This window comes from Eleutherodactylus coqui, chromosome 1, assembly GCF_035609145.1.
Source record: "Eleutherodactylus coqui strain aEleCoq1 chromosome 1, aEleCoq1.hap1, whole genome shotgun sequence".
Classification (NCBI taxonomy): Eukaryota; Metazoa; Chordata; class Amphibia; order Anura; family Eleutherodactylidae; genus Eleutherodactylus; species Eleutherodactylus coqui.
In genome coordinates, this window is record NC_089837.1 from 134362513 (window position 1) to 134506691 (window position 144179).

General features: G+C 43.4%; 1 protein-coding gene across 1 annotated transcript; it reads right to left on the reverse strand.

Moving 5' to 3' along the window:
• Positions 1-28925: 28925 nt before the first annotated feature.
• BCHE (butyrylcholinesterase) lies at positions 28926-90887 on the reverse strand. Its single transcript, XM_066600672.1, has 5 exons — positions 90804-90887; positions 88532-88739; positions 84241-85769; positions 39324-39490; positions 28926-29226 (listed from the first exon to the last, which is right to left on the reverse strand). Exons 3-5 carry the CDS (start codon positions 85758-85760, stop codon positions 29102-29104), a joined length of 1812 nt encoding a protein of 603 aa, XP_066456769.1. The 5' UTR covers positions 85761-85769; positions 88532-88739; positions 90804-90887; the 3' UTR covers positions 28926-29101.
• Between the last annotated feature and the right edge of the window lie 53292 nt (positions 90888-144179).

The window sequence follows — 144179 nt, forward strand, 5'->3', positions numbered from 1 at the left end:
GCCTTCTTGTTTAGCACTATTGATGTGCGACGAGACCTCTTGTCTAACACCATTGGCGTGTAATATAACATCGTGCTACAACGGGGTACTCACACCAAGGTCTCTTGTTGAGCACCACTGATATGCAAAACAACATCGTGGTACAATTGGGTACTTATTCACCACTCACGCACCGCATAACTATATAAAGGATCAAAGACCCGCCACTTGGACGTGGGCACATTCTTGGTGAATTTTGGGACCCAACTCTGGGCCCAATCATCACATATAAAAAATCACTATCATCTATCCTTATTAGCGGTACTTCAAAGACTCGTATATATCTATCTACGACGTCTGAGGTTTACTTGTGAGTGAATGAGAAAACTATAGCAATCTCCTTGAAATACACAGGAGACGTGCTACCCTACACGATCACCAACCAAGGTCGATCTTTAAACATCTTTTGTTATTTTTTTTTGTATTATCTCTACGTTTGTGAGTGTTGAGTGTTATATGTGAGCCCACGTTTTTAGAATTATTTAATAAAAGTCATTAAGTTTTAATTTCTATATCTGTGAAGGGTCTTTGATATAAAAAATATAGATTTCTATACCACTGTGATTCCCCCCAATTCGATAGCTTGATTCAAAGTAGAGGGTGACGGATGGAACAGCAATAGATCTTTTACTGCGTCAGACAGGCCTACCAAAAATAAATCCTTGAGCGCACAGTCGTTCCATGCAGATTCACCTAAATACTGCCTGAAACTAGAGCAGTATTCTTCTGCCGACTGACGCCCCTGGCGAAGGGCCAACAACTTACTGACTGCGTGACCTGCACGATTGGGTTCATCAAAAATATTCCCAAGCTCAATGAAAAAAGATTCTACCGACTGCAGGCAGGCGGCATCAGCCAGTAAAGAATAGGCCCAAGACTGAGGCCCTACTCTGAGCAAAAACATAACAATCCCCACCTGTTGGGGCTCGGACCCAGAGGAACGTGGCCGCAAGCGAAATAACAACTTACAAGCCTCCCAGAAGACAAAGAATTTTTTCCGGTCCCCCAAGGACACCTCGGGTAATAGGCATTTAGGTTCAGGTACTGGATCAGCGGTCACAACCAACCGCTGCTCATGGTGGCTGAGATGCCCCAACAGGTCCTGAACCATCCTGGCCAGGTCACGAATCTGACCGGTAATCGTATTGTAGGACTCCATTCACACTGTAAATCCCACCACACGAAATCGCAGGAAAATATTTTTTGGCCAGTTATTATGTTACAGTACTGTAGTGTGCACAGGTACGCACAGCGCGGGACTCCCTGACCCTCATCCACGCCAATGTCCCTTCCTGGAGGTAGCCCCAAAAGTGGACAGGTCCAGGCCGCCAACACTGACCCTACGATGCCTAGTTGCAGGACAGGGAGGAACCGCCATACCTATGCAGATGACAACTTACTAGAACTGACAGACTAGGCAGATGGAAAATCCTAACATGACAGGAAAATCACAGTGCACAGGCAGAGCTGGATCGAGACAAGGTAACTTCCACTGGAGCAGGACCGAGGTCAAGCACACAGGGAATGGAACCAATAACTGGCAACTGCTATCAGCAGCTGCCAGACTGTATTCAGGAGTCTTCGCCCCTTGGGTGGGGACCAATCAAGCCGGCTGACTGGAGCTCCCAGCCAGCCACTATAACTCACAAAGATAGAGCATGCGCGCCCCTTATAGCAGGCACACGCACGCACAGCCGTGCGCCACATGCCGCGCCCACACACGGAGCACAGTGCCGCCACTCGCCAACTCGAACGTGGGCGCAACACCATCCCAGAACACCGCAGCAAACTGCGCCACTGCCACCCGGGGTCTCTGACCGGCCTCATGGTAACACATACCTCAGGCAAGCAAAATTCTTTTAAAGATCCTACAAAAATGTTTTGCGACAATTGTTGAATGGGAACTGCCAGACATTCAAGCTGGCTTCCACAAAGGACATGGCACCAGAGACTGAATAGCGAACCTGCGCTGATTCATAGAGTAGACCCTGGAGTATCAAAAGGATGTGTACATTTGTTTCATCAACTACAGAAAAGTTTTTAACTGTGTCGAACATGACAAGCTTTGGAAGTGTCTGAAGCAAATGGGCGTCCCAGAACATATTGAACAGGTTATAAGGTTATAACTTTACAACAACCAAGAAGCAACAGTCATGACAGCTTATGGAAACACGGATTGGTTTGGAATCAAGAAAGGCGTACGGCAAGGCTGCATTCTATTTCCAGCCCTTTTCAATAGGCATGCAGAAACGATCATAAGGCTGTTCAATTTGGATGAATTATAAATCAGAGTAAAAAATCGGTGGCGGAAATGTCAACAACCTCCGATATGCAGATGATGCCCCCCTGTTTGCGGAAAGTGAAAGGTACCTGGAATACCTTATTCAACGAGTGCAAAAGGAAAGCAAATGCATGGGACTGTACCGTAACAGCAAGAAAACAAAAGTCATGACCACAGTAGGCAATGGTACAGTGAACATAAAGATTAACAATGAAGAAGTCGAGTTCGGTCCAAGATTTCATCTTCCTTGGATCCAAAATCAATTGCAATGAGCAATCAGGACCTGAGATCAAGAGACAGATTACATTTGGTAGGAATACAATGCAAGGAATGGAAAAGATCTGGAAAAGTAAGGTATTAGCATTGCAACAAAAACTAGACTAGTCAATGCAATAGTTTTCCCATAATGACGTATGGTTGTGAAAGTTGGACACTCAGAAAAACAGACAGATAGAATTGATGTGTTTGAACTATGGTGTCAGGGAGAATGCTACGGATATCTTGGACTGCCATGACAAGAACAAGGTAGTGTTAGATTGCATCAAACCGAAAATATCACTAAAGGGCTAAATCATCAAACGGAGGCTCACTTTTTTTGGACACGTCATGCACACTAACTCACTGAAAACAGTACTGATGCTTGGCAAGGACAGTGGAAAGAGAAGATCAGGACAACAAAGAAAAAAATGGCTAGATACAATCAAGGCCACCGCGAACATGTCAATCGCGGAACTGAAAGAAGCCGTGAAAGACAGGAGAACATTGATCCATGGAGTGACCGAATATCAGATGCGACTGAATGGATAATCATCATAGCTACTTCCAGTCACTAAGGTGACATCTTCTCTGATTGTAGTCTAATTCTTTTTTTTTCTCGGATAGAGCACCGTAATAAATTCTTCCAGCCATGACTTGTTTATACACACAAATTCCCTGTTCTGCTGCTAACCCCTCTCAGTGCCACTTGAAAATGTTGTTGAAACTCCCATTGCTAATGCAGATTGTGATTTTCTTGTAGATGGCTCCAGACACCATGAAAATGGGCAAGCAAAAACTGGCTATGCAATGGTGACCAACAATGATATAATTGTACAGAAACCACTCTCCCTTGGGAAATCTACTCAGGGGGTTGAGCTGATGGCGCTTATTGAAGCATGTAAACTGACTGAAGGTAAGACTATTAATATCTACACTGGTATGCCTTTGGAATCACATTTGATTTTGCACCTTTGTGATGCAGTAGAAATTTGTTGGATCATTGGATAAACCAATCTGGAATGCAGAGGCAATATTCTTGTTGTATCAGGCTTTAGCACTTCCCAAACAGGTAGCCATCTTCAAGGTTCAGGTTCACACCAAGGCTTGATTTTCTAGAAGCTGTGGAAAATCGAAAGGTTGATGAAGCGGCCAAAGCGGCAGCCCCACTCCAACTGGGTAAATCATACATCCATCTTGTTGCAACTGAATGAGGTGTTGGTATCTATTCATTGTCTCTTTTTCAAGATCAAGCCCCTAGGGGCGAAAAGTAGGTCTGGCACTGGAAATGTGCAGTACCGGATGAGAAAGGAGAGGGAAGGTAAACACCTGTGCCTCCCCAAAATGCTTTATTCTATGATGTCACATTTGAGCCATAGACCAACGCATGAATCAAAGCAGGTAATATGTGATGTAATGTCTTCTGCTTGGATGGCCCCAGAGTTCAACAATGTTGTAACCAGGTTTGTACAGAGATGCATGATTTGCACCCAACATAACCCAGGCAAAGTTGCCAAAGTACCTCACTGCATTCCCTGACCAGACTACTCATTCCAGTGACTGCAGATTGACTACATACAGCTAGTTAAGGTAGATATTTGGGAGTTTGTGTTGGTTTGCATAGACATTTTCTCAGGGTGCCAGGAGGCATGACCTGTAAAAAACATGACTAAGAAATTACTGAATGAAGTGATCTGTATATAGTGTATCAGAGGTCATAGAAAGTGATAGAGGTGCACATTTTACTGGCCATGCACTTCAGGAGATCCTACAAGGGTTAAGAATAGTACCACCCACAGAGTAGTGGCAATGTAGAGAGACTGAATGGCACTTTGAAGTACAAAATACAGAAATCCATAGAAGAGACAGGAAAACCATGGCAAGAATACCTTCCCTTAGCTCCCTATTTAGTGAGAACCACACCTAATAGAAAGACCAAGCTGTTCCCATATGAGTTCCTGTTCTGTAGAGCTGCCTGTAACATACTTGTACTTTCCTCAGCAGTTGCAGGCACAGCATGGAGATCCTTATGTGAAGGGATTGCACAAATAGTTAATAGCCACTCATAATTATGTATTCTCCTCAATTCCAGATCCAGACTCAAAAAAGGGGTCACGAAAACTACTTCCAGGTGACTGGGTAGTCCTCAAAAGGCATGTGAGAAAAAGCCTATTGCCTATGTTTGATTGGCCATACCACATAAAGCAGACAACTGCTACTGCTGTCTGGTATCAGGATGCATGGCTGGTATTGAACCAGTCTATCCATATTGGTAAGCAGGGGAATAGCCAAACTCTGTTTCTCAAGCAAAATACAACCACGGTGACCAGTTATTCAACTGTGCCTGTCTCTAAATCAACACACATGGGCACAGCTCACTCTTTGTATATACCCCGCTTACAGACTGTAATGGTACAACCAACAGAACAATGTATAAGAATATCAGCCAGTGAAGGAATAGACACATGTTGCACCAACTATTCCCTCCATAATACTGGTTTTAGCAGCAAATTACACTTCTGAAAACCAAGGTAAAGCACTAGGAGGTGTTTTGGCAATGTGTTTGGCAGCAGTTTTCAATAACTCTGTCCTTGTACTCCTACCAAGCATCTACATTGTGTATGGACACGAAGCCTATAAATGGCTCCCACAAGGTAAAAGAGGCCTGTGCTCCCTTGCCCGACTTACACCTTTCACATTTATACTTCCACATGCTGGTTTCTCTTATATGAGTATTCCTAAACACATCCTCTTTAAAAGAACAACAGATGATAAACTCAGACTGAATGGTAAAACTTGTGCAGTGTCTATGAACATGGCGCATATGTTGTTTAGCCCTCTGTTCATTTCACAATCAGTGAAAATGTGGAACGAATTAGTGCAGGCAACAGTTTATTTAGATAATCAGATATTTGCTGTGTTGGGACTGGTAAATCAGACAAGTGCAATATAATCTCAGATAATTGTCGTCACTAACCAACATACAATAGTACTTGACTACTTTACAGCTGCGCAGGGTGAAATGTGTCAAATAATTGGACCTACCTGTTGCCACTATATAGACCCAAAAGGTCATATGCAGATCAAAGGAATTGTACAGGTAATTGAGGAAACAAATGGTTGAAAGAACATGGACAGAAACAATACTCCTGGTAGTCCGATTAATTCTCCATGTTCAATCTTGCCAATTGGTTTAAAACTATTGGGGGTTGGATGGTGGGAATCATACAAGCTATATTTCAAATTCTGCTGTTGTGTGTAGTTGCTTATGCGTTTTTTAGGTTGCTATTGTGTTGCATACGTTACATGTTTAAAGCTTGCAAAACAGGAACTAAGACAGTTGCCAGGGTAGTGAGCACTAGGCAAGCCCACATGATGATGCTTATCTAATGACCAACCATTCACATGCACCCCATACCTGCTAAAACTTTCCATAACCTTATGGATTACTTGACTGGAAATGGGATGAAAACAAGTTCATACTAAGCATTAGCCTATGTACAGTGAAGAATAAAAGTCCTCCTCTCTTTGACTAGGATGGAGGGACATAATGGTGTGTATAAACAAAATAGGGGGAAATGTGAGAGTAACTAAAGAATAGTGTTAGAACACATTATTCTCTCAATGCTATCACAATTTACGAAGCAGCAGGTAAGCAGTGGAAAAATACAATTTACAATAATAATGAGTTCTTACAAGCAAATGTTCTTGTATTTATTCTTCTAGATATTTTGACATTATTTCTTGTTTATGTACTGGACATGTCTTTTTCAAGGATTATTTTTCTTTCTTCCAACATAACAATATGTAAAGGACTTTTCTGTTTATGCATGCTATAAGATACATGAATGTGCACAAGGTTGTAGACTTACTATGATTTGCTATGAAATGCTTATTATATTTTATTGCTTGTTGAGGGAGTGAAGCAGCTCGTGATCACCTCCTGACAAGTGCTCGAAATTTTGCTTTATAAACTATGCAATAATAAAACACTTCAGAAGAGCTTGGAAACATCACTTAAATCTTTCACATGTATTCTTCTCCGATGCACCGCTGAATTGGGCATCCTTAATTGAAGAGACTTCGATACTCCTTGAGTATCACATAAAAGCAGCTCATTACTCTAACCCCAAGTAGAAGAGGGTTCCTACTACAACACCAGTGAGACAATGGAACTCTTGTTTAAGGATATAGTGATGGCAAACTCACTAAAAGAGTTTAAGGAGGGCCTGGATGCCTTTCTTGAGTGTAACAATATCCCATGTTAGGGTCACTAGTAGAGATGAGCGAATGTACTCGTTAAGAGCGATTTCGCAATCGAGCATCGCTTTTTTCGAGTAACTGACTACTCGGGTGAAAAGATTCGGGGGGCGCCGGGGGGGGGGGGGGGCGGCGTGGTGGAGCGGGGGGTAGCAGTGGGGAGCAGGGGGGGTCTCTTTCCCCCCCCCCCCACTCCCCTCTGCAACCCCCCGCTCACCCCCGACACCCCCTGAATCTTTTCACCCGAGTAGTCAGTTACTCGAAAAAAGTGATGCTCGATTGTGAAATCGGCCTTAACGAGTATGTTCGCTCATCTCTAGTCACTAGGTTACTTTACAAGGATCTTTGATCCAGGAAGTTATTCGGATTGCCAGATTCAGAATTTGGAAGGATTTTTTTTGTCTCAAAAGAGAAAAATAGTTTTTTTTTTGCCTTCTCGATCAACAATGTAGTATAATAGTCTGAACTGGATGGACATGTGTCTTTTTTTAGCCTTGCATACTAGGTTACTGGGTGCTAACTGTACAGCAATGTGTTCCTAGTATTTGTGATGTTCATTGACACATCATTTTAACAGAATGCTACACATGCTGTATGAGTACAGCTACCAAATGTATGATTTTGTATTCTACAAGTAGATGGCTATACTGCCTCGAGATGGCTTCTGTCAATCTTTAGTGTGTATTCTTAATCTTATGTTTCTTTTTGGGCAAACTGCCTTTTTCTTATCTCTGAAATACCAGAAAATATATTTTTTTCTCTATGTTGTTTTCCATGTAGACAAATCATTGTTCTTCTTTAACAATCTTAAACCACATTTATTGCAATGCAACACTTGCTAACAATGTCCCCACAACAAGCTACAGCAGGTCTTGAACTTTGATGAATATTACTGAAGAGTTTATTGATGGAAATATAAATAAGGACATGTTAGGATGTATACTATGACATTTCTACTTTAACAGGTCAATGTGCTATGATATTTTCCTTTCCGAACCCACAGTAGGTCCCTTGTGTCATTATAATAAGAATGAGAAATACATTGTTGATGATGAGTCTTGGAAGTGCAATGGAAATTAGATGCCAGTGGGTGTGTCACCTCTCACTTCCTATTTTATTACATTGCTACCCTGGAGCTTTACCAGCTGCATCAAACAGCTTATACAGCTTGTGGCTATTTTATCTATGCTGGAGACTGAAGAACTGAACAAGCTCAAAAAGTCAACAGAGAGGATATCAAACATATGCAAATGTTTGTTGCAAGTTATACGAGTACAGTTTAGATAATGTAAAGAAGGTGCAAATAGTAGCAGCTGCATTTTATTACTGGCGTTTATTCCGATGCTCTATTTCCACAATCAGGCCAGGGATAGATCAATGTTAAGATGTGTTGTTCTTTAATTTAATGCTATTAACGGAAGCATAATTTTAAATGAGAATAATGAATGCACAAATGATGTTTGTGTTTCCATGATCAAATAATTTTAACTGTTACTAATACATTTGACCTATTCTAAGTCAAAATCCTCATTTACATTGTATTTGCTTTATTAAAGCAATTAATTTTATTTTGCAACCCATCGTAGAGAAAATGTATGATAATGAAGAGACAAGCGGACCTGGGAGCTGGAGATGTTTTTTATAAATATGCCACAGTAATTTAGTTGAAAAAGGTCATGCAAGGCCAAACCTCAGGTTTTAGTCACACAGCCAAAAGCGAGTTGCACCAGAGGTCCTCGGGCTCAACTTGCATCAAAAAACACATGGACGCCCCATCCGTGTGCCGTCCAATGTGAGGGACATCACACATTACATTGACTATTCTCGCCCAAGAATCAGACAAGAATAGGGCATGCAGAGATTTTTCAAAATCTACTGGTCTGATAGAGAAATTTCTCATGTGAATGAGTTCAAATGAATGGGTTGTTTTCCCATGCAAGTTCTGTCTGTTTCTGAATCAGACAGAACATACAATTGCACATGCGAGTACACCCTTAGGGATAACTATGCTTTGCTGCAAATGATTCATTGATTCACTTTGGTACCCCAGCCATTTGAATGCCCTGACCTATGAAGAATGACTTGTTTGCAATCCTCAAGCACCCAACCCTCAAATCTCATGTCCTACCAGCCCCAAGCTATACCTTTGAAAATGCGATAAGAACAAATTTGTAAAGCTGCAAGTTTTGTGTACACAAATTCTAAATTAACAGCCAATAATACTTATCCATTTTATGGGATCCTCTCCAAGTCCAGGTTTGGCTACATACCACTTCCTGAAACAGTTAAACATAATAATGTAGTGTATGGCAGTGTATATAAGAACCTGAGGCTGGACAGCCTCATAGCCCAATGCGGCACCAACTGGACTAGAACAGAAGCTCAGAAGCAAAGAGGCATATACCTGATTCTGGTCTAGGGTTTGAATCCTCTGCTCTAAAGGTCATCTCTGTTGTGTAAGTTTGAGCTTGACTGTGCATTAGGTCTTCTTTAACTATGATGGGTGTGCCAGTTGTTGGATTACACCTGGGGGCAATTAGGGAGGATTTTTAGTATTGTGCTGGTCAATTTCAGTGCAATCTACTTCTGCTGTGGAGTGAGGACATCTCTGGATCTGGTTTCCATGGCTCTGTCAGCGGTTCTTCAGATAAGTTCAAAGATTTATTACTGAGATATACTCTTTGAGGCTTTGAGGTTTTGGTTTACTCTTATGGTGGCTTTTTCTTTGTCAATTATCAGGATTAGTGAGTGGCACAGGCACATGGGTGGATGTGTACTTATCAGGGCAGGCCATCCATGGGTAGGCAGGGGTTGTCACCCTCTAATTCCCCTTAGTCAAATTTCCCTTCTTTGTTTATATTTTATGCATACTGCAGGGGGTCCTGGTAGTGTGGGGTGAACATTGCTATTCTTTATATCTGTATAGTTGGATTAATTATTAGGATATCACTAGCATTATATCACAGGCTACTGTATATAACAGAACTAACTTTACTCTACTCCTAAGGCAGTAGATGACTGTTTTTTATGGACACAATGAATCCTGAATAATATTGGCAAAGAAAAATGGCCTAAATGCTTTAAACACTTTTTAATATTCTCCATTAATGGTATTCAGCAAGTTTATAGCTTGGCACAGATCATGGGTGGCTAACAAACCAATATGTTACACCCATTATTTGGTAAAAGTGTACCAAAACAGTGCATTTCAGGTTTGGACATATCCCTTCGTCAGGTGTGTATACTCATGTCCTAATCCCCAACATCTTATTTTGATACTATTAATCACAACAAAGGATTTAACATATCTGTTTGTTATTCCCCCAGATCCACGCCTAGCTACAAACTAGCTGAATACTATGACTGATCTAATTACCATCACCCATGGTGAAAAATACAGCTCGGATTCTGCCATGTAAACATCCCCTTAATATCTTTGACATTTGTGGTGATGAGTCTTATACTGTGTGTTGATTTCTCCTATTTTGCAGCATAATATTTAGACTATACATGTACATATTTGTCCAGTTTAGGAGGACAGCTGCTATTGTCTTGCTGATTGTCATTTCTTAACCCCCCTTTCCTAGACACTGCTTAAGGGAATCTATTACAGCAGTAAGACAACTCCAGAACAGAGCCATTTATATTGCTGACTTTATTGTGTCATGTTTGATAACACACGTCTGTATTTTTAATTGCTATATTAACTTGTGACTCTTTTCACTTTTACCAGACATGTAAATTATCCGTTCGGTACATGTCCTATGTATTCACTGAATGCATATGTGCTGGGTAGGTCTGAACACTACAAACTATATGAACGTTTGAAAAACATATCAAAAAGAAGTACAATATGTATTAAACACTAAGTGGGTATTTCTGCTGTAAAGAGGATCTATTGCTTCTTGGGAAACACGTGATATAAAAGGAAACCAAAATATAAACATTTCTCAAGTATAGTTAATTATGAAAACTAACATTTTTCTCTGTAGTGATAAAAGCTCTGCCTCTAAGAGCTGAGCCGACTTCTTGAGCTTCTCTCCCTCTTCTGATCAATGTTTTGCTACTGGTTTTATGTGTATCTTGTAAGAGACTCATATTAAGGGTTGTTTACACCAGCTTTACACCTCCGTTAGGGATTTCTGCCTCTGTGCTCCGCTTTTGGAGCAAAGAAGCACAAACCTTTTTTTTTCCTCATTGATTTCAATGGGTTTTCAAAAGAAAAGAATTCTGTTTACCTCTGTTCCGTTTGGTTTCCGTTATTTAAATGGAACAAATAACACTGCAGACTACATTATTTGTTCCGTTTAAAAAAATGGAAACCACATGGAACTGAAGCAAACTGAAGCCTTTCCTTTTTTTTTTTGAAAACCCATTGAAAATAATGGAAAAAATAGGAAACTTAATTCCATCTTAATGCTATTTCACTGCTTCAAAAACTGAACAGAGAAAGGGAAATCCCTAATGGAGGTATAATGGTGGTATGAACAAGCCCTAGGGCGTATTTCACATGGGAGAGTTTTGTAACTGAGTTTCTGAGTAATCCCAGACAGAACTCGGACCCATTATGATCAATGAAGCTATTAAGAAAAGCAATTTTTTTCATGGACCCATAGTCAATGTAGAAGAATCGCAGCTCTTTCTATTCTAGTCCATTTCACAGATGAGAGTGGGATACGGTGGCACATGGTCATCTGAATGAGGCCTAACCCTTTATAAGCTGCTGTCAACTCCTCCTATGGTGGATTAGCCCTTTATGAATAGTTGTCTCCTCTTCTAGCTGAGCAGCAAAATAGACAAGGAAATCTTATTACTTGGTTGACAACAAAATATATATATTTTCCATGAAATAAAGTTCATGCTCCTGGCTGGAGGTGTTTTCCTGCTTCGTTGCCCAGGAAGAGGCACTGCTTTTGAAATATTTATGAAAAAAACATATGAATCAACTATCTTATAAAATATTCAACAGACCATCAAATCAACAAAATGGCAAAATAAGTGGATTGATTCAGCTACCTGAGATCCTGGAGAGATCAAAGCGCATAACTCCGCTTACCACTCAGGTGTTGTATAGAATCAGCTACTAGCCCTCATAGTTAGTACCTCCCAAAGAAGAAAAAAATCTCAGAGTGCAGCCAAAATCTCACAACATTAAAGTTAAAAAAAACTCTGTGGCCCTGTAAAGCTAGTTTCATATGAGCAAATTGCAGGTGCATTGATGTGCCCTGAACACAGACTAACTATACTTATAAAGTCTCAGAAACATTTTTAAATTTACTAAAGATTTAAAGGGGTTCTGACATAAAAAAAAAAAGAAATTGTACTCACCTTGCCTGGCCTGGCCCGATCGCCAGGCATGTTCCCTCCAGCCGGCATCTTCTTCTGTGCCTTTAAAGCAGAGCAGGAGCGGTCAAAAAGACCGCTTCCTGCTCTGGTCCGTCCGTCAGGCACTTCCGAGGTGAACGGACGGACCGCTCACAACAAGCACGTCACAGTGCTTGCTGTGGGCGGCCCGTCTGTCCTGCTGAACTCCGGAGTGCTGCGCATGCGCAGTGGAGATGCAGCCCGTCCTGACTCCTGTCAGAGGGCACCTCTCCACTGAGCATGCGCGCGATCCCGGAGCGGCGCGGCTCATGCAGACAGAAGAGGAGGAACAGCGCCTGCTGGGAGATGACTCCCCTGATGTCAACAACAACAGAAGAACAGGTAAGTATTATCTTTTTATGCTTTAACAGCCATTAAACCATGGGTTCCCTGGGTCCATTAGGCAGACCAGGGAACAATGGCTGCTAGAGCATAAAAAAATTATTTGTGTCAGAACCCCTTTAAGTCATTTTTACACACAAAACATTTGCTGTATCTCTCAAAGAGCGTGCAGTATGTTAAGAAATAAGTCTCACATTGCATTACTATTCTATACTGGTAATATTAGTTTATTAATACAAATTTCCTAGTGTGTTTGTGTATTTGCTTACTAAGTGTATGCCCGATTTCAAAATAAAAAATAACAGAATTAATAAATAATGTGAATGGGGCGTGGCTAGCGGCCAACATGGAAAGCCGCAAGTGAGGAGAGCTCTCCGGGGAAACTACCAAAATCCGTATAAAATCCTGGCCTTCACGGACCTTTGATGCTTAAAACATCGCCTATGGACCCATAGATCCTGCAGGAACCATCAGACCGCAGCTGGGAGCAACTATACCCACCTAGCCCTTTTTACAAGACCGCGGGCCGGGACGGAGGTGAGGCCGCGCCAACGCCCTGCTACCCTTCCCGCCCGCCGCCTGCCGCTGATCTCGCTGACCCCCTGCCTACACACCGGACCGTCCTCCTTCACCCCCTCCGAGACCTTTGACTTACCGGAGCGCCGCGTCCACTCCGGACCGCTTCTCCTTCTCCTTCATCTCCCCTGCTGCTGCCAGCTGACCGCGACCCTAGCGGGGTGGAAGCTCCCGACCCGGACCTTAACCTGAGGAGCGGTGCGGTCCGCCTCCTCGCACCGTGAGCCGAGCCGCCGCGGTGCAACCGCGGCCGCGGCGCGCCGGCCGCTCCACCGCATCCGATCCTCCGCTGCCGGCTGTCGGCGCTCCGTGCTCGGCGGTGAGCCGAGACGTGCCTGCTCCCCCTGCGATCGGGGAGCCCGCCCTCCAGCCTTCAAGTAGGAGCCTCCTGGTACCGGTCCCTGACCGGAGTCACGAGCTGTACAGGCGCTCGTCTCCGGACCACGTGGGCATCCCCCGGCAGCCGACGGGAGGACGAAACACCCTCCCCCCTCCTTGGACGGGGAGCGCGACCGGCCTTTCGGCTCCCGGGGCTCGCTAACCACCGCTGCATCTGCGTGGGGGGCCGCGGCTTACCCAGCCGTTCCGCTGCCCATAACACCATACCAACACCTGCCGATGGCGCCGATCGCTCCACGAGGCGCTGACTGGCGACCGGACCGCGGCGCTCGGCCCTCTAAGGACTTCAACACGTCAGAAGACCCTGTCCTGTCCTCCGGACCCGGCCCAGCGGAGCCGGCAGCAGAATTGGGAGTAACCTGCGGGGGCTGGGGGACAACACATCCACCCAGTATCGTCTCTCTTGGGAGCGATATATTGGGCAGTTAGCCCAGAACGCTACAACCCGTTCTAACCCCAGCCGCCCACACCTCCACGTATATATTGATGCCCTGGAGGGGGAGAGAGGAAAGGACTGCCTAAACACCTCCAAAATCCATACGGACCCCGGTCCATCTGACCATTAAAGGCGTCCCCCATATTTTGAGTTGTACGCCTGAGGCGCCTGGACAGATCGGTGCCACCTTTGATAGGTGGTGTTGCCACGCGAGATCGGCGTGGTCCCCCTACCTCTCTAACGACCCCAAACCAGATAAATCCTGCATAGTTGCACCCCAAACTGCGGGACCATTACTTTCTAACAGACACTATAGCTGCATAACCCACAAAGGCTCTACAGTTAACAACATCTAAGACTCTAAAAATCGCACTAAATCGCTAAAACCGCCACCTGGCTTCTACTACAAACAACAGCCTTGATATTTCTCATACTGCACTACATCAGGCAGGAGAAGACAAAGCCCTATATTCTCTAACAGCAATCGCAACTATACACCCGTTCGGACCCTACAGCCAAAACATCTAAACCTATAAGGAAAGCATCAATTTGCTAGTATAGTCAGCTAACCCGCCTCACAATAGTTGACTTAATATCCTCCATCATGAGCACTCGGGCTAAAAGCGGGTCGGCTACCGATAAGCTGAAAGAATACGCCCGCACTGAGACCCCCGAGCATACCCCCAAAGCGACACGACCCGCTCAGATGAGAGAGCCCAATGACGAAACGGGACACCCCTCAGAACCGACCATGCGACAAATCCTAGACGCAATAAACATCTGCAAATCCTCGCTTACCAACAAAATAGAAGAAATAAAATCTGATGTCTCCCTGCTACGGCAAGACCTACAGAACATGCGAGGTAAAATACAGGAGATGGAAGACCGCATATCCAACACAGAAGACTCCCTACGCCCGCTTTCCGCGGCCATCAAAAAAGCCACACGAGCCACAGAATTCTGCCAGTCCAAAATGGACGACTTGGAAAACCGGTCACGCCGCAATAATCTCCGTATAATAGGCCTACCCGAAAGATCAGAAGGACCCCATCCAGAAACATTCACTGAAAACCTGCTAAAAACCCTATTGGGCGACGACACCTTTTCCGCTCACCTTACAGTGGAAAGAGCCCACCGGGTCCCAGCAAAACCGCCACAACCGGGAGCTCCCCCGCGTCCATTCCTAGCAAGGATCTTAAACTGCAGAGATAGAGATACCGCACTGCGCCAAGCTAGGCTGAAGGGTCCATTAAAATACAATAATGCAACAATCTCTATATTCCCGGACTTCTACGCTGAATTACAAAAACAAAGAGCCACCTTCACAGAAGCAAAAAGAAAACTTAAGGGACGAAACATCCCATACTCAATGGCATATCCAGCCCGCCTACGCATTGTAACTCAAGGAAAAGTGATCTTCCTCCAATCCCCCGCTGAGGCTATGGAATGGCTGGATATGCACCCAGAGCCATCGAAGGACAATTGACCCCGCCGCATTTATAGAAGGACTTGAGCCTAGTTATAATCCAAGCGGCTGATACCCCCCTGACTTATAGATGGTGAAATGCAGGACCAAGGCATTTCCAAACCGCCTTTGGGACCTAGCGAATAGATACCAACCTCTATAGGCCACCGGGATACTTCTTTCTCCCCCCCCCCCCCAACAATATAACATCTGCTACTTCTAAGTAGATTGTAGCTAAACTGTTTTGTAAATTTTCCATATATTGATTTTGACATCCACGCTGAAATTTAAGCGGGATGCCAAAAGTTAAAAGTTTAAACTGTCGTTCACTGCTCTGTATTAATAATTTTTGCAGGTCTGCGCTAACACAACTCTTTCCCCCATACATGCCAACAACCTTTCCCCCTCCCCATTCTATGGGTATAGATGTAACACTTATAGAATCTACCCACGTAATCAGATATGTCCCTAAAATGCCTTAGTTGGAACGTCCAGGGTCTGGGAACTGCGCTTAAATGAAGGGCAGTCTTTTCATACATCAAGCAAATCAATCCACATATTGTAAGCTTACAAGAGACCCACCTCACTAAAGAAAGGGCTGATACCCTGGTGAAACCATGGGCACAGTGGATAGCCCACTCCTTTCACACCTCCTTTTCCAGAGGAGTCTCTGTCCTAGTACATAGGTCGCTACGCTGGAATCCTATTAATGTCCGTAGAGATCCCGAGGGGAGATTCATATTTATATATGGCGAAATAGATTCCAAACCTTATGTGATCCTGTCTATTTACAACCCCCCACACAGCAACCTCCATCTTCTCCAAACTGCTATAACATACGCACATCAATACCCACTGGCAGGGATAATATGTATGGGCGACTTCAATAAGGTAATGGACCCCAACATAGACAGATTCCACACACCTCCCAACATAGCCCCAACTCCAAGCTCCTCCCTGAAGCAATTAATCGAAAGTGTCGGCTGGATCGACCTTTGGCGGTACCAACACAACGATACACGGGAGTTTACTTGTCATTCCCCGGGCTATAACGCGCTGACGAGGATAGATTATATATTTAGCTCCGCAGAACTAGCATTGTCCCTCTCTAACATTACTCACTGCCCAAGAGGCATATCCGACCATAGCCCTATATGACTAACATTGAAATTTCCCCAACCAAACATAGTCCCTACATGGAGACTCCACCCATTCTGGCTGAAGCTGATCGGATCAGATGATCAAACGCCTTTTCATATATCCCTATTTTTAGATGCCCACAACGACAATACTCACCCTGCCCTGAAATGGGACACTCTCAAAGCTTATATTAGAGGGTTTCTTAAGTCAGCTATTTCACATATTAAAAAGTCGACATCCCAAACCGACAAAGAGCTGGAGGATCAGACAATGGAGGCCGAAAAAACATATATAACTAACCCTACAGACGCCAACCAAATTGCCTGGCTCGGTCTGCTCCGCCTCCACAAACACCAGATACATGCCAAAACTAAGCGTTAATTATTTTTTACCAAACAACATTATTTTGAATTGGGAAACCAGTCCAGCCACTTACTTGCTAACCTCATTAGACGCGAAAACAACACTAACACGGTCCTTAAAATTAGGAACCAACACGGAGCGGAGCTGACCGATGCCGTATCCATTACAAATTGTTTTAGGGAATTCTATACTAACCTATATAGCTCCCCCTCCCAGAACACCCTGACAGATATTCTAAGTTACCTAGAGGACTTAAACTTCCCAACCCTCTCTGCGGAACAGGTTGAGCTCCTGGAAGCCCCAATCACATTAGAAGAGATTCAACAGACAATTCAGGACATGGCCCTCAACAAGTCACCCGGCCCTGATGGCCTCCCGATAGAGACGTACCGCAAATATAGCGAACAATTAGCCCCGCTATTATTGGAAACACTAAACCAGGCCCAAACAGATAAATCACTCCCGCCCTCATTCTATAAAGCCTCCATAGTGGTGATACTGAAACCCGGGAAGGACCCTGTAGACTGTAGTTCCTATCGCCCAATTTCATTAGTAAACACAGACTATAAGATCTTAACTAAAATCCTGGCTACCAGGCTGAATCGGGTAATCCTCTCCATTATCCACCCGGACCAGACGGGATTCATGCCAGGGAAGACCACGACGATAAATATCCGCAGAGTCCAAACGGCTATCCAGCTGGGAAAGCAATACAACATGCCCTGGGCTCTGGTCTCATTAGACATGGCAAAGGCTTTTGACTCGCTGGAGTGAGTCTTTTTGGAGGCCTGTCTGGTCCGGTTTGGATTTGGACCTATATTTCAACAATGGATTAAAATCATATATAAATCCCCGAGCGCAAATGTAATCGTAAATGGCATCCCATCGACTGAATTTCAACTGGCAAGAGGCACCCGACAGGGATGTCCCCTGTCCCCGGCCCTGTTCGCCCAAGTCATTGAAGCTATAGCGATCCGCCTGAGAAGCACCCCCGAAGTGAAGGGCATTAAATGGGCAGACGTCGAGAGTAAAGTGGGAATGTATGCGGATGACACAATACTCTTCCTATCGGACCCAATACACTCCTTCTCCCAAGCTATGGTTCACATAGACAGATTCTCCTACTTTTCGGGACTATATGTCAATTGGTCCAAATCAACACTCCTCTACACCGACCTCAACCCAAAAAATGACCCCTGTGTCACCAGGTACAGATTAAAACCAGTCTCATCATTTAAATACCTAGGGATATTCATGACACACGACCATAACAACGCCATAGCAGAAAACATAACCCCACTTCTAGACAATGTCAAACACAAACTGAAGAGATGGGCCAAGCTACCGCTCTCTGTAGCCGGACGCATAAATCTTATTAAAATGACTATCCAGCCCAAATGTTTATACACACTGCAACACATGCCGGTACGAGTCCCCAAGCGCTATTTCCAATCCTTAAATTCTCTTATCATCACATTTATATGGAACTCCTCCCGCTCCAAGCTAGGCCTGACCACATTACAAAGGCCCAAAGAACAAGCAGGAATGGCCCTCCCGGACCTTCGACTCTACTATCTGGCAGGACAACTGAGAAACATACGAGCTTGGGTACTGGACAAGGAACTGCCTATAGCAGATAAACAACTTGCAAAACAAGTAAAAGGCAATAATCTCCTAAATTTTTTAGAATTTCCAGAGTGCACCAACCCCGCCGACACAGTCCCGCTCCATAAATTAGCTCTTGGCGTTTGGAGAGAAGTAAAGATGCTACAGCAATACAAAAACATAATACCCGAGCTCCCTCTTTGGGATAAGCCGGGTCTTACTGCACTACACTCAGTCCCAGACCCACAATATTGGATGGCTCAGGGAGTACACACACTGGGTGACATATATACAGAAGAAACACTCCCTACATTCACACAATTACGCGACAGGCTACAATCTCCGCAGCTTCAGCTATTCCGGTATTTCCAGCTAAGACACGCATTAAATTCCCAATTCCCGCCCACTTCAACCCGCATATCCAAATTCCCCACAATCGGTATTCTCAAGTCCCAAGGACCTAAGGGACTAATCTCTGCCCTATACACGCACCTTCTCTCAGCCAAAATAGACCCCAACCCACCTCCAGTATACGACAAATGGAAACAAGCCATCCCATCTCTTACACCTGAGGAATGATAGGACATCTCTGAATCCCACCTGTCAGTCTCCCCGGCTATAAACAATAAATTAATTCAGCTATACATAATCCACCAAGCCTATCTCACCCCCAGTCGTCTACATCACATGGGCAATACACCCTCAAGCTCCTGTCACAGATGCCGCCAACCAGAGGCGAACTTCTGGCACTTAATTTGGGAATGCCCACCAGTCAACGACTATTGGTCAAAAATAACCGACCTTATAAATTCACTATTACCGTCTCCATTAGCTGTTGACCTAGACCCCAAAGTAGCATTGTTCGGCCTGCTGGAAGAGGAGATGTGGCCACACCACACCCGCATCTTTCTTGAAAAAGCATTATTCCAGGCACGAAAAGTAATAGCTGGATCCAGCTGGTGAACACCGTCATCTCCTACGAAAAAATAATCTACCAAAACCGAGGCTGCCCAGCCAAATTTCACAAAATATGGGGGAACTGGTTGGACGCCCACTCTACCCTGTTAATGGAGTAAACCCTGAACCCCCACCACACAAACCACTCCCCGCCACCCCTTAACCAACCACGAACCCTCCCTACCCCCCCCTCTCCCCCTTCTTTTTCTTTTCCCTTTCTTACACTCCTCTTCCTTAATAAGAAGCGCCTACAGTCCTGCATTCTACCTCTATCGAAGCAAGAACAAAACAGAGCAAAGTTGTTTAAAAAGTTAAAAGTTTACTGTTGAAATTGTTTATACAACTTAAGAAATACAGCAACGAGGCAGCATTGATTTATTCATAACAAACTACATATGTATACCATATATCTAACAATGCTTTTATTATTTATCTGTAATCTGTATTTTGCAATGCACATGTTAATAAAAAAAACGAATAAAAAAAAAAAAATAATGTGAATATTTACATAAAAATTTAAGTAAGACCAATTTACATATCAAATAAAATAAACACTTGGTGTTGTAAGTAAAATGAACATGACTCCATTTTCCCTTCACTATCTTATAGTATGCTTCTTCCATTTTGTGTAATAGAATCTGTGTCAGTTTTTTGTATTTTTCCTTTAACAAGATTTGCTCAAATGTATTGAAGAATAAAAAGGGACCTCGATGATAAGAACATTCCAAGGTCCTAAATTGCTCCCTGCTCTCCAATTACTCTCTAAACAGTTTATTGTTTACACTTACTGTACTTTTGCATTCTAAAAAGTTAATCACATATGATTCTTCTGTGTTTGCTTTGACCAATGGTAATAAATGAATTATAATAGATTTGAATTATTGTAATTGAAGCATGTGTACCTATAAAAACTGCTTCCTGCCAATCAATAAACAGATATCATTGAATCACATTCATAGCTGTGTTGTTTGACGTTACTCTCCCGAGCTTGGCTTAAACTCCAAGGCCTCATGTCCACGGCATGCATGGATTCCCTGCATTCCCAGCAGTATCATCCACGTGTATCCCTCCACTTCCGGGTTTGCTATACTGCGCATGGTCCTCACAGCTCGCTGTCGGACATGAGCAGTACAGTTTTTTTTTTTTTTTAATCTTCTGCTCTCCCATGGATCGGATGGCTTCAAGTGACTTTATATTTAAAGCCCTTCCCCTGAAAATCACTGCAAAGGTTGCCAGCATCAGCCCCATTGAAAGCAATGAGTGCGCAGCTTCGTTCATGCGCTTGTTTTGTACGTCAGTGCAGCGCTATTTTGCACACACATATGCGCGTACAGAACAACGCTCATGTGAACAAGGTCTTAATGTGAATATTAGGTGAATATAGGCGTAGCAGAAAATATACTCCTAATGGATTATAAAATCATTATCTCCGCACAAAAGCAGATCATTCAACAGACACAGCATTGGAACATCAGAACCAGGACTGCTCGTATATACTGTATACATATAGATAGATACATAGACACTGTATATTCAGTGTTCTAATGCCGTCTGATTTCCTTAGAGGTACGAGCTCATAGACTTAGTGGACCTTGTTATCATGTTATTGTATCGTCTAGTACTTTCCTTATTCAGATTATCGATTACTTTTCTTTGTTAAGAAAAGTGACCTTGTGGCTCACCGGTGCTTTTATGTATTCATTCCACTTGAAAACTGTTCTAAACTATCTTTCATTCCTTATGTACAATAGCAGTATTCATACAAAATCCACAGCTATAGAAACAGTTAATTCACGAATTCCAGCATTTTATGTAAAGCAGATATGAATTGCTTAGGGACAAACTTTCCTTGTATACTGATCAATATCGCTCAGCAGGATCTGTCTTGCAAACTGTGTTTATTTTCTCAATTTGAATTACTGTATTCTGTATAAGTTGGTGTTTTACAACAGTGTACAGTTAGATATACATTATTGTATAGAAGATCTATGACTCTTCTTAGTAACAACTAAATATACACAACTGCCTCTGTATAAATCCTACACATTTATTCTATTTTGTATTGCACCATATAATAGTAGTATCAAATAGTTGCTCCATTTTATGTCCTATTGTCCGTATAAAAACAGGAAGAAAGATCACAGAAGTTTTGTAGATCAATGTACAAAGGCAAGACAGCTGACTTTTTAACTGCGTACTTTATTGGAAGCTAACCAGCAATAGATCAATGTTGGCTGAGGATCTAAGGCACTTGGGCAAACAAATATATTTTTAGGTGGGGGCTTTGATTTGTAAGAAGGGAAAAGAATATTTATCTATCTATCTATCTATGATCGATCGATATAGATTTATTCTTCGTTTCCCTACAAAGTCTTCACCTAAAAATACATATGTACTAGTTTCTACAAATGTTTATTTGCATGGCTGTTCTTTATGAGTCATTTGAAGTTGGCTCTTGTGCTCAAGGGTTAAAATCAGTACAGTTTGGCTACATCAATGATAACATGTGGATTTAGCACCTGGTAAGGGATTAATAATATTTTATAGGAAAAGTTGTTGACGAAAAATACAGTAGATAAGATAGTAGAAAACCCTCTTAGGGGCAGGAAAATCCATTATTATTATACCAGGGAATAGTTGCATCTGAGTTATATGCACAGGGAAAGTAACATAATCTTTCGTAGAAAAAAAAATGTAAATTCAGTAGTGCATTTCTATTAATCTTTTACATTCAACAAATATTTTCTATAAACATTCATATATATATATACTCACAAATGTACAGAGATTTACAGATAGGCCATATGGAGAGATACTCTTTGTAATGGCTTTGGCCTCATGTCCACGGGGAAAATCAGGCCCGCTACGGATTCTACATGTAGAATCTGCAGCGGGTCCCTCCTGCCCCGCGGACATGAGCGCTGAAAACAGGAATTTAAAAGAATTTACCCATCCGGAGCGGACCGGGAAGGTCTTCTCTTCCTCACGGCCGGATCTTCTTTTTCGGCCGGCGGATGAACTCGTCACGCCGGCGGCACGTCGCCGGCACGTTGCCGACGTGCTGCGCACATGCGCCGGGCACATCCGCCGAGCCGAAGCAAGAAAGATCCGGCCGTGAGGAAGAGAAAACCTTCCCGGTCCGCTCCGGATGAGTAAATTCTTTTAAATTCCTATTTTAGGTCTCCCGTGGATCCGGACGGCTTCCATAGGCTTCAATAGAAGCCCGCGGGAGCCGTCCCCGCGGGAGACCCGCACGAAAATGGAGCATGGTCCAGATTTTTTCATGCTCCATTTTTTTTAAAATCCCTTTTATTGACCATCCGCGGGTATTTATATACCCGCGGGTGGTCAATGCATCCCTATGGGGTGCCGATCCATGCGCGGGAGAAGAGTTAAAATCCGCTGCGGATTTTAATTCCTCTTTTGCCCGTGGACATGAGGCCTTAGGCCTCATGTCCACGGGGAAAATCGGGCCCGCTACGGATTCTACATGTAGAATCTGCAGCGGGTCCCTCCTGCCCCGCGGACGTGAGCGCTGAAAATACAAATAAATAAGAATTTACCTATACGTAGCGGGCGGCGAAGCTCTGCTCTTCCTCACGGCCGGATCTTCTTTTTCGGCCGGCGGATGAATTCCTCACGCCGGCGGCACGTTGCCGACACGTCGTCGACGTGCCGCGCGCATGCACCGGGCACATCCGCCGAGCCGAAGCAAGGGAGATGCGGCCGTGAGGAAGAGAAGAGCTTCCAGGCCCGCTGCGGGTGAGTAAATTCTTTAAATTCCTATTTTAGGTCTCCCGCGGATCCGGACGGCTTCCATAGGCTTCAATAGAAGCCCGCGGGAGCCGTCCCCGCGGGAGACCCGCATGAAAATGGAGCATGGTCCAGATTTTTTCATGCTCCATTTTTTTTAAAATCCCTTTTATTGACGATCCGCGGGTATTTATCTACCCGCGGGTGGTCAATGCATCCCTATGGGGTGCGGATCCGCGTGCAGGTAATCCGCTGCGGATCCTAAATCATATTTTCCCCGTGGACATGAGGCCTTAGGCTAATAAAGTGGGTTCTAAAGCGGGGGGCTTTATTAAATCTAAAAAAACGAAGTACATTGTCTTTGTATTCTTTGGTTTTACATATTTGGACATAATTTAAAAAATCTGTTCCTTAGAGTGTCTTAAAATTAGATAAACACAACCTCAGATGAAGAATAACACTTTTAACAAAAGCTAGGCCAAAATGCAGAAGCAGTATGTAAAAAATTAAGAATTAGGAATTAGGAGGGTTAGTAGTACCCAGGTGCTGCTGATCAAACACTCGGTCTGAAGCATTTATGTGTGTTAAAACAATGCCAAGGAAAGACACCATCGTTGATCTTAGAAAAGCAATTCTTCCTGTCCATCAATCTGGGAAGGGTTATAAGGCCATTTCCAAACAAATTGGAGTCCATCATTTTACAGTGAGAAAGACTATTTACAAGTAGAAAATATTCAAGACAATTGACAATATTCCCAAGAGTGGATGTCCCAGCAAATTCACCCCAAGGTCAGACTGTGCAATGCTCAGAAAAGTTGCAAAATAATAATAAAAAAAAGAGCTGCATCTCTGACCCTCGGGCTTAAAAATGAGACTAAAAGCTTGTCTGTAGCACAGATAGAATCATAGTTACAGCCATTTTAAGTGTAAGTAGAAATACTAAAATTACAGCTGTCATGTCAGTCTGTGTGCAAAGAAGAGATCGTAGGACTGCCGAGGAAGAACATGCAACAGTGCACAATCGGTGATTCTTTTGCTGTCCCCCTATCTCAGGGGAGGGGTAACATAGACTTTTGTTATGTCATCACCCCCCCCCCCCCCCCATATCAATCAAAAAGCATGCAGTTAGCATGATAAATATTCAAGTTCATGACATTACAATTGGAAAAAGACTGAACAAGTATAGATTGTTTTGAAGTGTTGCTAGGAGAAAGCCTCTTCTTTCTGTAAAGAATATGGCAGCATGAATAAAATCTGGAAAGTTGCATCTGAACACACCACAAGACTACTGAAACAATGTCCTTGGGATAGAGGAGACCACAAATGAGATGTGGTCTAGCACCACATTACACAAAAACCCAGCACATGCAGTACAAACACCTCATCCCAACTGTGGTAGTTCAGTGAGCACGCCAGGGAATGTGAAGCATTGGTGGAAACTATGGTGATGATGGCTCCGCTGCCATCCTGATAAACAGCGGCTGCGGGAAACGCTGCAGTGGGAATGATTCCCTGGTCTGGTGTTTCTTTTTGCAAGTGCTACCTGTGAGGTTGGGCAGGGTATGGTGGTATTAAATATTGTCAAGTTCGTGATGCCAGTCCATATACTTGTTCTGGACAAAATAGTATTAAAAATTGTAAATTAAAAATAAAATGGGGGTTATAGTCCTTCCAACTGAAGTGTGCTGTGGTATGCCTCAATGCAGATGGTGACTTTGTGGCAAGGGAACTCCAGAAATTAGGATCAACATCAAAACAGTTAACAATTTATTTGGTAGAGAAAAATCTGCAATAAATAGGATTTTTATTTTAGGGCTTGAGGTAGACTTTACAAACCAATACATGGACAAATGTCAGTACTCATGCAGGTATTAAGTACAGAAACCTCATCTGTACACTGGGGCTCTATGGAAATTGAAAATACAGGAACAGCTGCTGCATGCAATGCTTTCTTCTTCTGCTTCTCTGTTTCTTTGTTACTTTTCTTCTTTCTTTTGTTTTGTCTTGAACATATAAACTGTCTTTACTGATTTCTTTCTCTTATAAATACAATACTCCTTACTGTTCTCACACCTCTTCTTTCCCACCACAATGGCTTTTCTTTCTTGAACTTGCTACTTGGCTCCTCTCTAGACTGGACTTCCCTACAGACTGAACTCCTCCCTCTCTTTTAGCTGATTTCTCTAATCAACCTGTGCATAGGACTTCTAATCCCAAGACAACTATCTGCTGGCTACCTGACCAGCCAATCGAGTACAGAGTGAATTGCTAAACCAAACTATAAGTCAAAACTTACGCATTTAAGAAATAACCACATTACTTATGTAGTGTCCAACTCTGGGACTCTACAGTAGAGGAGTTTTTGTGCTTGCCAGCCACAGGACCTAAGCACCTTGCAGTCATTGATTGGACCATGAACTCCTGTGTATATCAAACTGTTCCAGAGTCAAATGTAAGGCCATCTATCCAAAAGCTAAAGCCCCATTTAGACAGGACAAATATTAGGCAAACAATGCCCGACACTCGTCCCAGCACATACATGCTCCCATACAGGAGCACGGGAGTGTGTATGTGCAGGAATGAGTGTTGGACATCGTTTGCCTGACATTCATTCCATCTAAATGGGGCTTAAAGCTTGGCCAAAACTGGGTGATACAATAGGACAATGATCCCAAGCACAGCAGCAAATTTACATCTCAATGGCTAAAAAAGATAAGAATCAAGGTATTCCAAAGTCCAACTGAACTGGTGTGGTGGGACCTTAAGAGAGCTGTGTACTAACAAATACCCACAAACCTCAATTAAAGGAAGCAACGTTGTAAAGAAGTGTGGACCACAATTCCTTCAGAATGCTGTGAAAGACTGATAAAGAAAACAATTCCCTTAGGTTATTGCTGCTAAAGGTGGTTCTACAAACTATTGAGTTATGGGGCGTACTAACATTTTCACACACTGCATCTGAATTTATGCCTATGTTGCTTAAATAAATTATGCCATGCTATAAATTGTCATATGTTGTTGCTCATCTGAGGTTGTACTTACCTAATTTTAAGACCTTTTAAGGACCAGATTTTTTTTTCATATGTGTTTTTAATTATGTCCAGATACGTAAAGTCAAATAATTCAATATGTTTTTCTTATAACTGTATATATCGCTATCTTAGAGATCATTCACATGTAGTGGAAATCGGGAGGATTTTCTGCAGTGAAAAATATGCATCCAAATCCACTTGATATTCCACATCAAAAACCATATTAAAATCTAAACCATTCATGCAGATATTGATGTTCCTTTGCAGCACACTATATCCCTTTAATTGAAAATGTGAAGTCTGCTGTTGATCCACATGAAAATACACAGCACAAAATACACTGTGAATTTAGTTGCAGATCCACACCAAATTCTACTTGAATGTAGAATTCTATGTGAATGTACCCTTAAGCCAAAAACGTTTATTATGTAAGTTAGCTGAAGTTTAACTAAACTTTTAAAAATGTCTTCCATGTCATAGTGACATGTCATAAGTATTCATCTGGGGGGTCTGGGTGCTGAGCCCCCCAATGATTGCTAAACTGAACAGGAAAAGTATTTAGCTGAGCACTGTGTCTGTTTGTCTCTTTCCACCCCTGCTTGATGGCTCCATAGAAAGTCTGTGAAGTCCATACACCACTCACTGATAAGACCCCAATGAGCACAATGCTCATCTGAGGGCTTCTGCTCATTTGCTGTAAAGGTCAGTGGGGGGTTCAGCACCTGGACCTCTATTGATCAATAACTCTGTCATGTCACTATGATATTTTAGAATTTTTTTTAAAGTTTAGTCATGCTTTAAATGCTCACATAGGTTTTTGTGCACAGTTTTTGTTCATGAGATAGCAGCAAATTGCAGGGTATCCTAGGATAGTAAAGGGGTTAACACAAACACATCTGGTCTTGAGTACTGATAAAATTAAAGTCAGTATTTCTGGTGGTCTAGAGTAGTGTAGGAGTTATTGCCATTATTCTTAGTGGTCTAGAGGAATGAAGGCCTTAATACAGTGGGACAAATTTACTATTTCAGTTTTTTTTTCTTGTATGTATGTAGTGGCATAAAATGTGCAATTTATTTACACCACAGTTTAACTTTGAACTTTAATAGATGTGTCAATTTTCAACGTAACTAGCGGAACTACATCTACTTTCTAAATTTAGATATCAAAGATTTGAGCTTGGCACAAATTTGTATTAATTTTCATCAAAAGGTTTGTGATTATCCAGTAACACACACAAACCTTTTGACGAAAATTAATATTACATTTGTTTACATTTATGTTCTCCATAAAAGGAAGATCAGAAAACAAGCAGATCCATAATCATACATCTTCCCCATTGTTGTTATAATTTATTAAAGACCTCAGAGAAAGTGAGCAGTGAAAGGGGGCAGGGTGGCACCTTTCATGTCTTGAGTAGGGTGTGTTTCTACTGCTCTGGATCCTGCTGAAGCTGTAGAGGCTACACAGGCAATATAAACTTATCTACAGGACCTTTTACACAGAATCATTACGTTAAAAATATATTCAAACAAGCAAAAATGAAGGATAATTGTTCAGTGTAAAAGCAGCCAACAATTGGACAACATAAATCATTCGCTTTTCATTCATCGTCCATTTTAAGCAGGCATAAAAATCATAATTGGCTCGTTCACTAATAGTTTAGTTTAAATACTGATCGTTCAGTAGTTCTCAATCATTTTTAAAATGAATGTGAACAATTGAACAATTTCTTTTTTGAACAAGTCAACAATGAATTTTCCTGTATAAACATACTGCCCGAGTGAAAGAGTGAACACTGACATCGTTTGCTCATTCAAACAAGAAATCGGCTGGTCTAAACAAACCTTTAGTCTTTAGGCCCATTTATGCGGAGTGATGATCGCTCAAAATCTGCTCAAATGAATACCGCCCTGATAGCTCAGAGAACAAGGCAGCTGTTTTGTATATGGAAACAGCTGCTTTGTTCTCGCTGTGTTCCACTGAGCTGCTAGCTCTGAGAAAAATCAGGAGCACTGACCGTTCCTTTGTTCTTGGAGCTTTCAGCTGGTATCCTGCTGGGAAGTCCCAGCTGGGATACCAGCTGAAAGAAGGCTATCAGTGCCGCCTGCTGAGAAAATCAGCGTGCGGCACTGATAAGGCTCATTGCTCATTTCTAGCTTGCTAAAATGAGCAATAAAGAAATAGCGCATGAACAGTGCATGATGGCAACACATTCAGACAGAACAATTAACGCTCAAAAGATGGCTTTTGAGCGAATTTTGAGTGATAATCATTGTGTCTAAATGGGCCTTAAGTATAGTTGTTTCAGTCTCTCAGCCATATTACCCTGTCATTGTGGTACTGCAATCAATTTAAATATTTTAGGTATTCAGCTCATAAACAAAGTTTAACACCAGATTAGTTTAGCTAGTGATTGAGTCTTAACACTCTGTATTTTGGATAATTAAGGAATTATGTGTCTCTGTTATTTCCCTACATGTATAGAACAATAATTTCATGATCTTCATTGCATGGCTCATGAAAATTTCTATTGTTGACAATTATTGCTCATATAAATTGTGTCTAGAGATCTAAATTTGGGATCTTAACAAGTACGGGAGACAAAGTTGTTTTTCTTTCTCATGATAGAATTGCTCAATAAGTTGCATACAAATACATTTCTTCTTTAAAGAACAAGACTTTAATACACATGCAATAATACAAATAATATTTTATACCTCCAAGAATAATTAATATTTGTTTAATTTGCATAATACCAAACTTTATATGACTACCAATATGTTTGTACCTACTAATTAAAATAAGGTGATTCTTTAAAGGGTAAAGGCATTCATTAGAGACCAGTGCAGCTTTCCTTCTTACTGCTGTAATCATTAAATTGATTTTTCCAGTCTATCATGTAATTGTTCCAGCGATGGAATTCTGCCTTCCACAGTCTTTCTACTTCATCAATATTTCCTGAAAAAGATTACAAAGGGAGTATTAATCTAAATTTAAATCTATGTGTTTAAATTAATTGAAAAAGAATAAGTGTTAGTGACATTGTCTCTGGAAATATGAAGCACTGGATGGTCTGTTAAAAAAGACTGGAATTCAGAAATTGTCATGTTTGTTTATTCATTCCTTTATTCATATATTTGATTATTTTTTGTGATTTATTATTTTAATATATTTATTAAATATTTAGTTTGTTTGTTTTACTTAACCCCTTAGTGACACCCCCCTACCTCCCCCCACCCCACCCCCCCACCCCCCACATACAGGTTGTTACGTTCTGGGAGGCTGGGCTCTATTCTACAGGGCCGTAAAAACACGTTTCTCCTGCAGATAAAGGCCTGGGGTCTCTGCATGTGACAGCTCCCTTCTATCAGCTGCCAGAGGTAGGCGATAGCCTGGAGCTGTCATCAGGGGTCGCGGTGTGCAACTCCCGGTTATGCGATCGCCGTTATCCAAAGGATAACATTGATGGCATAAAAGTAAATAAAAAGTAAAATTAGGTTAAAATTTCAGCTCCCCTCATGGATCCGATCCGTGAGTGGAGCTGAAACTACTCACCTCCATCCTCCACGATGTCCTGCGGTGTTCTGGTCCTACCAGAACCTGACACTGGCTTTTGAGCATGTGTGCCAGATATAAAATGTTGGGCACATGCGCAGAAGGCCAGGGGGACCAGGAAATTTAAAATCTCCCTGCTTCTGGCTATCATGAGTAGCTAAGAGCAGGGGGATGTCATACGGGGCCATGGTATGTGGTCCCAGGTCATGTGATCGCTGTTATCTAATGGAATGTAAAGTAAAAGTAAGGTGTAAAAGAAATCATATCTGTGAGGGAAATGAAATTATGTACTAAGGCCCTTAGATTTATCTGCAGATCTAACCCGAGCTTCTGCACATTTGCCTGTCAACAAAATGGCAGACGCATGCGCAAAAGCAGAGGATTGTTAGAGAAATGTAAAATCTCCCTGCTCCTGGCTACGAAACATAGCTGAGAGGCTAAAAATTTCACGGGGGGCCGCGTGAAAACAGCAATCATGTAAAAAGAAAAAAAGTTTACAAAAAGAATAAAAAAGAAAAAAGTTAACTTTTCATTTCCATCCACGGATCGCCTGCAAAGGATATGACATGCCAGTGCAAATGCACTTAGTCATGTGATTTTTCTACAAGCGATATGCTTTTTTTTTTAAGCGCAGCTATTCATACGCTAAAAAATTTCTCGTCTGCCCAAGCCCTTAGCGTCATAAAAAACGACTTCTGAAAACAATGTTAAATCTCCCCATTACGGTCTGCCTATATTTATTTAATCAGATCCCAAAACATGTTCCTTGGGTTCATTTTATTTTTAACCCCTTCGTGACCCATGCTTTTAATGCCTAAATGTACACATCAACATTTCCAACTTTCCAAACAAAACAATAAAGGAGTTATTATTTTTTAAATGATTCTTAATTCTTTTAACATTTCTTGCGGAATAGATTGTGCATTCATTTAGTACCAGGGCAGGGTCATTATCTTTCCCACAAAAATAGGCAGAAATAGTATAAAATTCAAATTTTCTTAATTGGTTCTATTTTCAATTTGCTGTGATACATTTGCCAAACTATATTTATACAAAAATAATCTTCTCAGACTCCTGTGTATAACGATACCAAATAGATGAACTTTAATTGACCTCTTTCTTTACTATAATACCTGGGAACAAAAGGTCCCCATTTTTGAGTGTCTCCTGTAATTAGCCCGTATTTGAATTCTCTTTGACTGCCATGTTTATCATGTTTATCACTTTTTGTAGCCGTGAGCTGGTTATTTCAACTGTGTTACTTCCACTGACAAGTACTGATCCAATATCTTTACTGACAGATGATTATACAGTGAGATTTGCCACTAAAGTGAAGGATATGTATATATATATATATATATATATATATATATATATATACATCCTAGCTAGAGATGAGCGAACCTACTCGGCCACGCCCCTTTTTCGCCCGAGCGCCGTGATTTTCGAGTACTTCCTTACTCGGGTGAAAAGATTCGGGGGGCACCGTGGGTGAGTGAGGGGTTGCAGCGGGGAGTGGGGGGGAGAGGGAGAGAGAGAGGGCTCCCCCCTGTTCCCCACTGCTCCCCCCTGCTCCGCCACGCCTCCCCCGCCCCCCGGCGCCCCCCGAATCTTTTCACCCGAGTACGGAAGTACTCGAAAATCATGGTGCTCGATCGAGTAATTACTCGAAACGAGTATATTCGCTCATCTCTAATCCTAGCTGAAAAGTGCATGAACAGCGGCCTCTCCACTCTATTTCTTGAACTATTTCAAATGTCATCATATACATTTAAACAGAAGAGTATGAAAGCAGCTTCACAGGGTTCAAATTCTCCAGGGACTCCTAACTCATTGTCACTCTACAGCATAAACAAATCAAATGTGAGGTAGCACTCCAAATCCTGATGAAGAAAGTGAGCGTCCACTATTTACCCATAGACATTGCACGTGTGAATAAAAGATCTCTTCTTTATTTATCATGGGTCAAAGTGCTGCCTCAAATTTTCATTAAAAATAATAACATTTATTTAAAGTTGAAATGACTTTACTATGCCTCAATATAAAGTCTCTCACCAATCCATCTCAACCAATCGTGGCCTTTATTCTTATGTCAGCTAAACTGACCCTCATTCTGTACTGGAAATAATAGTCTCAGCCACATTTTCAAACAGCTTTGACTCTTCCCAATAGTACTTGCATGTATGAGAAAATGATTGCCCTGCAACAACATAACCAAAATGTCTAGACAACTGGGGTACATGTTAGCCCATATTTTCTACAATAATCATTTAGATGCCACATGCCTTCCATTCCCAAATGGAACTATTCAAATAATACTTAATCTTTGGATGCACACCATCTCCCTAACTTTCATCTTTTGCAATATGTTATTTTTTTATTACTTTGCGTTGACTTTTTTATTGTGCTTGCCTTTTAGCAAATTCTCCTTTCTGAACATATCCCAACTTACATTCAGAGCTTGCACAATGGTATTTTGCGGCATTGTGTTTTGTTTTTTTTCTCTTACTTGAAAGTTATCCCCCTATCATTCCTTTTCCATTGTTTATAAACTAAATATGTTTTATTATAAAACTATTGAGTAAAAGAAAGTTGTATTTTAGGTGGGTTGCTCTTTAAAGCATTATATAAGGTATTAATGTCTACTTTGTATAGTATCCCATTGAGATTTAACAGACTTTACTCTTTTAATGGATGAGTGGGAGTCACAACTGTATGTCATATTTTTAAAATGTGTATTGGAAAAACATTGCTGGTTGTGTGACATAATACAATACTGAAAACTTTGCAGAGTTATCTTAGCAGCTGTTCCTGTGAAATCCCACTGAGCAACTTGTGAATGTTATCGAAATCTGTGCTCTTCTCATTTCTCTGTAGATTTCTAAGAGAACAGAACTACTGTATCTAGGGAGGTTTACAAACAAAAGCAGGTAACGCTCTAAAACATCAATGTTCTGTGAATTAATTTAAGCCTTCAATATACAAGTGTTCATTCTAAGTGCATAAAACAGGCTTATGTTATAAAAATGGAACCCTACAGATAAGGTAAGAGAAGACATCTGGGTATACACAGTCTGAGGGATGTACTGTTGAGTGACTTTTAACACTCTCCTTTTATCACAAGCAGTAAACTACCTGTTATATACAGCAGAAATATTGCATGTGAGATAACCATAGTACTACATGCACAAGCACGGGTACACATAGGCTGTCAAATGGGTGTCTCTGTGTCAGGGTTGAATTGTCTTCTCTTTGGGTCCTGATATGATTATGACAGTAAATCCATTGTACAGAACAAGCACTTTTGATCTTGTGTCACGCCTATTTCCCCATAGACTGTAAGCTCTTATGAGCAGGGCCCTCACTCCTATAGTTCAAAATGTTTACTGATTTAATAGTGTATGTAATGTGTGATTTTGTCTGTCATGTATCCTCTAATTTGTCTATGTACATTCTCAATCAAGATACCAGAGGCACTCTATATCCTCCAAAGTGAGTGATCATACTCAGAGCATCACTGTTTGCTATAAGAGAAAATGAATATTTATAAGAATGTGTAAGTTTTATCATTTGTGGTGAAAGATATCTATAGTATTGACAGGGTAGGTCATAAATTATTGATATGTAGGGAGCGGCCACTCAGAGGTTTCCATAGCCCCATTCTTTGTAGTTAAGGGTAACTGCTCATACAAAATTTGCTCACGTTGCAAAAAAAACAGGGGCCTGATCTGCTGCATTAGGTCTTATTCTGTTGATAGGTCTTTTAATATCATGTTGGGAAGATTCCTCTGAAGCATGAAAGCAAACCTCTTATTTAGTCCCTAACTATAGTATTTTTCTTTGTATATCGTGTACAAGGAAGACAAAACAGGGTAGCAATGACTCCCAGTGTCCAACCAAGAATAGAAATTCTCTTTCTGGAAATTAAATGTTACTGACATACTGATTCTTGGACGACCTTCTCTCCCATCTATGTATGGAGTGGAAATATGAATGAGCTATGTGTAAACTGCATTGCCGTGATTTAATTCCAAAAGGAATTAGCGTTTTCTCATCCATTCACACGGCCGCATCACATGAAAAGGACGCTGCAGTGGCAATCGGCAATATGGCTCTATTTAGCTTAAATAGCTAAATAGAGCTAGCTGTCTTATTCAACAAGTGCCGGATCCAGGTTAACCTCCTCCCCCTTCCTTTTTTTTCCAGATCCAATAGGAATCTATGGGATTTTCATCAAAAAATAGGTCAGGGTCTATCTTTTGATGCTGCAAGGAAATATGGCAGCTGAAAATCTGCCATGTAAATGAATGCATAGGCTGATATATAAAATGAGACAGCTCGATCTGGGCAAAAACGTGTGTATCTGGGTAAGGAACTGGCTCAGAGAGAGAAAGCAGAGGGTGATAATAAATGGATCATACTCTGATTGGGCCACTGTCGCTAGTGGGGTGCCACAGGGTTCATTATTAGGCACTAGTGATGAGCGAGCATACTCGCTAAGGGCAATTGCTCGAGCGAGCATTGCCCTTAGCAAGTACCTGCCCGCTCGAGAGAAAAGGATTGGGTGCCGGCGCATGGGGGAGGGGGGGGGGGGGGGGGAGAGAGAGAGAGGCATCTCCCCTCCGCTCCTCCACGCTCTTCCCCACAGCTCCCTGCCCACCACCGTCAGCCGAACCTTTTCGCTTGAGCAGGCAGGTACTCGCTAAGGGTAATGCTCGCTCGAGCAATTGCCCTTAGCGAGTATGCTCGCTCATCACTATTAGGCACCATTCTGTTCAATATATATATATATATATATCTCAATGACCTGATCGAGGGACTGCACGGTAAAATATCAGTATTTGCAGATTATACAAAATTATACAAGACAATTAATACAACAGAAGAGAATATGCGGCTACATAGATAAACTAGGGGCTTGGATAGAAAAATGGCAATTAAAGTTGAATATTGATAAATGTAAGGTCATGCACACGGGCAGGAGAAATGGATGTCACCAATATACACTAAATGGGGTACTGCTAGGGAAAAGTCATATGGAAAAAGACCTTGGGGTACTAGTGGACTGTAGCTATAACTGGAGCAATCAATGCCAGTCAGCTGCTGCAAAAGAAAATAAAGTCTTAGGGTGCATTAAAAGAGACATAGGGGGCGAGGGATGAGAACATTATTCTTCCACAATATAAGGCACTTGTCAGGCCCCACATGAACTACTGTGTATAGTTCTGGATACCGCTGCTCAGGAAAGATGTTGCAATGCTTGAGGGGGTCCAAAGAAGGGCGACTAAATTAATAAATGAAATGAGAGGACTGGAATACCCAGAGAGGCTATCAAAATTGGGATTATTTGCCCTGGAAAAAAAGATGGCTAAGAGGTGATCAAATAATTATGTATAAATACATAAGGGGACAATACAAGGATCTCTTCCATTATATGTTTATACCTAGGACTGTAATGGTAACAAGAGGGCATCCTCCAAGTCTAGAAGAAAGCAGGTTTCATCACCAACATAGAAAGGAGTTCTTTACCGTAAGAGCAGTGAGACTGTGGAACTCTCTGCCTGAGGAGGTGGTGATGGCAAAATCCATAGAGGAGTTTAAAAGGGGACTAGATGTCTTTCTGGAGCTCTATGATATTAAAGGATATAGACATTAGGTGATCAGCAGGGTTGTTTATCTCAAATTTGCCCTCTTCTGGACAAACAAGGGGGGGTGTTAAAACAGGCTGAACGAGATGGACATTATCTTCATTCAGCCTAATATACTATGTAACTATGTATGTAAATGTGTTACATGGTCACGATTTTCTGGCGACATTTCCTTACGGCTATCAGCTACAAGAAAACGCTCATCTGAATTAGGCCTCAGACTGCAATGTAGCCCTCCGACATCCTACTCAAGTTACTATGACAGCCTTGCATTGACTTCTATTATATTAATGGATCGCAGGTCTACACTATGATCTTTGGTCATTTTACCTTTAGCCTTATAGTTAATGCATGTGTGGCTTCTAGGATGGGTAAAAAGGTCTTAGCCATTTAGACTCCTTGACCTCCCGGTTTTTGCCTTGCTCAGGTCAGTTGGAAATTCACATACAGGAGCATGAGCTGGCATTAACAGGTATAGCACTATGACATTCGTGGCACTGCATGGCACCTTTTTCTCTTTAAGCTACTCTCCATTTCTTTTCTTTTAAAAATGTTCCAACCAGTATGTATTGTGATAAGGCATTCACATGCATTGGTCAGGCTCTGATTACTATAACAATCCTAGTTCTTAGCAGAGTTGTTGCACCATAATATATGAGATTGAAAAGAACTTGGAAATGAAATGTCACTTAAGAAAAAAGAAACCAACTAAAATTACCTGTATAGTTTTCATTAACAAATGTTACTCTTCAGAAACAAATGCTGTAATAAATTATAAATAACTTTTTATTGCAAAGTGTCTAATCATCTAACATTGCTATTTGTATGCTTTATTATCCATTCCAATAGATTTGTACTCTAAAGCACAGAAGGTAAAATTATTGTCCCAATTCAGCAAATCATCCCCTGCACAGAACCGAGGGTTATTTGCTCATCTACTTGTTGCCAGCTGCCAGCAAGGCGAGAATGTTCTTTATCAGGGAACAGAACAGTGAACAGTAAGACTCCAATAAAGTTAAATAAAACACAACTACAGCTATGAAAGCAGTCACGGTAATGCTGCTGCCAAATGAATGGTGAAGATTGTCGCTTTCTCCAATTAGATTGGTTTGTTTTTTAATTGTAGAACTAAGAAAACTTTTGCATGGAAACTTATTTCAGTTAAACTAGAAATCGCATTCACTGCTTAGAATATCTACAATTCTAGATTTTTATCCTTCTCAGAATCGCAATAGAGCAATAGAGCTTAATGTAATAAAACAGCCCTTGATAATAACACCTGTGACAATAGCAACATAAACATCATTAAACATATGTCTTCATACATAATTGATCTGGTTAATCACTTCATAGAAATTCAATCCAATGTAACACTCTAATTCCTTTGAGGAATTCACATCCTGAAAGGCAGTGGAAGGACACAGTGTGATATATTATTGCCACCTGTTTGCTTTCTTAGTGATAAGGTCACACAAATCAAATCATAAGTCATGCATCTTATTAACACTGACCTCATCAATCTCTGAGAAATGACTCTCAGATAGAAATTAGACTGTCGCTAATAAAGTAAGATTAGTGTGTTTTGTTCTACCTCTAGTTAAAATAAATTGCCCTTGTGCCGGGTTTGATGCAAAAAGTATATGAATGTACTATCAAGAATAGTATCTGACATGTCAATAAACAAGTATTATCTAACAATCACAATACATAAAAGGTTAATGTGTCCTAGATTCAATTATGTTTTTGAACCATGGTAAGTACTGCATATACGAGGCTTGCTTGACTTAAGGTCCATTTACACTGAAAGATGATCGCTCAAAAAATCGCTCAAACAACAGTTTGAGTGACAGTTTTCAGCGATCATATTTGCATAACTCTTAAGCAGACACCACTGTTAACTACGAGAACAGCAGCTGCTTTGTATATGCAAACATTTGCTTTATTCTCGGAGCTCTCGGCTGGTATCCCGCTGAGCTGATAGCGTTAAGAACAGCAGGAGCTGCTTTATTCTCGAGGCTATTGCTGAGAGCTCTGTGCGGGATACCAGCTGAAAAAATGCTATCAGCTGGTATCCTGCTGAGAAATCAGCGTGCGGCACTGATAAGGCTCATCACTGACTTTTAGTTTTGCTAAAAATCAGTGATGACCGAATAGTACACAAAAAGTAAATGATGGCAGCTAGAGATGAGCGAGCACGCTCGGTAAAGGCAGATACTCGAGCGAGCATCGCTCTTCTCGAGTAACTGCATACTTGTCCGAGCAAATGCGGGGGGCGGCGGGGGGATTGAATGGGAGCAGGAGGAGAGTGAGAGAGATCTCTCTCCCCCTCACTCCCACCCGCTCTCCCCCACCCCCCTGCGCATTTTCTTGGACACGTATGCAGTTACTCGAGAAGAGCGATGCTCACTCGAGTATTTGCCTTTACCGAGCGTGCTCGCTCATCTCAGCAATTATTGCTCAAAAGATGGCTTTTAAGCAAATTACGAGCGATAAAATTGTTGTGTCTAAATAGGCCATTCGAAAACCCTAGATAAGATTCTCATATTGTCACAATAATGGTATAGCAAATAAGAAATTGTTACATTATTAAATAGCTTGGCTACTTCAGGATGAAATCAAGTGTTTTAAATAGAAATATGTGCCAATTGCTAATATACTTCTATTACAACTTGAGTGCTGTTGTCTGGAATGCACAAAATCATGCCACCCACTAGCCCTACAAGAAAAATATAAGCACTTCTGTAATGCAGTATATCTCCAAAATAAAATTGTTGGAATGTAATGCAAAATTGCTCACCTTTCTACGTTGTGCACAGCACAAAAAACAGCATGTATCAGCTACTGCCTCCGTAGAATGGATGACCTCCATGCAATTGGAATTAAAGGATAAACAACCAAGGATTATGGGCGAGGCTGATTCATCTATTCAGAATTAACTACGAGTTTTTGTGCCGAACAGGTACCTTCATCAAATTACTTACAGATAACATAATGGACACAGTTTAAAAGTACATAAAGATGGGAAAATTCTACAACTGCTGACATCAGAGAGGCAACCCAACACTTAACAAGAGTAATCTCTGGTTGGCTCTCTGACACCATTAGCTGTGGAATCTTCCCGTCTGTTTGTACTTTTAACTGTGTCTGTTATGTTATCTGTAAGCAAGCTGATAGAAATGTGTAATTAATCCTGAATAAACAGCAACATTCTAAGCTATAAATAGTAACAGCTGGTTTGAATATATGTATGTTTGCACTTCTTATGTAAACGGGAAATTTATGAAACAGTGGGAAATTTGGATCCAAAGTACTTTCTGTTACATGCCAAAACGCTTACGTACTTTAACTTTTCTAACTATGCAACTTTATGTATAGGTTCGTTGACCTGATCCAAGTTTTTCTTTCATACTTTTCTTTAGCTTTTTATTTCTTCTTTTACTATGTTCAAGTTATACAATTTACATGTTATGTATAAAATTGTTTATTAGGATATGGTAATGTCTATTTCTATATTTTGTAAACTTTTGAAAAACTTCTCAATAAAAACGGAATGTTCAAAAATAAAAAAAAAGAAACATCCTTCTTCATCTCTCTGAACCTCTCCTTCTTTCTGTATCAGTAGCACCCAGGATTCCTGGTTGCATAACCTTTAAACCCTCAAGCCCCGTCTCCTCCTCCTGTTCTAACATCAGTCTATACATGCGATGGCTGCTACTAGAAACGTCACAGACGTAAGCATTTAAACGTGAAGATTTTTTATTCTAAAAAGTAAACTGCCAAACAATAATATTGCTTTATCAAACCATACCTTAAATTTATGAAGTTGTTTTGAACTTTCTTTTGTAGATTTACCTGTAATCTGCAGGATTTTAGGATAGAATTTGTTCCAGAATATGCACTGCTTGGCACGCATTTTCCGATCTGTCTTTAAGTCTTCTGTGTCTAACATAAGGTAATGTTGTTCATCGAGTGTGAAAGCTGGCCATCTGTTTTCCTGAGACTGTGCCCCATTTGGATTGCTAAACGAGAGATATTTGAACATAACGACTGTTATTACATACTCTGCTCATATTTTGCATTATGCTCTTTATATCAGCAGCCCTTTGGTTACTCATCCATATTCAAAACACACAAGAAATGCTTGTAATATCACTCAGAATTAAAAGCTCTGAATGCTGCACTGTGTTGTAGGATTTATCAGTACACTGTGCAGACGGTGCTATGCTCTGTGCCTTATTTATCAAGCTTAGAAATACAGATAGACAGAACTCAGTTGCTTGACTAAGAAAATTTCATATTTCTGAATAAAAGAATGCATGGAAAAATAAAAGCTGGAAAAGTAACACAAGTGAATTGCATACTGAATTTTCCACAATACTTTTTTAAAGGACATCTACTTGTATAAAATATTCAATATTCTAGTCAGATGTGTCAAAGTTATCTCAGGCTAACAGATGTTTGGGTGACATCCACTTATTTCAACCAATATATACAGTAGCAGATAGTAGTCAGAATCCTAGCTAGGCAGTACAAGGATTCAGTTCATCACCCTATTCCTGCATCTAAATACCCTTGCTAAGTCAGTGTGACTTTTTGGCAACTCTCCCAGCACCCATTACCCAAGATAGAAAAGTCACTAGCCATCACTAACTATGCAGCTTTCTATAGACACTGGAAGCCATAATCTATTATGCCGATATATAGATAACACTTTGCACTCCACCTTACTTCTCTGCCGGTGCTGGGATTTTTGAAATTCAAGATATATATATATTCACATTTCAGGTGGATATGAAAATGATTAGAGTTGCAACCTGATTAAATGAACAGTCTTACCACCTGAGACCTATAAAAAGCCTTTGAAAGGATTTTTCTGTGTAGTGAACCTCTGTTTCTACTTTTGTAGAGTTTGTTGATTCAATCAAAGAGATATTGAGCAGTTAGCGGAGTTTGAGAGGAGGCACATTGTTGAAATATGAGAAGCTGGATGGTCGTGTCAACAAATTGCCCCCACCTGGGCCGTTCTGACCTAACTGTTAGGAGATGTTGGGACCAGTGGATGCGTGAGAGCACGCACACATGGCGACCGGGCTCAATATGCCCTAAGCAGACCACCAGTAGAGAGGATTGTCTGATCATTCAACAAGCATGAGCAGCTCCAACTATTTTGTTGTCCCCCATGCAGAGAAAGATGGCACCATCGTTATAGGCTTCTGTGTCTGTTGGAATCATTTTTATGCCCTTGGTTGCAGGAAATTTGGTCTCACAACACCCATTATGTGTGCTGCCTTTGTCATCCACCCACTGTTATCTTCGTTTGCAGCGGTGTAGTGAATGATTAAACTGACTGCTATGGAGTGGTGTGATGGTTTGGGGAGTCATTGCATATGAGAGTCGGTCACACCTAGAAGTGGTATGAGGGACAATGACAGCTCAGTGATGTGTTCAGGACATACTGCAGCCACATGTGTTGTTTTTCATGCCAGGGCTTCCAAGAGGCATTTTCCAGCAGAATAATGCTCAGCCACAAACAGTGGGTGTCACAGGCATGCCTCCACAACATTGTCACACTTTCGTGGCCTGCCAGGTCTGCAAATGTGCGTGAGTATTCCGCAGGATACCATATGGAACCTGTATGACTCCATTCCTGCACGTATGACATCTAGCTTTCTAGTTAGAGGCCGCTCAACAGAGTATTACAGACTCCTTTCAAGAGTCCAGTTTTTTGTAATAAATAATCCCTTCACTTATATTAACATTACAATCACACATATAAAGTTGCATTTGAGGCCTCAGTCACACGGGCACATCGGCACCCGTACACCGGGGGCGATGCGCCCGTGTGACTGCAGGAAGGAGACGGACGTACCTGCAGACGGCCGTCTCTCTGCAGCGCCGGAGGAAAGAACACATGACCGGCAATGAGGCCGGTCACATGTTCTTTACTCCAGCGCTGCAGAGAGACAGCCGTCTGGAGGTACGTTCGTCTGCTGGTGTCAGTCGCATCGGCGCCGGTGTACGGGTGCCGATGCGCCCATGTGACTGAGGCCTGACTCTGACAAATCCTTTTAGATGCTTGATTTTTTTAACGATTTTGAAAGATATATATATACACACACACACACACACTTCTCCAAAGTCTTAGAATCCCTCAATTTTTCCAGCTATTTGACATTAACACAGTTCAAGTCAAGCAAATAATATGAAATTGTTCAAAGATTCAAAAGACATGGGGGGCGTGGCCTGGCAGAGCAGGAAGATGGCCGCTTAATTCCCGAGCTCCGCTCCGGTCCTAGCCTGAAGCGACTTTAAAGCAACCCACGGGTCTTCTCTTATCTCCTGCGGTGTCGGAGACATTACAGTTACCATAGCGATGTCCCGACGCAGAGCCTCCCGCGCTCAGCCTAAGCGCTTGGATGATTTCTTTACTTCCACTGCAGCCCAGCGCGCTCCTACAGCCTCCGCTCCGATTTTCTCCGCTACCGGTGCAGAGCAGGGGGGGGATGCAGCCTCGTTCCTCCCAGATGACAGCGCTATGCCGACACAGCTACAACAGGGTCGGGTGAGTGGAAACTCAGCCCGGCACGCTCCTACAGCCTCCGCTCCGCTTTTCTCCGCTACCGGTGCAGAGCAGGAGGAGGATGCAGCCTCGTTCCTCCCAGAAGACAGCGTTATGCCGACACAGCTACAGCAGGGTCGGGTGAGTGGAAACTCAGCCCGGCGCGCTCCTTCAGCCTCCGCTCCGCTTTTCTCTGCTACCGGTGCAGAGCAGGGGGAGGATGCAGCCTCGTTCCTCCCAGATGACAACGTTAAGCAGAGACAGCTACAACAGGGACCGGTGAGTGCAAACTCAGCCCGGCGCGCTCTTACGGTCTCCGCTCCGCTTCCCTCAGCTACCGGTGCAGAGCAGGAGGAGGATGCAGCTCCGAACTACCCAGATGACAGCTCTCCGCCGAGACAGCTCCAACAGGGACGGGTGAGTGCATATCCATCGCCCCCACTACACTCTCATTCAGGAGGAAAGAGACATTCATCACACTCAAAACATGCCTCCAAAATGGCGTTGTCCTCCTCCTCACACGTGGCACAGTCTCCATCTCCATCTGTAAGCCCCTTAAAACAAAAACCTAAGACTGACGCCACATCCTCCCTAGCTACTCAAATACCCTCCCTGAGAGATTATATCTCCTCTATGCCATCATCTTCACAGCCAGCCTCTGAATCCTTCATAAAGGACATGGTGGTTGCTTTAAGCGACTCTATTCAATCCAGCTTCAAGTCTCTTAATACCTCTCTCAAAAATACCATAGATGAGATAGGTGAACGCGTATCACATACGGAAAACAAAATGGGCGAATTTTCCCAGTCACATAATGCCCTAATCGACGCACACTATGAATTAGTTGATGAAGTAGAGCAGCTCAAGACAAAGATTGCGGATATGGAAGACAGGAATAGACGCAATAATATTAAATTCCGCGGTATTCCTGAATCCGTCTCTCCTTCTGAAATCTCAACTTATCTGAAACAACTTCTGGCCACGCTGATCCCTGACGCCAGTAAACAAGATCTAATTATTGACAGAGCACACAGGCTGCCTAAGCCTAGATTTATTGCCGACTCTGTCCCAAGAGACACTATAGCACGCATCCACTTCTACCATATAAAAGACGCCGCTATGATTGCTGCTCGCAAACTAATTCAACTTCCAGCACCGTATGAAAAGATACGCTTATTCACGGATCTCTCACAGACCACTATGCTGACAAGGAAAAAATTCTCCATAGTCACCGCAGCTCTACGTCAAGCGAAAGTCCCCTATAGATGGGGTTTCCCAACAAAACTCCTGATCCGTAGAGAAGATACCACCCATGTCATCCTAAAACCAGACGAAGCAATGCATCTGCTTAAATCCTGGAGAATCGACATACCAAGTCCTCCCTATCAACATCCTTCCTCTACAAAAGCTCAAAACCACGCTCAAGATCACTCCCATGATTGATATTATGACCCATCCAGTTTCCTATCCAGGCGGACCCGGATTGTTTTTTTTGCCAGACGAACTCTTTCCGCACCCCACTACCGCTGTTCAGGCTCCTCAGCCTGTAATAGTTTTAAGCGTACCTTTTTACGCTAACGTTAACTACCTGAGTTTCACCACTCATTATCCTGCCCTTTGAATCTTCCACGGGTGGAAATTCCCATCCTGTCTAAGTTGGACAGGGACACCCATAACCTGTTTCGTAACTATGTTTGGTTACCTGTTACCCCTTTAATATCACTTTTCAGGTCTATAGCTCATCATTTATTTGTATATCGGCTCAACGGATCCTTAAGTTCTCAAAATGTCAATTAAGATATTGTCAATTAATGCAAATGGCTTAAATTCACCATTCAAAAGATCATCGCTTTGGAGGGAGGCTCTCTCTTCCAGAGCAGATATCATGTGTGTACAGGAAACCCACTTCGCAGCTTCAGCCAGTCCAAAATTTTCTCACAAAAAATTCCCAAAAATTTACTCAGCTAGTTCCCCTAGAAAACAAGCTGGAGTCTTGATCGCCTTTAGAGATTCGCTACAAGTGGAAATTACCTCTCAAGATGTTGACACCAAAGGAAGATATATCATTCTATCCGGCTCTCTAAACGACAAACCCTTCACTCTAGTGAACTTATATGCCCCAAATCAAGCCCAAATTCGATTTTTAAGCAAAACAATAAAAAGAGCTAGGAGATGCGAGGTGGGTTACTTATTTATATGTGGCGACTTCAATGCAGTTCCCGATAAGAACCAAGACTCCTCGAAAGGTCTCTCGAGGGCGGCGACCTCCCTGCTCCCATGGCTACATACAGAAGCTTTGTTTGACACATATAGATGCCTAAATGCTTCATCTAGAGAGTATTCCTTTTATTCAGCAAGACACAAATCTTCCTCTAGAATTGATCTAATTCTGGTGGATAGAGCCACTCTTCCTCTTGTTAAAATGGCCCAGATTGGGGCAGCCACTTGGTCAGACCACTCTCCCGTCTCGATTGACGTCTCGCTAGATGCAGGATTTGAAAGATCCAAATCTTGGCGGAATAACGTTTTCCTGCTGAAACACCCAAAACATCACACCAACATTAGGGTAGCGCTACAGGAATATTTCACAAATAACACTACTCCAGATGTCTCCCCTCTGACTATCTGGAACGCCCATAAGGCCTTTATTAGAGGAGTGCTTATTAAGATCAGTGCCCAACATAAAAGGGAGAAATCTCGCCAGCTAGACACAATCCTATCACAAATCTCTTCCATCGAGAGCCAACTAAATAAAAATCCCACAGATTGTCTACATAACCAACTTTTCGCCCTTAGACAAAAATTGAGATCCATCCTAATGGACAACTATGAAAGAGAAATGCAAGCAACACGCACAACACTATATGCCTCAAAAAATAAACCCACACGCATGCTGGCTAACCTAGTAAAGAAAAAAATAGTAAAATCTAAGATTCCATATATCATAGACCCCCATAATCCCTCGTTAAAAATACACCACCCAACACAAATCACAGAAGCTTTCCGCCAATATTATATTAAACTTTATAACTTAAAAGATGACAAGGACACCCCCCAACCCTCTATCCAAATTATTGATAACTTTCTTAAAAAGACAAAACTCCCAACTCTCTCTGCGTCTCAACTTACATCCCTAAACTCCCAAATACTTCCTTCGGAAATAACAAACACTATCAAAACCCTAAAACCCCACAAAGCCCCGGGTCCCGACGGCTTCTCTAATGATTATTATAAACTCTTCTCTGACTCTCTGGCCCTTCACTTGTCTCGAGCCTTTGATCAAGGCATAGAACAAAGCTCCTTTCCTAAAGAAATGCTGGAAGCCACTATTATAACAATCCCAAAACCAGGAAAGGACCCCACATCACCTGCCAACTTCAGGCCTATCTCCCTTTTGAACTGCGACATTAAATTATTCGCCAAAATACTGGCTGACAGACTACTTAAAATCTTACCTGATATCGTTCACTCAGACCAGGTGGGCTTTACAAAGGGGAGACAGGCCTTAGACGGGACCAGAAGAATCCTAAATCTCATTCACAAATCTGAATCCACAAAGGTCCCCACAATCCTGGTTGCCCTTGATGCCGAAAAGGCATTTGATAGACTACATTGGGGCTATGCCTTTTCTACTTTAAACAAATTTGGCTTCTCAGGTAACATCTTTAAGGCCATTAAAGCCCTATACTCCTCTCCCTCAGCAAAAATTTTGGTGGACGGTCTCTTATCTAAACCTTTTTCAATCTCCAACGGGACTCGCCAAGGTTGCCCCTTATCACCTCTATTATTTACATTAATAATGGAACCCCTGGCGGAACTTATAAGAACCCATCCAGACATCCAAGGAATTACTGCAGGTCTTCGCCAGCATAAAATCAGCCTATTCGCTGACGATATTTTACTCACACTCACAAATCCAACCCTTTCCCTGAGAACACTCCAAAATACTCTGTCCAAATTCGCGGCTACATCCTACTATAAATTAAATATAACCAAATCCCAAATTCTAGGCATTAATATTAACAAAGATCTCAAACTAGATATAGAAAAAGAATTTCCATTCCAATGGCAGACTAAAAGCATTCCATATCTAGGTATTAACTTATGCTCCCCCACAACTGATCTAATTGCAGTCAATTTCCCACCTCTTCTCGCCGATCTTCAAAAAGAGCTAGATTCTTACCGGTCTCGACCGATTTCATGGCTGGGACGAATAAACACCTACAAAATGCTTATCCTGCCTAAAATTCTCCACTACTTCAGGACTCTCCCAGTACCAATCCCAAAACAAACCATCGAAAGCTTTCAAAGACAATTATCCAAATTTATTTGGCTGAATAAAAAGCCTAGAATAGCCCTCTCCATCCTATCCCTTAACAGACATCAAGGAGGCCTGGGACTTCCTAACTTGGAATCCTATCGCATAGCTACATTATTAAGCCAAATTTCTCCTTGGACACACCAGACCCGACAAGTAAGCTGGTCCTCAATAGAAACAGAAAACAATAACCAGTTACCATTGAAATGCCTGCTGATTGCTCTGGTGGCTGCTGTGTCCTCCCCCAAACTGCTGACTTACTTCACTACTCCTAACCTGTCGCCTCCTATGCTAGCTTCAATAGAAGCTTGGAAAAGCTTAATGCTCAACGCCGACAAAAACACAACTAGAACTCTTAAAAACATTCCTATCAGAATTCTGGAATACTTTGTCCCTCATCTTCAGCTTAGTTCTTGGGTTAAAAAAGGGATACACTTTGTTTCAGACGTCCTTGCCCCGCAAGGCCCCTTACCCTTCCAATCACTACAAACCAAATTTCTTCTATCTAATCTAGACTACTTTAGATATACACAAGTCTGTTCCATTCTCCACAATCACCAGTTACGCGAGCTCAAAACTCCTGAGATTATCTTTAACGTATTGAATGCCAGCCACCCCAAAATGCACACTCGTCTCTTTTATGATAACCTAACTGGTGCACTAAGGCCAACTGGGAAAAGCCATTTACTGAATTGGGAAAAAGATCTCAACCAAAAAATCCCCATTGATCAATGGCTTAAAGCCTTTAGATGGGCAAGCCAAGCCTCACAGGCTGCTAATCTAATTGAAACACATCAAAAGATAATTACACGCTGGTACTTCACCCCAACTATCTTGGCTAGAAGAGGACTAGCCAGCAACAACCAATGCTGGAGGAATTGTGGACAACAAGGATCTTTGATCCATATCTTTTGGGCATGCCCTCACATTCTCCCGTTTTGGAAAGCCACATACAATCTTATACTTAAAGTGACGGGCCTATCAGTTCCCTACACTCCAAAAACTGCTCTCCTACTCTTAGACCCTGGGAAAATTCCCCCCACTAGCAAAAAACTAATTGGACACATTTTCCTGTGTGCAAAATTACTAATTGCCAGAAAATGGAGGTCGGACATTTCCCCAAACGGGAAAGATCTAATTCGTATAATCTCCGAACACAGTATATATGAAAATATTCTAGCCATTCGAAACAATGTTCTACCCAAATTCAGGGAAACTTGGAATCCGTGGCTTACTCTTTATCCAATCCAGAAGTAAATCTTAACTATTGTAGACCTGGTTTAATGTTGTTGCTGTTTATAATATCTTCCTATAACTACTTTTCTCATCTTCCCCTTCTACCCCTTACCCTCCCCGCCCCCCCCCCCCCCTCCCCTTCATCCCACCCCCCTATCTCCCTGAAATCAATCTTGGTTTCTCACTAAGGTCTCTTCAAGGAATATACAATGCTGATATGTTACCGCAAACTTCAGTTACCTTCAAGAAGCTCTCAACATATCGTATGTTAAAACATTCATATTCATTATCAATGTAACAAATGTTTCAATGCTGTAACTTTTCACTGTTTTTGAACAAAATAAAATAAAAAACTTATTGATAAAAAAAAAAGATTCAAAAGACATGAAAATACTATGAAATTATAACAATAGTCTGAGTTGGTGATTTTAACCAAAGTGCTTAACAATATCTAATTACAATTGTAGAAAGATTGCCTTAATTGTGTAAAACTGTAATATCAGCTAGATATGGTTACCTTGAAAAGTCAAAAATCTAGACTTAATTTGGTGAAACATAGATAATCCATCATTTGTATTCATCCTAACTTGTCTAAAAGTTCTATACCTTTATTTTAAAAATACATTAGCAACATTGAACTGTGTAAGTATATATATATATATATATATATATATATATATATATATATTAGAGATGAGCAAACGTATTCGTCCGAGCTTGATATTCGTGCGAATATTAGGGTGTTTGGGATGTTCGTTATTCGTAACGAACACCATGCGGTATTCGGGTTACTTTCACTTCCTTCCCTGAGACGTTAGCGCGCTTTTCTGGCCAATTGAAAGACAGGGAAGGCATTACAACTTCCCCCTGTGACGTTCAAGCCCTATACCACCCCCCTGCTGTGAGTGGCTGGGAAGATCAGATGTCACCCGAATATAAAAGTTGGCCCCTCCCGCGGCTCGCCTCAGATGCCTTGTGAGTTAGATGAGGGACAGTGCTGCTGGTACCGGAGCTGCTGTAGGGAGAGAAATAGCAGTTAGTGTAGGCTTCAAGAACCCCAAAGGTCCTAATTAGGGCCAGTAATACCTGTGTGTTGGCTGCTGTTAGCAGTGACTTTTTTTTTTTCTCAAAATCGCCTCTGCAGAGCGTTGCACCCGGCATTAGGGACAGAAGTGTTGGATAGGCAGGGAGAGTGTTAGGAGTGAGTGTAGCCTTCAAGAACCTCAACGGTCCTTTCTAGGGCTATATTTAACCGTGTGCAGTACTGTGCTGGCTGCTGTTAGCTGTGCTGCATATTTTTTTTTTCTCAAAATCGCCTCTGCAGAGCATTGCACCCTCCATTGATACTACAGGGAAAGAATTGTGTAGGCAGGGCCACAACACAGTTATTATTCATTGAATATACGCAGTGGGTCCTTTTGGTGTAAAAAAAGGGAAAAGAAATCTATTTGTCCTGTCTCTGTCCGTCGTAAGGGCTGTGGACACGTGTGAGCTGCGTGTACACTGTGAAAAAATCATACGCACCCAGCTACGGTTTACTGCTGGCTTCGCCATTTGCTTTCCTTAATTGGGAAAAAAATACCTGCTCTGCCAGAGTTAATAACTCTGCTACCCTCAAGTTCTGTGACACATTAGCAGGGCCACAGCACAGTTATTAAACTTCTCATGTTCATTGAATATACGCAGTGGGTCCTTTTGGTGTAAAAAAAGGGAAAAGAAATCTATTTGTCCTGCCTCTGTCCATCCTAAGGGCTGTGGACACGTGTGAGCTGCGTGTACAACGTTAAAAAATCAGACGCACCCAGCTACGGTTTACTGCTGGCTTCGCCATTTGCTTTCCTTAATTGGGAAAAAAATACCTGCTCTGCCAGAGTTAATAACTCTGCTACCCTCAAGTTCTGTGACACATTAGCAGGGCCACAGCACAGTTATTAAACTTAGATTATTCATTCACTAGAGGCAGTGGGGCGTTTCGTTTTCAAAAAAGGGCAAAAATTATATTTGGCCTGCAGTCTTGCGCCAATTTATTTCCTGCCTATGAAATCAAATCACTGGTAATACAGCATGCTGAGGGGTAGGGGTAGGCCTAGAGGACGTGGACGCGGCCGAGGACGCGGAGGGCCAAGTCAGGGTGTGGGCACAGGCCGAACTCCTGTTGTAGGTGTATCGCAGCCGTCTGCTGCGCGATTAGTAGACAGGCACGTTTCTGGCGTCCCGACAGTCATCGCACAATTCATGGGTCCACGCGGGAGACGGTTATTAGAAAATGAGCAGTGTGAGCAGGTCCTGTCGTGGATGGCAGAAAGTGCTTCGAGCAACCTATCGTCCACCCACAGTTCTGCGCCGTCCACTGCTGCAAATCCGAATCCTCTGTCTGCTGCTCCTCCTTCCTCCCAGCCTCCTCACTCCACTACAATGACACATGTTCAGGAGCAGGAACACTCCCAGGAACTGTTCTCGGGCCCCTGCTCAGATTGGGCAGCAGTGGTTCCTCTCCCACCAGATGAGTTTATCGTCACTGATGCCCTACCATTCGAAAGTTCCCGGGGTCCGGGGGAAGAGGCTGGGGACTTCCGCCAACTGTCTCAACAACTTTCTGTGGGTGAGGAGGACGATGACGATCAGACACAGTTGTCTTGCAGTGAGGTAGTAGTAAGGGCAGTAAGTCCGGGGGAGCAGCGCACAGAGGATTCGGAGGAAGAGCAGGAGGACGATGAGGTGACTGACCCCACCTGGTGTGCAACGCCTACACAGGACAGGTCTTCAGAGGGGGAGGCACGGGCAGCAGCAGGGCAGGTTGCAAGAGGCAGTGCGGTGGCCAGGGGTAGAGGCAGGGCCAGACCGAATAATCCACCAACTGTTTCCCAAAGCGCACCCTCGCGCCATGCCACCCTGCAGAGGCCGAGGTGCTCTAAGGTCTGGCAGTTTTTCACAGAGAAGCCTGACGACCGACGAACAGTGGTGTGCAACCTTTGTCGCGCAAAGCTCAGCCGGGGAGCCAACACCAACAGCCTCACCACCACCAGCATGCGGAGACATATGATGGCCAAGCACCCCACAAGGTGGGACGAAGGCCGTTCACCGCCTCCGGTTTGCACCCCTGCCTCTCCCCCTGTGCCCCAACCTGCCACTGAGATCCAACCCCCCTCTCAGGACACGGGCACTACCGCCTCATGGCCTGCACCCACACCCTCACCTCCGCTGTCCTCGGCCCCATCCACCAGTGTAGTTCAGCGCACCGTCCAGCCGTCGCTTGCGCAACTGTTGGAGCGCAAGCGCAAGTACGCCGCCACGCACCCGCACGCTCAAACGTTAACCATCCGCATAGCAAAATTCATCAGCCTTGAGATGCTGCCGTATAGGGTTGTGGAAACGGAGTCCTTCAAAAGTATCATGGAGGCGGCGGCCCCGCGCTACTCAGTTCCCAGTCGCCACTACTTTTCCCGATGTGCCGTCCCAGCCCTGCACGACCACGTCTCCCGCAACATTGTACGCGCCCTCACCAACGCGGTTAGTGGCAAGGTCCACTTAACAACAGACACGTGGACAAGCACAGGCAGGCAAGGCCACTACATCTCCCTGACAGCACATTGAGTGAATTTAGTGGAGGCTGGGACAGAGTCAGAGCCTGGGACCGCTCACGTCCTACCCACCCCCAGAATTGCGGGCCACAGCTCGGTGGTGGTATCTGCGGAGGTGTATGCTTCCTCCACTAAAGCACCCTCCTCCTCCTCCTCCGCAACCTCTGTCTCGCAATCAAGATGTGTTAGCAGCAGCATGTCGCCAGCAGTCGGTGTCGCGCGGTGTGGCAGCACAGCGGTGGGCAAGCGTCAGCAGGCCGTGCTGAAACTACTCAGCTTAGGAGATAAGAGGCACACGGCCCACGAACTGCTGCAGGGTCTGACACAGCAGACCGACCGCTGGCTTGCGCCGCTGAGCCTCCAACCGGGCATGGTCGTGTGTGACAACGGCCGTAACCTGGTGGTGGCTCTGCAGCTCGGCAGCCTCACGCACGTGCCATGCCGGGCCCACGTCTTTAATTTGGTGGTTCAGCGCTTTCTGAAAAGCTACCCACGCTTGTCAGACCTGCTCGTAAAGGCGCGCCGGCTCTGCGCACATTTCCGCAAGTCCCACACGGACGCTGCCACCCTGCGCACCCTGCAACAGCGCTTTAAGCTGCCAGTGCACCGACTGCTGTGCGACGTGCCCACACGGTGGAACTCTACGCTCCACATGTTGGCCAGGCTCTATGAACAGCGTAGAGCTATAGTCGAATACCAACTCCAACATGGGCGGCGCAGTGGGAGTCAGCCTCCTCAATTCTTTTCAGAAGAGTGGGCCTGGTTGGCAGACATCTGCCATGTCCTTGGTAATTTTGAGGAGTCTACCCAGGTGGTGAGCGGCGATGCTGCAATCATTAGCGTCACCATTCCTCTACTATGCATCTTGAGAAATTCCCTGCAAAGCATAAAGGCAGACGCTTTGCGCTCGGAAACGGGGGTGGTGGAAGACAGTATGCCGCTGGATAGTCAGGGCACCCTCCTGTCTATTTCTCAGCACGTACAGGAGGAGGAGGAGGAGCATGAGGAGGATGAGGAGGAGGGGGAAGAGACAGCTTGGCCCGCTGCTGACGGTACACCGGCTGATTGCCTGTCATCCTTTCAGCGTGTATGGCCTGAGGAGGAGGAGGAGGAGGAGGAGGATCCTGAAAGTGATCTTCCTAGTGAAGACAGCCATGTGTTGCGTAGAGGTACCCTGGCACACATGGCTGACTTCATGTTAGGATGCCTTTCTCGTGACCCTCGCGTTGCACGCATTCTGGCCACAACGGATTACTGGGTGTACACACTGCTCGACCCACGCTATAAGGAGAACCTGCCCACTCTCATTCCCGAAGAGGAAAGGGGTTCGAGAGTGTTGCTATACCACAGGACCCTTGCGGACAAGCTGATGGTAAAATTCCCAGCCGACAGCGCTAGTGGCAGAAGGCGCAGTACCGAGGGCAAGGTAGCAGGGGAGGTGCGGAGATCGAGCAGCATGTACATCCCAGGCAGTGCAACAGTCTTTAAGGGCCTGGACAGCTTTATGGCTCCCCACCAAGACTGTGTCACCGCTCCCCAGTCAAGGCTGAGTCGGCGGGAGCACTGTAAAAGGATGGTGAGGGAGTACGTAGCCGATCGCACGACCGTCCTCCGTGACGCCTCTGCCACCTACAACTACTGGGTGTCGAAGCTGGACACGTGGCCTGAACTCGCGCTGTATGCCCTGGAGGTGCTTGCTTGTCCTGCGGCTAGCGTCTTGTCGGAGAGGGTGTTTAGTGCGGCTGGGGGAATCATCACAGATAAGCGTAGCCGCTTGTCAACCGACAGTGCCGACAGGCTAACACTCATCAAGATGAACAAAGGCTGGATTTCGCCAGACTTCTGTTCTCCACCAGCGGACAGCAGCGATACGTAAGCAATACGTAGGCTGCACCCGCGGATGGAAGCTACGTTCTCTCTCACCATCCAAAACGGGGACATTTCTGCTTCATCAATCTGTGTCTAATATTCCTCCTCCTCCTCCTCCTGCTCCTCCTCCTGAAACCTCACGTAATCACGCTGAACGGGCAATTTTTCTTAGGGCCACAAGGCTCACTCAAATAATTTTTCAGAACAATTTTTAAAAGTTTCAATGCGCTTAAAAGCGTTGGAACTTTAACTTGAACCAATTTTTCATTACACTGGGCTGCCTCCAGGCCTAGTTACCACTTAAGCCACATTAACCAAAGCGATTAATGGGTTTCACCTGCCCTCTTGGCTGGCCATGGCCAATTTTTCTGATGTACATTTGTACTGTTGATACAGCAATTTTTGTGGGCCCTCGCCTACAGTGTAATCAAATTAATTTTTAGCCCACCTGCATTACAGCTGACGTTACCTCAGCTGTGATGGGCAATGCAATGGGATATAGTTATGTACCGCCGGTGGCTTCCTGGCACCCACCCAGGCAGTGGGTCCACAGGGAATTATAAATGCATCTGTTTCCACTTGTAAAGAACCCCAGTCTGACTGGGGCATGCAGTGTGGGCCGAAGCCCACCTGTATTACGCACGACATTACTACCTCAGCTGTGTTGGGCAATGCAATGGGATATTTTTATGTACCGCCGGTGGGTTCCAGGGAGCCACCCATGCTGTAGGTGCACACGGAGTGTAACCTACATGTGTCCACTTGTAAAGAACCCCAGTCTGACTGGGGCATGCAGTGTGGGCCGAAGCCCACCTGCATTAAGCACGACATTACTACCTCAGCTGTGTTGGGCAATGCAATGGGATATTTTTATGTACCGCCGGTGGGTTCCAGGGAGCCACCCATGCTGTCGGTCCACAGGGACTTCACAATAGGGGGTTGTACCTGCCTGTGTCTATGAATTAAAAAGCCCGGTCTGACTGGGGCATGCAGACACCTTGACAGAATGAATAGTGTGTGGCACATAGGTTCCCCATTGCTATGCCCACGTGTGCAGCTCCTGATGGCGGTGGCACAGGATTCTATTTCTCATTGCTTCTGTACAGCATTGTGGGCTATCGCCCGGCCCCTTTTAAAGAGGGTCGCTGCCTAGCCGTGCCAACCCTCTGCAGTGTGTGCCTGCGGTTCCTCCTCATGGCAGACGCACTTATAAATAGACATGAGTGTGGCGTGGCATGAGGGCAGCTGAAGGCTGCGCAGGGACAATTTGGTGTGCGCTGTGGACACTGGGTCGTGCGGGGGGGGTTGGGCAGCATGTAACCCAGGAGAAGTGGCAGCGGAGTGTCATGCAGGCAGTGATTGTGCTTTGTTGGAGGTAGTGTGGTGCTTAGCTAAGGTATGCCATGCTAATGAGGGCTTTTCAGAAGTAAAAGTTGTTGGGAGGGGGGGGGGGGCACTCTTGCCGGTATTGTGGCTTAATAGTGGGACCTGTGAACTTGAGATGCAGCCCAACATGTAGCCCCTCGCCTGCCCTATCCGTTGCTGTGTCGTTCCCATCACTTTCTTGAATTGCCCAGATTTGCACACATGAAAACCTTAGCGAGCATCGGCGAAATACAAAAATGCTCGGGTCGCCCATTGACTTCAATGGGGTTCGTTATTCGAAACGAACCCTCGAACATCGCGGGAAGTTCGTTTCGAATAACGAACACCCGAGCATTTTGGTGTTCATCTCTAATATATATATATGCATTGCATTGGTATGCTTTGGATGAACAGAATCATTGGAAATGCGGCACTGAACGTGTGTTTGGAGTTTGTTTGTTTTTGGTGCCAGCTCTTCTGTCATTTTGTCTTATGCCATGTTTACATTTTATCTATTTTATTTGACATGAGACGTTACCTGTTTTTTAAAACACGTGTCCCTCCTATTACATCATTCAGCAAAGGGGACCTGTTCTTAGCACTTGTGATACAGTGGTTTTCAGGTGTTGCTGTGTTCTAGCTGATATAGAGCCTGGGAAATATAGTCTCATTCACCATATTAGTTGGGAACTGAGTTACGTACCATAGGCTACATGAGATTGCTATGGCATAACCATGCCACGCGTATTTACTAAGCACAGATATTCTAAAAAAGGAGTGTACCTGAAAAGAATAGTGGTGTTGGAATCTTCATGGATGTATGATGTCCTTGCTACCATGAAGTAATTGTTTGCCTATGACTGATGTTGGATAGTAGGAGTTGGACTAACTTGGTGGCTGCTAGAGGGCCTGAAACAATGGGTAAAGCTGAGGAACAACAGAGCTGTGACTAGGTCTACGGGCAATGTGTCTAAGACAGTGGAGATGCAAAAGCAACCGACTAGAGGAATTGAAAGACAAACAGCTGTTATTGAGTAAGCCTACCAGAGAACCATTTAAACCTAACCACCAGTTTAAATGTATGCCTCTCCTATGGAGACTGTATCAATTGTTTATGCTTTATTGTATGTACTATACTATAGAGACATTTTCGTAAAGATGTTACTGCTTACAAAGAATGAGTACTGATCCTTTTATGGCTAAAGGCCAAGAGATTTTCCCAGTGTGGCCGGTTTATGTATTTCTTTCAACTTCAGTAAAGATCTATATGCAGTTAACCCTTCTACTTCTGTGTCTATGTTTGCTGCCTTAAATTTTCTCTGCAGCTACAATTAAGAGGGTAACTTCCACCATCCTTCCTGAAACTAGCTTCTAATAAGGTTACAAAAAGCAAAACGTTGTGTCACTAAATGTATATTTATCAATACACTCTTGGCTACTTCAAGAGTAATCTGTGACATCATAGAGTCAATCATGTGACCTGCTGGAGTGCAGAGTGGTCATTCTGCAGCAGATGCAATGATGAACAAATTGAGCACCAGCAGCCAAATCACACATCATGTGATCAGAAGTTTGTGACCTAATTATTGTAAATTATTTGTCCATTAAAAGTAACAAGCTGACCATTAATGTTCACTTGTTGAGTTTTTCACCTTAAATGAGTTGTCCAAGTTTATCTGTAAAATTCCTTCTGTATGCACTAAAATAACAAATAGTCATGTACTCACCTCTCCCCGCTGTGTCCCATGCCGGTGATACTTCCTCTGTATCTATGATTGTGTACAGGCTACAGTCCCACCCTCTCTATGGTACTCACAGGCACTGCAGTGTTGAGCTCTGTTATTGGCTGTAGCGCCTGTGATGTCCTGTAGAGAAGCTGGGGCAACCAGTAAATGTGATGTCAGAGGGCAGACCCGAAGCAGCACTGCAGGCCGCAGTGGAGAGGTGCGTATATCACTATTTGTTATTTTAGTGGATGCAGATGGCATTTTAGAGATAAACTATAACTCATACAACCCCTTTTACTTATACATGCTTCTATCATCAGTCTATACATGCTTCTTAATAAACATATGACAGAGAAATGACTTCTGACTGGTACATCTGTTCTGCTTCTGCGTCTATTTCAATGCTACACAACTGTCTACGCGAGATAAAGTGGATCAGAGGTATTGTAGTGGGTTCTGCTATTTTGATGTTCTGATTTCAATCCTGCTTTTCAATGAAGTACAGCTAACACACATTTTGAGTATGCTCTGTGAAATGTGCTCCAGTAATGATGAACAGCTAGAGCATGTACTACAGAGATGCTCCTGGCAACGATGAACAGGCAGAGCATGTTTTCTACACTCCAAGCATCCTTGGAGTACAATGATAAATGCACCTTAAGCAATTGCAATCTGTGTGATCCTCATGAAATAGATATGCCCCAAGGGTAATAGTTAATGCAACAATACAAGTGCATACTATACAGTAGAGTGAAATTGTATGTAATATGTTTGTTTTTTTTAATAGCACATCTTGGTCCACTCCATAGTTAAAACCAGAATGGCAAAAAATAGAGTCTGTTTCTGGAAAAGAGATCAATATCTATTATTAAGATCTGCCTTCAAGTTCAGGAAGTAAATTGTTTTTCAAATGTAAAAGCTCTATATGGGTCTGTAATGGCTGGAGTGGTTGTTGTCACATTTGAAGTTTGCTATATAAATAGCATGGAGGCTGTTCCCAGTACTCATAGATGCATTGCATACGCTCCATAAATCTAATATAGAGTTCATATATTTTTTAAAGCACAAGGAATTGTCACTGGCTATACACTAACTCTATAATTGACCACAAAAGGGTCATTTAAGTTCACATTTTTAAAGGGCACTTGCACACAAGTTTTTTTCTGCAATACAGTACGTCTTTGGTTTTGACAGCAAACGTATGCAAACTGATCTCATAGGAATGAATAGAATCTATTGACAGAGCTGTCATGACTAGTTATTTCCAGTTTCACAAAAGCATACCAGAAAATAACAGTAGCATAGATATGCCCTTAGTTCTATTTACGGAAATAGGAAATGCATTAGTAAGTAGAGTAGAAAAATGAAATATTAGAAAGATGAATGTACACCTTCTCCAGATCAGTTTTATTACCAATATTTGTCTTAATTTCATGCACACATTATAATACCTAATCAGGGACGGTGACAGCAGGATTAACTGAAAGCATTGCAGATGTCTATCAAGGTGAAGTAGGATAATGAATTTAGCAAGTTCAGTAACAAAGACTACTTGAAACTCTTGAATGGACTCCTCTAATTTCAAGGGTAGGAAAGGTCAGGTCATAAATAAATTAACTAATAGAAAAGAGAGAATTGTATGTGTAAGCACATGTAAACAAATTATTAATAAAGCTTACATAATAGCCATGAATATAATGCCTCTTGCTATTATTTCCAGACATAAGAAAAGGACATTCATACTGTAGGAGAATATCAATATATAAGAAGATTCATCCTTTTGGAGAAATTCATTTATTATGGAAGCACGCCTTATTATTATATGGACAAAGGCTGCGGTTCAGGGATTTGTACTTCTAGAACTTGACCTACTCTGCTTGCAGACAACCAAACTTTTACATTACTCTTGTAACACATCAGTCATTTGCCTCATCAAGCCTCCACATATAAAAGAATACTTCCTAAATACATTACATGATCTTTTCCCAAATGATTCTCTTTAGGGGTAAAGAGGAATAGCAGAGGGCTTGTCAATGTCACTCATTTGATCATTCAAAAAAAAAAAGAGCAATATTATGGCATCTGGTATGGGTACCTAGAGTAATTACGGAAGGCAAAATGTTGTGCGTGATATAAAAGAAGCATATAGATTTCCCATATACATTTCCCATATACAACTATAGCTTAGAATAGGATAAGGTAGTAGTAACCCCTTAAGCCTTTGGTAATGGCTAATACACCTTTCTACTAACCTCACTAATGGGCTTTTAACCTGCACATGCATCTTTTTAAGGCGGTGGCCTAGCTGACTACTGACAGCCAGGCTTCTGTTCTAAACACCGGATGCAGAGAAAAGGCAGATCTTGGCAGTTTAACCCCTCATATGCCACAGTCCATTACAACAACAGCATGCAAGGGGATAATTCTATGAACAATCAGTACCCCGCAGCATGATTGCAAGGTACCAATTGGTTCTCATGGCAGCTTAAAACCTGACAAAGGCCTCCATATCTGCTATGTAGCTCTGCCTATTAGACTCCGCTTTTGGCAAAGTCTAACAGGCTGCTGTCATAGGCTTAGTAAAATGCACTTCACAATTATTATAGTGTACTATCCCAGTGATCGAACTATCACATCTTCAAGTCTCCTTGAGGGACAAAAAAATAGCATAAAAAAGTCAATAAACTTTAATTTAATCTCGTAGGGTGCATTCACACAAGCATGTACATAGGTGCGCACAACACCGCACACCCACGTACCCGCATGAACACGCATGAATGTAGTATTGCTTCCAATGGGGCTGCGGCTGCTGCCGGCAGCCCCATTGAAAGCAGTGTGATGCCAGCAACCCCTGCAGTGATTTTTAGGGAAGGGCTTGAAATATAAGCCCTCCCCTGCCCTGAAAATCATCCCTGGGTTGTGTAAAAAAAAATATATATATATACACACTCACCTCTCCACCACTACTCCACAGTGCTGTCACAGTGTTCAGTGACAAGGGGACTCCTCGTGGGAAATATTGACAGGGCAGCGGTGGAGAGGTGAATATATATATATATACTGTATATATATATATATATTTTTTTTTTTTCTTACACAAACCAGGGATGATTTTCGGGGAAGGGCTAATGTCACAAGCCCTTCCCCGAAAATCGCTGTGGGGGTTCCTGGCATCCTATTGCCTTCAATGGAGCCGCGGTTGCTGCCAGCGGCTTCATTGAAGACAATGGTCTGCCATCACCCCCGAATTGCTTTTCAGGGGAAAGCTTTACATATAAGCTTTTCCCTGAAAAACAAGAATTTTAGTGCAAAAAAAAACAACAAAACACACCTTTCCGCTACTGCCGTGTCCCCATGGGGATGAATAACACATCTGCCGCATGCAGATTCATGAATTCATAAATAGATGAGTGAGTGCTGCCTCTGATTGGCTGAGTGCTCAGCCAATCAGAGGCAGCCCACTTAGCAGGTGGGAATTTTAAATCCCCGGCTGCTGAATACTCCTCACAGCAGTGCAGGAGAAGAGCCAGCTGGATGCAGCTGAGCCCCGGCAGCTGAAGAATGGTGAGTATAGATTTTTTATATTACTATCACAATTTTTTCTTGTTTTTCACGGAAGGGCTTATATTTAAAGCCCTTTCCTGAAAAACAATTACAAGATGGTGGCAGCTGGATCCCCTACCGCAGCTGTCATCTGTGACAGCTGTGGTAGGGAATTCTTTATTCCCTGCAGGAATGAAGAATTCCTTTGCTGCATCTGTCACAGATGTGGCAGGTGCAGCAGGGAATTATCTTTCCTCACGGGGATGAAGGAAACATTTTACATTAAAATTCTAGTTTTTCAAAATGTAAAGCTCTTCCCTAAAAAACTATTCAGGGGCGCCGACAGACCATTGTCTTCAATGGAGCTGCTGGCAGCTGTCACGGCTCTATTGAACACAATGCATGCATTTTCTATGTCCTATCTTTACAAGCACGCACCTGTAAAACAGGGACCTGTGTACACACCATAGGGAATGCATTGTTTCTAATAGAAGCGTGTTTTTATGCACGCATATGCACACACAAAAACACACTTGTGTGAAGCCACCCTAAGGAATGGAGGCACAGTGGTTTCCAATGCTGCAAATGAGTTGTTTGAGCAGCAGTCAGAAGAATTCTATTTGCAGGGACTTTAAAAGCTGCAGGAGAGAAGTGGCAAGTGCATTGACATCCAGAGGAATATGTAGAATAGTGCAGCAGTTTCAGCTTCCTAGCTCAATTTTTTCTGGGGAAGGCTCAATACTTATCAGCGCCCCCTCTTACATGCCACAATTAATGTGCAAATAATGGTTAGATCGAGTTCGATCGATAATCGTTAAACATGCGCAGTGACCAAACAATCAGCAATGAATGGTTAAATTATTTCCTATTTGGACCTTTCATGAGGATCTGAAAATCATTGTTCCTGTGCTTCACAACTTTTTGTGCAAACAGGCATTGTAATGATTTAATGAATAGAAAGCAGTGGCAGAAGGGCTGCCTAGAGATGTGGTTATGTTCAAATAAACAATTGAAACTACCCAATTATTGTTCATTGTTAATGCATGCCAAACCAAAGATATACGATGGCCACTTCTTCACTGGTTGCATGCTCGTTCTAATATATCCTGCCATGTAAAAGGGCCCTTAGGGAATCTTTTTTATCCTGTGCACTGCTCTTCCCTCGACTAATTACAGGTATTAGCAAAGTGTCAGACTAATTTTTCCCCAGATATTGCTATTGCCCATAAGATTGTGAGACTTGTCGCTACTACTCTGTTTCCCCGAAAATAAGACAGTGTCTTATATTAATTTTTGTTCAAAAAGGTTTAACTTTTTTACATGTATAGCTGCCTGGACACTATTTAAATTGACTTTTTAAATTAACTGTTAGCAGGGCTTAATTTTGGAGTAGGGCTTATATTTCAAGCATCCTCAAAAAGCCTGAAAAATCATTTTACATCCTCAAAAATTCTGGAAAATCGTGCTATGTCTTATTTTCAGGGTATGTCTTATTTTCAGGGAAACAGGGTAGCGCAATTCTATAGCGGAATGAATGTCAGGGTGGAATATAGGAATTTAGCCTTGACCTCATATCCAAAGTGATTACCTTATGGGAAAGTTGCTTTAATTGTCTTTATACTATATATAGGCGATAGAGATAGGTTATGTGTTGCCTTTGTTCTTAGTTCAACATATCCTGAGAAGTAAGGCACAAGATCACCAGCTTTGGGGAAAAAAATGATTGTGCCATTGAGAGATGTATGTGCTATATTTATCTATGTGTGGATACAAGCCTATTACAGCTTTATAAAGCCTTAAGCTTGCTATACACTAGAGATTTCAGATGTCCAAAAAGGCCAGTTTAGAACATATTCAGCTAACTGTCATTGCAAAAAAGGATGCAAGATCAAAGGCAGAAATATGAAAAGTTTATCTGCCATGTGGGATTCTTTCAGTTGCTGTTCATGCTGTCATTGTTAATACTTGACAATTCTATTGTGCTATATGACACTTATCAATTGATGATCATCCCATGTTAAGATGCAAAGCAGAGATCTTTTCTTTTTCTAAACATCATCTTGACTTAGGGTCCTTTTACAAAGGATGATTGTCAAATGCTTAAGCGACCAACCGTTGTTCCTTTGATTATCGCTCCTGCGCTTTCACACAGTAGCAATGATCGCTCAGTGAACAGAGGTGGAGCGGGCCAGGCATCTCTTCCAATCACACACCTCCATTCACAGAAAACAGCCATGCATTCATAGATCAAAGACTGCCTGTTTACATAGGCTGATCGTTGCTTGATTTTTTTGTCTGCCTAAACTGAATGACAAACGATAAGCAAATAAATTATTATTCAATGTTCAGTTACTGGAGGCATCTGCACTAAACAATTATAGCTCAGAATCGCATGGTCTAGCAAAAATCTGAACGAAAATCGTTTTGTGTAGAAGAGCCCTATGACATTGACCTACAGAATAATAGTCTTCGAGACTAACCATGATTGGCATGTTGTTTCAGGAAGTGCATAGCCAGCTTTAGCCTTAAGCCGTGCACAAGAGTATAGTAAAGCTATTTCCACACATCGGGGAGTTTGGTGTGGATCAACATCAAAATCCACACTAAAATTTGCATCAAAATCAGCATATAACAAGCGGATTTTGTTGTGGATTTCACCAGCATGTTGGTAAGATTTTTGGAAATCTCATCCACACTGCTGGTACTGTAAAATGCCACAGTCAATTCAACTGCAGAAAATCCACAGCATTTCCACTATATGTGGACATACGGTAACTTTATAAACACAGACGCGATCAGGTGTATTCTTTCACTTTGGTAGTAAAGAAAGAAAAGAAGAGATCTCACAATGATTGGTTGTAAGGAGAGAGTTTGCGGGGTTGATTAGACAGAAAGAACTTGGAAATCATGTGAGGGACAGGAAGTAGCCTATTTTTGTTTCTAAAGGTAGGAGACATCCTAAGTTCATGTGAAAGACTGTTAACTGGTACTGCTCTCAATGACTCAAGTGTAATTTTTTCACCTGGATCGATGATTGCTCTAATAATTCTTTGTTTAATGATTAGAGATGAGTGAGCATACTCGTCCGAGCTTGATGCTCGCTTGAGTATTAGGGTGCTCGAGATGCTCGTTACTCGAGACGAGCACCACGCGGTGCTCGTCTCGATTAAACGAGCACTGACCATTGAATTCAATGGAGCCGGCAATACAGCCGGCTCCATTGAAAGCAATGGGCTGCTGGCTAGCGCAGGATGAATTTTTGGGAAGGGCTTAAAAATATAAGCCCTTACCTGAAAATCATCCTAAAATGTGTAAAAAGTAAAAAAAAAAAATACTCACCTTGTCCCGGCAGAACGATGTTAGCCCATTGAATTCAATGGAGCCGGCAATATAGCCGGCTCCATTGAAAGCAATGGGCTGCCGGCGATCGCACAATGAATTTTCGGGAAGGGCTTAAATATATAAGCCCTTTCCTGCAATTCATCCAGAAATGTGTAAAAATAAAAAAAATATATATACTCACCTGGTCCCGGCAGACGGAGTTCAGCTGCGGCCAGCTGGCAGTTCTTCCGAACTGCTCTCTGTAGTATTCAGCAGCCGGGGATTTAAAATCCCCGCCTGCTGAATGAGCTGCCTCTGATTGGTCACAGCCTGACCAATCAGAGGCAGATCTCACTCACACCCATTCATGAATTCATGAATGGGTGAGTGAATGCTGCCTCTGATTGGCTCAGTGCAGCTCTCAGCTGAATGACAGCAGTTCAGCACCACAGTGCAGGGGACAGCAGGAGAAGACGCGGCTGTGCCCCGGCAGCTGAAGGGAGGTAAGTATCTATTTTTTTTTGTTTTTTAAATCACTTTTAATTGATATCCAGGGAATGGCTTATATGTAAAGCCCTTCCCTGAAAAAGAATTCAGGTGTGCCAGCGGACCATTGTCTTCAATGGAGTCGCCGGCAGCAGCAGCGGCTCCATTGAAGAGAATACCTGCATTTTTATTCTTTTTTACACTAAAATCTTTCTTTTTCAGGTAAGGGCTTATATTTTTAAGCCCTTCCTGATAATTCATCCTGCGATCGCCGGCAGCCCATTGCTTTCAATGGAGCCGGCTGTATTGCCGGCTCCATTGAATTCAATGGGCTAACATCGTTCTTCTCTGCCACAGCTGTTACAGCTGTGGCAGAGGAGAACGATCTTTATGCTGACAGTGGGGGGGGGGGGGGGTGTCTCACTCTTGCCACTATTGTGGCTTAATAGTGAGACCTCGGAGCCCGAAATGCAGCCCTGTATGTTGCTCCTCGCCTGCCCTATCTATTTCTGTGTTTTTTACATGACTTTGGTGATTTGCTAAGATTTTCACAAATGAAAACCTTAGCAGAGCACCAGTCATATACAAAAATGCTCAAGTCGCCCATTGACTTCAATGGGGTTCGTTACTCGAAACGAACTCTCGAGCATCACTGAAAGTTCGACTCGAGTAACGAGCACTCGAGCATTTTGGTGCTCGCTCATCTCTATTAATGATGTATCCTGATAACTAAGTAACTGTCTTCAAAGTAAAAAGACAAACGTTTGGTTAGCCAGTAGAGCAAAATGTGATTGTTCTCAGCAAGAGAAACCAAGTAATCCTGTAGATATGATACATTTTAATGGCTAACAAAAAGACATGATGTTATAGCGAGCTTTCCAACCTACTCAGCCTGAGAAAGAACCCTGAGTAGGTTTGAAAGCTCGCTATAACATTGTGTATTTTTGTTAGCCATTAAAAGGTATCATATCTACAAGATTACTTGGTTTCTTTTGCTGAAGACAATCACAACTTTCTACAACAAACTATTTCAACTTAAGCCATTCAAAGTATATTGTTATCTTAACACAACAAAACCCACTGTAAAGCGATTGAAAGGGTAATCAAAACCTGCCATAAAAAGCTATCATAATGCAATGAAAAATTTCAAGTTAAACTTTGCTAGGTCTGTACATAGAATATATTGAGATATATATCTAATTATCAATTTCTTACTACCATATGTGAACCAGTGAAATGTAACATGTAATTAAATATTTTCTTAGTGCTAACGATTTGAAAGCTATCATAAAATAAAGCAAGGACAGGTCCTTCCTAGGACAAATATTGATTTACTTGTCCGAGCCCCTCATACAAGCATAATTTTATTTATTAGCTACAGTTTTAAATAATTAGGTTTCAAAGTAAACCAAGCAGAATAAAGCACATAAGATATTCATGCTCCAGGAAAGATTTTAATATTTTATTACAAAAAGCTGATGTGTTTACATGAGAGCTTCTAACTCACCATCGGACCATTTGAAAGTCATGGTCCATGCAGCAGAGCTGAAATTTCTCATTATGTCCTAACCAAGGAACTACCACACAGTCTTTTGAAAATGGTTGTTGTCATAGATGAGTAATTAACATATTTTGATGAGATTTTTTATGAGATTTTTGTGGGTAAATAAGTTTAATTATGCAAAAAATACTGTGCACAAATGTTTTTCAGAACAAACATGATACTATTGCTGATATATTATTTATTGCTCAGCTTAAAATATACCTATGATTAAATTCTAGATTCTGAGAATATATGAAACTTTAGTATGTAATTGGGAGATGGCGCAATGCCTGTAAAGCACTTTGATGAGTGTTAAAGGGGTTGTCTCGCGAAATCAAGTGGGTCTATACACTTCTGTATGGCCATATTAATGCACTTTGTAATATACATCGTGCATTAAATATGAGCCATACAGAAGTTATTCACTTACCTGCTCCGTTGCTAGCGTCCCCGTCGCCATGGTTCTGTCTAATTTCGGTGTCTTCTTGCCTTTTTAGACGCGCTTGCGCAGATCCGTCTTCTCCCTTCTTCTCCCTTCGGCTCCGCTCGGCAGCATCGGCATTTTGGCTCCGCCCCCTTGTACGCATCATCGCGTAGCTCCGCCCCATGATGTGTGCCGGTTCCAGCCTCCTGATTGGCTGGAATCGGCACGTGACGGGGCGGAGCTACGCGATGATGCGTACAAGGGGGCGGAGCCAAAATGCCGATGCTGCCGAGCGGAGCCGAAGGGAGAAGAAGGGAGAAGACGGATCTGCGCAAGCGCGTCTAAAAAGGCAAGAAGACACCGAAATTAGACGGAACCATGGCGACGGGGACGCTAGCAACGGAGCAGGTAAGTGAATAACTTCTGTATGGCTCATATTTAATGCACGATGTATATTACAAAGTGCATTAATATGGCCATACAGAAGTGTATAACCCCACTTGCTGCCGCGAGACAACCCCTTTAAGAAGGGTACTGTTTTTCCTTGTGAAGAGCCCTAAGCAAGTGTAAGGAGACTTTACAGTAGGCCTTCTAACGCACCACTGGGAGGAAGTCACCTGCATCATATTAAGTATGTTTTTTTACCTGGTTCGGGAGCATAACCCCAGTGAAAGCTTTGCCTTCAGCAGAGAACTTAAAGGGGTTTTCCAGGGAAAATATTACTGATGACTAGAGATGAGCGAGCGTACTCGTTAAGGCAAAATACTCGAGCGAGTATTGCTATTTTCGAGTACATGCCCGTTCGTGCCAAAAGATTCGGGGGCTGGTGGGGGACGGTGGGGCGGTGGGGGAGAGTGGGGAGGAACAGGGGGAGATCTCTCTCACTCTCTCCCCCATGCTCACTCCCACAACTCACCGCTCACCCCCGCCGGCCCCCGAATCATTTCTCACGAGCGGGCATGTACTTGAAAATAACAATACTCGCTCGAGTATTTTGCCTTAACGAGTACGCTCGCTCATCTCTACTGATGACCCAACCTCAGGACAGGTCATCAATAGTTAATCAACTGGGGTCCGTCGCTCAGGACCCTAACTGATCAGCTGAGCAGGTGCATGCTGTCAGCGCCATAAATACAAAGAGGAAGAAGAAGTGGTGGAAGTCTCCATGCTAACCTCTGTGTAGTGGCTGGCACTTGTAACTGCAGGTACGGCTCTAATTGAAATCAACGCAAGCTGTGCCTGCAGTTACAAGCGGTGACCACTACACAGAGATCGTCACGGAGACTTCCACTGATCCAGCTCCAACCTCTGTGTATTTGTGGGGAGGCTGACAGCATGCATCTGCTCAGCTGATCGGTTAGGTTCCTGAGCAACGGATCCCAGCCGATCAACTATTGATGACCTATCCTGAGGGTGCATCATCAGGAGTATTCTCCCTGGAAAACCCCTTTAACTAATGCAGATAAAGCAAGTCTTCAAATATAAAAATAGAAAAGAGCTTCTGGAAACTGTAAATAACATTTCTGTGATGAGGACAGGAGTTTCTTCAGAGTCCTGTACAGAACACACAGTGGACAAGAAATATAACATTGAGCTGCCTTCACCTGGTGCCCAAAGGAACAGCTTATCCTGGCACAGATAAGGGGTAGTATAGAACATGTAGTACCCTACTATGCTGTAGAGAGATGTTACTAGACAGCCAATCAGTGCATGCTCTTAGGTAAAGCCCCATTTAAACAGGACGAATGTTGGGCAAACAATGCCCGACACTCGTCCCCGCACATACTAGCTCCCTTGCTGCTGCACAGGGGCTAGTATCACTGGCTCGCAGTGGGGAGGCTGGAGGGGAGTTCCGTTCAGTACTAAACGGCTGCTGTTTTCACTGAACTGTCATCGTTCACCTCATCATCCATCGTTTATGCTTCATAAATGATGTATGATGAGCTGATTGTTGATCGCTCAGTGTAAATAGCAGCCGTTTAGTACTGAACGGCCACTATGTTTAGGCAATGGAGCGGGGTGGGGGAGCGCGAGGAGAGAAATCTCCTCCAGTCTCCCCGCCCCCTGCTGGACGCTCTGTGAGTGAGCCAGTGCTTTTAGCTCCCATGCAACAACATGGAAACGAGGACACACAGGGATGAGTGTTGGGCATCATTTGCCTGACCTTCGTCCCATCTAAATGGAGCTTAATACAGGGGTTTAAACTGTGTAATGCACATGCTGATTGGCTGGCTTCTTCAGCAAAGTGCACAAACTGAAGATCAGGACAGTCTGTGGCACTATATGTTAAAGTTGGTTTCAAGTAACAATGGCCTGGCAATTACCACTGTATGTTGAAAATATAGTATACTGAAGCCATTGTAACTATATTTTAAAGTGGACTAGGTACTGAAATATCTTTTTCAGTGTTAAAGTCAATTCATAACATAGATTTAAATTCTGAGGGAAGAAAAATTCTGTTCTTTACTCTCAGACAGGCCATTATTTTTTTTGACTTTGATTAAAATGTGTTTAAACTAGTAAAATATTCACAGTTATTTATGTATTTATTTATTAATTCATTTATTTTTGCATTTTTAACATTAACTTTGCTAAACTTTAACTTTTTTGTCTTACTCAGGGACTTTTACTTATAATTACTACTTTTAAATTCTAATGCACTGAAATATATGTACATTCCAATACATTATTGCCTGTGCATAGAAAATAACAACAAGGGGGAAATGTACTGACTGACATTTTATTCACTGGTCTAAGACCAAAATTGCTCTGGAGTGAAGTGCGCCAAATTATTAAGAGGCACACGGCTAATAATTAAATGGGGTGTATATCTGTCAGTCTGTGCAGCACTATTTGAAATCTATAGTAGCTATAAACTAGAGTAAATTTCCACTATAGTTTAAGTCGGCTTCTGTTATAAATTATAGTAAGTTACTCACACCTCAGCTGGGCAAAAAAAGGTGAAAGATAAAAAAAACAGTGCTAATTTTTGCACAAGGGCGATTTGCACAAATATGTGTTTTTTTACAATTTAAACCTGGCATTATTTGCGCAATACATTTCCCACATTGTCTAGGGATTTCAGGTATTCTGTAAATGTACGGCACAGGGTATTAAGAAACAGCTGTCAGTTCTAAGCATTTACAGCACAATGCTAGTCGGACTTTATGATACTATATTATGTGTTCTCATAAAATACATCATACATATTACTGTGGCTGTAATGCATGTTTTACATAATTATTTAATTGGAACACATGCAACAATTCTATGAAATACTGAATATGTGAATAACTATCACATAACAAGTATTGCTTTTGTCCATTTTGTGATATTGCATGAACTTTAGAGCAATGATTGTATTATATATCTATATGGGTAGGAAAGCATGCTTTAGACCAGAGGCGTAACTTGAAGCTTCTGGCCCCAATGCAAAAACTGTAACAGGGCCCCAAACATAACGCTTTATTCATAGTACTGGGCTCCCTATAAGGAGAAGAGAGGCCTTATGGGCCCCCTAAGGCTCCTGGGCCCGGGTGCAACCACATCCCCTGCATCCTCTATAGTTACACCAGTGCATTAGACCATATGTTCTAGGCAAATAAGCATTGTTGAATTAAAAATTAGAGATGAGCGAACCTACTCGGCCACGCCCCATTTTCGCCCGAGTACCGCGATTTTCGATTACTTCCGGACTCGGGCGAAAAGATTCGGGGGGCGCCATGGGTGAATGGGGGGTTGCAGCGGGGAGTGGGGGGAGAGGGAGAGAGAGAGGGCTCCCCCCTGTTCACCGCTGCTACCCCCCGCGCCGCCACGCCTCCCCCCGCTCCCCGACGCCCCCTGAATCTTTTCACCCGAGTACGGAAGTACTCGAAAATCGTGGTGCTCGATCGAGTAATTACTCGAAACGAGTATGTTCGCTCATCTCTATTAAAAATCGATTACTAATTAATCAGTCTCAAGAGAATTTACATTCTATATTATGGGATGAAATGTAAAAGAAATACGGTTCATTTCTTATCAGCAATCAAATAAATAATAAATTGGATAAAAATAAAACATTATATTAATTAGGTTAACTTGCTAAAAATATGTATGAGGTAATAGGAAAAAAGGATATGTGACAATCTGTTTTAAATCTCTGCAAACGAATGACAGAGACGTGTCTATTTACTACCTTTCTGAAAGTCTATATGTGGGTAACTGAGAAGAGGAAGTTTTCTTTTAGATTCAGTTTCCATCTTAAATTTTACAGATGAGGCCAAGGAATTCAACGCTGGCATAATTCCACAGGGATCAATTACACTAACTTGGAGAAGACAGCCAAACCATCATCAACATACCATATCCATAGTACAGGGCACTGCGTGGGATATTCCAAAACAGTATCAGATCATGTTACAGGAAAAAGTGATCCTCTGTATATTACCATGAGATGTATATACGCTCATAAATCAGGGCAGAGCCGTGACTGCAGCAAACTTGCACGTACTCTGGTAGAAATGGATTTCTAAGTGAATAAGCAACACAAATGTCCATATTATTTTGGCTCCCATCCATAAGTAAATAACATACTTGAATTTGAAGGCACATTTTATAAATATCTAGTTAGGATTTGCATTAAATGATTTTATATGCTGGTTAGTTATGCACTTTAGAATGGAGGAACTGTTAGTGAAGTGTAAAACTGTCATTTGAATGCTTCTGCTTACAGTACATAGTGTTTCATAATCAAAGATTTTTACTGCCATTCCAAGTTAAATGGAAATGTATCAGTTACATTCAAAATAGAGTAGATAAAATCACAGAGGTGAGGAAAAAGAAAAAAACAAACACATTCACTGAAAAAGCCAAATAATGGGATAATGTGCTGATTAGAGATGAGTGAGCATACTCGATAAGGCAAACTACTCGAGCGAGTAGTGCCTTATGCGAATACCTGCACGCTCGTCTCTAAAGATTCGGCTGCCGGCGCGGGTGACAGGTGAGTTGCAGCGGTGAGCAGGGGGGAGCGGGGGGGGGGGGGGGAGAGAGGGAGAGAGAGATCTCCCCTCCGTTCCTCCCCGCTCTCCCCCGCCTCTCCCCACCCCCTACCGGCACCCGAATCTTTAGAGACGAGCGGGCTGGTACTCGAATAAGGCACTACTCGCTCGAGTACTTTGCCTTATCGAGCATGCTCGCTCATCTCTAGTGCTGATCGGCGGGCATATCATCTTGAGAAAGGGACACCAATGTCCCACTCTTCTGTCATTATGGGAGTCGTTTCTCACCCCCGCTCACAGTGGCATAACCCTGTGCAGTCAGTGCTCCATTCTCTTTAATGGGGCTGTTGGAAACACCCAAGCAGATGCAACTCGGGTATGTTGGCAGTCACATTTAAAATTAATAGATCACTGTTGTACTGGCACGACCAGCATACAGTCTCCTCCTCACTTCAGGATGTGCAGTAACCTTGCAGTAAGGAGGATAGCAACAATGGATCCTCATTCTTGAGATTGTTGGAGGTCTCAGCAGTGACAGGGGATAAAACAGGATAGGGGATATCTTCTGGTACAACCCCTTTAAAGGCTTCTTGCAAGCATAGTTTTTTATGCTTTTTAGGGAGGTGGGGGTTAAAAATGCCATTATTATCATACTTTTTTTTGCAAGCACTCTTGGGGTGACCTTTTTTTTTATTAATACATGTTTTACATTTTTCATGTATTTTTCGAGTCCGGTGAAGAAGCTTATGGAGAGATACATAAAAAACAGATGAACAGCGCCTTGTAATATGCTTTAGTCAAAAAATCCATGAGTATAGAATGTATAATCATATAAGTGCATATAGAGAAAAGAACTCACTTGGAGCCTGGCGGGAGACCCCTATGGAGGTACAGCCCGCCACAGCACCTATGTGTCCTGGCTTGCTGCTCGCACTTTCTTCCCCATCCTGATCAAGTTATCTGGAGGGATATCCAAGAAAATATGTACATTTACGTTTTTTCCTCCCCCCCCTAAAAAAATCGTAACTTTATTTATTCATTGATTTAGCTGTATGAGAGCTTGTTTTTTGCGGGACAAGTTGTATTTTTCAATGGTACTATTTAATGTACCATATAAGGTACTGAAAAACTTAAAAAAATTCTAAGTGGAAAGAAATGGAAAAAAAACGACATTCCACCATTTTTGTTGTGTCTTGTTTCTACAGCACACAAACTGCAACAAAAATAACATGATAAGTTTACTATATGGATCAGTACAATTACTATGATACAAAACTTATATTTATTTATTTTTGCTGTACTACTTTTTTTTAAAGATATTTAATTTTTTTAAATTATTTTCTGTCCCCATCTTCTGCGCACAATATGTTTTTTTATTTTTCCATCAATATAGTTGTGTGAGGGTTCATTTTGTGTGGTACATACTGTTGTTTCCGTTGGGATAATTTTTAAATACATAAGACTTTTTGATTACTTTTTTTCTTAGCGGATCTCAGATCGGGTGGCAAAGGGAGGAGCTGACCAACTTTAAGGTTGTTATATTTTTTAAACCAATGTCCAGAGTGAATTTGAAAGGAAGGGGAAATATAAAGGAAGCAATTTTACATTTCCTTCATGTTGGATACATTCATCTCTTTGTGTCAAAAACCAGTACCAAACTATACCAAAAATCACATGTGTGATTCCTGCCTAATAGTGACCATTTTCCCAGTAGGGCATGTCCATCCACAGACTGACACTGTCAGCACTGATTTGATAGTGTTGGTGTGTAGGGACAAATGACAGAAGGAATAGCAGCACCCAATTATTCATTTATTCCTGGAGAAGGTGTAACAGAAGAATGGCAGCATTGCAAGAGAAGATACTTCACAATCACAATTATTATTTTATGGAGAATGCAAGAATTTAGTACATACTAGAGATGAGCGAACGTACTCGGATAAGCACTACTCGTCCGAGTAATGTGCTTTATCCGAGTACCTCTCTGCTCGTCCTGAAAGATTTGGGACGCGCTGCGGAGCGGGGAGCTGCAGGGGAGAGCGGGGAGGAACGGAGGGGAGATCTTTCTCTCCTTCTCTCCTGCCCACTCTGCCCCGCTCCCCGCTGCGACTCACCTGTCAGCAGCGGAGCGCCCCGAATCTTTCAGGACGAGCGGAGAGATACTCGGATAAAGCACATTACTCGGACGAGTAGTGCTTATCCGAGTACGTTCGCTCATCTCTAGTACATACTGAAAAATACATGTCAGATGAGCTTACAGATGGTCTTGAAACTAATTTTGCATGAGAATAGAATCATTTTGATTATAAGTAAGTAATTGTGATAATTTGCGTAATTTTCAATAATTTCCAAAGTAGTAAAGGGAAAATGGAAATCAGGAAAAGTTTGTAACATTCATAGAGTAGCGTCTACTCAAACTTAGATTCCAACATTACTATTAGAGTTGAGCGAGCATACTCTGTCGAGCTTGATGCTCGTTCGAGCATTAGCGTACTCGATGTTGCTCATTTCTCGAACGAGCATCAAGCCGTGTTCGAAGCCAGCCCCAGTTTTTGGCCCCTCCCCGCGGTGACGCAGCGAGCGTCATCAGCAAATTTTTTGGCTGGCTGGCAAGAGAGAGAGACGAAAAAAAAAGCTCAGGACCCGGCGTCCCACATGCAAAAAAGCTCGAGTCTCCCATTGTAGTCAATGGGGTTCGTTACTTGAGTAGAGCTCTTGAATTTTATGAAAAGCTCGACTCGAATAACGCGGACCCGAGCACTTGGGTGCTTGCTTATCTCTAATTACTTATTATTATGTAATTGGGGCTTCCTGTCTCACACAGCAATGTTATTGTATACGTGTTTACTACAAATCAAGTTTTAAAGACTTGATTATTTTATATAATTGTGACACTTTTTTTTATTTCCCTGCGTTTATCACTCTGCAGCTTTATTCAAAATGCATAGATGCATATTTGTCTACTACTAGCAGAAATACTAGTATATTGTTAATGAGTAACTGAGGAAGAAAAAGTCAGGATACTTTATAGCACTGCTAAAGTTTCCAGCCTACTGTCATCATGCTGGATTCTATCAGTATTCTTTTAGTTGATTAGTGTCTTGGCAACAATGGATAAGAGAAAACATAACATTTCTTTTTCAGGCAGCAAGAATGGATAAGTTACTTTGCGGTTTGTTGGACAGAAACCCAGTTGGTCTGTAGCCAAATGTCTTTTTATGATCTCCTTCATTAATATTAGTGATAAGCTTTGTTCCATTCCTTATTAAGTAATATTGATGCTGCAGTCAGCTAAGTTTAGAAATAAATAGATCACTAACAGCATACAAATATTTACATAATTTTTGTGTTAAGTCTGCTGTACTGTAAAATGTCAGCCATAGAAAATAAAAGAAATATTTTTTCCTATGAGTTGAAGTGCATTCTCATAAAATATATGCACTCAAATGCTTATTTATGTTTTCATATATTATCTTTTTCATTTATTTAAATGTTAAACTTTTCCAACTGTACAAGTGGCCATACACATTATATTAATGTTGGACAAACGTGCCAATTTCATCAGTTGGCCAACCATCTAATATGTATGGGTAGCCTCCTGATTCTTCCCTGGCTGTTTAATCAAGTCTTGTTTCTTTGTCTCTGGTTTTAGCCTTTATTCTTTGCATCTGCTTAGTCTGGGATCATTATTTAGCCAGCTTATTTATCTTTTGTCTGAGTCCTAGTCAGTGTGGTTTCACACAAGCAAGAAAATCGCACAATTTTTGCATGATTTTCACCTGATGCGATGGTCAGTAAAAAAGCAGATTAGGAAACCAATGTTTTCACTGATGCATTGTTGAAATAACAAAAATTGCAGTATGTTCTATTTTCTGCGGTGTGCGATTTTTTTTTTTAATCTCCCATGTTTCTTTATGGAGGCTTCTTTTTATCGCTTCGCAACCCAAAAAATGCGTGTTACGATGCCATTTTAACAATTAGAAAGCCCCATTGACTTTTGCGTTAATAAAAACACGCATTTTTTTCACGTGATTTTAACACGGGCGGCAGCGATGCGATGCAAGATTATTCTAAAAAAAGCAGCGCTGACGCTCCAAAATTGCAGAAACAAAGATGCGATTTCCTGCAATTTTTGAGCGGCAAAATTGCGATCGCCCATGGGAAACTAGGCCTAGGGGTATAAGTAAGAAAAACTCAAGTTTACTGAGGGATAGTGGTGTTGATGCTAGGGTCAGTATTACCTGAGGTTGGGAAGAGACAAATGGAGAGCTATTGTCAGGGAGAGGTTTCTCTGGTTGTTATTTCTGTCCCATACAATTTGCTCCAGTCTTCACTGCCAGTTTCATTAATTTAATCATCATCATCTCCATCCTCATTATCCAGTTACCATCACTCTCTTTCCCTGTCCTGTAATAGTGAATCCCAAGTAACTGCATTATTTCGCTTGTGATAATATGGCTGTTATACTTCTTGGCTATACTCTACTCCATTCAGGGAGCAGGAAAGCAGAATCCCAGCATCCGAACAGTTCCGTCTGTAGGCAGAACTGAACTACAGCAGGTGGACTCCGTTGACTATAATGGGGCCCGCTCGCTTTCTGGCCAGCTCCCCGGCTTTTGGATGCTTTTTCTTCCAGTATTTTCAGCTGGATCTACGATGGAACCTCCGGTCAGAGGTCCCGATGCAGAGGTGAAACCACCCTAAGCACAACACCACTGAATAACAATATGAGAACCGCTGCCCAGTTAAAAGCTCTTGATGATCAAAAGAGCCTTCTTTGTCCCTCGAAAAAAATAGTATGTTTCAAATGATCATTCACATGCAGAGTACAGATTCCTTTTCCATAAATACAGACTTTTTTGGCTATCCATAAAACACAGTGTTTCAGGTAATGAGGCCCCTTCCCTTAAGTATACAGGATGAGTTCATACGGTGTCAGAAACTATACTATTCTTAGTCAGCAATGGCGCTAAAACAAGAAGCGTTTTACCTTTCAGGTAAATTTTGGACAGATATTTAAGCATAATTTACATAGATTCTGAGTTTAAAACCAAACACATTCAGAAATTAAATTGCTAGCAACGAACAGCGGGTTATTATGCTTTCACAAAAGGAATCTGTATATCGCTAACAGTTTGCCTGTATTCCACGGTCCATGCCAAGTGCGCGTTCACTAAGAGTTGCTTCAGATCTGTCTGAAGCAATCAAAGTGAATGACGGACCTTAAAGGGGTTGTCCCGAGGCAGCAAGTGGGGTTATACACTTCTGTATGGCCATAATAATGCACTTTGTAATATACATTGTGCATTAATTATGAGCCATACAGAAGTTATAAAAAGTTTTTTACTTACCTGCTCCGTTGTTAGCGTCCTCGTCTCCTTGGTGCCGACTAATTTTTGGCCTCCGATGGCCAAATTAGCCGCGCTTGCGCAGTCCGGGTCTTCTTGCTGTCTTCTATGGAGCCGCTCGTGCCAGAGAGCAGCTCCGTGTAGCTCCGCCCCGTCACGTGCCGATTCCAGCCAATCAGGAGGCTGGAATCGGCAGTGGACCGCACAGAAGAGCTGCGGTCCACGGAGCAAGAGGTTCCCGGCGGCCATCTTCACAGGTAAGTATAGAAGTCACCGGAGCGCGGGGATCAAGGTAAGCGCTCCGGTAAGCTGTCTGTACGTCCCTGCATCGGGGTTGTCTCGCGCCGAACGGGGGGGGGGTTGAAAAAAAAAAAAACCCGTTTCGGCGCGGGACAACCCCTTTAAATATACTCAGTATGCATCCATTAAATATCCATTACAAACTTAGTGAAAACAGAGCTCATGCGCACTTCAGCGAATGGTACATGAGCAAGAGGAAATAGTTACTCAGAAACCCAAGAGAGCAGCATGGAATGACAGAAACTGGGGGGAAGTATTACTAAGCCTAGCTTTCTCTATGCCAGGCTTAGCATGATTTCCCCCAGCGTAGAGCGCGCTGAATATTTGAAGAGTCACACGCCTCTTTATGTATTTAGCACATCCCTGGCAGGTCTGTATATCTTCTGAGAAATGTACTCCTGGTCCTGACCACGCGTACATTCCTGGCATAATTTACACCATTTCCTGGCCTAAATTATACTAAACTTTATCAGATTGAGGTGGTCATGTCCTCCCAACAAGTCCTTCTTACTTTTTGAAAAGGCAGCGGGGCTGGCCCAGAAGGAAGAAAAGTTGCTAAGCTAAACTTTTGTGTGCCAGTATCCTGGCATGTAGCCTTTTGTGAATGTACCGCTACATGCTTCATGCTAATTGTCAGAAGCATCAATAAATTAAGTGCTTTAGTAAAAATAGTATGCACAGTATGTAAAATAGATCTAAAATGAATCTCAACTAGGTCATAAAACTGTTAATACCTTAAATTAATGTGATATATGAATAAATTAATATGGGCACTGCTTGCGTTAATATATAAATAATACTTGAATGAATATATATAAAAGGTAATTAACCAATACTGCCATGTTGTGCTCTTGGTATCTGTAGTACTATGGGTTCCCGGGAACACACTGGTATAGGTGTTGGTGATTTGGGTGGCTGATGGTGTAGAGTTCTCCAGCCAGCCAATCATCATACATCTGTATATATAAGTACCAGCCCTTCTTGCTAGAGGGTGCTGTGCATTATCACTTTTTCATCCTTCCCTCTTAGAACTATTGTGTTTGGAGTCATGCCTACTGTGTTGTTAGTTTTAGTCGTTCTCCCACACACTCCCTGAAGATGGACACCTGGTTCCCGCATTTGCTTGTTCTGCGGGTCCCTGCTTCCTTACACCTGTCAGGTGTAGTTCCAGGCATTAGATGTCCCTTATTCTATCAGATGTGTGATGTCTGACACCTTATTCACTTCTCAGTCAGATGTGTGATGTCTCATGCTTTGCCCCTTCTCCGTCAGATGGGTGATGTCTGATGCTCTGTCCCTTACGTGTCTGGATGCAGATATTTAAACTATGTCTGTTTCAGTATACATATGCATGCATGAGGTTCTGGGTGGGATTCCCCTGTGTCTGTAGGTATGCAGACACCTAGTGTGAACCATGTCTTGTCCAGTGTCTGTTAGTTGGTGTGCAGGCACCTGATGTGAACAATGGCTTCTCCAATGTACCAGTCATAGTTTACATCAGGTGCCTCGTATGTCTGTAGGTGTGCAGACACTTGGTGTGTACAATGTCCTATGCTGGCGTTCACCTACATCTGTAGCTGTGCAGATGCCTGTTGTGTGTTATGTCCTTGTCTGGTGTCCCTGCATATATCTATCAAGGTTGAGACAGGTGGTCCCTAGGTTCCAGTTTGGGGCTATCAATATGACAAAAGGAACTGGAGAGTGAGCTTACAATAAAAACATTTATTTGACTTAACGTATATGAATATAGAAGGTCATTTCAAAATACTTTACGTCAGGAGGAAACATACAAAAATATAGAGATTACCAATTCTGTTATTCCTAGAAACTTTGTTTTGTAACCGTGTCAGTTTACACTACATTAACCAGAGAGGGGGAACATGCAAGGTATTTAGAGAAAATTAGCAGCTAATTGAATTGAGATGATGCCTTTATTGGTAAACTGTTATTCAGAAATGCAAGCTGTCAAGTCAATTCAAGTCTCCTTATTTTGAATGCAAGTAAAAGGATCTGAGCTAATCTCAGCTACTACATCCACAATGTATTTATAACATTAACTCTAAAACTAATATTTTTAATGAATGATAGTCGATACCCTCCTAAAACATTTGTTCTATGGTGTTCTCTGGATATTTAGCAATATTGATGCATGGAGTTTGTAGGTTCCCCTGTTTTTTTCGTTGTAGGGGAAAGGAAAATGAAGAGGCATGGTAGACCAGTGGTTAGCATTATTAGTCCTGCAGTGGTGGAGTGCTAAATTCAAATCTGACCAACGACAACATGTGCGTGGAGTTTATATATAATCCTTTTGTTTCTCATCATTCTTCATATAAACTCCATGCAGATGTTGTCATTAGTCAGACTTAAACTTGGGACCCCAGCACTGCAAGGCAACAGAGCTAGTCACAGTGAACCACCACCTTCTTTTAGTTGGTTCCGCCAAGATGAGCTGCCCAAGTTTTACGAGCAAAGTTCAACCTGCAAACAGGTTCTACTGATTCAGTTCTCAACACTGGTTAGGAAGAAATCATTAGAAATGTAAACACTCTTTGGAAAATAGTTTGCTATCATCATGTTAATTGTAAGCTAGATCATTATTATATTATGTGAAAAATCATAGGGCAATGTGTCTTTACTCTGATCTACCAGTACCTTTATAGGTCATGTTTTCAGGATTTTCTTAGCATTGTACAGGTGATATAATTATTGTCAGTGCCCCAGGAATTGATAAAACTGCTGTGATTATGGGATACGCTCAAATCATGATCTGTTATGGTACTTAAGGCCAGGCTCACATGAACGGGTGAGATTCCGCATGCGGGAGGCCTGCATGGGATTACGGCTGTGAGCCCAGCCTGAGACCCTGTATACCTCCCTTAGGCCTTATTCAACAGCCTGTTTATGTGCGTACAATCGTGCGCACATAACCACGCGTCTATTAGAACCATTCGTTTCCTATGCTGTGTTAGCCTTTCCATGTTTTACAGGCATGCAAACGCACGTACCAAAAAACATAGGACATGCGTGCATGCAATATTCCGTGGTGCATGTCAATATTCCCCCGGGGAGTCCCTTTGTCACTGAACATTGTGACAGCACTGTCACAGTGTTCAGTGACAAGAAGACTCCCCACGGCAAGTGAAGAATCTCCTGCCACAACTGTCACAGCTGTGGCAGAGGATCGTGAAGCTCTCCCATTGAAAGCAATAGGTTGCTGGCACACCCCGCAGTGATTTTCGGGGAAGGGCTTTAAATGTAAGCCAAACAGACGCAGCCCTTTTAGCAGGTGGAGATTTTAAATCCTCATCTGCTGAAAGAACTTCATTACAGTGCAGGGAGAGCATGCGGCTAGACACGCCTGAAGCCCTGCAGCAGCGGACAGGTAAGTGTATATTTTTTAATTTTTTTTACTACAGCTAGGGATAATTTTCAGGTAAGTGCTTATATTTAAAGCCCTTCCCTGAAAATCACTGCAGGGGTCGCCGGCAGGCCATTGCTTTCAACTGGGCCGACGACAGCAGCGGCGGGCCCATTGACAGCGCTGCACAGAGCTTCATTCAGGTGTGTTTTGGCATGTGCATGTACGCCCAGATTTGTCCTCACCAACGCACGTGCAAATGCACGCTCATGTGAACGAGGCCTTAACTGTACTGTGGATGACCGCAGAGGGTCACAGAAGATCATGCACAGTACAGTTTTTTTTGCTTTGTTTGTATTTCCGGCACCGTCACTTAGTGATGTTGGGGGTAACCGCAGTCATACGCAATGTTAATTGCATATGGGCTGCAGTTCTGGTACTTCCATCAATGGAAACCTTCCATGCGGATTCTTTGTCAAAGTAAAGCATGCTACGATTTTGCTTCCACTTGCGGAATAAGCAATTCATATCCGTGAGTGTAAAAATTGAAACTACATGTCTTTCAATAGCTGCGTTTTGCCGTTGGAAGTCTATGCAGACGTCGATCGCGAAATCTGCAATACAAATCCAGTCCTGTGAGACCGGCCTAAGGACTGGACCTAAGAAATACTGCTAGAGCATGTCCTCATTCATACAACTATTTAGGGGATCTGCATGGATATAGAATATAGCCATAATTTTATGTCTAATCCATCAAATCCCATATATCTGACCACGTTTTCCTCTACAAGCACAGTTTCTATGTCAGCTAAAATATAAAATGCAATACAGTTATTACATACCATATTGGGGTGGAATATTTCACTAAATAATAGCATACTGTCCTCAAATGTTGTTTGAAATGTCAATTTTAATTATAATTATTTGTGCTTTCTGGCTTATTCTGTGACACATTTTTACTGTTCCGTAATAGAAAAATATCATGTTGTGCTACTCTGTTGCTTGCAATTATCTTGTTTATATTATCTTAGTTTATAAAGTCCTGTGAAGTTTCTAAACTGCCTCCATGTTTTCAAATGTCACTTTGTTGATCTCCTGGAAGCATGCATATAGCATCTGAACTATCTCTTGAGCAATTATGTACCTAAACCTGGTGAGCTGACATAATAGAGAAAGATCAACAATTGGACAATGTCTTAAAATAATAAATCAAAGGAGAAAATGTTTAGCATGATAACATATTTAGTTTACCACAAATAAAGTAACTTTATATGGAGTTTATATTTATCTCATCATATGGCCGCCTGCAGACGGCTGGGTCGGATGCGCCTGCAGAGAGCACGACAGACTCACCCGCTCCCACGGCTCCGGCTCTTTCATGTGTCGGCTGCCGGGCAGCCGACGCATGCGCAGAGCGGAGCCAGCGGCCGGTGAGTGACGTTTCTGTGTGGGGCTCGCAGAGCCCCGCACAGAATTAGAGCATACCGCGGTTTGTTTGTTGCGCCTGATTTCGCGGCCGTCTGCATAGGATTGCGTGCTGTAATGCAATCCTATGCAGGCGTCCAGGGGCAGAAATTCTGCGGGGAATCCCGTCATGGAACCTATGCCCGTCTGCAGCCGGCCTATGGCCTCCTGCACACCGGCGGATTTGCATTGCAAAATCTGGAGCGGTATTCCGCCTCCGGATTCTGCAGCAAATCCAGCCCATAGCAGGCTATGAGAAAATGCAATTTCCTGTCCACAAGCGGAAATAGATTGCCATTTTCCATTCACAGGGGAGAAATTGCAGCATGCTGCAATTATGTGCGGGCTACACACGGCCGGCTTCCATTGAAATCAATGGAAGCCAGCCATCCCGCGCCCATTCTGCAATCATCATTGCAGAATGGTCGCATGAGCCATGTTATCGCTATAGCGACGGATGGCACATTTGCGACAGAGGAGAAGACGGTGGAGAGGTAAGTTGGGGTTGAACTTCGACTCCGCTGCAGGAATCCTGCATGCGGGGTCCGACCTGCCCGTGTGTCGGTGGCCTAAAACTACGTAGTAGAGAGCAACTTGCACAAAGCAGTGCTTTTCAATAAGACCTTACAGATGTCTGACGGTTACAGACAATGTCGGACTAAGGTGCCTAGGGCTTGCTGCCAGTACAATTTATTCTAGGGGCCCATTGTACATTTACATTAAAATATTACATGAGCCTATGTCACAAATTCCCAGCTGTCACATTGAAACACACCAATGGCAAAGTTGTTTGCTGCCACGCCTCTACTGAAGTATGTGGAGAAAGAGGGGGTGAGAACTGGTGGGCTCCCATTCATCAGATAGATGAGGATGGCATTTATAGCATATCCTGTAAAGGGTGAGATCATACATAATGGCCAGAACATAGCTAGAAACTGTGCCGACATGCAGTTTTATCAAACAGCAGTTTTCAAATTAGTTTTTAATGCTGCATAGTTTTCACGTAAATAGCAGTTTATCTATGGGGGCATTAGCAATCAATTTTAAAACTGTTGTGGCAGAAGCACATGTCAGTATGGTTTTCACGTCATCTAACCCAGGGGTCCCCAACCACCGGGCCGCGGACCGGGGCCAGGCCGTTGGGTGTTTAGCGCCGGTCCGCGGCACCCCCGGGAACTCTTGCTCTAAACACAAGGCCCGCGGGCCGAATCCGGCCCACTGCCTTGTGCTATGTGGCCCGCAGCGTGCCGACGCCGCTGACCACTGAAGCGATCACCAGCGGGGGCGCCGGGGTGGGGGCTACTTACTACTGGGGGGGCTGCCTATTACTGGGGGGGACCTGCTTATTACTGGGGGGTTGCTTACTGGGGGGGCTGCTTATTACTGGGGGGGTTGGCTACTTATTACAGGGGAAGGGGCTGCCTATTACTGGGGGGCTGGTTATTACTGTGGGGGGGCTGCCTATTACTGGCTGGGGGGACCTGCTTATTACTGGGGGTGTTGCTTACTGGGGGGGCTGGTTATTACTGGGGAGGGCTGCCTATTACTGGGGGGGACCTGCTTATTACTGGGGGGGGGCTGCTTATTACTGGGATGGGGGCTACTTATTACAGGGGAAGGGGCTGCTTATTACTGGGGGGACTGCTTATTACTGGGGGGGCTTCTTATTACTGGGGGGGTGGGGCTGTCTATTACTGGGGGGGATAAATTATATGCTGCCCTATGTGTGCGCTGGGGGGGGATAGATTATATACTGCCCTTTGTGTGTACTGCCAGGACATTCTAAGTGTCATAATTAAATAAGAATGCACTAAACTCTAACCCCCTTCATAACCCCGCCCCCTATAACCAAAGCCCCACCCATGTCCCGCCCAACCCTGCCGGGCCTTGTAAAAATAGTCTTGCTCGAAACCGGTCCCTGGTACCAAAAAGGTTGGGGACCACTGATCTAACCCTTGAGAATGTTTCTTGTGGAATGCAATTTGTGGAGAAAACTACAACTTTAAACAGGTCCTGAAGGTCTACTGCTGTTAGGGAATGCTGGGAGTGATAGATCCCTATGGAAGGGAAGGGATGATAGGAATCTGAAAATTAATTTATTGTAATTACCTAGTAGTAGAGGGGGTATAAATACTTTTCTATTTAGTAGTAACTTGCTGCCTTGCTTTTGCCTTGGACTAAGTGCCTATTCAGCTCTGTGAGCCAAGTATACGTGCTAACACCGTGTCAATGTACTCTTACAGTGTTGCAAACTAATTGGTGATGGGGCACCCACAACGCCATTGAAAAGGTAGGCCAAGGAAAGGAGGATACTGGCCAACCTATCACTGTGCCTAGATGCCATCTCAGCCATTCTACACATCTATAGAAATAGATAAGCTATCCAGTTGATATACGGACATATAATCTGTATGCAGTGCAGCAAGTGGACTGTGCTGTGCGCATATCAAATGGACTGAGAGCCCACTCAGGGCTTAGGTGCAATAAGGAATCCATGTATTCCCCTGTGGGTCATTCTAAACCTGGAAACAGAGATACAGCAGTGGACAAAAGAAAGAAAACAGTAAGGCTGCTCTCCCATGTGTTCAGAAAATGCAGCTTGAAATCACGGCATTTTATCATGATTTTGAGCTGCATTTTTGATCGCGTTGCACAGTATACTACAGCACTTTTTAACACACCCCATCATTGTGATGGGTGATGAGGTGTGTTAGAACGCTCAAAAATGGAGCAGTTAATGCTCGAAAATGTTAATATTTGCTGGAAATTATCTGCACTTTCAAAATATACATACGAGAAAAATATATATAAGTAAACTATAAATACATGTAAAAATATACAGATGGCTCAAATATACAAAAAGAGAGAAATGTATATTATTATGGAAACAGCAAATGGCTGGACATGAATGTATTGCGGTGAAACATGAAACTATGTTTTCTTTCATTTAGAACAGCTGAACCTTTTAACATTATTAATAGATGTTTGTATAAGGCTACTTTCACACAGCAATATTATGGTTGGTATTTGTAAGCCAAGCAAAAGTGGGTCCAAAAAGTAAAGAAGGTACAAATCTTTCCATTGAGTTTCTATAGGTTAAACTCCTGATTCTGCTTTATAGATACTGAAATAAAATATTAATTGCCAAGTATAATGAGCCAATTCTATTGCAAGTACAATGCGCTTGTTCAGATCAAAGGTCCCTAGAATATATATTAAATAAGGGTACTACTACTACTACTACCAATCATCATCATTAACACTTCACGTGAGATTAAAAAACAATGATTACAGTAAGAATAAATTACATTTTATTTTTTTTTTTCTAAAGAAAATCAAACTTACCCAGTTTTTGCAAAATTGGCCCAAAACCTCATTACATTTCTACTAAGTGTCTCCTCCTCTTTTGTGTAATTCAGTCTCCTGTACATTGGAATTCCAAAAACAAATTCTATTTCATAGCCATGCATAACTCCCATCCAACTTGGCCATGCTAGTTTTGACGATCTGTGGTTGAAGAAGTACACATATGCCTTGTTTCCAAGTTCTAAATTTCTTTTTGTGAATTCCAGCAGTGGACATATAAAATTATAATCTCCAATAATATCATCCATGGCATCACGATTAAGAACTGGATTCTGTTCATCTTCCCAGTTTGTGTAGTGAAAAATCACTGACTCGACTGCAAGTTCAGTTGCTTTGGGAAATGCAAGTTTTATACTTTCTTGAAACTGTGTTCGATTTATAAAACTTTCATGGTCTTTGCTAAACCATGGTATGTGATAAACTAAAAAATATGAGCCCTCATCCTTATTAACACCTGTTAATATTTGTGTATTTTTTTTAAGTTGTCCAAGTTGTAGAAGATTTTCTGGTAAATCAATAAGAAAATCTCCATCAACTGTTGGAGGAAAAGTAATATCTATCAATGATCTATGTGTTAAAACAGAAAGTGATTTTTCAATGACCTCCTGTGGAGTCTTACTTCGAATGCAAGCAATTATTTCTGTTTCATTTCTAAAGGAACAGCTCAATATGTTTGCTAATGTCAAGGCTCGAATATGGGCTTCGGCGCTGCTTAGAGCACCCCAAGGGGCATTTGCAGTTCCACTTTGCATAATGGCTCGTATAAAATACGAATGACTTTTAGGAGACAGCAAATGATAACTGACAGATGCTCCTCCTGCACTTTCTCCAAAAATAGTTACACTTTTTGGATTGCCACCAAATGCTGCAATATTTTCATGAACCCATTGAAGTGCTAACCTCTGATCAAACAGACCAGCATTTCCTGGGGCTTCAGAATTACCTGGAAAAGCCAAAAACCCCAAAACACCCACTCTGTAGTTCAATGACACAACAATAACTCGTTCATTCCGAGCTAAAAACTTGCCATCATAAACATCTAATGAAGATGTTCCTGTCTCAAAACCCCCACCATATATCCAAACCATGACGCTGGCATTTTTTGGCTTTGGGCTTGGTATCCATATATTAAGATAAAGACAGTCTTCACTTAATTGTGTATTCGGATTCCACATTTCGGCTCCAGAAAAGCCAGGGTATGTTTGGTCAACATATTGATAACAGGAATTGCCGTATGTTGTAGCATTCCACACTTCAGACCAAGGTTTGGCAAATTCAGGCTTTTTAAATCTCAAGGCTCCTATTGGTGGTTCTGCATAGGGTATGCCAAGAAAAGCTGTGATTGTCTTAGAAAACACTGATATTTGTACCCCTTTTACTTTTCCAGATTTGGTTAGAACGACATCATCATCTTCACTGCAGACAGTTGAGGAAAGCACACAGATCACTGTGAAGTATATTGCAGAAATATTCTTTCTTTGTGTCAGCTTGTACCACATAACTGATAACTGCAACAGATATAACAATTTGTTATGATAAGTGTTTGCAAAAGCAATAAAACAAATACAACAGAAATAGGAAATGTTCCAGTTTGCCAATTTGGTGGTTTTCAACATACTTGCTGTTGTTTCTATTAAGCATTTTGCTCAATTTAGCTTCTGCAGCTTGCATGTATTCCAACACACATCAAGCTGCAGAATACCATTGACAGTCAATTCCCTTAGACTCACTCCCTAATGGCTCAGTCTCCAGGACCTGTTATGTTCCTCTGAAAGATCTTATAAATGAAATTCTTATCCAATCAAAGTTGTTTGTACTTTTACTATGTGCATGATCGTATATCTGTTATATTGTGCTGCATATATGTTGTCACATTTTCAGGTCAGCTAGACTACAAGTCATGGTGCATTTCAGTATCATTGAGAGCAATGCTGTGACTATACAAAACAATCAGTCTTTTGGTTGTCAAGTGCAAGGGAGGTACAGTGAACTGGCAGACCAAGTCAGGGCTGAGGACAGAGTGTGGTGACAACCAATATGATGTGCCATCACCCATCGCTCCAATCCCAGAAGCAATTGCAATGGTCATGTACCATTCATTGCTATCCAATCAGTGGCCACAGCAGTGACATTCCATTAATGCAGAGATGCCCACTGAGACCGATGCCTGGCTGAGCAGTTACATGAGCGATGGATGGTACATGACTGCTGTAGTCACATCTGGGGTCAAAAGAGCAGAAACCAGTCTGGTGGTGGTGGAAGAGGTAGCCCACTGAAATGTGAACATTTATTTTTTTCCATTTTATACTATTTTTTGCTGCCCGCAATATTTTTTTTTAATGTAAGAAAACCATTCTAATCTATCTTTAGGAATTAACACAAGCAGAAAACTAAACAGAAGAGATAGGTTTAATCATTTAGCATCAATTCTATCAGACCGTGGATATTTCTGGATAAGCTTGAATAACTAAAGAAAAGAACTAAAAGAAAATATAATAAAACCGGACTGAGGAATACACATAGCACATTCTTATTTAGTATAGATTCATAGTACATGCTGATCATTGGTAAATAAATTATGCTCATGACTATAGCAATGGTTGTGTTCTTGGACATATGCAGAATACATAAGCATAGACATGAATAAACAAGGTACCATCAACTATGTATCAAGTGAATTAATATGGAGGCATTGCCATCCTAATGTGTTAATCCATATAACATTGAGGCTATAACTATGGATTTTTAATCCATTTTAATGGAGAAGTAGATAGTAACTTGTTGCTTTTTATAAACTAAAATAGCACTGCAAAGGGAATTTGTCTACTGACCATTCATATAAATGACCCAAATTACTATGGGTTTATTGACGTATCCCTCTATCTTTCTCTTCTTTACCTTGACTCTATGAATCACAGTGATCAATTAATCAGAATGTTCTTCTTACATTTTTTTTTGTCTTTCTACTTTTCTTCTTTCACACTACTTTATATCAATATTATAGTGAGGACTTCAGTTCTGAATCTTCCTGTCTAAAGCCTCAATAAAACGGAATTTATTTTGTTATTAAACTGCGTTGCCCATACTTTATTGTGTCAACCCTTTATTCCTCAACATAGATTGTTAGCTTGCACACAATTACCCCTTCTAATAAAGATTAAGCTCATGATAAACAGTACCTTTCTATGCTTTCAGTGTTTTTTAAATTCATTTAATTTGGGATCTATCAGTTTCTATCGGTTTCTTGATCATTTTTTTTTTTACAAATCCCTATTTATCTAATACAGACTGATAGAAATATATTTTTGCATAATTTGTATCCTAAAGAAATGCTAGGCTATCTGGCTTTTAAAAATTGATAGCCTATCTGTGGGATAGGCCATCAAAATATGAGCAGTGGGAGTCAGCCTCCTTGGGCCACCGCCGGTTAGCTGATTTTGTTGGACTATGTTGCTCTTCGAACATTGGATTTTTATTAGCATTCCAAATATACAATGCAATTTGCAAGTGTGTATTGATTTACATTCATCAATATACATTACATGCATATTACTTCTTTACTGGTGTTGGGGGAATTAAGGTGGGTGGGGGCAAATGGGAGGGGTTAAAGAGGAAGGGTGGATACCCTTGCAGGTACCTCACTAACATAGACATTTTTCATTCTAAAGGGTCCAAGTTAATGGACTTTGTAGTAATTGGTTCTCTTCTGGCTGGACTTTTAAAGTATTAGACAGTTATGTATGTTGCTCTTATACGTGATCATGATCTTGAATGCTTACATGAGAGTGCAATTCTGTTCCTACTCAGAAAGCCATACTGTTTGTAGCAGCCATTCTGACCATTGCAGCAGCGCCCCATTCACTACAAAGGAAAGGAAGCTAATTTGGTGCTATGAGAAATTGCTCCATTTCTCCATTGCATGTAATTATAACTACAATCGCATATTATGAAAGTTGATTGCAGGAGAAAGGAGATTGTGTGAAACGTCTAGGTCCCGTTTTACAACTGCAGGTACATTTACCTGCTAAAATGGTTCCTATTGCACCGTAATCTCACCATGTTAATAAGAGACAGATATCCTAGTAAAGAATTAGATATTCTAATCAAATCACATCATTTCATATAAACCCACATTCAGACTTCATGCACAAATCTATTGTACTTCTCTAAGTTTAAGGGAATTGCTGATACAGTGTGTTTGCTTCTGAACAATCATGAACTGCAATTACAAACAATAAAACGATCACTTAATTTTAACAATTCTGCATACCTAAAAATGATCACTGGCAGCAGTATCGATAAATGCAGCTTGCAGCAATGATAACACTGCTGGCCGGGGAGGAGGAACTTTCCACGATGATTGCTCCAATGGAAAACTTTGTCAGATGTTCAGAAAACGTTTTTTCAAGTCACCAATCATTTGTTGTCCTGTGAGCATTATGTATACAAAGCAGCAACGCACCAATGATTGTGCATAACTATAAACAAGGAATAAAAACACATAATATTTATTACATGACAAAATACATAAATGGAAACAAAGGTAAAAAAAATAGATAAAAACAATAGAAACAATGAACCCACCGCTATATTGATGGCTCACCTGTGGAATGCCTGATAATTTGATTATCTAGAGTCAATAACTATATGATTGCAGTCCAGAGATAAAAATATGTGATATAACTATCACCCTAGTGAACATAATCCACATATATACAGTATGTTTAATGTCTCAGTGCAAGAACAACTCTCAATAATCAATGAGGCTCTACGTCTAATTTGTAATATTGTATGCTTCGTTGTAATTACTCATGTCTCACCAGCTAGGCTACAAATGATATTGTAGGTTTATAAGTCATTATGTTATCATCTACTCCTCCCTCGTCTTTCAGGAGGGGAAGAGACTAAAAATGAAAGAAAGCGATTGCACATTCCAAAACTGGGACATTTTTTAAGCCCAGTATAGTTGTATTATATAAAATGTCTGCATACTTTTATTCTGGACATGCTATATAATTTTATAGTATTGTTTCTATTATTATATAAAAAAGTATATTCTCTAATATTTCTTTAATGTCATATTACAGTGATCATGCTTTTGTGTAGTGTTGAATTTACAGAGGGGAAATCATTATCTGTCATTATTTATAACCACATAATCCCTTGCATTGTCTTGAAGCTGAGAACCCAAAATGCTCCATTGCCCTCATATGCCCTTTACATATTAATAACTTTATTTACGCTAATATTAGATGCACTAATCCTATTACTTCTGCTATTTTAGTTCAAGTATATTTAACATGATAATAGAGCAGGAATTACTGCAGCTTAACAACTGACTGAAGGAGATAGAATGGTAATAAACTAGTGTTTATAAAAAATATATCACAAAGCTGTATTAATGTTCAACTGTTCTACTATAGCTGCCATAACAATAAATCTATTCATGGCGTATGTTAATGAGAATGTACTCTAGTGTTGTTTGTCTGTCTTTGAATGCAGAAAGCCTATGTGATTTGATTATTATAATTTCTTTGAACTTCTAAGATATTTTCCACTTAAATAAACACATAGCACCGGGTTACCCAGTTATTGTTCAATTATTTTTAGCGCACACATTTTTCTTTGGCAAGCAGAACAATGGAGCAGAGTCAACATAAATAAAGCCAATTATGGTAACATGCTTGAATCCTTAACTACGTTAAAATTAGAAACCAAGTTCCTTAAGAAGTAAAACTTTGTTCTACAAAGTTCAGAAAGCGGCAACGCTGTAATAATAAATACACAAAGATCATATTTATTATAAGCAGCCGATAATAACCTGCATGTTTTTAGGATTCAGTTTATTTTATATTAAATGTATATATTTTTTTAATATTTTAAATATATTTTAGTAGTGATATGAATTAATCTTTTATTCTTATTCAAAAAGTTAGTTCAGTAGAAGTCAGATTACGAGCAAACATCTCAATATTTCTTGAGTATGTCTGCATCTATGCAAAGCTGGGGACTGTCATAAGTTAAAGTCTGCAACTTTCATGTCTTTGTTGTAACCTGCTACAGCTAGAAAGCGACAGGTTGTGGACCACTAATATAAAGCATTCTAATATGGAATGTATTTATCAATAATTCGAAATGTAATTCATGTTGTAAGTGTATGTTGTTACAAATAATGTCATAGAAATCAACCTATCAAACATAATATAGACATAGTAGTACAATCTATGCATCTTCAAGTAGCTGTTCCGAAAATAATTTAAAAAAGTAGCAATATATTATTTTATGTTAATCCATCTATTAGAACACACTAATAGATATCATTAAATACATACTAATAAAATGTAGCACATTTCATTTAGCTTCATATTTAGAAATATATGTTACACTAACTGCTTTTATCTTCAGCAGATGATGCAAGCTTAATACAGTCGTTTCTATCTAACAAATACTAAAACTGTGAGAATTTTTTCTGAAATTTTTCACAATCAACACAAGGTAGATTCAAAGACTTTTTTGAAATGCAGAAATGATGCAACACTTACCTGTATTGATGTATCAAAGTTTTAGTTAGAAACAGTGAAGATCTTAAGTAGTTCAGTGCCCAGAAGTACATCTGCTGCCTCAGTTCTGTCAATTGGATAGTACAGACATTAATAGAAACTGTGTCTGAATTAAAGCTCGCGAGACTTGGCAGTAGCAACATGATCTGCAAACAACACAACTTTACCATCTGACATCTGCTCTATGCATAAGTCTTGTTGTCTATAGAGCCTGCTGAAAAATACACAATGCTGTCACATAATTGACAAAAGCATTATCTAATGCAATGAGATAGTGGTATGGTAATACACTGAGTTAACATGTGCAACAATAATTACATTCATTTTACTATATAAAGCTGCAATTACTGAATTATGAAATTTAGATTAATACAAACTGCACAGTTTCTACGAATTGAAAGTGAATATAATTATACAAAAATTGGCGTGATACCACAGATCTCTTGTGTATTCTATTTTGCAGAGTGCCATCACCCGCTTCAGGGCTTTTTCCCTGCAATATGGTGCCTGAAGGCTGAAGTAAACTTTATTCTCTCGTGGCCTAAGTGAATATTGCTGTGTCTTGTTTGTAAGATATAGTTTTTCCGGCTGACAAATGACTATTGGAGAAAAACAAAGTGGGCATAGGGAAAGAAGTTAAAGTAAATAGAACATGGCTAGAGTAACTCTACACTTGGGTCCTATTGGGTTTAACCAGTGATCAAAAACTGAATCTGACTTTTTGAAAAATTGATTGAAAAGTTATGCACTGAGTTCTTCAGTCTGTTGCATATTTTTATAAATATTTTCTATTTGGAAAAAGTGGGGTGTATAGAAAGGAAGCCATTTTGCAACTTTTCCTAGGACACCAAAATGAGCATCCAATCACAGGATAGATAAGTGATTCCTCAAGAGTGATCCATTTCTTAGAGGACCTGAGTGAGTGTGCCTATTGATAACATTAAAGATATTGAGTGTGCTGCTTATTATAACCATAGGAACTGCACATATTTCCTTAATTTTCCGGGGCTTGTGTCAGCCCTACAATTATCTCTTTGTTAAAGGGGTTGTCCCGCGCCGAAACGGGTTGTTTTTTTTTCAACCCCCCCCCCCGTTCGGCGCGAGACAACCCTGATGCAGGGGTTAAAAAAGAACACCGGAGAGTGCTTACCTGAATCCCCGTGCTCCGGTGACTTCTTACTTACCTGCTGAAGATGGCCGCCGGGATCTTCACCCTCGGTGGACCGCAGGGCTTCTGTGCGGTCCATTGCCGATTCCAGCCTCCTGATTGGCTGGAATCGGCACATGACGGGGCGGAGCTACACGGAGCCCCATTGAGAAAAGAAGAAGACCCGGACTGCGCAAGCGCGGCTAATTTGGCCATTAGACGGCAAAAATTAGTCGGCTCCATGGAAACGAGGACGCTAGCAACGGAGCAGGTAAGTGAAAAACTTCTTATAACTTCTGTATGGCTCATAATTAATGCACAATGTACATTACAAAGTGCATTAATATGGCCATACAGAAGTTATAAGAAGTTTTTCACTTACCTGCTCCGTTGCTGAGGTCGGTATGAATTGATGTATCTAAGCCAATTGCTTAAATTCCCATAGGTTTTTTGTGTGTTTGTCTCTTTGTGTCTGTTTCGGGTCTCAATTACCCCCGGAATCTAGAGGGGTTTTTTATCCTTTAAATTAATAAAGATTATATTTTATTTTCGGGCCTTTTTCAGTGAGAAATATGGCCATACAGAAGTGTATAGACCCACTTGCTGCCGCGGGACAACCCCTTTAATTTTAACCAACTCTATATGATAGTGCTCTTATTTTTCTGGTCTACTTTTGAAGTGAAGCATATCCTACTCACATCCAATAAATTATATAAAGTTTATTCATTGGAGTCGTTTTTAAAGGGGTTGTCTGAGTTATGTAAACTGCAGTTAAAGAGGTCCTCCATAGTGAAAAATAGCAAAGCAGCTCCTGCTCACCTCTCCCTTCTCCCGATTCAGTGAGCATTGATGAGTGCTGTCATTGGCTCAAGCAGCAGGTTTACAGGACACCACAGGCTGATGGCAGCCTTTGAAAGAACAGAACAGTATGGACCCAGAGCCACAAGCGGGGGGAAGTGAGTAAGAGCTGTTTTGTTGCTTTTTGTCATTTTGTCATGGGGGACCCCTTTACATACAGTTTATATAACTTGGACAAGCTCTATAATATAAGAAAATATATTAGGATAGCGCTCCTTTATGGCAGAAAGAGTGTCCCCAATGGGATAAAAGAAATATGGACTTACCCGGTGTATAGTGCGGCTCTACTATTTGTCCTTAATCGGTAATCCCTTCCGTTTCCAGACTTCCTGATGGGCTCCCCAGGAGAGCTGCTGGGCTCCTGTGTCCCACTGCCTTGTGAGACCTGCTGGATCAACAATGTCCTATTGCACTACAATAGGATATAAATATTTATGATTTTAATTAGGGAAATTAGTGTTGGAATATATGTGAATTATTGAAGGCTACCTAGCTACCTGGCTACAGTGATAGTATCCAGCTTGGGATGTCCGCAGACACATCATCACACTAGAGAGATCTATGCGTTCCAACACTCGTTTCAGAGCGCGGGGCATGATGACGTCAGTACGCAATGTGTGATGCGGCATTATGTCATCACGTTAGAGGGACCTATACGTCCTGTTATACTATTTAGAGCGTGTATCACGTGTAGGGGGGGGGGGCGTATTGACGTCAGCCAGCTACGAGTGATGCGGGATCACGTGGTTCAGGTGGACGTGTCACGCAACCACAGGGGGAGGAGAAGATGGCGCCAACATGAAGGTAATGTGATTTTATGTTTAATGTATTTGTATATAAAGAGTGGGGTTTTAATACATGTATGTGCTTGATAAAGTCGCAGAAAGCGACGAAACGCGTTGCACTTGAATAAAGAAGGATATATGATATCCATGGTAACGACTTTCCATTGGAATTTTTTCCAAAAGTAACGCGGGCTAGTTTTTATTTTTTCTTGACAACCTCTATAATATGGTCTTAAAGTGATTGGTACTCTTAGGGAATATGGACATTATGGGCTGGATCACATTATAGGCTGAATCCCTTGCATTAAAAATCCTTCAACTAGCAGGAGCCAGCAACACTGTTCCAGATCTGCTGCACTGTTCCCACAAGCTCCTGCAATGATGATGTCACATTCATAGTTGACATGATTGCTGCAGTGGCAGCAAAATGTTTCCTTTCTTTTATACAGTTGTTTGTTTTCTGGCACATTTTGTAAAAATCTCAGATTATTCCTTTAAATTGCAGGACTGTAGTATAAAGTAGAGAAGTTGTGGCCAGGCTGCAATCACTGGCAAAACTATATGGGGTGCAGGGGATATGGTTGCAACTGTGCCCAGGAGCCTTAGGGGGCCCATAAGGCCTCTCTTCTCCATATATGGAGCCCAGTACTATGAAGCATTACAGTTGGGGGCCCTGTTACAGGTTTTGCATTGGGGCCAGGAGCTTCAAGTTATGCCTCTGCATTAAAGTGTTAAAAGAAGTTGGGGGCCCCAAGATAAACTTTTGCACCCGGGTCCAAGAGTCTTTAGCCACATAGGGTACGGCTCCTTTAGGGGGAACTCCCTTGAAATGAAAATAATGGCAGACCAAATTCAGCTCAAACAGTTTAACTTTACTAAGCACAACTGCAGATTGGTGCAAAGCTTACTTGGATTCACTCTAAGAGGCACTATAAACAGCGATTTGAATACATAGTTGAGGCACAGAAATGGTTACAACTGCACAAAAGGTGATGCTATTAATTGAATGTTACAGATAATGGAACACTATATAACAAGGACCCATTGTAACTTCCTCAGGTATGTAAATGTTATGTATATGTCACAGGAGCTACACTTTAGTGACTGTGTTAAGGCCCATTTACATTTAAGGATTATCGCTCAAAATTTGTTCAAACAAACGAATTTGAGTGATAATCGTCCAATGTGAATGTGAAAAAAATCACTCACTTGTCGTTAGTGATTGTTTAAGCTGACTTTATAGTCAGCTTTAAAAACTTCATTGGCTTACTGGTTTGTCATTCCATGTAAATGCTCCCCACTCAGCATGCTCCCCGTTCAGTGCTTCCCATAGGAGGTGAAGCGCTAAGCGGGAAGCCGATGAGAAGCCCGCGATCCAGCGACAAATCTTTCAGTTTAAATGCTCTGCACGAGCGCTGACAACCATAGTGGTGACCCCAGCAGTCATTTACAAAGACTGTCAGCCCGTGTACAAGAGCCATTACTCCATATAAGTCCCAATGTTAAGCCAGTTTCCACTGAAATCAGATGGTTGCTTCACAGCACAGTCAATACTCTAGAGCCCTATGAAGTACAGATTGGAGCAAAGATGAAAAAATGTGTAATTACTAATTAGTTAATTCCTTCCACTTAAAAATATGCAAACTCAAAAGATGCTTGCGTGACTGTGCCTTTACTCCAAATGGTAACTTCTGACTTCCTTTACGAGTTTTAGGAAACATTTACAGACACATTTTAGGTCTATGAGGTCCATCAATATCCTCTGCTGTAAGTTTTAAATAATACATTATCTTGTCTGTGTGTGACAACTACACATCATTAATCTGCAATAAAATGGCACATTTAAACCATGTTTCTAACCATGTTTCTAAATAACAATGACATATTCTGAAGTATTCCGAAATCGATACATATTTTGACAGCGCTCACATCAATATTCATTTGTGAGCTGTAGATGACATGCTGATATAATACAGTATTTTGTGTAAATGATTTGGACATTTTACTACCATGACAGCAAACACAAAAAGTGCATTCCTTTAAATGACTTATGTTTGGGAAAGGGCAAATAACATCAATTTGTATTTTTTTCGGCATAGTACAGCAATAAGATGGATTAATTCTGTCACTGAGTGAAAATCCGATTCCTATCTGTTACCTCTCCTGGCTACAGCCTGATCTTGTGCATACTGGATGCCTTTTTATTAAGTAAGACTTTGCTAGTGATTCATTATATACTCTAAAATAACCCCACAATGTGTGAAATACAAGTGGGATCTACAGAGGACAGATTGTGTCAAAAACAGGAAAATTTGTCCACCCCCACTGTATATCTTCAGGAACTGGTAAAGTGTTAATTAGTAAAACTGCAATTCTGTGTTTGATTTTTATGCAAAATTTAATTCTTTCTCTTTTATATTTTTTTTAGAGCAAATAGGTAATTTACCAAGCAATTTGCAGGCTTTGATCCAAATATGCACCAAAAAGGGGTTAATCGGGCCATGGTGGGAAAATGAAAACCCATGTAGATGTTGCCCTATTCACAGTTGGACACACAAACATAGCAGAGCTACATACTGACTCCCTACAATGACTTTGTAGTGATTTTTGATGTCTTTCTAACAGAGACATACAGCTTTGAAACAAAACTAAGTACAGCCTCTTTGAATGATATCACCAAAATCTGGTCCTCAAACGGTCTTAAAATTAGGAAAAGACAATCTTAGATGACCAACAACACATGATGAATTTTACCATGTCGTTACTTATTTAAAAAAAAAATAGGTCAAAATGAAGAGCAGTGTTTGAAAAATTAAGTACACCCCATGAATCAGTAATTTGTAGAACCACCTTTAGCAGCAATGACTTAAAGTTATCATTTTCTGTATGACTATCAGTCTCTCTTTAAAGGTAAGTATCAGACAAAGGGTGCACAGATACATTAAGAACCATTGTTTAAAATGGACCCACATTGGGGAGTATTGCCTGCTGCACATGGGGTAAGCAGCACTTTACAAAAACAAACGCTCACCTCCTCTTCAACAGAGAAAACAGGTTTACCAGCGTTGAAACACACGGAGCTCTAGACATGCCGGCAGTCCATCCGGTATTTATGAACAAGCAGTAAAACAAAGTGTCGGCTCTAACGTGTGAAAAATACTTTATTCTTTAAAAAAACAGCAGGCATCAGGCTTACAAAAAGTCTGATGCCTGCTTTTTAAAGAATAAAGTATTTTCCACACATTAGAGCTGACACTTTGTTATACTGCTTAAGCAACACTTTAGCTACCAATGAGCTCCTGGGTCTCAATCCATCTCTAATCTATGCGGGAATTTTTGCCTCTTTGGATTCCCCTTACCTCCGGTGCAGCTCTGACAGCATAGGAAAGGCAAGAAAGGAGAGCAGCTGTGCCAGACTCACAGAGTTTATTTTTCCTCAACTCATTCATAAAATGGCAAAGGCACCAGACAAAAAGTAGCAGGAGGTCAAGATAGGGTTGTGTTTCCTGAATCCTCTCTGACTTCCTCCTCTAACAGCGCCAGCATTCTGCCTACTCAGCAGCCCAACTCTCCAAGTAAATCTTATGGTGCGTTTAGACAGAACAATCATCAGAAAATAATTCAAACAAACAAAAGCGAATGTGAGCCAATGACTGAACGACAAACAAGAATCATGAGCTTCTAGTTCTTCATTCAGTTTCAGCTGGCATAAAAATCATTGTCGGCTCGTTGGCTTCTCGTTACGGTTAAACACCAATGATCATTCAGTGTTTCATATAGGAATGTGAAATATTGGATGATAAGTGAATGAGAAATTCATGATTCCCAACGATGATTTGCCTGTCTAAACAGACTGTCCGAGCGCGAACGATGGTGATGTCACCAGCTCTTTTGCTCGGGTAAACAAGAATCATGAGGTTCTCATTAGGTGTTTCCAGCATCTCCAGACATCTAAGTGTCCCTGCTGCGTGTACTGATAAGCCTGTAATTAGCACACTGAGCAAACAGAATAATGCCCCATTTAGGCCGCCTGCACACGAACGGGTCAGATTCCGCATGCATAGCCCTTAGTAGAATCTAACCCTGAGAGCAGCTGGTGTCAGCACACACCTATCTTTTCTGTTCTTCATTGGTATTGTGGATGGCTGCAGCGAGCCGCCGTCAGACGTGCGCATTACAGATTTTTTTTTAATGTTTATTTTTACTGCACCGTCGCTGTATAAGGGCTCAATCATACTGTAACTGAGCCGTTTCTGCAGAAAGAAGACGGCCGTACCTGAAGACGGACGTCTCTCTCCAGCGCTGATGAAAGAACACATGACCGGCAATGAAGCCGGTCACATGTTTTTCCTCCCGATGCTGCAGAGAGACGTCCATCTTCAGGTACGGCCCTCTACTGGCTGCAGTAACACGGGCGCCGATGTGCCCGTGTGACTGAGCCCTGATGATGCAAAATCCGCGACCTTTCCACAATGTTAATTTTTCCTCCGTTCGCGTAAATCCCAATTCGATTCTGCAATTGGGCAGGAAGAATCGCTTTTCCATAGCATGTAATGAACAGCATTTGCTGCGGATCCACGGTGCATCTGCTGACCATGGATTCTGCAAAGCAAATCCATTTGTGTACCGCCAGCTTTAGATAGGACAACAGTCGACTAAACAACTGCACGAGCAGTGACATAACTGCTAGGTTGTTAGTGCTAATGCAGGGAGTTTAGACAGGCACATCCTCGCTGCGTTCTCGCTCAGTGCGTCCCATGCTATGTAAAGCGCTGAGCCGGGAGTGTTTACACTTAGTAAGGAATCAGCGTTCCAGCAATGATTTTAATGCTGGTTGAAAGCGAGCGACCAGCGAACTTCAAACAAATAGTACATGATGGCTGTGCATTTAGACACAACGATATCATGCAAATTCATTCATTTGAATGAATTTTGCATGATAATCGTCCCATGTAAATGGCCCTTAACACTATGTATCACAGACCTTCTCAGATCTTTAGGGTGCATTTACATGGAACGATTTATCATTCGAATGAACGAACAATCACAGAGTTTGTTTATTCGCTCATGCAGATAAATTGTTTGCCCACAAATCGTTCAGTTGTTCACATTCACTGTACCTGAAACTGAATGATTAATTAACGAGTCAACTATGATTTTCATGCTCGAATGAAATGAACAATAAATGAACAAATTATTGCTCGATTGTTGGCTGTTTTTACACTGAAAGATTGTTGTTCAAATTTGATTGATCCAGTGATTTTTGGAATTATAGTCGTTCTATAAATGCACCTTTACTTCTAAATTAACCCCCTGCTTGACAGTGACTAAGGACGCTCTAAGGGCTATGCTTTCTGACTTAAGAGCTACTATTCAAAAGGACAGCCAAACTGTTTTTTTGAACATTCAGGCAGAATTTAATGGCTTGGAAAAATGCACCTTCCATATAGAGAAAAAATGGCAGAGTTCTCAGTAGCAGATAATGAACTAATGAACCTAAACAATACTTTAAAGGAAGGGATGGGTGTTGTATGTTTAAAAGTGGCAGATCTGGAAGATCATTCCCACCCCAATAACGTGAGATTCCATTGTATCCTAGAAGTGATAAAAAATGAGCAAAGAGCAATTGTGGAGTTCCTGATAAATTATTTTGTGGTGATATTACCAGATGCACCTCAGAGTGATTTCTTGATTGACAGAGCATGCTTAAAGGGGTTGTCCCGCGGCAGCAAGTGGGTCTATACACTTCTGTATGGCCATATTAATGCACTTTGTAATGTACATTGTGCATTAATTATGAGCCATACAGAAGTTATAAAAAGTTTTATACTTACCTGCTCCGTTGCTGGCGTCCTCGTCTCCATGGTGCCGACTAATTTTCGCCCTCCGATGGCCAAATTAGCCGCGCTTGCGCAGTCCGGGTCTTCTTCTTTTCTGAATGGGGCTCCGTGTAGCTCCGTGTAGCTCCGCCCCATCACGTGCCGATTCCAGCCAATCAGGAGGCTGGAATCGGCAATGGACCGCACAGAAGCCCTGCGGTCCATGGAGACAGAGGATCCCGGCGGCCATCTTCAGCAGGTGAGTATGAAGACGCCGGACCGCCGGGATTCAGGTAAGCGCTGTGCGGGTTGTTTTTTTAACCCCTGCATCGGGGTTGTCTCGCGCCGAACGGGGGGGGGGGGGGGGGGGGGGGTTAAAAAAAAAAAAAACCCGTTTCGGCGCGGGACAACCCCTTTAAACCAAAATTCTGCCAATCTCAGTTTCACAAGACATTATTGCATGCTTGCATTTCTATCATTTTAAAGATAAACTTATGATGGCATTTAGAGGAGTAAAGAATTTGCCAGAGAGATTCCAAGAAGTTACCATGTTTCCCCACTTTTCTATAACTACTGTAGTGCACAGATGTGAATTTGTTGCCACTACAAAACTTCTATGTCTGTCATATGAAGGGGGATTACAAGAGAAGTTAGTTGTAGCAAAGGATGTGGAAAACGTTCACCGTTGAATCCTTGGCAACATTGATGCATCTTATCCAGAAATTGAACCTAATGAATCCATCAGCCACCTCTGCTTCAACCAGTTCAAGGATCTCTCCAAGCTTAGAAGAAGAATGGGTCACCAAAACATCTACTTATGGCCTCTTTCACACGGGCAACAGTGATATCCGTGTTCTGTGTGATATCGCTGCGTTTTTTTGCGGTGATATTGCGATTTTGTGTAGATACAAAGTCGCACAACTTAGTGGCACTCTTTTGCCAGGATTTTTTTTTTGTTGGAGGGGTGGTGGTGGGGGGCTTGAAATATAAGCCCTACCCCAAAAATAAGGTCTAGCTGCATAAAAAAAAAAATTACCTAAGGGGCACTGTCCGGCTCCACTGCACGTCCCCGGCAGACTTGCTTGCAGTTTTCCCTCAGCACTATCTGGTCAGGAGTTAAAAAAACCCCGCCTCCATGAACTGTGGCTCAGCCAATCAGAGCCAGCGCTCAATGGATTTTAGATTATTTTAGGGCTTTTACAGTAGGATTTCCTACTGCAAAATGTTGCATTGCACCATATAAAAACCGTGTGTTTGTGCGATGCAGCTTTCCTTATATGCTAGTCCTCTGTTTACCTGCTTAATCTTTCCCTTATTGATCTTGGATATAAACCCAAAATAGTTTTATATATTCTATGTTTATTTCAATTTATGGAATAGCATTTTGTGTGTGTCTAGTCCCAGGTGAGGCATATGCACATTTATGAGTTTAGATGCTTTTTTAACCCGCCCACCCCACCAACCATGCATCAGTAACAAGGCTCAGATGAAAACATTCTATCCAATTGCCCTTGTTTATGCTGTTATTAGCATTGTTTGATGCTATTTGCTTTTACGTTAGGTCTTTAATGTTCACTTGCAAATTAATGGACATTTATAACTCACTTTATTCCTTTTGTTTGTCCATCTTCTGTTTGCAGGCTAATCACATCATATCTTATATTTCCTCTAATACATGGTATTTTAAATAGTCTGTTTTAATGTAAATAGACTAAATAGTCCCTTTAAATGCTCTTTAGTTTGCCTGGAAGCTAAAAGTTTAGTGTATTCAGGAGTCACATTTGAACCAGTCAGATGTATTTCGCTTTAAACATAAACATTATCCTCATGTCTTTGCTTCTTCTGCAATTAAAAAGAAAGTGAGAGTAATTATTGCTATTAAAAATACTGTAGCATTTTAAGGTATCCAATCACATGTTGATCCTGAGGGGAGATATGTTATTCTAGTATGCACTCTGAATAAAATCACCTATAATATTGCAGACATTTATTCCCCCAATAAAAAAACCAAACCAAATTTTACAGCACTGTTCTGAGAAAGATCAATGAATATAAAACTGGCTCAGTCCTAATTGTAGGAACTTCAATGGTGCTGTATGGCCTTCTCTGGACTCTCATATCTATAAAGGTGGGGACAAACCTAATGATTTATATTAAAAGAAAACCGGCTTGATGTTTGGATACTTCTGTATCTCTCAGTAAAAGATTAAACATTTTTGTCTAATCCTCGTAGGTCATACACTACATGCATGTTTCTTACAGGTAGTCTGTGTAGAAGACAGTACACAGAATGGCCTGTAGGGCTGTAGACAGGCATTTTGATCACTTGAAAGGAGAGAAAAGAGCTGCAAAAAGTGAGATAAATGTATCTGTTCCTGCCACGCTCAGAAGGAAGCTGGCTGCCAGCCAGAAAGAGGGGCCACCAAGCCTGAGGTCCGTGTTGAATGGTTGGGCCCATCATCAGTCTGATTGAGGAGGATGCCCTCAAGACACCCCAGTTAGGGAATAATGATGGAGTCCCTGTGGGTTGTGAACCCTGTACATTGTATGCTGTTGTATCTTTCAGATGTTTGGTGTGCTGTGTATGGAATAAATGCTGGTGGAAGCCAGATTTAAAAGAAACGGCAAGTCTCCTGGAGCCTTTATGCGTGTTGTGAGTGAAAGCTGGCCATCCTAATAGGTGAGTGACCTCAACTTGCCACATCTGCCATTGAAGTGCTATCCTCCAAGATTAGTCCAATTATGTGCCAATTTCTATTACTATATCTGAAGTCAAATCCTTGGAGGCTAAACAGTTACTATTTACATTCTTCTAAATATTCAGATAAACTCTCCCTCCATTCATGAATTCTTTCATTATAACAGCACAGTGAATAGTCATCCCTCTACAGTATAGTGTGCTTACAAAGCGTACTTTAGAGGTCATTTTAAGGGACTGGCAGGTCATGTTAGGAAGGAGAAAAATGAACTGAGACTTCACCCTTCGAATAATATCATACATGAACTCAACAAAACATCATTCTGTCGGGCTAGGTCAGATATGATTTGAAACCTGCAGAATCAAACTCACCAGCTAGATCTATATAAGTATAATCAAGCTTTTCATAAAATTAAAACTGAACATTATGGTTATAGCAATAAAGCGAGTGCTCTACTAGCTACATACCTTAAATCTCAATCTCTCAACTTTAAAATTCCTTATGTTTTCATTTCAACAGGGAAGAGGATATTTCATCCCCAGAAGATAGCAGATACCATAGCTAATATAAGTCACTTTATAATCTTAAAGATGATTCTTCAACTCCTCGATCCACCAGTATTGAAATGTTAAAGTGTTTCAATTTAGTTTCACTCCCAAATGTATCACCACAGCAGTTTGATGTTCTATCCACCCCTATTTCCTTGACAGAAATTAATAGCACTATCAAATCACTCAAACCTCATAAAACCCCAGGCCCTGACGGATTAACAAATGACTATTACAAATGCTTCCAGTCTATATTGACACCTCATTTTTAAAACCCTTTTTAATAACCTTCAAGATTCAGGCAGCTTTCCTAGAGAAATGCTCCAGGCAACGATAATTACTTTTCCTAAACCAGTGAAAACCCCAGATGGAAAAAGGGAAATGCCAGCTCACCTACTTCTCTGAAAAACAAGCATGAAGCACAGAAAGATTCTTCTTCAGACCTCCAGATTCCTTCAAATACAAAACACTCCAGCTCCAGTAATGATTCCATAGAATTCTTCTTCATTATAACATTTCTAAAAACATGATAAAGATTCCATATTCACATGGATACAAGAGATGTTTCAACGTGTTTCAAACGCATTTAAGGCCCATTTACACGTAATGATTGTTGCTCATGAACATGATCATTATTTTCATAGTGGCATTTAACTGTGTTTGTGATATAGAGATATTGATAAAGTGTCCCCCAACTATCCATAGCAACTTGCCGCTCAGGACACTAGGAAAGATGATTTTAATGTTTTAAACTCCCCTTCCTCCCTCACATCTGAGAGGCATCTGATATGCATTGGGCCTCAGGAAGTCTTTTGATTATAATGGCAAAAAAAAAATTAGCCAGTGACAAGTAGATGTTAATTGCCCCCCCTACCAGTGAGGCTTAACACCTCGGGTGGTTCATGTAGATTCCCTGTCACCACAAGCCAGATTAATGGAGAATTTTTAATAAGGGTTTTTAGTCATGCAAAGGTCCTATCCCAATATGAGTTATATTTTTGGAATCGGGCAGGCCAGCTGAATAAAACGCATCTACCCATGTTGCAATTCAAACTCAATAACACCCCTGAACAGTGTATCTGTGTACCTGTTTATAATTTAAGTTTCATGTTGGATGTTGCTGAATAGATAAAATTATTACCAGAAATATGCTAGGCCTGTATTTCCGATTGAAGGGCCTCCTGCCGAGATATGGTCAAAATGTGGAATTAAGGAAAAGGAAAAGGAATGCATGGTCCCACTCCAACCCTCATCAGCGGAGTCAGGGAAGGGGTGTTCTGATGGATCCTTTAAAATATAGGGCTTCACAGACCCCCATTACCAGACCACAGAGGTATGCTGCGGCATATGGGCTGTCCCGTTTTGTTTCCAGGAACTCCGCCAATTAGAACCTTAGGCCAGATATCCCAAATCTGGTATCTTTCTTTTACTTTTCTCCTTGTTTTATTTTATTATGGCTTATTAGTCAAGACTTGTCTGTTTTAAGATGAACCATAACTCCGAAGGGTGTGTTCTAGAGATGTGCGAGTATACTCGGTAAAGGCAATTGCTCGAGCGAGCATTGCCCTTATCGAGTACCTGCCCGCTCGAGACTAAAGGTTCGGGTGCCGGCGCGGGGGAGCGGTGAGTAGCGCCAGTCAGCAGGAGGGAGCGGGGGGGAGAGAGGGAGAGAGATCTCCCCTCCGTTCCGCACCACTCTCCTCCGCAGCTCCCTGCCCGCCGACGGCACCCGAACCTTTCGTCTCGAGCGGGCAGGTACTCGCTAAAGGCAATGCTCGCTCGAGCAATTGCATTTACCGAGTATACTCGCTCATCTGTAGTGTGTTCATAATTCATAGTCTGGGTCCCAGCTCCCTTAACAGCTGGTCGTAGCAGAGTGTGCATGTGTGGGTATTGCAGGTCGCTTGGCCGTTAGAACAGAGCAGGGAGTGATCTATGATTTTGGTCTGCATGTGTGCAGAAGCCTGGGAAAGCATTTCGCACCCTCCTCATAGACTTCTATGTTGCCATTTAGTGCACAAATGCGCACAAAATGCAGTAGGTTTTTTTCCTGCGCAAAAAAAGGGAAATGAGATTTAACTAGAGATGACCGAGCACACTCGTCTGAGCTTGATGCTCGTTCAAGTATTAGGGTACTCGAAATGCTCGTTACTTGAAACAAACACCACACGGTACTCGAGTCATTTTCGTTTCCTTCCCAGCATGTTTAGCGCCATTTTCTAGCCAATAAACATGCGGGGAAGGCACTACCACTTCCTGCTGTGACGTGCCAGAACACCCCCCCCCCCCCCCCACAGTAGTGAGTGGCTGGGCTGATCAGGTGACCGCCGAGTACTTAAACTGGTCCTGCCTGCGGATCGCCTCAGACGCATGCTGGCAGAGGTTAGCGATAGTGCTGCTGCTGATATATGGACAGTGTTAGAGTAGGATCCTGTCGTCAAGAAACCCAACGGTCCTTCTTAGGGTTACTCCACATCGTGTGCATTACTGTTGCTGGCTGGGAGCAGTAGTGCACCAATTTTTTTTTAAGCATCTCAGGCTGTGCAGGCCATTTCAACTATAGCGTTCTCAGTCTGCAGTGTATTATGCAGAGTTTAGGGACAGAGCTGCCTTTATAGGGAAAGTTTTACAGGACTCCTAATCCTCTGTGCAAGAACCCCAACGGTCCTTCTCAGGGCTACATCTCACCATGTGCATTATAGTTGTGGCTGGCTAGTAGCAGTAGTGCACCAACTTTTGTATTACACATCTAGGCCTGTTCCCAGCCTTGCAGTTATAGCATTCTCAGCCTGCAGTGCCGTACAATGAGCTCTCACCGTGGAACTGTACTCTAAAATTTCCTAGCCTACTACAAAGTAGTTCAGTTATACCGTTCTGTGTCTGCAGTGCATTAGACAGAGGTCTCACCGCTAAACAGTACTGTAATATTTCCTGGGCCACTGCAAAGTATTTCAGCTCTGCCACTGTGCAGGGTATCTCACAATACCCTTTCCTTGCTGGGGTTGAGATAGCCGCAGTTACCAACACTATCTACTGGCTTTAGAATCTTCTCCCACTCCATACAGCCTCCCATCTACAAATCTCTGCGAGCGGTAAATTACTCCTAGGTATCAGTGTAAGATGGTGAAACAGTCCTCCTGCTGGGAATGTCCGTTTCTGTTGTAACTGTCATTTTGTTTTTTGACCACAAGAGGTCACTGTGCTCTGGACTGGGACAGAGAAAAAAGAAGTGCATCATGACCATAGAGAGCAGCAGAAAAAGCGGTTAGGTGCGTGCGAGCGAGATGAGATGAGCTGGTGAGGACTGCAGCTAGCGAGACAGACACTGCGATCCACCGGAAAAAGGACCCCAACGAGGACCGGAGCTTCCGTGAGGGGAGCTGCATTAGAGACTGTTCCAGAGTTTGTCAGACTACCATCTTAACGGAGAAGATGGTCATTACAGACCGGGCTCAGAAATAGCGGCGTCAGTGAGTTCATATGGTTCTTGGATGAAATCCTATTCCTGCGTTCCGGACAAAGTCTAAAGGTACCCACCAGACCCGGGTCAGCCAGAGAACTAAGGCCTCTGGTGTAACCGTGCACGCACCGCCAATCTGACTGAGACTAATAACAAGGCCGACAGTTAGTTAGTTAGTTAGTTAGGCATACTGATGGCCGCCGGCCGCACTGCTGGGGACTGAGCTGTCCGACATAGTCCTAACACACAGAGAACTCTATACTCGTAGAGCTGTCTAAGGATATCTACAAGTCACACGTTACGCAACTGTACTTTGCCTTGACTTGTGAGCTATATATATATTGTTATATCTGTTGAGTGGTGTTGTGTAAGGGGAGAATACGGGTGTGTTGATAAGATTGTAAGCTCTTGTGCTGTGCCGCCGGTGCTTCCCTAGCATCCTCACTGATTGTTCCTACTTCCAGGGTGATAGAAGGTAATAGCGGCTGGTTAGAGACGGCCTGCGGCTAGGCAAAAGCTTGGAGGATATTGAAGGCGCACATTATAGAGCACAGCGCTGCATGGCACAAGAGTCTCAGCTTCCCCGCTGAGTGTATGTAACTTTCTGGGGGAGTTCGGGTTGGTTAAGGGTTCTGCCAAATTAAGTAAAATCTCATTGCTACGGATTGGTTTTTGAGTCGCGTCTTTTGTTCAGGACTTCGCTGTATTCTGGAAAGCCCACCCCGGTCGGCGGCTTACATCAGCACAAGACAGAGGGTTCATTTTTTCAAGTCCAGCATAGAGCCTCCAGTATCTACAAGTCTGTGTGTGGTGAATTAGCCACAATTGTCAGTGCTGTACGGTCGAGGACGCGGACAGGGACGCGGGCGTCCAAGTGAGGTTGTGGGCACAGGCCGAGTTCCTGGGCGTGGTGAATCATAGCCGGCTGCTGCCGGATTAGGAGAGAGGCTCCCCAGCTTCATATCACAATTTATGGGTCTGCGTGGTAGACCTTTATTACAAACAGAGCAGAGTGACCAGGTCCTGTCGTGGATGGCAAAAAACGCGTCCAGCAATGTATCGACCACCCAGTCTTCTACGCAGTCCACTACTCCCGGCCTAGGGACTGCAACTCTGAATCCTCTTGCTGCTCCTCCTTCCTCCCAGCCTCCTCACTCCATGAAAATGACATACTGTATTCTGAGCAGGCAGACTCCCAGGAACTGTTCTTGGGTCCCTGCCATGAGTGGGAAAAAACGGTTCCTCTCTCACTTGAGGAGTTTTTTGTGACCGATGCCCAACTTTTGGAAAGTTCCCGGAGTCCGGGTGATGAGGCTGGGGACTTCCGGCAACTGTCTCAAGAGCTTTCTGTGCGTGAGGAGGATGATGATGATGAGACACAGTTGTCTGTCAGTGAGGTAGTAGTAAGGGCAGTAAGTCCGAGGGAAGAGCGCATAGAGCATTCGGAGAAAACCAGTTGGACGATGAGGTGACTGACCTCACCTGGTTTGCTAAGCCTACTGAGGACAGGGCTTCAGAGGAGGTGGCAAGTGCAGCAGCAGGACAGGTTGAAAGAGGCAGTGGAGTGGCCAGGGGTAGAGACAGGGCCAGAGCAAAGAATCCCCCAACTGTTTCTCAAAGCACCCCCTTGTGGCTAGGTGTTCAAAGGTGCGGATGTTTTTTAGTGAGAGTGCGAACGACCGATGAACAGTGGTGTGCAACCTGTGTCGCACCAAGATCAGCCGGGGAGCCACCACTACCAGCCTCACCACCACCAGCATGAGCAGGCATATGATGGCCAAGCACCCCACAAGGTGGGACGAAGGCCATTCGCCACCTCCAGTCACACCACTGCCTCTTCCCCTTTGTTACAGCATGGCACACAGATCCAATCCCCCTCCCAGGACACAGGCACGAGCGCCTCCCGGCCTGCGCCCACACCCTCACCTCCACCGTCCTCCACTCCATCCAGCAATGTTTCTCAGCTCAGCGTTCAGCTGTCGCTAACACAAGCGTTGGAGTGAAAGTGCAAATACGCCGCCACCCACCCACACGCACAAGCTTTAAACGTGCACATTGTCAAATTAATCAGCCTGGAGATGCTGCCGTACAGGCTTGTGGAAATGGAGGCTTTCAAAAACATGATGGCGGTGGCGGTCCCGCGCTACTCAGTCCCCAGTCACCACTATTTTTCCTGATGTGCCATCCCAGCCCTACACCAGCACATCTCCTGCAACATAAATCGTGCCCTCACCAACGCGGTTACTGGGAAGGTCCACTTAACCACGGACACGTGGGCAGGTACTGGCGGGCAGGGCCACTATATCTCCCTGACGGCACATTAGGTGAACTTGATGGAGGCTGGGACCGAGTCAGAGCCTGGGACCGCTCACATTCTACCCACACCCAGAATAGCGGGTCCTACCTTGGTGCTGGTATCTGCGGCGTTTTATGCCACCTCCTCCAAACCCTCCCCCTACTCCTCCTCCACCACTTCTACCTCTCAATTAAGAAGTGTGAGCACGTTGCTAGCAGTCGGTAGCACACGGTGTGGTAGCACAGGGGTAGGAAAGTGTCAGCAAGCCGTGCTGAAACTAATCAGCTTAGGTGACCAGAGTCACATGGCCCCTGAGCTGCTGCAGGGTCTGACAGAGCAGACCGACCTCTGGCTTTCGCTGCTGAGCCTCCAACCGGGCATGGTCGTGTGTGACAACAGCCGTAACCTGGTGGCGGCTCTGCAGCTTGGCAGCCTCACACACGTGCCATGCCTGGACCACGTCTTCAATCTGGTGGTTTCTGAAAAACTACCCGCACTTGTCTGACCTGCTCAGCAAGGTGCGCCGCGTCTGTGCACACTTCTGCAAGTCCACCACGGACGCTGCCACCCTGAGGACCCTGCAACATCGGTTTCAGCTGCCAGAGCACCGACTGCTGTGCGACGTGCCCACACGCTGAAATTCTACGGTGCACATGTTGGCCAGGCTGTATGAGCAGCGTAGAGGAATAGTGGAATACTAGCTGCAACATGGGCGGTGTAGTGGTAGTCCGCCTCCGCAATTCTTTACTGAGGAGTGGGCATGGAAGGCAGATATCTGCCAGGTCCTCGGAAACTTTGAGGAGTCTACCCAGATGGTGAGCGGCGATGTGGCGTGTTTTGGAGGAGGAGGAGGGGGTGAGGGGGAAGAGACAGGTGGCCACACTGCAGAGGGTACCCATGCTGCTTGCCTCTCATCTGTTCAGCATGTATGGGCTGAAGAGGAGGAGGATCCTGAAAGTCAGCTTTCTAGTGAGGACGGCGATGTGTTGCGTACTGGGACCCTGGCACACATGGCTGACTTCATGTTAGGCTGCCTTTCCCGTGACTCTCGCGTTAGACACATTCTGGCCAACACGGATTACTGTGTGTACACCCTTCTAGACCCACGGTATAAGGAGAACCTTTCCACTCTCATTCCCGAAGAGGAAAAGGGTATGAGAGTGATGCAATACCACAGGGCCCTGGTGGACAAAGTGATGCTAAAGTTCCCATCTGACAGTGCTGGTGGCAGAAGATGCTGTTCCAAGGGCCAAGTAGCAGGGAAGGCGCGGGGATCAGGCAGCATGTCCAGCGCAGGCAGGGGAACACTCTCCAAGGCCTTTGCCAGCTTTATGGCTCTCCAGAAAGACTGTGTCACAACTCCTCAGTCAAGGCTGAGTCTGAGGGAGCACTGTAAAAAGATGGTCAGGGAGTACGTAGCCGATCATACCACCGTCCTGTTACAGGGGTTCGCCTACATTTTTGCTACAGAAATGTTACTGGGGTCTGCCTATACTTTTGCTACAGAAATGTTACTGGGGTCTGCCTATACTTTTGCTACATAAATGTTACTGGAGTCTGCCTATACTTTGGCTACAGAAATGTTACAGGGGTCTGTCTATACTTTGGTTACAAAAAATGTTACTGGGGTCTGTCTATACCTTTTCTATAGAATGGTTTGAGGGGTTCGCCTATACTCTTGCTACAGAAATGTTACAGGGCTTTGCCTATTCTTTTGCTACAGAAATGTTATTGGGGTCTGCCTATACTTTTGCTACAAAAATGTTACTGGAGTCTGCCTATACTTTGGCTACAGAAATGCTACTGGTGTCTGCCTATTCTTTTGCTACAGAAATGTTACTGGGGTCCGCCTATACTCTTGCTACAGAAAAGTTACTGGGGTCCACCTATACTTTGGCTACAGAAATGTTACAGGGCTCTGCCTATACTTTGGCTACAGAAATGTTACTGGGGTCTGCCTATACCTTTTCTACTGAATGGTTTGAGGGGTTCGCCTATACTTTTGCTACAGAAATGTTACATGGGTTCGCCTATACTTTTGCTACAGAAATGTTACTGGAGTCTGCCTATACTTTGGCTACAGAAATGTTACTGGGGTCTGCCTATTCTTTTGCTACAGAAATGTTACTGGGGTCCGCCTATAATCTTGCTACAGAAATGTTACTGGGGTCCACCTATACTCCTGCTACAGAAATGTTACAGGGGTTCGCCCACACTTTTGCTACAGAAATGTTACCGGGGTCTGCCTATACTTTTGCTAAAGAAATGTTACTGGGGTCCGCCTATGCTCTTGCTACAGAAATGTTACAGGGGTCTGCCTATACTTTTGCTACAGAAATGTTACAGGGGTTCACCTATACTTTTTCTACAGAAATGTTACTGGGGTCTGTCTATGCTGTGAGTGCACAAAGACTCCCCATCGCAGTGTTTTACCTATCTGGCACAAATACACTGACTGACTTGGGCAGAAATGTGGGCCAAGGCCGCGGTGCTTGGCAGGGTGAAACTTTGCCATGTTTGGGCACTTTGATTTCTTCCTGTGTAATACCATCTTTGTGCACCGACAGCATAGGCGAGCCAAAGGAACTCAAAGACTTCCCATTGTGGTGTTGAGCTATCTGACACCTACACAGAATGAATCATGTGGGGACCCATGGATTTCCCACTGCTATGTAACTCGGGCACCTTGGGTCACACAAGGTGGAGGCTGGTAGCGAGCCTTACCCAGGGCCAGCTCGTGATTACCGAGTGTGTGAGCCGAAGTTGAGGTCCTTGGCAGCGTGAAACTGCCTTGTTTGGGCACCCTGATTTCTTTATGTGTAATACTTTCCTTGTGTTCCAGGGGCTTGCCTATGCTGTGGGTGCACAAAGACTTCCCATTGAGTTGTTTTACCTGTCTGGCACAAATACAATGACTGACTAGGGCAGAAATGTGAGCCGAGGACGAGGCCCTTAGCATGGTGAAACTCTGCCATGTTTGGGCACTCTGACTTCCTCATGTGTAATACCATGTTTGAGTTTCTTGGGCTCACCTATACTGTGGGTGCACAAAGGCTTTCCCATTGCATTGTTCAGCGATTTGACACATACAAAGAATGAATTGGGCAGAAATGTGGGCCGAGGCAGAGCTCCATGGTGGGATGAAACTCTGCCATTTTTGGGCACTTTGATTTCTTCATGTGTAATACTCTTCTTGGGTTCTGGGGGCTCGCCTATGCTGTGGGTGCACAAAGACTTCCCATTGAGTTTTTTTTACTTGTCTGGCACAAATACACTGACTGACTAGGGCAGAAATGTGGGCCGAGGCTGAGGTCCTTGGCGGGGTGAAACTCTGCCATGTTTGGGCACTCTGATTTCTTCCTGTGCAATACCATCTTTGTGCAGCGACAGCATAGGCGAGCCCAAGGAACTCAAAGACCTCCCATTGCAGTGTTGAGCTATCTGACACCTACACAGAATGAATTGTGTGGGGACACATGGATTTCCCATTGCTATGTAACTCGCGGCACCTTGGGTCACACAAGGTGGAGGCTGGGACCGAGCCTGACCCTGGACCCGCTCACGTACTTCCCACACAGAGTATTGCTGCATTGTGGAGATGTGTAGAAATGCTTGCACCTGAGTCCCCTTTATGTCCACGTTTGCGGCTCCTGACAGTTTTGTGATGGAGGTGGTACGGGATTGGAATGATGATCGTACATCAATTTATCATCAATACTAAACAGCATTATGGGCTATCACCCACACTTTCAAAGAGGGTCACTGCCTAGCCCTGCCAACCCTCTGCGGTGTGTGCCTCTGGTTCCTCCTCATCTAGTACGCACTTATAAATCGACGTGAGGGTGGTGTGGCTATGAAGCGAGCATGTGGCATGAGGCCAGCTGAATGCTGCGCAGTGAAAATTTTTTGTGCGCTGTGGACGCAGGGTCGTGTGGAGGGTTGGACAGCAATGCCAGCATGTAATCCAGGAAAAGAGGCAGCGATGTCCCCCGCAGGCAGTGATTGTCCTTGGTTGCAGGTAGTGTTGTGCTTAACGTGTGCCTTGCTAATAATGGTCTGTCCCAAGTAAATTGCTAGGGGGGGTGACCGCCAGGCTCTGGCCCCCATTTTGGCTTAATAGTGGGACGTGGGAGCCTCAGATGCAGCCATGCATGCTGCCCTTGCCCTTATCTATTCGTTTCTGTGGTGTTTCCATGACTTTCTGATGTTTTCTGGTGCTTGACAAGTCATCACCTATGCGGAGCATTGGTCCCATACAAAAATGCTCGAGTCGCCCATTGACTTCAATGGGGTTCGTTACTCGAAATGAGCTCTCGAGTATTACGAAAAGTTAAACTCGAGCAACGAGCACCCGAGCATTTTGATGCTCGCTCATCTGTAGATTTAACCTATTGATATCAATGGGTTCTATTCTCTGCATATTGTGTGCGCATGTATACCCACAAATATGTCTGTGTGAAGCTGCGTAAAATACAAAAAAATAGGACCTGCTTTATTTTGTGTACATTTGCACACCAAGTCTATGGGAGGTGCACAAATGACCATTCTGTGACAAACGGAACACATCTGGACTTTATTAGACTAATTAGCCATTTAAACATGCCCTGCGTGTGCAAAAAGGACATTAAAATGTGCTGATACGTGTGCTAATCAAACTCATTTATAGCACAAATACGTTAAGCTGAAACATGCATAAAAATACATTCAACCGTGGGAAGGAGCACTAATACTGATTTGAAAATATATTCCAAAATCCTAGCCTCCCATATTGCTGTATTGTCTTCATGCATTAAGAGCAAGTGGGCTTTTTCAAGAGAAGACTGTCAGTAGATAGCACTCGCAGAGTCATTAGTATTCTCAGTCGTGTCTAGGAGGTTCGGACATCTTCTCTGCATGTTTCATTGGATGCGTAGAAGGCATTTGTCTGATTCCATTGGGGCTAGTTAAGTAATGTGTCCTACAAATTTGGTATAACAGGATTAGCCCCCTAAATCTATTATGGCTTTACACTCTTCACTCCGCAGTTGAATTGAGTTCTAGGTATATGTTTGAAGTGTCTACTATATCAAATGGCATTTGTGAAGGGTGTCCTGTATCCCCATTCATTTTCACCCTATTGATAGAACCTTTTGCTGAAAAGATTAGGACAGCTAACAAGTGTCAGAGATTAGTATAGGAGATACTGAACATAGAATAGGATTGTTTACAGATGATGTATTTATTGCTTTGTCTGATCCGATTAATTCGCCTCCAGCTATTGTAGAAATCTTGAATGTGTTCAGTGGTATCTCCTACTACTAACTAAATGTTTCTAAATCCCAGATTTGTTATTAACTTTTGGCTTCTGAATACAAAAATGAACCCAGTTTTTCTCTATCATTTAAACTTTTTAAGATACAGGATACCCTCCATTTTTCTCAAAAACTATACTAAATGTTTATATAGTGGAAAATCAAAAAATTACCTGAAGGTAATGTTTGTTTAACCCCTTAAGGATATGGCCTATTTTGGGCTTAAGGATGTAACGATTTTTGGTAGATTTTCATCTTCATTTTTCGAAAGCCATGACTTTTTATTTTTCCATTAATGCAGCCATATAAAGACTTGTTTTTTTGCATGGTGAACTGTAGTTTTTCCCTCTGTCAGAGCTCTCCGTCTTCTGGTTCCCAGCGGCCTGTAGTGGCCTCACCTAACTAGCAGTGCCGCACCTGACCAGGCCACTGAGAACCGGAAGTCAGAAGCGCTGACATCGGGAAGCCTTCAGAGGACGTGAGGGTGAGGACTGCATAGAATGAAATCAGCTGTTGATATGCAACTGATTTTTTGTCAAAATCCATAGCAATAGTGTGGATTTTGACAGTATTTTTGACGTGGAAATTGCCAAGGAAATTTTCGCTGCAGACTTTCTGCAGCATGTCTACCATGTGTAAACATACCCTAAGTCAGCTTGAGGTATGCTGCCCTGTGCAGAGTGGCCTCAGTAGTAATAGTGTCCCTCACAGTGGCCTCAGCAACAAAACTGATCCCTACAGTGACCTCAGTAGTAATAGTATCTCCCAGAGTGGCCTTATTAGTAATGGTGTCCCCCACAGTGGCTTCAGTAACAATAGTATCCCCCACAGTGGCCTCAGTAGTAATAGTATCCCCCACAGTGGCCTCAGTAGTAATAGTGTCCACCACAGTGGCCTCAGTAGTAATAATTATGCCCACAGTGGCCTCAGAAACAATAGTGACCCCCAAAGTGGCCTCAGTAGTAATTGTGTCCTCCACAGTGGCCTCAGTAGTAATAGTGACCCCCCACTATAGCCTTAGTAGTAATAGTGACCCCCACAGTAACCTCCTTAGTATTAGTGTCCCCGACAGTGGCCTCAGTAGCAATAGTGACCCCCAAAGTGGCCCTGAGTAGTCATATTAACCCTACAGTAGTGTAGTAAGACTAGGAGTAATATAATGGACCATTAAAAATGTCTTTATTCTTTAATTAAGAAAAAGTGTATTATTAATAATTTTCATATATACAGGGAACAAATATATTAATATTAGATTTTTGATGTATAGGTTCATATGATTTTTATATTTACCCATTTAGAATAGAAATCTATATTCTACATTCTGTAAAATGTCAACCAAAAAAGTGCCGCAGAACGTAAAGATGCACCTTGTGGAGATCCGGCTATTATAGTTGGGACTTTTCAGAGTATTAAAATATAGATCAGAAAGAAGAAAGGAAGGAAGAAATCTCTAGTGCCACCTACAGAGTGCCAGTACACATCACATAACAAGAAAATATGAGTTAATCAGAACACCTCCAGAACAGTGTTGTCTACAGATTGGTGTCTGTGGTTTGGCTGTTAATCCAAGTCATATTTTAAACCTCTATAAAGTGCTGGATATTGATTTACTGCACAGCTACTAAGAGGTGGCACAAGATAGACAGTTTTCTGCTACTAAGAGGTGGCACAAGATAGACAGTTTTCTGCTACTAAGAGGTGGCACAAGATAGACAGTTTTCTTCCTTCTGAAGGAGAGTTATTATAATTACTACTACTATTGTTTTTTTAATAATAATTGCAGAATAAACTAACTTTTAGGCCACATGCACACGTTCGGGTCAAATTCCGGATGCAGGATCCCGCACCAGAATCCGACTCTGTGCCCCGGCGGTGATCCCAGCGTACCTGTCATTTTTCTCTTCTTCTGTGCTGTGGATGTGCTGGCCATCACGTCGTCGCACATGCGCAGTACAGATTTACGTGCGTTGTCGCTGACACAATGACGCGGATCCGCTATCCTTTTGCAGAGCTCACTGCGGAACGGCCGTGGGATGGACGACTTCCATTGACTTTAATGGAAGCCGTCCGTGTGAGGCCCACACTAGAATAGAGCATGCTGCGATTTCCCCCCTTCTTGAGTGGAAAATCGCAGTTGGTTTCCGCTTGTGGGCAAGGAAAAGCGATTTTGCATAGCATGCTATGGCAGGTTTTGCTGCGGAATCCAGGGGTGGAAGCCAGCCCGGATTTCGCACTACAAATATGGCCTTGTGCATTGGGTCTTACAGTGTGATTGACTTATTTATTGGCTCTTATTATCAGAATAAGAATTTCTACAGTATTCATTAGAATTTTAGTTTGGGTCCTCCAATATTGGGAAATAGTGAGCATCTTTGGCTTTTGGGTTGCAAAACTTGGCTGCATCTGTGAAATTTTATTTTTCAGTAGCCTAGATAATTTGCTGTTACTGTCTGCTCACTCCTATCAAATTTGACCTACATCAGTCTTCTGATGTATTGGAGTAGTGAAAGGAAGCAATATCTTTAAATATGCCTTACTTTATACTTTCATTGCCACTACATTTTTCTGATCTGTGCTAGTTAACATAATCAGAGATAATGATAAAACGCTCTGTGGTGTTGCAGTTAATGTGTCCTTTTGAAGTTGTGTCCTTTGTGAAGGAATGAGTCATCTGATGAGTAAACCTTACATTTGCAACAAATAATTTCATGTTGGAAAACTGTAAGACTAAGCTCGAATTTAAAATATTATAGCTGGCTTTATAAACCTAATATTAGTAGTTTTTTTTGAGAATAATGAATTTAAACAATAACATGTTCAAAGTCCATCTATGAGAAAACAATGGTTGTAGTAATGATAACCTTAGGTTTGGTTTTATCGCAGTCAATTAGGTGATATTTGCACTTTGCAAAAGTGAGGGATTATGGGTGGAGGGTTGCGGAGAATATATACAATTTAATATCACAAGTAACTGACCATTTAAAGTACGTAAGAACCAGTTATAACAAGAGTAGGGATTTTTACAGTTGTGGGTCGAAGAAAAAAGATCCGGCCGTAAAGAAGAGAAGACCTTCCCGGTCCGCTGCGGGTAAGTTTATTCTTATTTATTCTTCTTTTCAGCGCTCATGTCCGCGGGGCAGGAGGGACCCGCTATGGATTCTCCATGGAGAATCCGTAGCGGGCCTAATTTTCCCCGTGGACATAAGGCCTTAGAATGTGAGACCACTCTATCTCATATCTTATAATCTTTTGAATTACTTGCTTAATATGATACCAGAAGGGATGAATATTAAAGCAATTACACCACATGTACATAGAGACTTTATGAAGGCATTTGAAGTTTGTGTAAAATGAGAGGCATACAAAGGTGCTCTACAGTATGGCCCCATAGGCTGCTTATGCTTTTGTACTACAGCTCTGTACAACTTGGAAGCTGTATAGAGGCATAATATGCTTTTCTATGAGGCCTAAGGCTGATAGAAATTTTGTTCACTACTCACAGAACTTTAAATTGTGCTTTAAATGTGGGCCATCCTCAGTGCTATCCCTTGATATGGTCGTATCTTTTATAGATAGAGGTTGGTTTCATGCTTTCCAAGTCTGCCGTGCTACGAGTGCTCGCCATGGCTGATAATACTTCTACTTTTCCTTCGGACTGTCCCAACCATCAGCATCCTCAGTATCTTCTGTGCGACAATCTTCTCTGCTTGTAGGATGGGTGTGCTCATGCCCTTTTAAAGGGTCAGCCTATGCACCCAACTTTCCAGTCCTCAGCCTATCCAGAACATTCCTGGGTTATTTAAGGCACCTTACCTCCAGAGGGTGGAGGGTGCCTAAACAATAAGGTTCCTAGAGAGCCAAGGGTAGGTGTTCCCAGCATCTGCTTGACTCTCAGTTTGACCCTTTACCTATGTACACAGCATTCCCAAATTCTGCCTTATTTGACTTTGGTCTGATTCTTGGCTACAGTTTGACTGACTGCCACCTGTTCGGACCTTTTGCCTGCTTACCATACTGAATGAATGTCACTTGTTCTGACTTGGCTCTGTTATATTGACTACATTCTTGCGTGTTCCTTCGGTATCATATTTTGGTGCCTTTTGGCCTATCTAGGTCAGCTGCCACTGAGAAAAAACTATTTTTGGGAAAATAAAATTAAGATGCCCCAAATTAAAAAATCTCATAGCAAAATTCATTTGGCAAGGTAAAGGACACAGGGATAAGCATGCAACTCTTATCAAAACAAAAAGAGAGGGAGGCATAGGACTCCCAGACTTTGAAATATACTGGATTGCGTCACGTCTGAATTGCATGGTGGACTTATCCCGCCAAGAAAGTCCTAAACTGTGGGTGGAGTTGGAACTTTCCTCCTTAAGCAACGATCAGAAACTCTCAATGTGGTCCACCCCACTTTACAAAACAACATTGAAAGAGATCAAAAACCGTTTCACCCGGCTAACTTTCAATACATGGCATAAATTCAACAAAAAACACAAACTAGTACCTCAGATTAGCGGTTTCACCCCACTTCTCTTGTTAATTCCCAACAAATTCAGAGTACTTAAGCAGAAAATTAGAACACATACCTACCTAACCTCATTGCAATCCCGTTATCTCATAATAGATGATTCCGTACCACATGATTTTCAATTTTTAAACCAACGGGGAGATACTCTATTTAATGACAAAGATTTATGTATCATTAGGGATACAATCAGGATCCATTCTTCAGATATTGTCGACACAGATCAGAATCTACTGAGATGCTAACGAAAGGACTAGCAGGTATTTGAAGGAGAATTACTGATACTGCAAATACCTGCTAGCCCTTTCGTTAGCACCTCTTCACTAATTAGTTCTTCAGGGGTCGCTCTACCTACATTGTAGAGCTGACCCACCATACAACATTGGAGCAGCCAACAGCAGTACACTGCCAGATCTGCTCTGAGCATCTTTGGACTAGTCCTAAACTTTCTTATTCTCTTATGTAAGAGATAAGATAACCCGGCTGACTCATTGTGGCTGGAGTTACCATTGTACATAATATTGTACATTGAGAGATGTTAATCTAAAGGCACTTAAATTGATCACGTGTGAACTCTGATTACTAACACGTACTCATTAGTGTCATCATACTCGACAAGCATCGTCTCTGTAGGGACTATTTTTGCTCTGAGAAGCTATACATGATTGATGCTCTGCCAATCTGGCAATAGCTCCTCATGAACTGCTCATTATTTGAGCAGGGAAATGCGTTGAGCCACCTATCTTTATGAGCACTATCGACTCCGCCATATCCTCTCAAACAAATGTCTCAGTTATCATTAAGTACCTATTATAGTACCTGCTTTGATAGTACGTAGATTAGCATCCCTGCTCTGCTTTCTCTATATAGAAGGATGTATAAGTGTCTAACATATGCGTTAGCTAGGACAGTTATATCAAGATACAATCTTTATTTCCACTACATAGTGACAGCCTGTCCTGGTTCTTTTTGAGACCACATATGTATACTGCCGTATACTCCTGATATATAGGGGAATATACTTCTTCAATGTTATACCAATTAGGAACATATTACCTCACAGTTCCCATACGTCAAATTTGGGACTACACTATTTGAGTAGAACCAGGATATCAAGTGAAGCTAGTCTAATATATTATTAACGGAGACTGGTATTTTGACACAGCTCCAACATTTTTGTTTTGTTGTCTTGTTGTCTTTTGTATGTTGAAGAGTTGCCCCAGATTTTTTAATGATTTTCTCTAATAAAATGTTGTTGTTTTAGTCTATATCTGTGAAGGGCCTGTTCAGCACTATATAGACCTCTCCTACCTCTGTGATTTCTTCTCTTTTTAATTCTGAAACCCCCAACCCGTTAAAATCTCCAAAATCTATAAGGCCCGATACAGTATGAGCTGCAACCCTCCTTTATACCCCGATGGGAGACCGAACTAAACACCAATTTTACTACCGATGAAGTAAAAGATATCCTCCGCAATTCACATTCACCCTCCTCCTCCACTAGGTTTCAAGAATTAAACTATAAAATTGTCTCCAGATGGTATAAAACCCCAGCCCTACTCAACAAAACAGATTTGGATTATTCCCCCCTATGCTGGAGATGCTCAGATAGTATTGGCACCTTCACTCATATTTTGTTCTCATGCCCGCTTCTACAACCATTCTGGGAGGAGATCTAAAAATCACTTGGCCTTATTTGTAAAACCAATATCACCCTTACACCTGCGATTGTCCTCTTGAACATGAATGTCCCAGGTTTCCTAGTTAATTACAAATCTATTGTTCTATTTCTCACAAATGCAGCTAAAATTTTAATCCCCAGGCATTGGAGAGATAGCACAATACCCTCCATGCCAGAATGGTATAATGAGGTGAACATTATATGCTCTTTCAAGAAGGTCAAAGCCAGACATGAAGGAGGTCTGGAGAAATTCATGAATCTCTGGAATCCCTGGTTTACGTTTCTTCACAACATCCCTGCCCCATACCATAAATCATTGATACTCCCTAATAGAGATGAGCGAGCATACTCGTCCGAGCTTGATGCTCGTTCGAGTATTAGGGTGCTCGAGATGCTCGTTACTCGAGACGAGCACCACGCGGTGCTCGTCTCGATTAAACGAGCACTGACCATTGAATTCAATGGAGCCGGCAATACAGCCGGCTCCATTGAAAGCAATGGGCTGCCGGCGATCGCACAATGAATTTTCGGGAAGGGCTTAAATATATAAGCCCTTCCCTGCAATTCATCCAGAAATGTGTAAAAATAAAAAATATATATATACTCACCTGGTCCCGGCAGACAGAGTTCAGTTGGCAGTTCTCCTGAACTGCTCTGAAAAGCTGTGAGTAGTTTTCAGCAGCCGGGGATTTAAAATCCCCGCCTGCTGAATGAACTGCCTCTGAATGGTCACAGACTGACCAATCAGAGGCAGATCTCACTCACACCCATTCATGAATTCATGAATGGGTGAGTGAATGCTGCCTCTGATTGGCTCAAGGCAGCTCTCAGCTGAATGACAGCAGTTCAGCACCACAGTGCAGGGGACAGCAGGAGAAGACGCGGCTGTGCCCCGGCAGCTGAAGGGAGGTGAGTATCTATTTTTTTTGTTTTTTAAATCACTTTTAATTCATTTCCAGGGAATGGCTTATATGTAAAGCCCTTCCCTGGAAAAGAATTCAGGTGTGCCAGCGGACCATTGTCTTCAATGGAGTCGCCGGCAGCAGCAGCGGCTCCATTGAAGAGAATGCCTGCATTTTTATTTTTTTTTACACCAAAATCTTTCTTTTTCAGGTAAGGGCTTATATTTTTAAGCCCTTCCCGAAAATTCATCCCGCGCTCGCCGGCAGCCCATTGCTTTTAATGGGGCCGGCTGTATTGTATTGAATTCAATGGGCTAACATCGTTCTTCTCTGCCACCTCGAGTCGCCCATTGACTTCAATGGGGTTCGTTACTCGAAACGAACTCTCGAGCATCACTGAAAGTTCGACTCGAGTAACGAGCACTCGAGCATTTTGGTGCTCGCTCATCTCTACTCCCTAACCATTGGATTGTTTATGTACTCTATTATATGTACGTAATTCATAAATGTGCTATTCCATATCTAAGGCCTGATGTCCACGGGCAAAAGAAGAATTAAACTCCGCAGCGGATTTTAACTCTTCTCCTGCCCGCGGATCCGCATCCCATAGGGATGCATTGACCACCCGCGGGTAGATAAATAACTGCGGATGGTCAATAAAAGCGATTTAAAAAAAAATGGAGCATGAAAAAACCTGGACCATGCTCCATTTTCGTGCGGGTCCCCCACGGGGACGGATCCCGCGGGCTTCTATTGAAGCCTATGGAAGCCGTCCGGATCCGCGGGAGACCAAAATCAGAATTTACTCACCTGCTCCGGATCTTCCTTTCGCCGCGGCTTCATCTTCTCTCCGTCACGGCCGGATCTTCTTTCTTCGGCCCGGCGCATGCGTAGGGCATGCAACAGATGGGCCCTGCGCATCCGCCGGGCCGAAGAAAGAAGATCCGTCCGCGACGGAGAGAAGATGAAGCCGCGGCGAAAGAAAGATCCGGAGCGGGCAAGAGGTGAGTTAATTCTTATTTTTATGCCTCATGTCCGCGGGGCAGGAAGGACCCGCTACGGATTCTACATGGAGAATCCATAGCGGGCCTGATTTTCTCCGTGGACATGAGGCCTAATAGTTTTTTCTCTTTTCTCTGATATTGGAGTGTATTTTTAGCAGAGCTGTCATTGTTCTTTGTATTCTACAAGATTGATTGTTTTGTAATGTGATTTACCACTGATTTATTTCTATTTCTGTTGTAACCCCCCACCCCCACCCTATTAAAATTGAAAAATAAAGAATATATACAAAAAAATTAAGATGTCCTACAGTGAAGGCCAGATCCCTATAGAAAGGAATTAAAGGGTGAAATTGTATGCATATCATAATGTATGTTATATTTGCTTTGTGATTTTGCTAATAAAACGAAGTTTAAAAAAAGGAATTAAAAGGTGAAGACTAGGAAACTCTTAAAGCAACCCTCAGGAGTAGCTGAAAATCAAAATTGTGTGTGGCACAGTGGGTCCACACCTGCTGCGTTACACTGTGCCAAGTGATAATTCAGTAGAAATGACATATACAAGATATAAAAATGAATGAAAACATATATTATAGAAAATCATGTGCAAGGACAAACAGCCCCTGCAGGCACATAATACACTAGTTATAGTATGATGTTCTAGATATACTTATTTCTTATGGTCACACACTGTATCACAATTAGTGACGCTGTAAGCATCACCTGAAATGACCTCCTACTTGGAAATTGTTTTTTTACGTTTTCGCTATTCTTTAGAAAATAGAATTATGGGAACTTGTTTTGCTGTTTTCCTGTTATTTACAGTTGTGTCCTTTCTTACTTTTCCTTTTTGTTTTATATAGGTGGTCATTTTTTTTAAAAAAAACATGCATTTCAAATACTCTGTGAATGGATGTTTATTAGAGATGAGCGAACGCGTTCGTCCGAGCTTGATATTCGTGCGAATATTAGGGTGTTCGGGATGTTCGTTATTCGTGACGAACACCATGCGGTGTTCTGGTTACTTTCACTTCCTTCCCTGAGACGTTAGCGCGCTTTTCTGGCCAATTGAAAGACAGGGAAGGCATTACAACTTCCCCCTGCAACGTTTAAGCCCTATACCACCCCCCTGCTGTGAGTGGCTGGCGAGATCAGGTGTTCGCCTAATATAAAAGTCGGCCCCTCCCGCGGCTCGCCTCAGATGCGGTGTGAGTTAGATGAGGGACAGTGCTGTTTATACCGGAGCTGCTGTAGGGAAAGAATTGGTAGTTAGTGTAGGCTTCAAGACCCCCCAAAGGTCCTTATTAGGGCCACTGATAGCTGTGTGTTGGCTGCTGTTAGCAGTGGGATTTTTTTTTTCTCAAAATCGCCTCTGCAGACCGTTGCACCTGGCATTAGGGACAGAAGTGCTGCATAGGCAGGGAGAGTGTTAGGAGTGAGTGTAGCCTTCAAGAACCTCAACGGTCCTTTCTAGGGCCATATTTATCCGTGTGCAGTACTGTCCAGGCTGCTGTTGGCTGTGCTGCATTTTTTTTGGGCTTCTCAAAATCGCCTCTGCAGAGCATTCCACCCTCCATTGATACTGCAGGGAAAGAATTGTATAGGCAGGGCCACAACACAGTTATTATTCATAGAATATACGCAGTGCTGCCTGTTGGTGGGAAAAAACTGAAAACAAATCTATTTGTCCAGCCTCTGTCCGTCCTTACGCCTGTGGAGACGTGTGAGCTGCGTGAAAAACATTGCTAAATCATACGCACCCAGCTACGCTTTACTGCTGGCTTCGCCATTTGCTTTCCTTAATTGGGAAAAAAAATACCTGCTCTCCAAGAGTTATAATAACTCTGCTACCCTCACGTTCTGTGACACATAAGCAGGGACACAGCACAGTTATTAAACTTCTCAGGTTCATAGAATATACGCAGTGCTGCCTGTTGGTGGGAAAAAACTGAAAACAAATCTATTTGTCCAGCCTCTGTCCGTCCTTACGGGCGGTGGACACGTGTGAGCTGCGTGAAAAACATTGCTAAATCATACGCAGCCAGCTACGCTTTACTGCTGGGTTCGCCATTTGCTTTCCTTAATTGGGAAAAAAAATACCTGCTCTCCAAGAGTTATAATAACTCTGCTACCCTCACGTTCTGTGACACATAAGCAGGGACACAGCACAGTTATTAAACTTCTCAGGTTCATAGAATATACGCAGTGCTGCCTGTTGGTGGGAAAAAACTGAAAACAAATCTATTTGTCCAGCCTCTGTCCGTCCTTACGGGCGGTGGACACGTGTGAGCTGCGTGAAAAACATTGCTAAATCATACGCAGCCAGCTACGCTTTACTGCTGGGTTCGCCATTTGCTTTCCTTAATTGGGAAAAAAAATACCTGCTCTCCAAGAGTTATAATAACTCTGCTACCCTCACGTTCTGTGACACATAAGCAGGGACACAGCACAGTTATTAAACTTCTCAGGTTCATTGAATATACGCAGTGCTGCCTGTTGGTGGGAAAAAACTGAAAACAAATCTATTTGTCCAGCCTCTGTCCGTCCTTACGGGCGGTGGACACGTGTGAGCTGCGTGAAAAACATTGCTAAATCATACGCAGCCAGCTACGCTTTACTGCTGGGTTCGCCATTTGCTTTCCTTAATTGGGAAAAAAAATACCTGCTCTCCAAGAGTTATAATAACTCTGCTACCCTCACGTTCTGTGACACATAAGCAGGGACACAGCACAGTTATTAAACTTCTCAGGTTCATTGAATATACGCAGTGCTGCCTGTTGGTGGGAAAAAACTGAAAACAAATCTATTTGTCCAGCCTGTGTCCGTCCTTACGCCTGTGGAGACGTGTGAGCTGCGTGAAAAACATTGCTAAATCATACGCACCCAGCTACGCTTTACTGCTGGCTTCGCCATTTGCTTTCCTTAATTGGGAAAAAAAAATACCTGCTCTGCCACAGTTAATAACTCTGCTACCCTCACGTTCTGTGACACATAAGCAGGGACACAGCACAGTTATTAAACTTAGATAATTCATTCACTAGAGGCAGTGGGGCCTTTCGTTTTCCAAAAAGGGCAAAAATTATATTTGGCCTGCAGTCTTGCGCCAATTTATTTCCTGCCTGGGAAATCTAATCACTGGTAATACAGCATGCTGAGGGGTAGGGGTAAGCCTAGAGGACGTGGACGTGGACGTGGCCGAGGACGCGGAGGGCCAAGTGAGGGTGTGGGCACAGGCCAAGCTCCTGATCCAGGTGTGTCGCAGCTGTCTGCTGCGCGATTAGGAGAGAGGCACGTTTCTGGCGTCCCCACATTCATCGCCCAATTAATGGGTCCACGCGGGAGACGGTTATTAGAAAATGAGCAGTGTGAGCAGGTCCTGTCCTGGATGGCAGAAAGTGCTTCGAGCAACCTATCGTCTACCCGCAGTTCTGCGCCGTCCACTGCTGCCAATCCGAATCCTCTGTCTGCTGCTCCTCCTTCCTCCCAGCCTCCTCACTCCACTACAATGACACCTGCTCAGGAGCGGGAACACTCCCAGGAACTGTTCTCGGGCCCCTGCTTAGATTGGGCAGCAGCGGTTCCTCTCCCACCAGAGGAGTTTATCGTCACTGATGCCCAACCATTCGAAAGTTCCCGGGGTCCGGGGGAAGAGGCTGGGGACTTCCGCCAACTGTCTCAACAACTTTCTGTGGGTGAGGAGGACGATGACGATCAGACACAGTTGTCTTGCAGTGAGGTAGTAGTAAGGGCAGTAAGTCCCAGGGAGCAGCGCACAGAGGATTCGGAGGAAGAGCAGCAGGACGATGAGGTGACTGACCCCACCTGGTGTGCAACGCTTACTCAGGAGGACAGGTCTTCAGAGGGGGAGTCAAGGGCATCAGCAGGGCAGGTTGCAAGAGGCAGTGCGGTGGCCAGGGGTAGAGGCAGGGCCAGACCGAATAATCCACCAAGTGTTTCCCAAAGCACCCCCTCGCGCCATGCCACCCTGCGGAGGCCGAGGTGCTCTAAGGTCTGGCAGTTTTTCACAGAGACGCCTGACGACCGACGAACAGTGGTGTGCAACCTTTGTCGCGCAAAGCTCAGCCGGGGAGCCAACACCAACAGCCTCACCACCACCACCATGCGCAGACATATGATGGCCAAGCACCCCGCAAGGTGGGACGAAGGCCGTTCACCGCCTCCGGTTTGCACCCCTGCCTCTCCCCCTGTGCCCCAACCTGCCACTGAGATGCAACCCCCCTCTCAGGACACAGGCACTACCGCCTCATGGCCTGCACCCACACCCTCATCTCCGCTGTCCTCGGCCCCATCCAGCAGTGTAGTTCAGCGCACCGTTCAGCCGTCGCTTGCGCAAGTGTTCGAGCGCAAGCGCAAGTACGCCGCCACGCACCCGCACGCTCAAACGTTAACCGTCCGCATCGCAAAATTCATCAGCCTTGAGATGCTGCCGTATAGGGTTGTGGAAACGGAGTCCTTCAAAAGTATCATGGAGGCGGCGGCCCCGCGCTACTCAGTTCCCAGTCGCCACTACTTTTCCCGATGTGCCGTCCCAGCCCTGCACGACCACGTCTCCCGCAACATTGTGCGCGCCCTCACCAACGCGGTTACTGCCACGGTCCACTTAACTACGGACACGTGGACAAGCACAGGCGGGCAGGGCCACTACATCTCCCTGACGGCACATTGGGTGAATTTAGTGGAGGCTGGGACAGAGTCAGAGCCTGGGACCGCTCACGTCCTACCCACCCCCAGAATTGCGGGCCCCAGCTCGGTGCTGGTATCTGCGGAGGTGTATGCTTCCTCCACTAAAGCACCCTCCTCCTCCTCCTCCTCCTCTGTCTCACAATCTAGATGTGTTAGCAGCAGCATGTCGCCAGCAGTCGGTGTCGCGCGGTGTGGCAGCACAGCGGTGGGCAAGCGTCAGCAGGCCGTGCTGAAACTACTCAGCTTAGGCGATAAGAGGCACACGGCCCACGAACTGCTGCAGGGTCTGACACAGCAGACCGACCGCTGGCTTGCGCCGCTGAGCCTCCAACCGGGCATGGTCGTGTGTGACAACGGCCGTAACCTGGTGGCGGCTCTGCAGCTCGGCAGCCTCACGCACGTGCCATGCCTGGCCCACGTCTTTAATTTGGTGGTTCAGCGGTTTCTGAAAAGCTACCCACGCTTGTCAGACCTGCTCGTAAAGGCGCGCCAGCTCTGCGCACATTTCCGCAAGTCCCACACGGACGCTGCCACCCTGCGCACCCTGCAACATCACTTTAAGCTGCCAGTGCACCGACTGCTGTGCGACGTGCCCACACGGTGGAACTCTACGCTCCACATGTTGGCCAGGCTCTATGAACAGCGTAGAGCTATAGTCGAATACCAACTCCAACATGGGCGGCGCAGTGGGAGTCAGCCTCCTCAATTCCTTTCAGAAGAGTGGGCCTGGTTGGCAGACATCTGCCATGTCCTTGGTAATTTTGAGGAGTCTACCCAGGTGGTGAGCGGCGATGCTACAATCATTAGCGTCACCATTCCTCTGCTATGCATCTTGAGAAATTCCCTGCAAACCATAAAGGCAGCTGCTTTGCGCTCGGAAACGGGGGCGGGGGAAGACAGTATGCCGCTGGATAGTCAGGGCACCCTCCTGTCTATTTATCAGCGCGTACAGGAGGAGGAGGAGGAGGAGCATGAGGAGGAGGGGGAAGAGACAGCTTGGGCCGCTGCTGACGGTACACCGGCTGATTGCCTGTCATCCTTTCAGCGTGTATGGCCTGAGGAGGAGGAGGAGGAGGAGGAGGAGGATCCTGAAAGTGATCTTCCTAGTGAAGACAGCCATGTGTTGCGTACAGGTACCCTGGCACACATGGCTGACTTCATGTTAGGATGCCTTTCTCGTGACCCTCGCGTTGCACGCATTCTGGCCACGACGGATTACTGGGTGTACACACTGCTCGATCCACGGTATAAGGAGAACCTGCCCACTCTGATTCCCGAAGAGGAAAGGGGTTCGAGAGTGTTGCTATACCACAGGACCCTTGCGGACAAGCTGATGGTAAAATTCCCAGCCGACAGCGCTAGTGGCAGAAGGCGCAGTTCCGAGGGCCATGTTGCAGGGGATGTGCGTAGATCGAGCAGCATGTACATCCCAGGCAGTGCAACAGTCTTTAAGGGCCTGGCCAGCTTTATGGCTCCCCACCAAGACTGTGTCACCGCTCCCCAGTCACGGCTGAGTCGGCGGGAGCACTGCAAAAGGATGGTGAGGGAGTACGTAGCGGATCGCACGACCATCCTTGGTGACGCCTCTGCCCCCTACAACTACTGGGTGTCGAAGCTGGACACGTGGCCTGAACTAGCCCTGTATGCCCTTGAGGTGCTTGCTTGTCCTGCGGCTAGCGTGTTGTCGGAGAGGGTGTTTAGTGCGGCTGGGGGAATCATCACAGATAAGCGTAGCCGCTTGTCAACCGACAGTGCCGACAGGCTAACACTCATCAAGATGAACAAAGGCTGGATTTCCCCAGACTTCTGTTCTCCACCAGCGGACAGCAGCGATACGTAAGCAATACGTAGGCTGCACCCGCGGATGGAAGCTACGTTCTCTCTCACCATCCAAAACGGGGACATTTCTGCTTCATCAATCTGTGTCTAATATTCCTCCTCCTCCTCCTCCTGCTCCTCCTCGTGAAACCTCACGTAATCACGCTGAACGGGCAATTTTTCTTAGGGCCACAAGGCTCACTCAAATAATTTTTCAGAACAATTTTTATAAGTTTCAATGCGCTTAAAAGCATTGGAACTTTAACTTGAACCAATTTTTCGTTACACTGGGCTGCCTCCAGGCCTAGTTACCACTTAAGCCACATTAACCAAAGCGATTAATGGGTTTCACCTGCCCTCTTGGCTGGCCATGGCCAATTTTTGGGATGTACATTAGTACTGTTGATACAGCAATTTTTGTGGGCCCTCGCCTACAGTGTAATCAAATTAATTTTTAGCCCACCTGCATTACAGCTGACGTTACCTCAGCTGTGTTGGGCAATGCAATGGGATATTTTTATGTACCGCCGGTGGGTTCCAGGGAGCCACCCATGCTGTAGGTGCACACTGAGTTTTTAATACTTCTGTACACTTCTAAAGAACCCGTCTGACTGGGGCATGCAGTGTGGGCCGAAGCCCACCTGTATTACGCACGACATTACTACCTCAGCTGTGTTGGGCAATGCAATGGGATATTTCTATGTACCGGCCGTGGCTTCCTGGCACCCACCCAGGCAGTGGGTCCACAGGGAGTTAAACCTACATGTGTCCACTTGTAAAGAACCCCAGTCTGACTGGGGCATGCAGTGTGGGCCGAAGCCCACCTGCATTACGCACGACATTACTACCTCAGCTGTGTTGGGCAATGCAATGGGATATTTCTATGTACCGCCGGTGGCTTCCTGGCACCCACCCAGGCAGTGGGTCCACAGGGAGTTAAACCTACATGTGTCCACTTGTAAAGAACCCCAGTCTGACTGGGGCATGCAGTGTGGGCCGAAACCCACCTGCATTAACCCTTTCCAGTCCACTGTGTGACCTGTGAAGACATTAGGGTTTAAGGCTGTACAGCTCCGTTGTTGGTAGACGTCCGTCGGGGTTCTCTTACTGTATATTGCCAGCCTCTCTGCTGTCGGAGCCTATCCTACGTGTCAGCTCATGCAGTACTGGCTTTAGCCAGCATATAGCGCCGTTGTATAACAGCAGAAAAAGAGTAAGCCCCCTAGGAAAACCATATACAAATTGGATTGGAAAGGGTTAAGCACAACATTACTACCTCAGCTGTGTTGGGCAATGCAATGGGATATTTCTATGTACCGCCGGTGGCTTCCTGGCACCCACCCATGCTGTAGGTGCACACGGAGTTTTTACTACATCTGTACACTTATAAAGAACCCCAGTCAGACTGGGGCATGCAGTGTGGGCCGAAGCCCACCTGCATTAAGCACGACATTACTACCTCAGCTGTGTTGGGCAATGCAATGGGATATTTTTATGTACCGCCGGTGGGTTCCAGGGAGCCACCCATGCTGTGGGTCGACAGGGACTTCACAATAGGGAGTTGTACCTGCCTGTGTCTATGAATTAAAAAGCCCGGTCTGACTGGGGCATGCAGACACCTTGACAGAATGAATAGTGTGTGGCACATAGGTTCCCCATTGCTATGCCCACGTGTGCAGCTCCTGATGGCGGTGGCACAGGATTCTATTTCTCATTGCTTCTGTACAGCATTGTGGGCTATCGCTCCGCCACTTTTAAAGAGGGTCGCTGCCTAGCCGTGCCAACCTCTGCAGTGTGTGCCTGCGGTCCCTCGTCATGGCAGACGCAATTCTAAATAGACATGAGCGTGGTGTGGCATGAGGGCAGCTGAAGGCTGCGCAGGGACACTTTGGTGTGCGCTGTGGGGGGGAGGGGGGGCGGTTGGGCAGCATGTAACCCAGGAGAAGTGTCAGTGGAGTGTCATGCAGGCAGTGATTGTGCTTTGTTGGAGGTAGTGTGGTGCTTAGCAAAGGTATGCCATGCTAATGAGGGCTTTTCAGAAGTAAAAGTTGTTGGGAGGGGGGGGGCCCACTCTTGCCGGTATTGTGGCTTAATAGTGGGACCTGTGAACTTGAGATGCAGCCCAACATGTAGCCCCTCGCCTGCCCTATCTGTTTCTGTGTCATTCCCATCACTTTGTTGAATTGCCCAGATTTTCACACATGAAAACCTTAGCGAGCATCGGCGAAATACAAAAATGTTCTGGTCGCCCATTGACTTCAATGGGGTTCGTTGTTCGAAACGAACCCTCGAGCATCACGGGAAGTTCGTTACGAATAACGAACACCCGAACATTTTGGTGTTCGCTCATCTCTAATGTTTATGCTATATTTCTCTGTGTGTGATCACCGAGTGATTGTGATGCTGCATATGATGTGGCCTGTCTGTCAAGGCTTTTGCTAGCATGTTGTAACAATGTAACAAAAGGGCATCCACTATGTCTAGAAGAAAGCAGGTTTTATCAACAACACAGAAGGGGGTTCTTTACTGTAAGAGCAGTGAGACTATGAAACTCTCTGCCTGAGGACGTGGTGATGGCAAAATTCAGAGAGGAGTTTAAGAGGGGACTACATGCCTTTCTAGAGCAAAAGGATATTACAGGATATAGACATTAGGTGACCAGCGGGTTTGTAGTTCCGGGTCATATAGTCAGGTAGGAACTATCAAAGGTTGATCCAGGGATTATTCTGATTGCCATTTTGGAGTCGGGAAGGAATTTCCCCCAAATGGGCTAATTGGCTTCTGCCTCTTGCGGTTTTTGCCTTCCTCTAGATCAACTAGAGAGTGGAAACAGGCTGAACTAGATGCACATTGTCTTCATTCAGCCTAACATATCATGTTACTATGTAATGTACTGAATGTGAAATAATCAAATGAGGGCAATAGCCCCCAACAGCTGTATGTACATGAATACTGTGGTCTGGCTTACACCCATGTCATATTGCAAAGCCTGTTAAAAAGCTGGAAATTGGCTCATAGGGTAATTACCATTGCAAGAGCAGGCACAGTGGAGGATTATTCTGCCACTCATTTGCATAGCCTTATTTTACAGGGGTATTATTATTAGGGAGGCCTGAGGGCCATTATTACTGAATGCAAGTCAGAAGGGGCATCATTATTACTAAACGGTTCTAGGAGGGGCATCATTATTATAAGAAGGGACATTTGTACTACACAAAAGGGGCTATGAGGGACATTATTGTTACAATTATGGGGATAGAAGGGGCATTATTATTATGAGAAAGGGGCCCGTGGGAGTATTATTACTAAACAGGGACTGTGAGGGGCGTTATTAGTGAATGCAGACCAGCAGGAGCATTATTATTACTAATTGGGCTTAATGGAGAAGAAAAAGAAAAGTGAACAACCTTCAGAGGGGATGCTGCTGGAGGTAATTGTACTGTTATCTATTATACAGTATGCAAAGTACCTATGTACTGTTACTATGAACTGGTATCTACCACTGTATTGTTACTGTACAGGTTTAATCTTGGTCTTTGTACACTTTTTTCAGTAACACATATGGAGGCATTATTTGGTCAAAATCTGGGGGTATTATTTGGCCCTCATAGTGTTATTATTGAGAATATTGATTGTTGAAGTGTTTTTTATTCACTAAGATTATGGGCTCAGTCAGATGAGCAGAGATCCACGCGTATTTCTGTACGGAAAATAAAACGCAGCTGAATGACAGCTGAGAGCTGCCCCTGATTGGTCCCTGCGCTGAGCTAATCAGAGGCAGCACTCACTCACCCATTCATGAATTCATGAATGGGTGAGTGAGAGCTACCTCTGATTGGTGAGGGCTGTGACCAATCAGAGGCAGCTCATTCAGCAGGCGGGGATTTTAAATCCTACTCACAGCAGTTCAGAAGAACTGCCGGCCGGCCGCGGCTGAACTCCGTCTGCCGGGACAAGGTGAGTATATTTTTTTTTACTTTTTACACATTTCTGGATGAATTTCAGGGAAGGGCTTATATTTTTAAGCCCTTCCCGAAAATTCATCGTGAGATCGCCCGCAGCCCATTGCTTTCAATGGAGCCGGCTGTATTGCCGGCTCCATTGAATTCAATGCGCTGGACAGCGCTGCACTGCTCCGTCCCGTTTCTAATGAAACACGACTAGAAGCAGATTTTTCGGGCGATTTTTCGGTCCGGTCACGCGATTTGCGGGTGCGCATCCGTCATGCGATCTGGAAATCGCGGGAAAAAACGCCTGTGTGACCGAGGCCTAACTGTGTACATTTTTAATAAATTTAATTTACATTTTTTCTATTATATTTTTAGTCCCACCAGGAGCAGCACAATTTAATCATTTGATGATTTTTATAATGCTTTGGTATACTTAATATAGCAAAGGAATTATTCGCTGTGAATCTAAAAGGGTAAAACAATCTATCAGGCTATGTTGCCGCATTGTTCCACAGCCAAGTGAGGAGTTTGTCGTGACCGATGCCGAAACATAGGAACTTTCCTAGACTCAGGGTAATGAGGTTGGGGACTTCGAATTACTGTCTCAAGAGCTATTTGTGGATGATGAGGATGAGACACAGTTTTCTGTCAGTGAGGTTGTTGTTAGGGCAGTAAGTCTGAAGGAGAAGCAGACTGAGGAGTCAGAGGGAGAGCTGGTGGACGATGAGGTGACTGACCCCACCTGGCTTGCAAAGCCTTCTGAAGACAGGCTTCAGAGGGGGAGGCAACACCAGCAGCAGAACAGGTTGGAAGAGGCAGTGCGGTGGCCAGGGGTAAAGGCAGGACCAGAGAGAAGAATCCCCCAACTGTTTCCCAAAGCACCCCCTCACGGTAAGCCTTCATGCAGAGGGCTAGGTGTTCAAAGGTGTGGATGTTTTTTAGTGAGAGCACGGCCAACTGATCAACAGTGGTGTGCAACCTGTGTCGCACCAAGATCAGCCGGGGAGCCACCACTACCAGCCTCACCACCACCAGCATGTGCAGGTGTATGATGGTCAAGCACCACATGAGGTGGTATAAAGGCCATTGACCGCCTGCAGGTCACACCACTGCCTCTTCCCCAGTGTCCCAACCTGGCACAGAAATGCCATCCTTCTCCCAGGACGCAGACATGAGCGCCTCCCGACCGGCACTCACACCCTCAGCTCCATGGTCCTCCATTGCCTTCATGAATGTGTCCCAGTGCAGCGTTCAGCTGGCGCTAACACAATTGCTGGAACGAAAGTGGAAATACGCGGCCACCCACCCACATGCACAAGCTTTAAATGTGCATTACGCACAGCTACTCAGCCTGGAGATGCTGCAATACAGGCTAGTAGAAACTGAGGCTTTCCATAACATGATGGCAGTGGCAGTCCCTCCGTACTCAGTCCTCAGTCGCCACTATTTTTGCCGGTGTGCTGTCCCTGCCCTACACCAGCACTTCTCCCGCAACATTAACCATCTCCCGACCTCACCATCATGGTTACTGGGAAGGTCACTTAACCACAGACACGTGGACAAGTACTGGCGGGCAGGAACACTACATCTCCCTGATGGCACATTGGGTGAACTTGGTGGAAGATGAGACTGAGTCAGTCCCTGGCTCCGCCCAAGTGCTACCCACACCGAGGATTGCGGGTCCCACCTCGGTGAAAGCTTCTCCAGCTTACTATGCCATCTCCTCCAAAACACCCCCTCCTCCTCCACCCCCTCTACCTCTCAATTACCACGTGTGAGCACATCGCCGGCAGTTGGAAGCTCGAGGCGCTGCAGCACTGCGGTGGGCAAGCGTGAGCAGGCCGTGCTGAAACTACTCAGCTTGGGAGACAAGAGGCACACCGTCCAAGAACTGTTGCAGGGTTTGACGGAGCAGATTGACCAGTGGCTTTCACTGCTGAACCTCCGACCAGGCATGGTCGTGTGTGATAATGGCCATAACCTGGTGGCAGCTCTGCAGCTTGGCAGACTAACACACGTGCCATGCCTGGCCCAGATGTTCAATCTGGTGGTTCAGCTGTTTCCCAAATCTACCCACATTTGTCTGACCTACTCAGCAAGGTGCGTCGCCTGTGCGCACATTTCAGGAAGTCCACCCCGGATGCTGCCACCCTCAGGCCCCTGCAGCATCACTTCCAGCTGCCAGTGCACTGACTGCTGTGCGACGTGCCCACGCACTGGAATTCTACATTGCACATGTTGGCCAGGCTGTACAAGCAGTGTAGAGCCACAGTAAAATACCAGCTGCAACATGGCCGGCAGAGTGGTAGTCAGCCTCCGCAGTTCTTCATAAAGGAGTGGGCATGGATGGCAGACATCTGTCAGGTCCTACGAAACTTTGAAGAGTCTACACAAATGGTGAGCGGCGATGCGGCCATTATCAGCATTACTGTCCCGCTACTTTGCCTGCTGAGAAGTTCGCTGCTAAGCATAAAGGCCGATGCTTTGCACTTAGAACAGGAGATGGGGGATGAAAATATGTCGCTTGATAGCCAGACCACCCTCACACCTGTTTCTCAGCGGGTATTGGAGGTGGAGGAGGGGGAAGAGACTGCTGCCAACACTGCAGAGAGTATCCATGCTACTTCCCTCACATCTGTTCAGCATATATGGGCTGAAGAGGAGACGGAGGATCATGAAAGTCATCCTCCTAGTGAGGGCAGCGATGTGTTGCATACTGGGACTCTGGCACACATGGCTGACTTCATGTTAGGCTGCCTTTCCTGTGACCTTCACATTAGATGCATTCTGGCAAACACAGGTGTTGACCCCTCTTGACCCATGGTATAAGGAGAACCTTTCCACTCTCATTCCTGAAGAGGAAAGGAGTACGAGACGGATGCAATACCACAGGGCCCTGGTGGAAAAGCTGATGCTAAAGTTCCCATCTGACAACGCTAGCAGTAGAGGACGTAGTTCAGTGGGCCAACTAGCAGGAGAGCCAGGGGGAAGAGGCAGCATGCCCATCGCAGGCAGGGGAACACTCTCCAAGGCCTTTGCCAGTTTTATGGCTCCCCAGCCAGACTGTATCACCACTCCCCAGTCTAGGCTGAGTCAGAGGGAACACTGTAAAAAGATGGTCAGGGAGTACCTAGCTGACCGTACCAACGTCCTCCGTGATCCCTCTGCTCCATACAACTATTGGGTGTGAAAGCTGGACACATAGCCCAAACATGCGCTGTACTCATTGGAGGTGCTGGCTTGCCCTGACGCTAGCGTCTTATCAGAGTGGGTGTTTAGTGCTGCTGGGGGGATCATTAAGGATAAGCGTACCCGCCTGTCAACTGCCAGTGCCGACAGGCTTACACTCATTAAGATGAACAAAGGCTGGATTTTTCCCAGACTTCTCTTCTCCACCGATGGAAAGCAGCGGAACATAAAGATTCTTTCAGCTGGAACAGGAGAACCATGCATCCTCTATCACCTCAAAAAGGGGAAAAGTTGCTTGGTCTATCCCTCTCTGATCTTCCTCCTCCTCCTCCTGTCATTCATTCAGCGAGAGACGGAAGACCATTGTTTTCAATGGAACCGCCAGCAGCAGCCACGGCTCCATTGAAAAGTGCTTGAGTCTCCCATTGACTTCAATGGCATTTGTTACTCGAAACGAGCTCTCGAGCATTACAAAAAGCTTGGCTCAAGTAACAAGCCCCCGAACATTTTAGTGCTCGCTCATCTCTACATAAGACCCTATTTCTTTGGTGATAAGGATGGTAACTAGAGAACGAGTAACTCTGAATTCCCTACTTTCTCCTCTTTAATATCAGCTGGCATGTATAATGTTGGTTGACATACAGATTCAGCTTTAATGCCTGTAGCTACTTCTGAACATTATTTAATTAATTCCAAGCATGTTTGCACTTTCAGAGAAATATTTTTCTGTTGTTAGTGCAATAAAGCAAACTCTACATACATTATTGTTTCATTGTCCTCTTTTCTCTATTTTAATTATAGGAGTGCATAGCAATAGCTCCTTCCTATGAACTCTCACTTAACTTTGACTTTTATGACATATCAATATGAAGGTACAACTGTTATTCAGAAAAAAACTTGATTAAACATAGCCGAAAAGATTGTTTTTAGTATTGCCAGACATATTATACTTTTCATAGTAGCAAGTAAAGTTCATGTGCCACTTGGCATTTTTGGTACATTGAAGCATCTCATTTCTTCCTAATTACCTTGTTACATTTCGGAAATTTTTATAAAAATTACTTTATACAATCTGAAATATAGTTGTCTTAGTATTTGACTCAGGTCATTCATTAGCTGCAGCAAACACGTCTTGCAGACATGACGTCATTGCTGTAGGTAAGCAAAGTCATTAGGGAGGGCCCAGAATGTGTCACTATAATGAGAGGGGGATTTAAAAAGTGAGTAATTGAACTTTTATTATTCTATCCTATTCCTCACTCTTGAGAAAATGTTGCCCTATCCCATAAATCCGGTTTGAATGTACTTGGTTGTTTAAAAAGAAATGTAATTTTCTTTTCATAAATAAAACAGATAAATGCAAGAAAAATAAAATAACAAAGTGTTGTGTGCCAAACATTATTATAATAGCTCCCGCTTCTACTTTTAAATCAAGTACCTTTGGAAATAATGTAATCCTTTGTATAGGGGAACAAAAGAACATGACATAACTATAACGTGGAGTTACAGTACCAAAATTACATACTTTTCCTTCTTAGATTGGATGTATAGTTAATACATTTATCTATTCCAACATGCAACAAATGGTACACTTCTGTTCACAGTATGAGTAGAAACAGGGAAAAAAAACATTTTAATTGCACTTGTGCTTGAAAAATATGAATTTCATAAGTTTATTATAAATGTTGAACTTTGATTTTTCATTTGTAAAATGTTGGCAGGGTGCTGTATGTGCTGATTCATTTAAAGAAAAAAATCATAATTGCATCACCCCAAGGAAAAATGTAAAGGCTAAATTAAAAAAACAGTGGACTTTATTTGCTAAGATTGTCACTTAGGGTCCTTTAAAATAAGCCAATTTTCGTTTAAATGAGAGAGCAAGAAAGTGATGTCACCGTAACTTGTTTGCACTTGTGCAGCCTGTTAGACTGGCGAATGCATCCTTGGCTCATTCAAACAAGAATCGTTCAGTCCCATTACACAGTAAATGGAGAAGGACTTGGGGATTTAATTAAAGGGGTTGTCTCGTGAAATCAAGTGGGGTTCAGCACTTCTGTATGGCCATATTAATGCACTTTGTAATATACATCGTGCATTAATTATGAGCCATACAGAAGTTATTCACTTACCTGCTCCGTTGCTAGCGTCCCCATCGCCATGGATCCGTCTAAATTCGCTGTCTTCTGGCGTTTTTAGACGCGCTTGCACAGTCCGGTCTTCTCCCTGGTGAATGGGGCCGCTTGTGACGGAGAGCTGGTCCTCATAGCTCCGCCCCATCACATGTGCCGATTCCAGCCAATCAGGAGGCTGTAATCGGCAATGGACCGCACAGAGCCCACGGTGCACCATGGGAGAAGACCCGCGGTGCATCGTGGGTGAAGATCCCGGCGGCCATCTTGGTAAAGGAAGAAAGAAGTCGCCGCTGCGCGGCGATTCGGGTAAGTAATAGACTTTTTTTTTTTTTTAACCCATCCCTTGGGTTTGTCTCGCGCTGAACGGGGGGGCCTATTGAATAATAAAAAAAACCCGTTTCGGTGTGAGACAACCCCTTTAACTGTAAAATTAACTGGAGCAACAAGTGTCAGGCAGTTGCTGCAAAGGCAAACAGGATCATGGGATGCATCAAAAGAGAAATACGGGCACATGACAATAACATTGTTCTTCATCTTTAGAAGTCGCTGGTCAGACCGGACATGAAATACTGTGTACAGTTTTGGGCACCGGTGCTAAAGAAAGGACATATCAGAGCTTGAGTGGGTTCAAAGGTGGAAAACTAAAGTAATAAATGGAATGCGTGGACTACAATACCCAGAGAGGTTATCAAAATTAGGCTCACAAAGTTTAGAAAAAAGGTGGCCAAGTGCAACCTAATAATTATGTAAAACTATCATGGGATCTCTCCCATCATCTATTTATACTCAGGACTGTGCCTGTAAAAAGAGGGCACCCTCTACATCTAGAGGAAAGAAGGTTTCTACGCCAACACAGAAGGGAGTTTTTTACTGTAAGAACAGTGAGACTATGGAACTCTCTGCCTGAGGACATGGTAATGTTTACCTAACTATAGGGGAATAGATTTTTTTTCCCCCAAGGCTCTCCACAGCATCAACATCCACTAATCACTAGAACAGGGTCCTGAGTTTTCCTTTCTTCCAGAGAGAGAGAAGTTTTGGTGGATCAGTGGTTGTGCACATGCACTGCCGCTACATTAAAACTTCTCCTCAACATGCAAGGGAGGAAGAACAAGAGACTTAAAGGGGTTGTCTCGCGGCAGCAAGTGGGGTTATACACTTCTGTATGGCCATATTAATGCACTTTGTAATGTACATCGTGCATTAAATATGAGCCATACAGAAGTTATTCACTTACCTGCTCCGTTGCTAGCGTCCCCGTCGCCATGGATCCGTCTAATTCTGATGTCTTCTGGCGCTTTTAGACGCGCTTGCGCAGTCCGTGCTTCTGGCTGGTGAATGGGGCCGCTCGTGCCGGAGAGCTGGTCACCACGTCGTCATCGTAGCTCCGCCCCATCACGTGTGCCGATTCCAGCCAATCAGGACGCTGGAATCGGCAATGGAACGCACAGAGCCCATGGTGCACCATGGGAGAAGACCCGCGGTGCACCATGGGAGAAAACCGCAGTGCATCCCTGGGAAAGGACCGGTGGCCATCTTAGGGAGAAGATCTTTATAACTCCTTATTTTGTCGGATTGGTGAGTAGCAAGCGGTTTAAAAACCGCTTTAATTTGCTATTTTATGCCAGGGGGGTGACAGGGGGAATGGGGTAATGTAAAATTTTGATGCTTGCCGCGAGACAACCCCTTTAAGACTCCCATTTGAGTGATCAATGGGTGCCCCAGCGGTGGAGCCCACAGTGTTTAAACATTTTTCATTAGTCCTATGAATAGGTGATAATAGGTGTTTTTGGAGGAAAATCTCTTTAAGAATAGTAACATAGGCTATAACAAAATTATAACAAATTATAGGATGCTTGCAGCCAGACATGATACTCTACCTTACTGGTTCTTGATTAATGAAGAGGTCTGCTTTGTAACTTACAAATAGATTTATTACACCATAAAACACTCAGGGTTAATAGAAACATCAGCAAAAAAGTTACAGTGATTAATTAAGGATTAAACTGACCAGCTGGGAGGAACTGCAAAACTAGAATCGAATACAGCATATTTTATGAAAAAGGGGAAACCTTTATTTACCATGATAATAATGTTAATTTTTATTGGCCCTATGCATATCATGGCTATTACCTATATATTACAGGAAATGGCAGGACAAAAAAATTATAATTTATTGATGGCATCCTAATTTTGTAAAACCTTATTCATAACTCATTAGTATAGCACTCTTTCAAGTTCATTCAATACGTAATAAAATAATTAAAAAAGACATTTGTTATACCAAGCAAAAGCACAAATTGTTGGCAATACGAGACAAAATAAAAAGCACCTATTAAGTCCACATTATGAATTAAGACAAAAGCTAGAATAGCATAATTTGCAAAGCGTACCAATAGATTTTATTCTCATTCCATTCTGAACTTTAACATGACAATCTCATTTGTCAGTCTCTCTTACTTACCAATGGAAACATATTATGCATTCTCTTTGACCTCTGGTTAAAACAGATAAATGTTGGGTTTCTGAAAGCAGGATGTACTGTTTTGTTTCCTATAATTATAGATAAATGCTGGGTCCATTAAAATATGAGGCAATGCATTAGACACTGTTCAGTCACCTAGAAACTAAGCATATTGTGAATAGGAGAGTAGTAAAGGTAGTCACTGTTTTCAAACTGCAGTGCTGTAATTAAATTGACCTTTTCTATCTTTAATATAGTATACATTATGTTTACACCATAGAAAATGCAACATATGGAAACAGACTGCAGTTACTGAAGACTCCTGAAAGAATCAACAGATGATATCCAATAAGGTGACCTATTTTTTTTTTTTTCCAAATAGTTTTTTATTAATATTTTTTCCTTAGAAACATACAGAAATATCACACATTTTGATATCCATCGTTACAATTGTAACACGAATACTTCGAGCAAAAGCTTATCTTAAACATGTAAGAAACTTTACATCTTTTAAGGTATTAAACTTGCAAAACACACAATTGAATGATCTTGTACTTTTATGTTAATTTGTATTGGATATTTTCTAGCTTGTATTCGCAATTGTATAAATTAAACAATATTTAAACAATGTATAACCGTGTCAAATTGATAGCATGTAGGGGAAGAGAAGCAGCAGTGAAAACTCCTGGCTGCTAGAAAACTCCGGCGCCAATAACTCTGGTCCAAAAGCTCCCACGGGGCCGAAACCACCACCGCTAGCACCACCGGGACCTGGGCTTTAAAACGAGACCTCTCACAGGTCTCTAGCTGAAACCGCGATTTTGCGGCCTACTGGACCGGGCGCATCCCCAGGCTAAATTTATAAACGTGGCCGACCGGAAGTGAAGGCCGGCCGCGATCGGCAGCAACAGATACCTCCTGCAAAGAAGCAGGCAAGGAGGAGCAGCCACTGGCAGGAAAGAGACAGCCAGAGAGCAAGAGGAACAGGGGAAACAAGAGCAACAGGGACACAAGTAAGTGCTCCCCCAGGACAGCCCCCACAGACACCAGAAGTGGAGCAGTCAGTGGGCCACTGCAGGGGAATTAAACTCTTTACATGAACCCAGGGGCCTGATGAGATAGCAAGACCCTACCAAGACAACACCCCCCAGAGACCCCCATACCCAGAAGCGGGCAACTCTGATTAAGGGCTCACACGACTATAGAGTCACAACTAAAACCTGGACACTCTGACCCACAGAGCAGACCCTAAGCAGGACACTACCTGTAACAAAAACTGCAAGAAATCTCACACTCAAGCGCTTATTTGAGTGCATCCGGGGGCGGAGCCTGGACGCCGAGCGCAATGGCTGCTTGAAAGCTGCGCTCCTTCTAACGGGCACCCACGGCACCTTATAGCTGCTACCAGCCGACACAGAAATGGGGAAGACAAGTAAGGAGAAGAGTACAGACCTCCAGTGCACTCCTCGTCCGGCCAAAACACAAGCCGACATGCAGAGATTCTTCAGGGAACGAACTGCCCGCTCCCCGCGGCCCATGCCTAAGATGGCGCCGGCACGAGCGCTTGCTCCCGCTCCTGACCACGAGGAAGAAGAAGACCAAGTCTCTGAGGAAGAAGATGGTGAGTCCGTCTCCAGGAGCTTCATGAAGAATTTAATCTCTCATGCCCTGCGTCCTATCAGCTCTGACTTGGCTGAGATCAAGGAAGAGTTGAAACAGCTAGGTCACAGGGTGGAAGACCTGGAAGCATCATCTGCGGCCATGACTTCTCACTCGCTGCAATTGGAACAATCCTTAAAGGAACAGCACCTACATTTAAACAGATCTCTCCTGCTTCAAGAAGATCTTGAAAATAGGAATAGACGCAATAACCTGCGTTTTAAAGGTATTCCTGAGTCCTATGCAAACGATTGCCTAGAGAAAATCGCCAAAGCCATTTTTGGAGATTTACTGGGGGAAGAAAGAGCGACTCCTATTTGCATTGAAAGGATCCATCGAGCCCTAAGACCTCCGTCGGGAGCCTCAGAGCCGCCCAGAGATGTCATTTGTAAACTTCTGGCGTTTCCGGATACAGTCGCGGTTCTAAGTGCGGCCAGAACCCATAAAGATCTGAAATTTGAGGGTTCATCGATTCTGATATTCCAGGACCTAGCGCCTTCCACCTTAGCAAAGCGCCGAGCCCTTCGTCCTTTACTGGAGGTCCTGAGAGCCAGGGAGATCAGGTACACATGGTTATTCCCATTTGGCATCAGTATCAACATACGCACCCAAGAAGAGATGCAGAATTTATGGAGCCTTCTAGACATGGAGCCAATCGAACTTCCAAACTGGCAGCCGCTTCCTGAGCTTCCCCGGTTCCAATCTTTAGAGAACCCAGGAGACTGGCTAGTGGCGGGTAATACAAAATCCCCCAAGGGAAAGAAAAAGAAGCCCAAGCAGGACTCTTGAAACCCTAAGCTCGGAGAGTGATCCTCTCCGGTTATTTTCTCCTGCGCTGTTCTAAGTCCGTCGGAGGCGGGCTTTACCTGTTCCTTCACCTTGCTGTTGCCTTCCAGCGGAGGCGGGTTTTCCAGCTCCACTTCAAGTATTTTCTCTTTCCCTGTGGAGACTCTTATCACCACTTTAACTTTTGCCCCCACAGTGGTCGGAAATACAGGTTCGGAGCTCCGATAAGGTCCAAGCCGTCGCGGTTTGTTTCTGGAGGTCGGGAGGAAAAGGATGTCTCGTCGCCTTCAGGACTTTGTTCCATATTGCTGGAGTGTCTCTCACTTGCTACACGTGCAAGCCGATGTGTAAGAAGAGCGCCAGGCAACATATCTGTCGGTTATGTGTTCAGGTCATTATTGCATAGATTAGGGCGGCGAGCCCGCCCTGATCTTGGATTGGTATTTTTCCTTTTTTTCTCTCTTCTTTTTTTTCTTTCTTTTTTTTCTCTCTTCTTCCTAATTTTCATCTCTCCTTCTCCGCTTACTGTGTTTTGTTTGAGTCAGTGGGTGCCTGTATCGTCCAGGCCGTAACTAAGACTCTGACCTCCTGCCAGAGCCCTTGCTCGGCGGGATTTCAGTAGACTGCCCTACGAGTGAGCCTGTGTCAGGGAGTCATCGGACCCCCTGGGGCGCACTCATCAAGATTATTTTTGCCAGCAGAGATTCTGCGGTATTGTATTTTGCATCACATTGCTTATTTGTTCATATTAATCCCTTCCCTTTCATATTGTTCCTTCCTTCCCTTCTTTCCTCCCCTCATTTCCCGCACCCTTTCCCACCCACCTAGTTGAGACACTGCGCTAGGGGGTTTATTTGGAGACACCCTCTCTCACCGTATTTGCGAGTATATTGTTGATTGCTCACGTGTTTTTCTCTCTCAATTTTAGTACAGGTCTATCGTGATGAGTAGTCTGCGTCTCACCACCTTCAACGCCAGGGGTCTAAATTCACCTTCCAAACGCCACAACCTCGAGCTGCTTCTGAGGAGGTATGATACTAAAATTCTCTTCCTCCAAGAGACCCACTTCAAAGGTAACAAAACATTCACCTTGCCGGGGAGATCCTTTCCCAAGGCTTTTCACTGCACTCACCCCTCGTCGGCCTCGAAAAGGGTCTCCATATTTATCCACAGAACGATTAATTTCATTGAGGAGGCTCAGTTTAGGGACGACGAGGGAAGAGTCCTATTCGTTAAGGGCACACTGAACAATAGAAAATTGACCTTAGCCAACCTCTATACACCTAACTCCGAGCAGATCCCGTGGCTGCTCAAGCAGCTGGAGACTCTGAAGCACTTCAGTGAGGGTCAGATCATACTTGCGGGTGACCTAAACGTTACCCTCAATCCCACCTTAGATTCTTCCTCAGGCCGTTCCGAAATCTCCCAACGTAAATTAAAAAGCTTAGGTAAACGGCTCCAGGAACTAGAACTAGTGGACACCTGGCGTACTTTACACCCCACCATGAAGGATTTCTCCTTTTTCTCCTCCGTGCATGCCACCTTTCAGAGGCTGGATTACGTCTTGGTCTCCTCCTCTCTTCTCCCGTCCCTGATTGGATCGGATATCGACACAATCACGCCCCGGTACATGCGTCACTGCGA

What these genes read in the sequence shown, in the direction of transcription:
- BCHE (XM_066600672.1), bottom strand. Translation starts at nt 85,760, where the DNA reads ATGTGGTACAAGCTGACACAAAGAAAGAATATTTCTGCAATATACTTC. An exon ending in GCCAATTTTGCAAAAACTGG is followed by an intron (nt 39,491 to 84,240) that starts GTAAGTTTGATT and finishes TCTCTCGTTTAG; the next exon opens with CAATCCAAATGGGGCACAGT. An exon ending in TAAAATCCTGCAGATTACAG is followed by an intron (nt 29,227 to 39,323) that starts GTAAATCTACAA and finishes AATCTTTTTCAG; the next exon opens with GAAATATTGATGAAGTAGAA.